Source organism: Eptesicus fuscus, chromosome 23 (genome assembly GCF_027574615.1).
Source record: "Eptesicus fuscus isolate TK198812 chromosome 23, DD_ASM_mEF_20220401, whole genome shotgun sequence".
NCBI lineage: Eukaryota > Metazoa > Chordata > Mammalia > Chiroptera > Vespertilionidae > Eptesicus > Eptesicus fuscus.
This window is the reverse complement of record NC_072495.1, coordinates 4,140,199-4,274,696: the sequence shown is the minus strand read 5'-3', so window position 1 is coordinate 4,274,696 and position 134,498 is coordinate 4,140,199. Positions and strand designations below refer to the sequence as shown.

At 49.1% G+C, this 134,498-nt stretch overlaps 2 protein-coding genes and 1 non-coding gene across 6 annotated transcripts; 2 read left to right on the top strand and 1 right to left on the bottom strand.

The window, feature by feature from the left end:
• The first annotated feature begins 28,191 nt into the window (after window positions 1–28,191).
• On the top strand, window positions 28,192–113,709 carry BICDL1 (BICD family like cargo adaptor 1). 2 transcript variants are annotated; one of them, XM_028147320.2, is made up of 10 exons: window positions 28,192–28,777; window positions 35,558–35,773; window positions 89,889–90,005; window positions 92,603–92,749; window positions 98,761–98,940; window positions 99,551–99,769; window positions 100,719–100,862; window positions 105,052–105,182; window positions 109,822–109,942; window positions 112,407–113,709. In XM_028147320.2, exons 1-10 carry the CDS (start codon window positions 28,349–28,351, stop codon window positions 112,566–112,568), a joined length of 1,866 nt encoding a protein of 621 aa, XP_028003121.2. In that variant the 5' UTR covers window positions 28,192–28,348; the 3' UTR covers window positions 112,569–113,709. The 2 variants fall into 2 exon arrangements, with proteins under 2 accessions (XP_028003121.2, XP_008140994.2); XM_008142772.3 differs by lacking the exon at window positions 100,719–100,862 and having other exon boundaries at window positions 28,195–28,777.
• LOC114231951 (U6 spliceosomal RNA) lies at window positions 73,938–74,039 on the top strand. Its single transcript, XR_003617986.2, has one exon. It is a non-coding gene; the product is annotated as a U6 spliceosomal RNA (small nuclear RNA).
• Window positions 113,710–114,326: 617 nt separating the features above from the next.
• Window positions 114,327–131,013, bottom strand: RAB35 (RAB35, member RAS oncogene family). Of its 3 annotated transcripts, XM_008142773.3 has the most exons (6): window positions 130,768–131,000; window positions 125,582–125,632; window positions 122,294–122,417; window positions 117,786–117,910; window positions 117,572–117,696; window positions 114,327–116,463 (listed from the first exon to the last, which is right to left on the bottom strand). In XM_008142773.3, exons 1-6 carry the CDS (start codon window positions 130,817–130,819, stop codon window positions 116,335–116,337), a joined length of 606 nt encoding a protein of 201 aa, XP_008140995.1. In that variant the 5' UTR covers window positions 130,820–131,000; the 3' UTR covers window positions 114,327–116,334. The 3 variants fall into 3 exon arrangements, with proteins under 3 accessions (XP_008140995.1, XP_028003125.1, XP_008140996.1); XM_028147324.2 differs by lacking the exon at window positions 125,582–125,632; XM_008142774.3 differs by lacking the exon at window positions 117,572–117,696 and having other exon boundaries at window positions 116,357–116,463; window positions 130,768–131,013.
• Window positions 131,014–134,498: the final 3,485 nt, after the last annotated feature.

Sequence of the window (134,498 nt, the reverse complement as noted above, 5' to 3'; positions counted from 1 at the left end):
TCCCTCCCCTCACTCCCCTTTACCAGATTGGAGGGAAGAGGAAATAAAATTTCCAAAGGTCAGGTTTTTTTTTCTTGGCCAGTCCAATAATGGAAATGTATTCAAATTCTTCCTTTCTGATATTAAAGTGATAACGATTACCATCAATCTATACTTCTTATTTACTCATAACAGACCTAGGGTGATATTCTTTCTTCAAAATATATTTTTATTAATTTAGAGAGGAAGGGAGAGAGAAATAGCAGCCTCAATGATGAGAGGGAACCATTTATCAGCTGCCTCCTGCACATCTCCTACTGGGGATCAAACCCGCAACCCAGGCATGTACCCTGACTGGGAAGCAAACCATGACCCCTGGTTCATAGGTCGACGCTCAACCACTGAGCAACGCTGGCCGGGCTAGGATGATTTTCTTAAAAACAAACAAACAAACAAAAAAAAACACACACAATAAAATACAAACCATGGTGGCACATTCTATCCTATTGCTGACAGAAGTGTTGGCTTTTATAGATTCCTCAGAAGAAATGGCAAATATTTCCCCAAAGAGTTGCTGTCATGGATGCCTCTTTCAAGCTTAACCCTGGATGTTGGCGATGTTTCGTTTGCAAAATTTTGACTGCAAATAAGAGAAGTGTCCTATGGCTAGCACAAACCGTGTAAGAAAAAGAGGGCGAGAGCTAACGACAGGATGCGGGAGGTGTTTTGTGGCATCAAAGGAAGAGCTGAACAGCTAACATCTAGAAAAGGAAGAAGCCAGGCTCAGTTTTGCTTATTCAGTAGCAGCTCGTGAACTTTTCCTCCACAGCCCTGCCATTAACATCACTTTCTCCAGGTGTCCTCCTTTCTACTTCCAATTTCAGATTCCACATGGATTGTGTGTGTGTTGGGGGTGCGGCTAGGTGGGGGGGGGGGGGGGGGGCGGGCACAAACATTTAGTCAACCTGGCAGAAAGCTCTTAGGACGAAATGGGCATCCCCTTATATGCCCTCATTCTTTTAGCCCTGAGGCAGGCGCCCCCGGGAAGGGTGAGGGGAGGCCAACCTGAAGGAGCTCACAGCTGGAGGCCAGCTGCTGACCACACTCTCACAGCAGAGTAACAAGTTCTTCCTTGAAGAGGGAGCTGAATGGCTCCTCTCCGTGTGTCTGCCGGAGTCCCCCTCTGCCTCTGCTTAGATTCACGTCTCCGTTTACTCTCAGGAACCGGCTCCTCCGTGGCTCCAGTGGGCCCCTCTTCCTGAGGGAGAACTTGGGCGGGGGGGAGGGGGGGGAGGCGGGGAGGAGGTGGGGAGGGAGGTTAGTGGGATGAGCTACAGCCCCTACCATTGCAGTTGGTCTCAAGGCTGCAAATAATACTCATCTTTTCCTTCGTTCGTCCTCTACTCCCATATTCTGGATTCATCTCAGCCTCGGCTACCACCTCTGCTGGCTTTGGTATCTCAGCTGATATGATTCAGACCCTCATGGCTAGAGCTGAACAGGCAGGAAGTTGATTAGGAAGAGCTCTCAGCATCAACGCGTGTGGGGGAAGTGAAGGCAGGGAGATTGGACTGAGGGAGGAGTTGTGATCAGTCACAGTGAGATTTCAGCTGACTCCAGGGGGGCTCGGAAGCTGGGCTCACCCTTCAGAGCTGTCTGACTGGGATGAGAGGACCACGCCTTTTTTGCCCCTGCACTGACATCCTATTGGATGCAGGCTGCCCTGGGGAAGTGGGTGTGATGCTGGGTGAGATGGCTTTCTACCGCAGAGAGTAATTCCCACAAAGCCCTGACAGCTGAGGGCTGGGGATTGTGGGGTTGTGGGGTGTCAGCCAGAAGTACTCCCAGAAGCTGCTGGGGCAGGTGTCCTTCAGCCCCGAAGGGGGAATGGGATGGCACCAACCACAACAACCTCATCTGTATCCAGCACCCAACACCCATCTCTCCCTGTCAGTCTCAAATTCATCACCAGACAAACCAAGATGGTGGCATAGGTAAACACCTAAACTGCTGCCTCGCACAACAATTTCAAAACTACAACTAAAAGACAAAACAGACATCATCCAGAACCACAGGAAGGCTGGCTGAGTGAAAATTCTACAACTAGAAGGAAAGAGAAAAGCACACTGAGACTCAGAGGAGCTGAAGAAGGCAGAGGTACTGAGGCGTGCGGAGAGGGCTGGCAACTGAGTACGCAGCAGGCTTTCTCAAGCGGGAGGGAGACAAAAGCTCCTGACGGCTCTGAACTCCAGTTCCTGGCGAGATTCTGGGGACCCAGACTCATTCGGGGAGAAACTGGACTATCTGGAGGTGGGCAAAACTCAAGGGCAGCTTTCTCTCAGAGGTGCTTGAAGCGATTACTGCGGGACACTGAGACACAGGGGCCTATTAAGGCAGGGCTGACAGGAAACCAATGCTGTCTGCTCCACCCTGAGACTCTCCCCATCCAAGCTGAACACAGAGGCTTTTGCAAGCCTTGTCTTATAAGGGTGTCTCCAGCACAGAAGTTCTCCCAGCGTAGACACAGCTGATCCTCACAGCCAATTGGCCTGGAGGTCAATTCCTCCCAGTGATACCAACAACAATCAAGGCTTAACTACAACAAGACTGTGCACACAGGAGGAACCAAGATGGCGGCATAGTTAAACAACTAATCTGCTGCCTCACACAACAATTTCAAAAATACAACTAAAAGACAAAAACGTCTACCACCCAGAACCACGGGAAAGCTGGCTGAGTGGAAGATTTACAACTAGGAAGAGAAAGAAGCACAATCGCTGAAAAGCTGAGGTACGGAGGCACGCGAATCGGGCCGGCGGCGGGCGGCTGGGTGCGCGGCTTTTCTTCAACCCGCAGGGAGACAAGCTCCCGATCACTCTGAAATCCAGTTTCTGGGGACACTAGGGGGACCCAGGCACCTACGGGGAGAAGCTGGACTCTCGGCCATCGGGTCGGAAAGTGAGAGTGACTTTTTTGCAGTGGTGCGCCCAGCAATCATTGTTTACTGCGCTGGAGCGCGGGGCGCAGGGACTTGGAAACGTGGAAAGGCAGAGACGGCTGACGGCAGCCATCGCCGTTGGCCACGCCCCAGCCTAGTGACGTCCTGAGACCCCACCCAGCCCAGAGGCCCCGCCCTGAGGCCCCGCCCCGCACATTCTACAAACCCGCCCCGGCTCCACACAGCGGCTTTTGCATATAAATGGCCTGTTCTGGAGCAGCTTAACCAACTGCAGCTCCAGTCAGACTGCTCCAAAACCGCCCAAGCAGAGGAGGAGAAAACTAGCCCTTGCTGTAGCTCCTGCTAGGGGACACACAGTACACAAGGGTACACCAAGAGTGTCCACCTCAAGTAACTGGGAGGCTGACCCGTTGAACCAATAGGACACCTAGTACACAAAACTACCCTACCAACTTAGGGAAGCAGAGAATATGAGAAGGCAAGGAAACAGATCACAAACCAAAGAAATGGAGGAGAACAAGCGACTGGACATAGAGTTCAAAACCACGGTTATAAGGTTTTTCAAGAATTTCATGGAAAAGGCCGATAAATTCCATGAGGACCAACTAGAAATTAAACATACACTGACTGAAATAAAAAATATTATACAGAGACCCAAAAGCAGACTAGAGGATTGCAAGAATCAACTCAAAGATTTGGAATACAAAGAGGCCAAGGACACTCCTCCAGAGAAGCATGAAGAGAAGAGAATTCAGAAAGTTGAAGATAGTGTAAGAAGCCTCTGGGACAACTTCAAGCATACCAACATCAGAATTATGGGGGTACCAGAAGAAGAGAGAGAGCAAGATGCTGAAAACCTATTTGAAGAAATAATGAACGAAAACTTCCCCCACCTGATGAAAGAAATAGACTTACAAGTCCAGGAAGCGCACAGAACCCCAAACAAAAGGAATCCAAAGAGGACCACACCAAGACACATCATAATTAAAATGCCAAGAGCAAAAGACAAAGAGAGAATCTTACAAGCAGCAAGAGAAAAACAGTTAGTTACCTACAAGGGAGCTCCCATACGATTATCAGCTAATTTCTCAACAGAAACCATGCAGGCCAGACGGGAGTGGCAAGAAATATTCAAAGTGATGAATAGCAGGAACCTACAACCAAGACTACTCTACCCAGCAAAGTTATCATTCAGAATTGAAGGGCAGATAAAGAGCTTCACAGATAAGAAAAAGCTAAAGGAGTTCATCACCACCAAACCAGCATTATATGAAATGCTGAAAGGTATTCTTTAAAAAGAGGAAAAAGAAGAAGAAAGATAAAAATTATGAACAACAAATACGTATCTATCAACAAGTGAATCTAAAAGTCAAGTGAATTAAAAATCTGAGGAACAGAATAAACTGGTGAACTTAATAGAATCAGGCATAGAATGGGAGTGGATTGATAATTCTCAGGGGGAAAGGGGTGTCTGTGTGGGGAGTATGGGAAGAGACTGGACAAAAATCATACACCTATGGATAAGGACAGCGGGGGGGGGGGGAGGTAAGGGAAGAGGGGGGGGGTAGGAACTGGGTGGTGGGGAGATATGTGGGGAAAAAGGAGAAACAATTGTAATCTGAACAATAAAGATTCATTAAAAAAAAAAAAAAAAAGACTGTGCACACAGCCTACAAAGGGGTGCACCAAGAGTGTCCACCTGAGGTAACTGGGGAGGCTGAGCCACTGGGCCCTATAGGACATCTAGCACACAAAGCCACTCTATCAACACAGGGAAGCAGCCAAAATGTGGAGACAAAGAAACAGGTCACAAATGAAAGAAATGGAGAAAAGCAAACGACTGGATATAAAGTTCAAAACCACGGTTATAAGGTTTTTCAAGAATTTTCTAGAAAAGGCCAATGAATTTAGCGAGACCCTCGAGGATATGAAAAAGGACCAACTAGAAATTAAGCATACACTGACTGAAATAAAAAATAATATACAGAGATCCAACAGTAAACTAGAGGATCGCAAGAATCAAGTCAAAGATTTGAAATACAAAGAAGTAAAAAACACCCAACCAGAAAAGAAAAAAGAATCCAAAAATATGAAGATAGTGTAAGGAGCCTCTTGGACAACTTCAAATGTACCAACATCCGAATTATGGGGGTGACAGAAGAAGAGAGAGAACAAAATACTGAAAACCTATTTGAAGAAATAATTACCGAAAACTTCCCCCACCTGGTGAAAGAAATAGACTTACAAGTCCAGGAAGCGCAGAGAACCCCAAACAAAAGGAATCCAAAGAGGACCACACCAAGACACATCATAATTAAAATGCCAAGAGCAAAAGACAAAGAGAGAATCTTAAAAGCAGCAAGAGAAAAACAGTTAGTTACCTACAAGGGAGCACCCATATTATTGTCAGCTGATTTCTCAACAGAAGCTATGCAGGCCAGACGGGAGTGGCAAGAAATATTCAAAGTGATGAATAGCAAGAACCTACAACCAATATTACTCTACCCAGCAAAACTATCATTCAGAATTGAAGGTCAGATAAAGAGCTTCACAGATAAGAAAAAGCTAAAGGAATTCATCACTGCCAAACCAGTATTATATGAAATGCTGAAAGGTATTCTTTAAGAAGAGGAAGAAGAAAAAGATAAAGATAAAAATTATGAACAACAAATACGTATCTATCAACAAGTGAACCTAAAAATCAAGTGAATAAAAAATCTGATGAACAGAATAAACTGGTGAATATAATAGAATCAGGGGCATAGAAAGGGAGTGGACTGACAATTCTCGGGGGGAAAGTGGTGTGGGGGGTGCAGAAAGAGACTGGACAAAAATCATACACCTATGGATGAGGACAGTGGTGGGGGGTGTAAGAGCAGAGGGTAGGGTGGGAGGGGGGGTGTAAGGGCAGAGGGTAGGGTGGGAACCGGGTAGAGGGGAGCTATGGGGGTGGAAAAGAGAAACAATTGTAATAATCTGAACAATAAAGATTTATCAAATTCATCACCAGAGTTGTTCTCGCTGACTCTTTAAAGGATTTCTAAAACTGCAGTAAAATACGCATACATAAAATCTACCATCTTAACCATATCTTAAACATTTTTGAGAGTACAGGTCAATCTTGTCCAGTATATCCACAGTATTGTACAACCAACCCACAGGACTTTTGCATCTACGAGACTGAAACTCTATAGCCATCCATTAAACAGCTTTTCATTCTCCCCTCTCCCCAGGCCCTGATAACCACGCTTCTACTTCCTGTCTCTAGGAATTTGCTCTAGAGACCGCATATAAGTGGAATCACACAGCAGTTGTCTTTTTGAGACTGGCTTCTCTCACTTAGCCTAAGTCCTCCAGTTTCATCCATGTTGCAGCATGTGTCAAAATGTCCTTCCTTTATAGGGCTGAGTAATAAATACTCTATTAGGTGAATAGGTCACATTTTTGTTTCTTCTTTCATCCGTCAACAGACACTTGGGTTGCTTCCACCCTTTGGCTATTGTGAATAATGCTACTATGAACATGGGTATACAAATATTTTTTCAAGACTTGCTATTTATTTATTTTTTAAAAATATATTTTTATTGATTTCAGAGAGGAAGGGAGAGGGAGCAGAGAAACATCAATGACGAGAGAGAATCATTGATCAGCTGCCTCCTGCACGCCCCACACTGGGGATGGAGCCCGGGCGTGTGCCCTGACCGGGTATTGAGCCTGTGACCTCCTGGTTCATAGGTCGACGCTCAACCACTAAGCCACGCCGGCCGGGTGTATTTGTTTTTATTTTTGATACAAGCCAGATCTAGGATGTTTTTAACCAAGTTGTTTTTCAAGATGGATTTATCTCTCATTGGTTTAATTCCTTCAAGGCCCAGACAGAGGCAAGGATACGCTACTTAGGGAGGTAAATCTTAAAAATCAGAACATTCTGGTAGGGTCAGGTTGATGGATATCAAACCTGGCTCATGATTAATTATGAGCCAATATATGCCATCCAAGAGTCTCTGTTTTTGCCACCAAAGAGAAAGAAACCATCTGTAAAGGGAATTTCCCACATGCTTCCTGAACCTCTCCACCTTTTGTTAGCCCAACTGCCAAGGTCAGTTAATCCCAAACAGGACTTTGAAAAATAGTCTCTACGATGGGGTGGGGGTGGGGGGCAGGCGGGGAGCTAGAAGGCTGGCAGGGAGCCAGCTCGTGACATCATGCTGAAGCTGATGAGGGTATCCGTGATGAGGAGAGGAAAGCGGGGGTTGACAAGGGAGTGGGAGACACTGGGAGGGGGGAGGTTGGATGGAGTCGAAGAAAATTTTGCCAAGAACCTAATAGGACATCATTTTGTTGGCCTGGCGGTAGACTTAGACTAAGCAAAACCTGAGATTTCAAGCAGCAAAAATAAAAAGTGCATTCTTGATGAATTTTTAAGAACAACCCGGGTTCTTGTCTGGGACCTATAAATTTGGACCAGCACATACACTTCAGGGTTTACGCCTTCCGTTTTTATTAAAGTTAAATCCAAGGTGCATGACTCAAACTAGAAGCTAAAAGCGGCGTCAGAGGTCTTTGGAGCTTTTCCTCCCCCCAGGTAGCCAGCTAAAATGGGAAAGTGATCAAAGGAAAACAGAAATTCTGAATTCATTTTCTTAAGGAAATTCTCAACTCTGCAACTCACCCACACAGAGCTGTGTGCAAGTGCATAATTGATACTGAATACATTAATGGCAAAACTATGCATGCTTCCTAAAATAAGCAGGACTAAAGCACCATGGTTAGAAAGGAGGCTTAAAAGATAAATAAATAACAGGAAGAGCTTCCTACCACATAAGACTCATTTTTAATCATCACTTGAAATAATACCAGATGTCGATGCTAGAGGCCCCCAAGAATCGGTGCTGAAAAGATTCATCAACTCTAAAAAATTACATCTGTTATGGCTCAGTGTTTAGTGGGCTGTTGGGCTAAAATTGGTAACTGTCTTCGGATATCCCCCGTTTTTAAAAATTTATTTATTTATTTTGTTTTCTTTTTTTTTACTTTGGGATATCCCCATTTTTTATGAGAGAAGCTTTATGTGAAATTGTACAAAGTACAGTTTTGTACAATGATCCTATATTTTTTAAACATATTTTTATTGATTTCAGAGAGGAAAGGAGAGGGAGAAAAAGATAGAAACATCAATGATGAGAGAGAATCATTGATCGGCTGCCTCCTGCACACCTTCTACCAGGGAGCCAGCCTGCAACCATGTGCCCTGACCAGGAATAGAAACGTGACCTCCTGGTTCATAGGTCGATGCTCAACCACTGAGCCACCTCAGCCGATCCTAAATTTTAAATGACTTACCTGATGTTCATTTTCAACAAGAAAAAAAAAAAAAGGCAAGAAAGAATACAAAACAAAACAAAACACCCCAGCACATTTCTGACTTTCTCAGTTCTCCATTTAAAATTGGCCAAAACATGGATAAATTTAAAATTCCCTTTCCCTATGCCCTTTAGCAAAGATGAGATCATCTATGATTTTAAAAGAGGCTTCACTAGTAAACACAGGAAGTACCAGAAGCAAAGAAAGAAAAAAGCCAAGTTGAAAACCATAGGTTTTTGAGTTTCTGATCCTATGAAAGCTGGCTAGCTTACCGAGACAGCTGGTTCTGATCTGATCAAACTATTTCCTCATTGAATTTTTCTGCTGTTTCTCCTCTGGCTCCTGTACTTGTACCGACTCAAAAGAGGGCCCCACTCACTCGGAACTTCAAGGGAAAAGTGAGAGGAAGGTAAGTGAAATTGGTGGCCAGAACCTGGGTGGACCATGAACTTTTCACTCCAGGTGGCCACAACATTGAAAGGTTTCCCTGTCCCTAGAAAGGTTCTAGGGTTCGTTCCTTAGAGTGACACTTTGTGGCCACACCAAATTTGAAATATCTACTACACAAGAATCTAAGAGCTTCCATTACCCAACTTAAATCCTGGAGACTTAATCTTAGCCTTAAAGTCAAATTTCATTGGGTGTAAAGTAATTTTTATCATAGGAGTTGCAGCTGTCTTTGAAATAAAATTGCACCTTCACTGTTCACACTCAAAACTTCCCATGGCTGAAACAAATCAATCTGATCTGTTTTTAGACATCTCAAAGAAGCCCAGTTATCACAATAATCCAAGTGTTAAATTAAGGGCAAGCACTTTCTGAGTATGTTGTTGCTACATGTTGACATAAATGGCCATTACAGTGGATGAGTTTAGTTAACACAGACTAATTTCTGTTTTAATGGTGAACTAGAGGTCCGGTGCATAAATTCGTGCACAGGTGGGGTCCAGCCTGCCCGCCCCAATTGAGCCAGGCTGGCTAGGGGGAGGGGCCGCGGGCGGTTGGCCACTGGCCCCACCCCCTGGTCAAACTCCCAGTTGAGCTCCTGGTCGAACTCCCAGTCAAGGGGACAATTTGCATATTAGTCTTTTACTAGTATTATAGAGGGTTATATAGCATGACAAAGCAGAAGAGATGAATGACAAGCTCAAGTGTGCACCATTCATTCATATTTGGATGTTCCCCATGGCCACACACAAGCCAGCCATCCTATATGTTACATCCTAGCCCACCACTTCAATTTTTATTTTTAAATACTAGAGGCCTGGTGCATGAAATTCGTGCACGGGTAGGGTCCCTAGGTCTGGCCGGCGATCAGGGCCAATCTGCAGGGTGACCGGCAGGGCGACCGGGGGACCCCTGCTGGCACCTGCCTTGGCCGAACTGGGGCCTGCAGGCTTAGGGGCAGCTCCTGCGTTGAGCGTCTGCCCCCTGGTGGTCAGTGCATGTCATAGCAACTGGTCCTTCCGAGGTTCGGTCGATTTGCATATTAGTCTTTTACTATATAGGATATTTTCAAATTGATTTTAGAGAGAGAGGGAGGGAGAAGAGAGAGAGGGAAACATTGATGTGAGAAAGAAACATCCATTGGTTGCCTCCTGCACGCCTTCTCCTGGGGATTGAGCCCACAATCTGGGCATATACCCTGGCTGGAAATGGAACTGGGACCTTCCAATACATGAAACAGCATTCAATCATCTGAGCCACACTGGCCAGGGTGACCACTTCCTTTTAATTTAATTTTTTTTATTGATTAAGGTATTACATGTGTGTCCATATCCCCCCATTGCCCTCACCCCCCAGTGTCTTGCATCCATTGGTTATGCTTATATGCATGCATACAAGTCCTTCAGTTGACCTCTTACCTCCCCCCATCTCCTGCAGCCTTCCTGCTGTAATTTGACAGTCTGTTCGATGTTTCTCTGTCTCTGTATCTATCTTTTTGTTCATCAGGTTATAATGTTCTTTATTATCCATAAATGAGTGAGATCATATGGTATTTTTCTTTCACTGACTGGCATATTTCACTTAACATAATGCTCTCCAGTTCCATCCATGCTGCTGCAAATGGTAAGAATTCCTTCTCTTTTTTTTAAATATATATATTTTATTGATTTTTTACAGAGAGGAAGGGAGAGGGATAGAGAGTTAGAAACATCGACCAGCTGCCTCCTGCACACCCCCGACTGGGGATGTGCCCGCAACCAAGGTACATGCCCTTGACCGGAATCGAACCTGGGACCCTTCAGTCCCCAGGCCGACACTCTATCCACTGAGCCAAACCGGTTAGGGGAATTCCTTCTTTTTTAAAGCAGCATAGGATTCCATTGTATAGATGTACCATAGTTTTCTAATCCACTCATCTGCTGATGGGCACTTAGGCTGTTTCCAAATCTTAGCTATTGTAAATTGTGCTGCTATGAACATAGGGGTGCATATATCCTTTCTGATTGGTGTTTCTAGTTTCTTGGGATATAGTCCTAGAAGTGGAATCACTGGGTCAAATGGGAGTTCCATTTTCAGTTTTTTGAGGAAACTCCATACTGTTCTCCACAATGGCTGCACCAGTCTGCATTCCCACCAGCAGTGTACGAGGGTTCCCTTTTCTCCGCATCCTCGCCAGCACTTGTCATTTACCACTTCCATTTTTAAAAGCAGCCCAGAGTCTGTAAATTCAGTAAATGATTTTAGGGTCAGGCAACCAGCATTTTCAGAAACTTTTGATATTTAATTAAAATCCTCAGTGTAGTTAGAGAGTAATTGATCACCACGGTGATGGTTAATTTTCTTTTTAAAATATATTTTTATTAATATCAGAAAGGAAGGGAGAGATGGAAACATCCATGATGAGAGAGAATCATTGATTTGCCTCCTGCATGCCTCCTACTGGGAATAGAGCCCGCAACCCCAGCATGTGCCCTTGACCGGAATCGAACCCCGGGACCCTTCAGTCTGCAGGCCGATGCTCTATCCACTAAGCCATACTGGCTAGGGCAAGTGATGGTTAATTTTCCATGTCTAATGACATAGAAATAAGGGGCTAAGGGAACTCCAGCTGGTAAAATAGTATTTCTGGCATACCCCAGCATCTCCCCAATTCTCGGGCCTTTGGATTTGGACTGAAGCACACCACCAGCTTTCCTGGTTTTCCAGCTTGGGGACAGCAGGTGGTGAGATTTTTCAGCCTCCATGACCATGTGAGCCCACTCCTTCAATAAATTTCTCATCTATTTATCCTATTGGTCTGTTTCTCTGGAGAACCCTGACTTATACAACCACCTTCAATAACGTAACACAGGATATGTTATTACTTATCCCAGGTTAAATAATTCTATTCACTCACCATTTCTTTGGAAGTTCTGTTTACCAATTCTTCAACTGAATTTTGTGATTTCCTAAATCATCCACTTGTTTTGGTGTCGTATATTGACTCATAGTTAGAAAGTAGCAAAGTTAATGGCAGCTAGTTCATCTCCTTGCTCCAGGTCCCCTGGACCAGCGTAGTTTGCTCCAAGAAAGAAGCAGTCAGTATCTGTCCTAGACTCTGATCAGCTCCATTTCATATTACTCTTCTGCCCTGGCCCTTATCATTACTGTTCAGCAACTCACCCACACCCGAAACCCCTAACTTAGCCCAAGAATTTCCCAGTTCTCACTCAAAATCCTGCAAATCTCATCAAACCCCTTGAGTTCACACATGTGCAAGTTTCTTTCTGTAATGGGCCCAGAATTCTTTAAAAGGACAGTAGAGAAAACAATAGACCTGAAAGAGGGCACCAAATGGGCCTCATATGACCCCAAAGTTTTCCCTTTTATTGGCCAATCGCAGCCGATTAAATTCTACCATGTGAGAGCATTCCTTTGGGTGTTGGCAATGCATTTCTGGGAAGGTTAAAATGGACGCATGTGTAATCCATAGCCGCTCTCAGTCATGACTTCATTGGCATCAATAAATTTGTTGTACCGACTACAGTAACCTTGCCAGGGACCTGCAAGCTGGGTTGTGTGAAGGCCCGAGCTTGTGGTACTCCCCGCGGGGGTGCTGGCTTTGTCTGGCCGTGGCAGAAAATCCTGAGGGTGTGCAGTGCTTGGAAAGAGAGGGAGAGGCAGCAAAAGAGGAGGCAGGAAGGCAACCAGGGATGGCTCCTTCACAACGTGGCCTGCACTTTGCCTATAAGCGGTGTGCAGCCCTAACCGGCTTGGCTCAGTGGATAGAGCATCGACCTGTGGACTGAAGGGTCCCAGGTTTGATTCTGGCATGAACCTCGTTTGCGGGCACATCCCCAGTAGGGGGTGTGCAAGAGGCAGCTGATCAATGTTTCTCTTTCATTGATGTTTCTAACTCTATCCCTCTCCCTTCCTCGCTGTAAAAAATCAATAAAATATATTATTTTTTAAAATGGCCAGAAAATATATTTTTTTAAAGAAAGAGGTGTGCAGATTCCAGCAGAAGAGAAGCATGTGGGCTCTGCAAGGTCAGACTTTGTCTACCAAGAAATCTCATAGGTGAGTTCAGTTCCCATTAGTAACAAGACTCAGCACGGCATAGTGCTTATTATGTGAGAGGCATGGAGTTTATATAATCAGTACAACAACTCTTGAGGTAGGTACTGTTTTTGGTTTCCATTTTCAGATAAGGAAACTGAGGTTCGGAGACATCTATGGCCTGGCTCTGGTCTATGGTCTAAGAGGCTCAGGAATCTGACTCGGCCAGCACATCAGTAGCAGCAAAATATTTTAGAATTGCACTGACATTCATTAGAGTTCAATAAGCCTAATGTTTAAAATCAAGATGCCAAATTATTAATTTATGATGAGAAATATTTAAGCTCTCAAAGACCAGGATGTTGAGGTTGGCATGACCAAAAACATTCTCTCTTTGTAGGCAGAGAAGCCAAATTGCAGTCAGAACACAGTTTAAGGAGCATATAATTAGAACCAAGAGAATCAGGAGAATGAGCTAAAAAAGCGTCCCTCTGCATAGTTATTTAGACACACTCTGCGCTTCTTGGGATAATCTCCTTAATGAGTCTGTAAACTAGAACTCTATTCCTGAGCCGTAATTTAATGGGACTCCTGATAGTTACCCCCTTGATTCTTTTTCTGTGCTTCCAAACAGACCAACTTCTCCTCTGATAAGCAACATTTCAAAAAATGGTGTTGAATCCCTGAATTCAAGCCTTGTTCTGGCTTGGGAGTACTACATTGTATATTTATTTTATAGATTCCTTTTATACCACCAAATTAGTCTTAATTATAAACTCCACCAAGCCTAGCATTGTCATTATATAAGGCTAATCCTCAGGAATGTTTGTTGAAAGAATGAGAGTGAAGGAATGAATGAATAAGTGCATCTCAATGTCAGATGATTTTAAAATAGTTCTCCATCACTATGGGGAACATATGGAGATTCCTTAAAACTTTAGAAATAGAATTTCCACATGATCTAACAATTCCATTTCTGGGTATATACTCAAAAGGATCGAAAGTAGGGACTTGAAGAGATATTTGTGTCCTCATGTTCATAGCAGCACTATTCACAATAGCCAAATGGTGGAAGCAACCCAAGTGTCCATTAACTGATGAAAGGATAAACAAAATGTGGCATCTAATCTAATAATAGACAAATATGCAAATTGACCGCACCTTCGCTACACCTAAGCCACGCCCACCAACCAATCAGGACAAGTATGCAAATTGCCCCAACAAAGATGGCGGCTAATTTGCATATCAAGACAGTGTCGAAAGAAGCCAAGAGCTGCAAAGGGGAGTAAAGCTTCGAAGAAGCAAGCAAGCCAGGGGGGCGGGGGGAGGAGAAGGGAGGAGTGAAGTCAGGGCCGTAGGCGAAGGGAAACGAAGGCGGGCTGGAAGAGAAGGCGGGGCCGGCGGCAAGGGCGGGCCGGAGGCGGGGCCGGGGGTGAAGGGAAACGAAGGCGGGCTGGAGGAGAAGGCAGGGCCGGTGACAAGGGCGGGGCGGAGGTGGGGCCGGGGGTGAAGGGAAACGCGGGCGGGCTGGAGGAGAAGGCAAGGCCGGCGGCAAGGGCGGGGCGGAGGCGGGGCCGGGGGCGAAGGGAAACGCGGGCGGGCTGGAGGAGAAGGCAGGGACGGTGACAAGGGCGGGGCGGAGGCGGGGCCGGGGGTGAAGGGAAACGTGGGCGGGCCGGAGGAGAAGGCGAGGCGGGCGGCAAGGGAGGAACTGAGGCGGGGTAGAGTGCAGCAGGAAATCCCATTGCAGGAATTTTCCTGCAACGGGAAAGCTAGTGTACATATAATGGAATATTAGTCTTAAAAAGGAAGGAAATTCTGATACATACTACAATGAGCCTTGAGATCATTATGCTAAGTGAAAGAATCTAGTTACAAAAGGACAAATACTGAATGATCCCATGTATGGCATATCTAGAATAGTCAAATTCATAGAGATCGAAAGTACAGCAATGGTTGCCAGGGGCTGGGAGAAGGGAGATGGGGAGTTATTGTATAACTAGGGGCCCGGTGCACGAAATTCATGCACTCGGGGAGGGGGGGTCCCCTCAGCCCAGCCTGCCCCCTCTTATATACTGGGAGCCCTCAGGGGATGTCCTACCGCAGTCTGGCCTCCCTTTGTGGGAGACGACCGGGCTGATCAGGGGAAGGCACCAGCCCCATCACCCCGCTGCTGCAGCCACTGCCAGTCACCGCAGCCACCAAGGTGTTTTCATCAACACGGACTCCGGTCCCTTCACCATGAAAAAATGACAACTTTCTTTAGGCATTTTCAAAATGTATCTTTCATAGGATATGACCTTTCTTTCTTCTTTTTTTCTTTCTTTTTCTTTCTTTCTTTCTTTCTTTCTTTCTTTCTTTCTTTCTTTCTTTCTTTTCTTTCTTTTCTTTCTTCCTCCCCCTCCCCCTCTCTTTCTTTCTTTCTTTCTTTCTTTCTTTCTTTCTTTCTTTCTTTCTTTCTCTTTCTTTCTTTTCTTTCTTTTCCCCCCCTCCCCCTCTCTTTCTTTCTTTCTTTCTTTCTTTCTTTCTTTCTTTCTTTCTTTCTTTCTTTCTTTCTTTCTTCCTCACCTGAGGATATGTTTTCATTGATTTTTAGAGAATGTGGAAGAGAAAGGGAAAGATAGAAACATCAAAGTGAGAGGAACACTTTGATTGGTTGCCTCCTGCATGAGCCCTGACCTGGGCCCCAGCCAGGGAGGAGCCTGCAACTTAGGTACATGCCCTTGATCAGAATCTAACCCGGACCCTGTGGTTGGCAAACCTAGGCATTATCCATTGAGCCAAACTGCCTAGGGCAGGTTATGACATTTCTTAGCCCTCCAGCAGCGGACCTTCGTTTTTTTCTCCAGGAGTGAGGTGGAAAAGCCCTAGATCACCTTTTTGGATGCTTATACCCAAGTTACTAAGAATATTACCAGTGGCATACAGGGAGCTTAGCAAATGAGCAGTTAGAAAAGGTGTTTCCTCTGTAGTTCACATCTATCTCCTCCGATCTCCGGCTCCACCCCTGCCAAGGCCTAAAGCTTCGGGGAGTGGGTAGGGGCCCCCCAGTTCCCTCCAATCGCTGGCTCCGCCACTGCCAAGGCCTAAAGCCTCCGGCCCTGGGCAGGGGACTCCCAGCTGGCTCCAATCGCCCGGCTCTGCCCCCAGCCAAGGCTGCAAGCCTCTGGCCGAGGCTCGGGCCCTGGGCAGGGACCCCCAGCTGGCTCCGATGGACAGACTCCCGGCCAAGGCCAGCAAGGGCAGGCGGAAAGCTTGGCTATCTCCATTGAGGGGGAAACCCAAGCCTCCCTCCTGCTCTCGGTGGCTGCAGCCATCTTGGTTGGGTTTATTTGCATATTCGCTCCTGATTGGCTGGTGGGTGTGGCTGGTGGACGTGGCTGGTGGTTGTAGCGGAGGTACGGTCAATTTGCATATTACTCTTTTATTAGATAGGATGGGTATAGATGTTCAGTTTTGCAAAACAAAGCGTTCTATGAATGCTGGTGGCAATGGTAACACAACAATGTGAATATAATCAATGCCACTGAATTGTTCACTTAAAAATGACAAAAATGTAAAGTTTATGTTATGTGTATTTTACCAAAACTGGAAAAAAAAATAGCTCTTCCATGCTAACTCATGGCTTATGTTTTTAAACCTGAGCTCTGTTTCCAGAAAACCAACATATCAGCTCCCGTATTTGTCCTTGTTTAGTACAATGGTTTGCCTGTTGAATTTCATTCTGCTTGAGACTCCCTGTGTTACAGTGTCACTGTATCAGCTATACATAGAGTTGTGCAACATAGGACACAGCATCTTATATAATAAAAGGGTAATATGCAAATTGACCCTAACAGTGTAACGGCCAGTCACTGTGACGTGCACTGACCACCAGGGGGGCAGACACTCAACGCAGGAGCTTCCCCCTGGTGGTCAGTGTGCTCCCACAGGGGGAACTCTGCTCAGCCACAAGTCGGGCTGATGGCTACGAGTGCAGTGGCGGTGGCGGGAGCCTCTCCCACCTCCTCAGCAGTGCTAGGGATGTCCAACTGCGGCTTAGGCCCACTCCCCCGGGGGCTCCGGGCTGCCAGAGGGATGTCTGACTGCCAGCTTAGGCCCGATCCCCAGGGGAGCGGGCCTAAGCCAGCAGGTGGACATCCCCTGAGGGGTCCAGGATTGCGAGAAGGTGCAGGCCAGGCTGAGGAACACCCCCCCCTCAGTGCATGAATTTTCATGCACTGGGCCTCTAGTTTCAAAATAAAGGTGCAAACATTATTGTCACTCACTACTTGCTAATTAAAAGGACAGACTTTCAATCAAGAAAATTAAGACTGGCCCTAGCTGGTTTGGCTCAGCAGATAGAGCATCAGCCTGTGGACTGAAGGGTCCCAGGTTCGATGCTGGTTAAGGGCACATGCCCGGATTTCGGGCTTGGTCCCCAGTGGGGGGCGTGCAGGAGGTAGCCAATCAATGATTCTCTCTCCTCATTAATGTTTCTCTCTCTCTCTCGCCCTTCCTCTCTGAAATCAATAAAAATGTATTTAAAAAAAGAAAAGAAAATTAAGACTGTATTCATGGTTGATAAACAAAGCAGTTTGACACTAGGTTGATATCAACTTTGACAATCTTAGCATACTTTTTTTTTTTTTTAGTTCTGCAAGAAACAAATATACCAGCTGAGTGCAGTTGAACAAAATCCTCACAGAATTAGCAGTTTTCTGACCCACTTACTAAAAAAGAGCTGAATCACATCATGGAGACCCCAGGGAAATGCAGATTTATCCCTTTGATGTATTTCTTGGTTTTTCTTCAATTAAAATAAATTCTGGGATCAGTTTCTGAGTCTTTGCCATCTTCTCTTCTTTTAATGGGTCATTTCACATGTCTTCTTGAATATAAATTCTTGACTTTTGTAAATGCAAATGTATAATAAAACCTGCACACAGCTTTCTTCTATGCAAATATTTTCTAAACCCATCAGGAGGGCCTGCTTCTCTCTCTAATCCCTTCCTCTATTAGATTGGGGCTGGGAAGGAGGGGGGGCTTTCGGGAAGAGAAGCCCAGTGTGCTTTGCTGCAGATGGGGCAGTGGTCACTCCACCTGTGGTCACACCGATAAAGGAGAGACGCTACCATTCCCATAGGCACGGAGCCATGTTTACTCTCCACTTCCCACCTCCAGGCCTTCACCAATGCTTTTCCAAACACAGAGGACCACCTTTCTCCTCCTGTCAAATATTCTAGCCCTTCTCCATCCATTCTAGTTTTCCTTCAAGAACTTTTCTTCCAGATGAGGAAACTTTCCAATTTCAAACCCATTAATACAATTCCTGACCAACATCTCATCAACAACTCACTCTTGTGATTGCTGTATTTATACTGATTACATGTGTGTCTTATTTCCCTGTAGGAGCCAGGTGTCCTCCTTGGCTGCAGCCATAGTTGCTGATTCTCTCTCTCTTCCTAGCACTATCATTCTTTGCCCAGGTTAGTAACCTCAGAGGCACATCTGCAAGTATCATAGCATATATATTTTTGCTTCCGACATAGTATCTAACACCACAGCCTCTATATAATAAATGTTCTGAGTAAATGAAGAGGTTAATACCAACCAAGTTAGTATGTAACAAATCGGCATTCTGAGATCAAGGTGTTCTTTTCCTAACATCGTATTGAGTGAGCACTGACTATGCTAGGCAATGTGCTAAGTGCTTTACATATATTATTTTTATTTTACTTTATTTGTGTTAATCCTCACCTGAGTTTTCCAATGATTTTTCAGAGAGAGTGGAGGGAGGAAGAGAGAAACATCAATGTGAGAGACACACGTTGATTGGTTGCCTCCCACACGTGCTCTGACCAGGCCAGGGATTAAACCTGCAACCAAGGTACCTGCCCTTGACTGGTAATCAATCCTGAAACCCTCGGGTATGTGGGCCAACACTGTAACCGCTGAGCGACACCGGCCAGGGCACTCTACATATATTTTATATTCATCATAAAAATATATCAAGATTCGACTATAGGCACGGTGCTATGCCTTAATAATACCTTAGTGAACAAAATCATTTACTTACACATTGCCTGGTGGTCAGAGAGGTGGTCCAAGGATCAGTTAGAAACTGGGGGAGCCTCAGTTAGGTTTTACTCTAGAAACATGTTCTTAACCACTATGTTTATTTCCTCTGGTGTAAGCTATTTACAAGCCACATGATAATAGTGACTGTCCAGTGTGACCACACTCTTACACAATCAATGATGAAATACTCCTTGAAGATAAAATTTGAAGGTCTTATATAATGTTAATTCCAAATCCATACCAACTTTTGTTGATTAATCAATAAATACCTACTGGCCAACTGCTCTGATAACTGTATTATCCATTGGCTTTCATTAGAACTTGGGAATTTTTAAAAATTAATTCACCCATAAAGATATTTCATCACCAATAAAAACTCATTTCTCCCAAGAGCCAGAGGGTAGTAATAGCAATGATACCACAAATTACGAAAAATAGATTTTTAAGGCATCCTACCTACCCACCAGCAAACATATTCAGTTGTCCTGGCAACTGGATGATATACTATTTATAAAATCAGTTTGCTTTAAAATTGACAAAGAAAACTACGTGGGGGGGGGGAGAGAAATTCACTTAAGAAACTGTTAGTATGAGCAGTATCAATAGGTATAAATATCTTGCCTGCCAACAGATTAAACCAGAATGTGATGCAAAAAGAACAAGACATAACAAATGTTTGAGAAATTCTTGAAATGAAATAAAACTAGGAAATGCCTAAAAATAGCTTCAGATAAATGATACATGTAGCAAAACACATCAGCAGTGATTTTAGGGCCAAGATCATTGAAAAGAAATAGAAAGATGTGGATACAGAGAAAATTAAATCACAAATCTTTCTAAATGTGGGCAGTGAAGAACAAAATATAGCCAACTCTTGAGCATAAAGTAGTAATTTTCTGATGAGTTTGGGCAATGGAAACAGCCAAATCATTAGAAGAGGGAGAGGGAGAGTAGGGAGCCATTTAGTCAATGTTGAGAGCAATTCAGCTCAAAACAAAAGGATTTTTTTTTTTTTGCTTGTTTGTTTGCCTAAGTGGTATGGCTCTGTTATGGGCTGGTTTCCCAATGGGAATTCCTAGAAGCAGCCAAAAGCACCCATGGGCTCACATCATAGACTCTCTTGTGGATAGCCCGTTTATTTCTTTTCGGGGAACAAATCCCATGTCAAATTGCAGAAGCCTGTCATTTTAGATCACAGTTGCTCAACCTCAGCACTGTTGACACTTGTGGACAGAAAATGCTTTTGTGGGCTGTCCTGGCCTTGCAGAATGTTGAGCAGCATCTCTGGCCTCTACCCACTAGATGCCAGTAGCAACCCTTGCTCCCCGCTGTGACAACCAAAAATGTCTCCAGATATTGCCCAATGTCCCCAGGGGGCACAAGCCCTCCCAGTTGAGAACCACTAGCTTAAAAGATGAAGGATGACCATCCAGCCCAACCTCTCACCATACGGACGAGGAAACCAAAGCCCACCACATTGAATGCCTTGCTCGAACGGACACAGATGCTTAAACGCCATATCTCACCCAGAAACGCCAGACCATCGCCCTCAATAATTCTATTCTACACCGATTTTAGTCCTATCCATATCACCATCATGATTTTGCCATACCTAATGCCAATTCTATCATTATTTATTATTGTTACCTGGGTTGACTCATTTTTTAACTTAAATTGATTTTTAAAAGGAAACAGGTAGATAAGGGAAAGACAGATGCAAAAATTAGAAAAGATTATGGTGTCAGAGGGAGAGATCTGTGCTCAGGTATTTTATCAAACACCTACATTGTGCCTACCATGTGCCATGTACCATTTATTTATTTACTTATTTATTTACCAGGGGCCCAGTGCACGAATTTGTGTACCTTGAAAGGAACAGTGGGCCGAGAGGCTGCGGTGGGCACAGGGGTGGGTCTCGGCCCATCCTTCATGCCCCGCCTGGCCCCTCCCACTGTGGCCCCTGGTCCTCTGTCTGCCAGCAGCCCCCGCTCCTGCCATCGCTGCTCCCACTCGCTGACAGTGCCGGCCCCGCTGGCACCCGCTGACGGCACGGAGCGATTGGGGCCGGTGCCAGGAGCAGGGGCGAGAGGCGGCTGCTGCCCCAATCACCCCTCAGGAGCAGGAGGAGGTGGAGAAGCCCTCAGGGCGATTGGGGCGGCAGCCACCACTCACACCTGCTGACTACGCTGAGGACCACAGTGTGTGGGAGCAAAGAATTTTCAGTAACCACCAGAGGCCCGCCCTGATGACAGTGACCGGCGCCCCGCCTTGGTTTGGCACCCCCACTCACCTGCTCCACCATCCCACCATAGCCACCACCCGCGATGTTCCCTTGGCCCCCTGGGGGTCAGCACACGTCATAGCAACCTATTGTTCAGTTGTTCGGTCTATTTGCATGTTAGCCTTTTATTATATAGGATTATTATATAGGATTCCTCACCTGAGGATATTTTTCCATTTATTTTTAGAGTGGAAGGGAGGGGGGGAGACAGAGAGAGACATCGATGTGGGAGAGACACTTTGATTGGTTGCCTCCCGTATGGACTCTTGGCCAGAATCAAACCCGGAACCTTTCAGCCCATGGGCTGATGCTCTATCCACTGAGCCAAACCGGCTAGGGCTGCACCATTTTAAGTGCTTTACATATATGAATTTTTTTTGTCTTAATAATGATCTTATTAGATAACTGTTATTATTATCCTCATTTTATAAAGGAGTATACTGAAGCATAGAGATTCAAGATCACCCAAGTTGGGGGGGTTGGGGGTTAATGGGGGGATGAGGACACATATGTAATACCTTAATCAATAAAGAAATTTTAAAAAAAAGATCACCCAAGTCATAAGTGGCAGAACTGGGATTCCAGCCCAGGAAGGCTGGCTCCAGAGTCCATGCTCTTAATCGATAAGGGGAAAGATCGAAAATGCCTGCTAAGGGAGAGATGGGTCTGGAGCTCAAAACTCATGAGCATTTTCTACGTAGTTAGAAAATAACGGGTACAGGTAAAAAGGCAGTCAGACCCGGGGTGTTAAGTAAATCCTTTTGGAAGAAGGGAACTCGCACCTGGAAGAGAAAAGTTGGACAGAAATGGTGGTGGAAAGAAAGGGACAGAAGCTGAGGGAGGGTGAATCAGGGGGGAGGGACAGGATGAGACTTGAGTAAAGTGTACCAGGCTCTGAGAGAAACAAGGAGCTGGGCAGGGTAAGGACACGGTGAGGCTGAAGGTGGAGATTCAGGCATAATGGTGATCTGGGAAAATGGAAAAGGAGTGGGGTGGGGGTTGAGGCCCAGGAGAGGGCCTTGGAAAGTTGAGGGGAAAGGTGTGAGGGGATATCAAGGTGAGAACCTAGAGATGGGGGTGGGGAGTTGCTGCAACTTTAGGTGGGACTGAGAAAGGGCCCCAGCAGGGCGAGCTGAGGCACGCTGATGGGTAGAGAGAAAGCACACTCCCATGCCAGGGAGAAGAGGGTGTCTGCTAAAGGCCAACGCTGGTGAGCACCAGCCACTGAAGTTAATGTTTTTCCCTTAAAAATCAAGTTCAGCCCTGCCAGCTCAGTAGTTGAAGGTCAACCTATGAACCAGGAGGTCACAGTCGGGTTCCGGGTTAGGGCACATGCCCGGGTTGCAGGCTTGATCCCGTGTGGAACGTGCAGCAGGCAGCCGATCAATGATTCTCTCTCATCATTGATTGTTTCTCTCTCTCTCTCCCCCCCTTCCTCTCCTAAATCAATAAAAATATTATTTAAAATCAAGTTCAGTGTACACGCCACGTTTTGCAAAATGTTGAATCAATTCATCTCCAAAATACATTAAAAAAAGCTTTTTGATTACATTTGAGAAAATTTTGAGACTTTTATGTTCCCACCACTAGCTCATAAATAAAATATACCACTTGAAAAAATGCACACACACTTGTAATCGCTGAATAAAAATATCAAGTGTAGAACTGCGTTGTCACATGTTTTGCCAGCTCCTGGTGTTTCTTCAATGCTTTACTTTTCAAATTTTCTGGAAAATGTTTTGTCTTTTACACTTTGCAGTTTTTGCAGATCAAGATGTTAATAAAACAACTTGGGGAAATTCAATGAGTGTTGCCATATTTGGAAATAGGATTTCTTAGAAGGAAAATTTCCATCCATAGTAGAAATCTATCTATAGTAGATTAAGATCAGTCATATCCAAGTTCAACCAGAATATCCAGGTACAAACAGCAAAACTAATACAAATATATTTAAAGGAATATATAAATAATAAAAATGTGAAGTGAGGTATAGTAATTAAAAGTCAGTCAGGCCCTAGCTGGTTTGGCTCAGCAGATAGAACATCAGCCTGCAGACTGAAGGGTCCTGGGTTCGATTCATGTCAAGGGCACATGCCCAGATTGTGGGCTCTATCCCCAGTAGGGGCATGCAGGAAGCAGCCGATTCATGGTACTCTCTCATTGATGTTTCAATCTCTCCTTCTCCCTTCCTCTCTGAAATCAATAAAAATATATATTAATCTATATATATAAAAAGTCAGCAACCAGAACGCCATAACGACCGGTTGCTATGACGCCCACTGCAGCCAGCAAACCTGCCCGATTAGGGGAAGGGCTGGCCAGCCAACCTCCTCCTGACAGGCCCTGCTCCCATCCCCCCTATTGGGGCCTGACCCCACCCATGCATGAATTTGTGCCCTGGGCCTCTAGTAAATAAATAAAAAGAGTCAGTCAGACCTAAAGCACTAGCATCATAGTGTCAAGTAGTACATATATTGGGATTCACATTAACATTATAGGTTATTGTGAGGATTAAATGAGATGTCATATAAAGGATATAAGGAGCCGAAACGGGTTTGGCTCAGTGGATAGAGCGTCGGCCTGCAGACTGAAGGGTCCCAGGTTCGATTCCGGTCAAGGGCACGTGCCTTGGTTGCGGGCACATCACCAGTGGGGGGTGTGCAGGAGGCAGCTGATCGATGTTTCTAACTATCCCTCTCCCTTCCTCTCTGTAAGAAATCAATAAAATATATTAAAAAAAATAATAAGGATATAAGGAATGTAAAGCTAAATATATTTTAGCTACTATTATTCTAGTATGAAGCAGAATAAACTAAACAATAAGCTTTGCTTTGATGAGTTTTAAATTCTGGCACTAATTTCCATATAGGCAGGTACTTATTTATTCTTCTTAGCTCAAGGCTGACCTAATGGTCTTAAATGGCTCTAAATCAACAGTTCTCAAACTGTGGTTTACAAACTCCCAAAAGTCCCAAAGACCCTTTCATGAGGTCTATAAAGTGAACACTATTTTCATAATCCTATCTAATAAAGAGGGAATATGCTAATGGACCATCACTTCATTACAAAGATGGCTGCACCCACAGCTGAGGCCAAGCTCCTATAAGGAGCCTTAACGAGCAATCAGCAGGGACCTGAGGCTAAGCCATCGCCCGCCACCGTGGGGCTTGACAGGGGACCTCAGGCTGTGTCCCCCACCCGGCAGGGCTTGACAGGGTACTTCAAGGTGTGCTTCCCGTCCTGGTGCTGGACGAGGGGACCTCAGTCTGCTACCCCTGCCCCAGCGCCAGGCTGGGGAACCTCAGGCTGAGCCCCCCGCCCGGTGGGGCTTGACAGGGGACCTGAGGCTGCACCCCCCATACCAGCACCAGGCCAGGGGACCTGAGGCTGTGCCCCCCTGCTGGCTGGGCTTGACAGGGGACCTCAGGCCATGGCCTCCACCCAGTGGGGCTTGATGGGGGACCTCAAGGTATACCCCCAGTGTTGGGTTGGGGGAACTCAGGCCGTGTCCCCGCCCAGCGGGGCTTGACGGGGGACCTGAGGCTGCGCCCCCCACCTGGCGGGGCTTGACGGAGGACCTCAAGGCACGCCCCCGCCCCGGTCTTGGCTGGGGGATCTCAGGCCACGTCCCCCATCCTGGCGCTGGGCCAGGGGACCTGAGGCTACACCCCCTGCCCAGCAGGGCTTGACAAGGGTGGGACTGGCCAGGTCTGAATCTAGCCCAATGGGGGAGGCCAGCCAGGTCTGGGTCTCACGCGATTTTGAGATGCATGTGGGTGGGCGGGGACTTGACTTTGGGTCCCGTGTTGAGCCCCAGACTCTGACAGGAGGAAGGTTTTCATATACATTTTACTAATTTTCTTTCATCTCTGACACTTCTATTATAGAGAAAGGGCAAACAGCAATATTAAATTATTTCCTCTATGCCGAAACCGGTTTGGCTCAGTGGATAGAGCGTCGGCCTGCGGACTGAAAGGTCCCAGGTTCGATTCCGGTCAAGGGCATGTACCTTGGTTTCGGGCACATCCCCAGTAGGGGGTGTGCAGGAGGCAGCTGATCGATGTTTCTCTCTCATCGATGCTTCTAACTCTCTATCCCTCTCTCTTCCTCTCTGTAAAAAATCAATAAAATGTATTTTTAAAAAAATTATTTCCTCTAATTAATCCCCTTTTAATGTGCATGAATTTCGTGCACCAGGTCACTAGCTTTATTAATAATAGTATAACTAATTTTAAAATAATACTAATGGTCTAATACCATTTTTATTTTTCACAGTTGACATTTGTACTGATGGTGTCAAAGCAATGGTGGGCAACACTACAGAAACCTTAGCATGAATCAAAGCAGTGGGACCAACATGTATTGGTGGGTATATTATTTTTCACTGCCATGTGCTACCAAAGGGGGGGAAATAAAGCTAGTTTCCCTTAAGAATGTGCCTGATGCTCTAGCCAGGTAGCTAAGTTGGTTGGAGCATCGTCCCCTTCCCCAAAAGGCTGCAGGTTTGATCCCCAGTTGGGATGGGTATGAGAGGCAACCGATGGATGTTTCTTCCACATATCAGTGTTTCTCTCTTTGTGTCTCTCCTCCTCCCTTCCACTCTCTCTAAAATCAATGGGAAAAATATCTTCGGGTGAGGATTAACAACAAAATAATAATAATGCCAGTCCTCTCATTCTTTTTAAATTTGGGACTACATAGTGATTTTTTTTTTTTACTAAATCACAGGATGTTAATATGTAATAGGTTTATTATAAGTATTTTAAAATGAAGTAATAAATGTTATCAGTTGATTTTTAATATGGTAAATATCAATATCTAAATCTATCCAAACTAAAAGTTTTTGGAATCTTCAATAATTTTTAAGAGTGTAAAGAGGTTCTGAGACCAAAATGTATAAGAACCACTATCCTAAATAGTTCCCCAAACTTGGGCTGGTCTCCTCTGATTACTCACAGGGAGACAGCGCTGAGGGCAAACCTGTCCTGTAGGAAATGGCCGCTTCCTGGCCAGGTCAGCAGTGGAACACGGTGAGCTAGTCAGCGCTGGGGAAAGTTCTCACAGTAACAGGTAAGTCTAATGGAGCAGGCCCACTGAATTCAAGAACGGCAGGCCAAACACCTTTTTGGAAAGATGGGCTGCACGTCTGGATCAAGGAAAAATAAACAGCCGAAACCCCTCTGGATTAGGAATTCTGTTTCTAATTAGGGAGAAACATGTCCTTTTCTGAGCAAAAAAAGACAAAGGGGAATTGCAAAACTGAGCTCTAATATTGATGTGGGACCCCTTATTGTCTCTCTCCTTTCCAGTCAACAAGTGAACAAAGCCAGCCCTAAGGCTCAAGGCCTTTCAGATTCTCACCCTCAGCCCGACGGTAGAAAGCGGTGTATAGGCCTGAATATGGCTGGGCCCTGAATTTAATAAGGAATAAAAGCCAGGAGAAACATTTGACCCATTTCGGCCTCTTGTCCTGAAATTCTCATCCCACTGCGGGGAAAGAATCAAGCCATGATCTAACTAAAAATGGGATGTTGTCCAAGAGGAAAGGGAGAGGATCGGGCCGACTCTAGCTTCAGAAAGGGCAGTTTCTGAAAATAGGAGACGCAGCATCACCCATGAGGTCAGAGCAAGGACCGACCGGCACCACCCGGTGGGCTCAGTCTTCCTCCTGATCCCTGCGGGAGGCGCTCCTCACCATCTTCCTCTGGACTTCGCTTGGGAGGAAGTAACCCTTTACCTGAACCCGGTCAGCCTGCCTGGGTCGGATCCTGTTGCAATGACCTGAGCGACGACGGGCCTCGATTTCCTCCTCCGTAAAGTGGGAAGAGTGCCCGAGCTCACTTCCTAGGGTCCTCGCGAGGATCACCTACGACAACGCGTGCACATCCCTTAGCACCAGCCTCTGCACCTACCAAGCGCCTCAGAAGCGGAAGTTATTATTAGGGGCGTTTCTTTGTTCCATATTCCCCTCAGTGAGAGGAGTTTTTCGTTGTTTCTCAATATAATTCCTTTCTTTCAGGCTGTTATTTTCGAGGTTCTGGTCCCTCACATCCCTGAGTCATCATCACCAAGATGCCGGCTTCGGAGACGGCCCCTTCTCCCGCTCTCTAGGGCTCCCTCTCCTGACGGCTTCGCCCTCGCGGGGGCGGACCTCCCCGGTGACCACGCGTCTCTGGGGCTGGGCCACCGGTCCCAGGGCATGTCTCCCGGCGCCGAGCCGGAGCCTCCCAGATGGTGGGACTCCCCAGCCCCCCGGTGGGAGCGAGGCCGGGCCGGGGCCGGGTTCCCACGGGAGACCGAGGCCACACCCCGCGCGGAGTGTGCTGGGGGCCGGGCCGCACCTTGAGGGGGCCGAGCGCCCCTGGGGGCACCCGCGGGTCCCCGGCGCGGTGGGAGCCTCAGGGAGGTGCCAGCCGCCCCGCGCGCCGCCCCGGGCGTGAGGCCGCGCAGGGGTTACGGCACCGGCGCCACCTGGCGCCGCCGAGGAGACCCAGGAGCCGGCGAATCCCGCGCGGCGCGGCGAACAGGTGCCCGCGCGCGTCAGGCGGCGGCAGGGGGCGGGGCGAGGGGCGCGGCCGGAAGCCCGGGGCGGGGTGCGGGCGGTCCGGTTGAGCGCGAGGGGCCCCGAAAGGCAGGAAGGAGCTCGCCGGGCTGCGCGGCGCGCGATGTGGAGCCGCCGCCTCGGCGCCCGCAGCAGCCGCCGCCGCCGCCGCTGCTGCCGGGGCTGCCGCCGCGCGGAGGGACATGGAGCGCGGCTGCGGAGAGTGGCCGCCGGCAGCAGCAGCAGCAGCAGCAGCGCGCGTCGAAGCGACAGCGGAGCGCAGCCGGCCCCGTGAAGCGCTGCCCGGCCGGTGGCGGCAGCGGCAGCGGCAGCGGCAGCAGCAACAGCAACAGGGCGGCTGAAAACCCGGCGGCGGCGGCGTTCCTCCCCGCGACCTCCCCTCGCGGCCCTTAGTCTCCCTTCGCTGGGCCTTCCCGGAGCCACCCCTCCTCCGCGGCGCGCGGAGCAGCTGAGCCCGGGGGCGGGCGGAGGGGCGCGTGCCGCCGGCGTGGGGGAGGGGCGGGCCGGCGCGCGCCGCGCCCAGGACTCGCGGGGCCCGGGGGGCGCGTGCCGCGGCGCGAGGCGGGCGAGGCGCGGGGCGGTGCGGCGGGGCCCCTCCCCCTGCAGCCTGGCGCGCGCCGGCCGGGCCGCACCGCTGCGGGCTCCGCGCGCGCGGGCCATGTCCGCCTTCTGCCTGGGCTTGGCCGGCCGCGCTTCAGCACCCGCAGAGCCGGACAGCGCCTGCTGCATGGAGCTGCCCACCGCGGCCACGGACACCGTCGGGAGTCCAGCCGCCGCCGCCCAGGTCTCCTTCCCCGGGGGGCCCGGGGAGCTGGAACTGGCGTTAGAGGAGGAGCTGGCGCTGCTGGCGGCCGGGGAACGGCCGTCCGACCTCGGAGAGCAGCCTCCGGCCGAGCCCGGGCCCCTGGCCGAGGAGGCCGGACTGCTGCCTCTGCCCGCCCAGGACCCCGAGCTGCTGTCGGTGATCCGGCAGAAGGAGAAGGATCTGGTGCTGGCGGCCCGGCTGGGCAAGGCGCTGCTCGAGAAGAACCAGGACATGAGCCGGCAGTACGAACAAATGCACAAGGAGCTGACAGACAAACTGGAGGTGAGTTCGTCCCCGTCCCCGTCGGGATGGGTGGGAAGCGGGGAGCCCAGGCACCCGCCAGGCCCTGGGCAGCTTCTGGAGCCACTCACCCACGGCACCCTCCCTTGCTCACCCTACCTCACAGAGAACCGCCTGGAAGCGTGGGGGTAGGATGGAGGGTTTCGGGTTATCAGACCAGGGCATCCATTGCATGCACAGACTTTGCCACCCTGTTCACAACCAATGGGTCCATGCACGCGGTGGACCAGTCATGTATGGACGGTACACAGCACCTACAATAGAGCTTCCAGTATGACTAGTTCATGCAGGCTGGGGTGGTGTGTGCACACAGAGAAGTGAGAAAGGGTAAGCATTTAAAATGTGCTTCAGGTTTTCAGAGTAGTTAATCTCTAATCAGGGTGTTAGCCTAACGCTTTCTAGTTTGGGCATTAAGGCCTCCAGATGCCCTTGTCTCAACTTCCCGGCAGCTCAGAGTTGTGGGAAACAAGTGCCCTAAAGGAGCTTTTTATAGCCTTCAAATACTCGGGGATTAGGAAACGTGGTTCCATTGCAGCCAGGCAAGCCGGGGCTCAGCATGTGACCGCTGGTGGTGGATTTAATTTGGACCTCAGTACTTATGTGTATTTAAACAGCACTTTCCTGTGTTCTGGGTCTCACACGTGCAACTGGATGGCCAAATATGAGGACCATATTGTTTCATCTGTTATACATACCCCTTAAAGGAGCTTTAAGATTTCTGCCATTACTTGCCCTTAACTAGAAAAGGGTCTTAACTAGAAAGTGGTAGGGAGCACCACCAGCATTTCTAAAAATTAGATTTAAAAAGGGGAAGCATCCGTGGCAGTGGAGACAAGCTTATCTTTTTTCGGCCTGTGCATTTACTATTGTTACCCACTTCGGTTGCAGCCAGTTTTGTTTTTTGTTTTTTATTGGTTACAGGAGAATAGTACAGTCCTGAATAAGGTCTGAAATTGACCCGAGTCTGGCTCTCTGTCACGTGCTACTGGTTGAACAGTCAGAATGTAGGCTGCAAAACTTTTCTAGAATACGGTTTAAGTGTGTCTGTACTCCAACAACATACCAGAAGTAAATCAGGGAGAGAAAAAGGAAACCAGTGAGTGCCCTGTAGTTCAGTTGGCCTGTTAACTAGGTCTGCCAGTCGATGAACTCTCCAGATACCTCTGTGAAAAGCGGTTTGTGAAACCTATAGGTAGGCTGCCAAAAAGCAGCCCAATGAATTGAATTGTTTCATTTTCACTTGAAGTGGAGGTCTACAAATAAAAGGGTGTCTTTTTTTAAAAAGAGATTTGATTACACGGCTCTCTATAGAAGTACTACTGCAGAGATTTATACTTGATTTGAAATTCCTTCAGTGAGGGAGTTGATTGAAGAGACAGCCGACTTGAAAGGACCATCGTATCAGTCAGTTTGATGAGTGGTAGATTTCAGAGTAGTCCTGAGGGTGCAGTTACACACATCCTGGGTTCCATGTGGAGCCTTTAGACATTTCTTCAACAAAGGAAAAAGATTTTCAAAATTCGGTACCCAGAAAGCTTCTGTTGTAAGTGAATAAATTACCTTTGACTATGAAATAGCTTAAAGCTCTTAAACTAGTTTTTAAAACCTTCACTCCTCTGCAGGTCAGCATTGGCAGTTGGTTGCACACCAGTGTGAATGTACTTAACACTACTGAACTGTACACTTAAAAATTAAGACGGGAAATTTTATGTTACTGTATAAAATTTATACTTATATACTGTAGTCCCCCTTATCTGAGGAGGATATGATCCAAGACCCCCAACAGATGCCGGAAACCACAGATAGTACCGAACCTCATGTGTACCATGTTTTTTCCTATACATACATACCTGTGATAAAGTTTAATTTATAAGTGAGGCACAGTAAGAGATTAACAACCAGTAATAAAACAGAACAATTAAGTCGAGAACTTTTACCTTTTCACTTACAGTAAATACTTCACAGCTTCCCTGGCGGTTCCAAATTGCCAGCATTACTACCCTTGTGTTTTGCAGCCATTATTAGGTAAAATAAGGGTTACCTGAACACAAGCACTGCAATACCAGGTTAGTTGACCTGATAACCCAGAGGGCTCTGACGTGACTAACGGGCGGGGAGTGTATACAGCTGGACAAAGGGATGATTCACTTGCCAGGCAGGACAGAGTGGGAGGGTGCGAGATTTATCACGCTTCTCAGGTGGGCGCAAAATTGAAAACTTATGAATTGTTTATTTCTGGAATTTTCCATTTAATATTTTTGGACCAAGCTTGACTGTGGGTAGTTGAAACTATGGAAAGCGAAACTACAGATAAGGGGGGAATGCTGTACTTTACCACATTTTTTAAAAGTTTGTTTTTAAAAAGGCAAATATTGAGCATTATTGAAGCTGTGTGATGAAGAGTTCAGTTATACTATTTCTTTTAGATATGTTTGAAAATAATCTTAAAAATTTTTAGTTTTGCCCTGGCCAGGGGGACATAGTTGGTTGGAGTGTTGTCCGATGCACCAAAAAGTTGTGGGTTCCATTCTGGGTCAGGGCACATACTTAGGTTGTGGGTTCGATTCCCCCATTAGAGCACATACAGGAGGCAACCGATAAATGTTTCTCTCTCTCTCCCCCTTCCTCTCTCTAAAATCAAAATTTTTGATCTACAAATTCATGATAAATAAAAGGAAACTGAGGCCCAGAGAGACTGTGGACCCCAAGAAGGCAGGCACTATATCAGTTGTTGTTTTATCCTCAGCCAGTCATTGTTAGGTTTCACTGATTTGAGAGAAAGAGAGAAACATTGATGTGGGAGAGAAACATGGATTGGTTGCCTCCCCTACAGGCCCAAACCCACAACTCAGGTATGTGCCTTGATCGGGAATCAAACCCTCAACCTTTTTGGTGTACAGGTTGACACTCCAACCAACTGAGCCACCCAGTAAGGGTTCTAGTACTGTTTTTTTAAGAGGGCAAAACAAGTAAGGTGAAAATGATTACATAATGGGACTCAGTGGTAGATTTAGGGAAGCAAACCTAGGAGTCTTTATTTGCATTCAAGTGCTAGGTCCACTTTAAAAATAATGTATTTTTGTATTTTTCAAGAATCATATCCTGGACTTAAGAGAATGGTGTTTGTTGCTTTTTCAGTTCTTTGCAGAAATCCATTTCTGTGACAACCAATTTTAGGTAGGTTAATGGTACTAGCCTTTGTTTTTTCAGAGTTTTAAATAAACTTTTTTTTTTAGAATGATTTTAGATTTTCAGAAAAATGTGGAAAGATGGTGCAGAGAGTTTCCATATGCCCTGTACCGGTTTCCTCTCTTACTAACATCTTACATTAGTATGGTACACACCATAATGAAGAAACCAATACTACCTGGTCAGTGTGGCTCAGCGGTTGAGTCTCAACCCAGGAACCAAGAGGTCTCCAGTTCGATTCCCGGTCATGGCACATGCCATGATTGCAGGCTTGATCCCCCAGTGTGGGGTATGCAGGAGGTAGCCAATCAATGATTCTCTCTCATCACTGATGTTTCTATCTCTCTCTCCCTCTCCCTTCCTCTCTGAAACCAATAAAATATATGTATATATATTTAAAAGAAACCAATACTGATATTAACTAAAGTCCTGAGTTTATTCAGATTTCCTTGCCTTTACCTAATGTATTTTTCTGTTCCAGGATTCCATTCAGGTTACCACATTATAGTTTTCATATCTTAGTCTCTTCTTTGCTGCAACAGTTTCTTAGACTTGCCTTATTGTTGTTTTTTTAATTCATCTTTATTCACTGATTTATTTTATTTATTTTTTTAGAGATAGAGGAAAGGGGGGAGGAAGGGAGAGAGAAAGAGAGGGAGAGAGAGAAACATGGATTTGTTGCTCCCCTTATTTATGCATTTATTGGTTGATTCTAGTATGTGCCCTGACTGGGCATCAAACCTGTAACTGACTGAGCTATTTGGCCAGGGTGAATTTCTTTGTTTGTGATGACCTTGACACTTTCGATGTTAACTTTTTCCTCTGTGGAGGTATAACTGACCTATAACATTATGTTAGTTTCAGGTGTAGATATTAACTTTTAAGATCCCATATAGTCCCAAGAAACAAGGAAGCATGGGCAGAGCCTCCTGACCCCCACACTTGCTGACAATTCTGCCTGGAGCAGCGGTTGCCACTGGTGGTCCGTGAGGTCCGAAAGGTTGGCGACCGCTGGCCTAGAGTTGACTGGTTAATTCAGCACTTAATTGAAATACAATTCCAGGAGAAACCTTTCTTTTTCAGAGTAGATAAAAGGCTACATTTTGTATGTTTATAAATAGGAAGGTCTTGATTTTCCTCCCCTCTCACCCCCCAAGTGTTGAGAAACCTGAATTAGGAACTTTGTCACATGTCCAAAGAAATACAAGGACAGATTGATCAGCACCACCTGTCCTCGACCCCGCCCCTCAAGTGGATTGGATTGTTTTAGTTGCTTGGTTGGGCTGTTCGCTAACAGCTGTTGGCTGAATATTTTTAAGTCTCTCTGTTCTTTTAGAACACAAGCCTAATTTATCTGGCCTCTCAGTAACACTGTGAGTACTGAGTTCTTGCTGTTGCCGTCTGCTCAATATTTTTCATTTTGGAAAAACTCAATAAAACCAAGAATTACAATTTTAAGATTGTAATTATCACTTGTTTCTGCATCTCATCTTTCTGCAGTGTCTACAGTGAGTAAAACATTCTCCTTTTGGACGTTTAGCAATAAGAGGGAAGCATCGATAGAGCATGAAATTCTCATGCTGATGAGTAGAAGTCCCTCCCTTGTCATTCCTTTTCCCACATGCTCCAAACAGAGGCTGTATAAAGTACAGCCAAAAAGTGACTTTTTCAACAAATATACTAGCATGGCTATAAACAAATGAGTTGTTCCCTTAAAGTGATCAACTTGGGAGGCTGTACATTTATTTCAATATTTATTAACAAACTGCCTTTGCTAATGTGCTCAGAAATTTAGTTTTGGATCACTGCTTTTATCTTTTGGCACATTATTTGGACTATTCTGTAATGGTAAATTTTCATCTTTTGGAGGTAAATTGGACTTTCAGAAACACACCTCACCCAGAGCAAAGTAAGGAATGAATACATGTCAGGATGAAATGACATCACCTCTCTTTTAGACACATCTCAGATGTGAAGTAATGGGACTGATTTTCTTGTGTAACTACACTCTGGCCCTTAAGGCTTCCCAAAAGAAGCATTCCAAAAAATATTTGAAAAGTGAAATCTTGGATAGATTGAGAGCCTCGCTTTCCAAGGTGAAGAGATGACTGAGTCCTCTGAAGGAGAAGATTCACATGCTCCTGTTAGCCTGTTGAAATAATTTCATGCTTGATATCAACCTTCAGTGCATCAGATCTTGGATAGATGGGTGGGTGGGTGGATTGATGGATGACTGGATGGATGAATGGATGCCTAGGCCTCATCCCATTCTTAACTAAATCACGATCTTTGAAACTGGGGTTCAGGTGGGTATATTTTGGACATTTAGATCAGAGCTTTTCTGAGAGACTGAAAGTTGAGGACCATTGCTTTAACTTATATTCATATGATTCTTTAGGTATAGACTTGGCTTTTTTTTTTGTACATACTATGCTTTCAAGTAGGAGAACATGCTTGCCTCTGAACAGAGGCAGTCGTATCCATCGCACAGAAACAAAGATGTTCTTACTTCCTTCAATCCAAAAGAGTATTTTTCTGTTAAGCTGCTACTTCCAATCGTTTATACTTTTTCCTGCATACCATTTTCACACACCACTTATTACAGGTATCTGCCCGTCCCACTGGAATAAAAACTCCATGTGTGCAAGTCCCATGTCTGTTTTGTTCATCACTGTGTCCCCAGCACAGTGGCTGGCTCCTAGTAGGCACTAAAGAATGAATGAATGGATTAGAAAAAAATGTGCAAGGCTACTAGGCCATGATTTAGAGTAGGCCTGCACCTGACCTTGCCTTAGTGATTTTGAAATACCGTGCTATATATATAGCAACAAATATTTATTGAGTGGTGATTTAGAGCACCAAACAGTCAAATGACTGGGACACAAATCCCAGCTCTGTCATTTACTAGTATTGCTCTTGAGCTCGTTACTTAACCTCTTCTGTTGCCTCATTTGTAAGAAAAGATAGTAAATCTGAAGGATCTCTGGCATTCTTTCCGTTTCTGAAAATTCTGTCTGATATTGTGCCAGGCATAAAAGATGCTTTCAACAGGAGCCTTCTTAAGTAGTCATTTTAAGTTATTTAAATGTATAGTTCAATTAATTAGATAACTTGCTAAATTTCAAGTGAATTCCTAAGTCTAGAACCCCATGCCCAAGGACAAAAATAAACATAATAACTAAGTATTTTCAATAGGAATGGCATTCTCTTTATGAAACCAACTCATTTTCTACTCTGGACGGAGGGAATATTTTCGTAGCTGTGAAATGGGCAACTTTTCCCTAGTGGTAGTGTTTTGTTGTACTAAAAAAGAAAAGTTAGGAGAGGCCCTGGCCAGGTAGCTCAAGTGGTTAGAGCATGGTCCTGAGACACCAAGGTTGTGGATTCCATCCCTAGTCAGGGCACATACAAGACTCAACCAATGAATGCATGAGTAAATGGAACAACGAGTCGATGTTTCTCTCTCTCTAACATCAATAAACAAACCAAAAAAGTTAGGAGAGTGTGCAAAGAGAAAAAAAACGAAAGGCTGTAGAATTTTTAACAGGTTTTAAATCTTCACTTTTCACCTAGCACTTAGAACAAGAGAAACACGAACTGAGAAGACGATTTGAGAACCGCGAAGGAGAGTGGGAAGGGCGCGTGTCCGAGCTGGAGAGTGATGTGAAACAGCTTCAGGATGAGTTGGAGAGGCAGCAGGTTCATCTACGGGAGGCAGATCGAGAAAAAACACGGGCTGTCCAGGAATTATCGGAACAGAACCAAAGGTTACTGGATCAGCTCAGCAGGGTGAGTCCCAAGTTAAGAATCGGTGGTGTAAAATTCTTAACTGAATTTGAAAGCTGAAATAGAGCTTCTGTATCATGTCAATCATGTATATAGTAAGAGTAATTCTCACTTCTGTTGCGTTTGGTGTTACATCAACAAGTTGCATGTTTTTCACCTCTAAGGACTTCAGCTGTGCCAAACTGGCATTGGCCAGCTATAGAGGCTTTAACAGTCACTTAACCTGGGGGTTTTCTCATTTTTAAAATGAAAGAGTTGTGTTGAATGATTTCTGACATTCCTTGTAGCTCCAAAAGTCTATGACTCCTTTACCTAGAGAAAACCTGTCACTGGTAAAATTACGTTAATGCGTTTAGTTCAAATATCAAATGCCTCTGTCTTCAAACTGAAGGGGAAATTTCTAGGGCTGATGGTTTTTATTGGTGTTGCCTTTGTGAATGTAGATTCCTTCGTATTACTTACATATGAAAGGAGGTATGTGTATCTGTATTTAAAATTTGTTCTCTTTATTTCCACACTAAGTAAAAATTCTTTAAAAAAAATACTTGTACCATTTATAGGGTGGTGTCATGAAAGTAATAATTAACTAAGGTCAAGTCTGTAAAATCATTGCAAAGAAAGGGTTTGAAGGCTGAATAGGTGGAAATCTAATTTAAATATAGAACATACCTTTTTAACAAATGCAGGAATGTTGTTAATGCCCTGGTCTCTAAATCCACCCACTTTTGAATTAAGAGCTGCATTTATTATTGTACCTAAGTCCTTCTTGTGTGTTGAAAAGAAAACTGCTAACTCTTTAGTTACCGAAAGAAAAAAAGAACTTCTTCTCTGATCTCATCCCTAAGCATTAATATTCTTTTTAAAACAATTTTTTTTATTGATTTCAGAGAGGAAGGGGCAGGGAGAGAGAGAGAGAAAACATCAGTGATGAGAGAGACTCATTGATTGGCTGCCTCCTGCACACCCCCTACTGGGGATCGAGCCTGCAACCCGGGCATGTGCCCTTGACCAGAATTGAACCAGGAAACCTTCAATACGCAGGCCAATGCTCTATCCACTGAGCCAAACTGGCTAGGGCAGCACTAATATTCTCATGAGAGCATGCCTTTGTCTGCATGGTTCGTCTTTGGTTCTTAGATCTTTGGGAAAGGCTTGGCTAGAGCAGCATACGGTAAATTCTGGTGTTTCCACTAATTCGATGCTTAACACTTGTATGAGATTATTGCACTCGTCAGTTGCTTTCAGTGGGTACTCAGAGACTAGTTAAAGCCTTCATTCCTCACAAGGAAGTGTGAAGTAAATGCTATAATAGAGAAAGGAAGAGGAAGGGGAGGTAAAGAAGGAGAGAATGGAAGGGGGGAGGGAGAGTGAGAATAGGTGAGGGAGAAGGAAGAAAGAAGGAAAGGAGAGAGAGAGAGAGAGAGAGAGAGAGAGAGAGAGAGAGAGAGAGAGAGATATCAGATTGTATCTGAAAGGTGGACCTGGCCGGGGGCTCAGTTTGTTGGAGTGTCCTCTCAGTGCACCAGGGTTGTGGGTTCCATCCCCAGTCAGGGCTTGTGTAAGAATCAACCAATGAACGCATAAATGGGTGGAGCAACAATCAATGTTTCTCTCTCTCTCTCTCTCTAAATTTTAAAAATGTAAAAAAGTAGAATGTATATGAAAGGTGAGAATTCAAGCGATAGAGCTAAAGGTCTTACCTGCAGGTTTCCTGTCTAGGGAATCCAGTCACCATTTGATGGGCTGGAAAGGAGGAGTTGGACAGTTCTTCAAGAAGTCATTTACAGGGCCAGCTCAGGAACAGCGTTTCTGACTCAGTTCTAAAACCATTTTCAGCAGCTGGGGAGGGAATCTCTAACCTTGTGAGACTATATACAGGTTTTTGAGTCTTCGTTATTCATGAAAGTTTAAACTAACCACGTAGGCCTAGCCACATTGATTTGTTTGTTCAAAAACATTTATTTCACACTGATTCTGAGCAAGTGTTTCTTGTGGAGACTTAAGAAACACAACCAGCCAGAACAGTGAAAGGGGAAATTCTTTCTTGAGGCTAAATTCACTTCTAAAAGAACTCTAAGTGGCCAAGTGGAGGAAGGGAGAGAGCAAACATTAGCATGACATAGGAAAGAGCCCAGAGCTGGGAATGTAGATGCTTCTCCTTAGCAGGCACCTTCTTTGTGCCTCACTTTCCTTGTCCTTAAAATGGGGGTAAAATTTGTGCTGGATGCAAGTACGTACGGCTGACGTGAGAATAAGAGAAAGTGTTTGTTAAGTCGGATGAGAAGGTAAGGATTTGTGTCGGTGTGGATGGTTCTTTTATTTAAGCAGTGTCTTTATAGTTGAGGTTCCTTTGCCTAATTTCTCTGTAGAAATTCCTGATAAGCAGCTCCCAAAAGATTATAGAAGGATAACATTTCCACTCGATCTAGATTCTTTGTATCCTCTCTGGCCTTGAATGTAGGCCCTTGGTGAGTTTAGTGGCCTTTTTTCCCTTTCTCTTTTTAAGCAGGACAATTCCCTGGGGTTTCTTTCCATCCGCAGCCAGTTTAGAGTGCATTACATTTTTATTTTATTAACTGGGTATTCAGGAACTTGAGGACTCGAGTGGTACTTTGAAGTGAATTAAGATTCTCCTAGGACAAGAAAACAACCGGCAGAAGTAATAGAAGGCCATACTTTTCTTGCAGTGTATAATGTGCTTTTATAAGCATGAAATGTATAATATCTACAGTGCAGTACAATATTTCTGTGGTGCTTTTGTCCAAAGTATTTTTAAATATATTTCCTTTACTGCCATGTCTTTCAAGGCATTTGTTTGTTTTTAAATATATTTTTTATTGATTTCAGAGAGTAAAGGAGAGGGAGAGAGAGATAGAAACATCAGCGATGAGAGAGAATCATTGATTGACTGCCTCCTGCACACCCCTGCATACTGGGGATCATCCCACAACCGGGCATGTGCCCTGACCAGGAGTTGAACCGTGACCTCCTGGTTCTTAGGTCGAAGCTCAACTACTCAGCCACGCCGGCTGGGCTGTTTCATTTTTTAATAATAGTTTTATTAAGATATAATTCACAGACCATAACATTTACTTTTTAAAAGTGTACAATTCAGTGGTTTTTAGTATATTTACAGAGTTGTGCTACCAGCTCCACTATCTAATTATAGGATATCTTACCTCCCCCCCCAAAAAAAAAACACACAACCCTGTACCTATTAGCAGCTACTCCCCGAGTCCTCCTAACCCGCTACCCCATGCTCTGACAACCACTAATCTCTGTCTCTCTGGATTTGCCTATTCTGCACATTTCATATGTGACCCTCTGCGACTGGCTTCTGTCCCTTAGCACAGTGGTCGGCAAACTCATTAGTCAACAGAGCAGCAAACCTCGGCTTGTGAGCCGCAGTTTGCCGACCACTGCCTTAGCACACTGTGTCCGAGGCTCATCCACATTGTAGCAGGTATTAGTGCTTTATTTTTATAGATGAAGGGTATTCCACTGCGTGGAGATAACACAGTTTGTTTATCCACTCATTATTTGATGAACATTTGGGTTGTTTCCACTTTTCGGCTACTATAAACATTCATGTACAGGTGTTTTGTGTGACTAAGGTTCTTTTCAGCTCTAAAATTGAGTGCTGTGAGCATGTGTATCCCGTGAGCTTCTGGATCCTCATTACGATGAAGAAAGGGAAGGTACCGTTCTGATTCTATAGCTGGGAAAGCTTTAGGGACAGAAAGAAAGATACGTGACTTGCTTAAGGATCTTCCTTTTGAAAACTGATTGGGCCTCAGTTTCTGATTTCTGAGGCAGCAATTAAGATCATAGGCGTTGGAGCCAGACAGCCCTGGGACCAAACACAGACTGCTCTTTACCAGCTGGGTGAACATGGAAACGTTTTTTTCACCTTAGTTTCCTCCTCCATGTAGTAGAACAATTATATTATTTCTAGTGCCTGATAGTGTTGTGAGGACTAAGTGAGAGAATGTATGTTACAGCTCTAATCACAATATCTAGCGTATCTTAAGTGCTCAGTAAGTAGGGTAGCTGTCATTGTAATCATCACGCCCTCGTCATGTCAGTGGGACTTCTGCATTTGTGAAACATGGATTCTCTCACTTGAGAGTGTCCCCAGCACATGCCAGTGTATGAAAATGTTTTGTTTAGTAGGTCAGTCCCTATGCAAAAATATTTGTGTAAAATTGATTCTCCCAGGAGTTGAGTCGGGTTTATTCTATGGCACCCCGTATTCCCTGGACGCTGCTGCATATACCCTGGGGATACTTTTATCGCCTGTTTATTTGCTTATTTGGACAAAATGCCCTCTAAGTTCTCTTCTAGCTTCTACGATCACGAGTCTTGTTTTGTGAAACTCAGGCTGATGTATTCGGAGAAAGTGTAATTCGCTTCCTAAGTTACAAAGTAATACCACGATGGCATTGACAGTGGAGTTTCATAGGACATGTTAGACATTTATCATCCTGACTGTATCACAAGTGGAAAGAATACAGTGGGCCTTGTTCTCACAAAGGGCTCCTGCTGTACTTGTTGTCTAAGGAGAGTATCCCCTTAAAAAGCTTCAGATGGAGGTTTGGTGAGAAGCCTTCTGATACATAATACAGTATTTTTCATGGGCATTACAGCAAAAACCTCCAGAGCCCCAGACGACTTTTCTCAACAGCAGCAGCAAAGATATCGGGGTTCTGATCCGTATTAAAGAGTCTTGAGGTGATGATTCACTCATTTATCCTGCTATAGCGTATAACACAGTGTAGACATCGTGGAACGTTCTTACGTTCTGTGTGGACACCAACAAGCCGAAGTGATTTGAACAAGGAGAAACAGTCTTGTTCATTATGAGGAGAATATCAGCAACCACGGGCTTCTTTCTTGGCCTTTTCAGTCTTCAGAGGCAGTTGAAATAAGATATTATTTTCAAAATGAATCTCCGTGGTGTTAGAAACACCAGTCAGAGTTAAAAGAAAGCATTTTCCTGGTACTAATAAAACCCTGCTCGCACATTCTTGCAAACACTAAGGTCAGACTTGAGCACCTGGTGACCCAAGAATGGGAAAAGCAATTGCTTTCTTCTTATAAAAAATGGGGTTTAAAATTGCTTAGGGACTTCTAAGGTTTTTCTTCCCCAAAATACATAGCTCTAGAGTTTGTAAAAACTGGCCAGAAAATGTTCTTACACTTTTCCCTGCAATTTTAGGCGTGATATGTCAGTCACACCTTTTTTCCATCTCCTTCCCTCCTCATCCTACCAACAGCATGTGTGTGGTCCTAGCCCCCTTTTCTTTACTAGGAGTTAGGGCTTCAGTCCCCTGCAGGCCTGAATGTATACAATCTTAGTGATTCTTTGATTATTATGTATTAGATTATAATTATTAGATGTAATCATTAGACTGTTGCTTTTTTCATTTTAAAAAAATTATGAGATAACTTCAAGCAGGCAGAAAACCGCAAAGAATAATATAAATCCAGCTTTGTAAAATCTAAACATTTTTCGTAGTCAGATTTCTTAAGGAGATAAGGCATTACTGATACATTTGAGGCTCTCATCTCATTTCTCTCCACTTTTCCAGACTTATAATCCTCCCTGTTCATGCTTTTATACTTATATTCCCCCCCAAATATATATGTTTGTGTGTGTGTGTGTGTATATATATATATATATATACACACATGTATGTATATATATATGTGTGTGTGTGTATGTGAACACAGATATATCGCCATTAAATATACATGTATACCCAATAACAATGTATAACAATTAAATTTTTCTATGTTTCAAACATTTAATAAATGGCAGCATCATGTATACATTTTGCAACTTGTCCTTTTGGCATGTTTTGTTTTGGGGGATTGACCCATGTCAATAAATGTAGTTCCAGTTTATTTATTTTAACTGTTTAGCATTTCACTGTGCAAATGTAGTACAATATAGTTATCCATTGTTTTGTTGAGAAACACTATGCTTTTTTTTTCTTTTTTAATTGAATTTAGTGGGATGACATTGGTTAATAAAATTACACAGGTTTCTATAATTTTCATTATTACAAACTTTTTTGTAATGATTATTCTTGTACCTCTTCTTCTGGTGCACATATAATTGATTTACTCTGGGGATAAACCTAGGAGTGGAATTGCTGGGTCCAAGAATAAACTCATGTTCAACTTCATGAGCTATTGCCATATTCTTCTCCAAAATATGGTTGTACAGATTCACATGCTTAACCAGCAGGGTGTGTGAGAGCCAGTGTGTGCTGCTTCATGTCTTCACCAATACTTGGTTATTGTCATATTTTTAAAATTTATTCAATCTCATGGATGTGAAATGGAATTTTTATTGTTTTCATTTCCATTTCATGAATCCCTAGTGAAGCTGAGCATCTTTTGTTTTTATGCTTGTTGTGAATTGCCTATTTATATCCTTCACCTGTGTTCTTATTGGCATGTAAGAATTTTTTACACATTTTTGATACTATCATATTTTTAGTTTGTTTATGGAGTCTTGTAGTAAACAGAAGTGTGTACTTTTTTAATATATATTTTTATTGATTTCAGAGAGGAAGGGAGAGGGAGAGAGAGAAAGAAACATCAATGATGAGAATCATTGATTGGCTGCCTCCTGCATGCCCCCTACTGGGAATGGAGCCTGCAACCCAGGCATGTGTCCTTGACCGGAATCGAACCTGGGACTCTTCAGTCCACAGGCTGACGTACTATCCACTGAGCCAAACCAGCTAGGGCCAGAAGTGTGTACTTTTAATGAGGGCAAATGTATTCATCATTTCCGTTATGTTTTGTTTTGTGTTTTGCTCAATCCTGTCCTCCATGTCATAAAGATATTTTCCCATATTCATTACAAAAACTTAAGACTTGTATTTTACATTTAGATCTTTAACCTACCTAGAATGTATTTTTTAGTATTGTATGACATAGGAATCCAGTTATCTTTTCTATATGAATTATTGTCTCAGCACTGTGCTGTTTATTCTCCCACGGATTTCTAACGCTGTATGGATTTCTTAATGGGGAAAAAAATCATAACATTTACTCTTGACTAAGCCAAGATAACTTAAAATGAAAACTTCAGAAGGTTATAGAAAACTGTATTAGTTTGCTAGGACCACATAACAAAGTACCACAAACTGAGTGGCTTAAACAACAGAAAGTTCTCGTCTCACAGTTCTGGAGGCTAGAGGTCCAAAATCAAAGGGCTGGTTTCTGAGGGCCATGAGGACGGATCTGTTCCAGGCCTCTCTCCTTGGCTGTCGATGTCTGTCTTCTCCCTGTGTCTCTTTCCTCTTTGTATATTTTCTGTTATCAAATTTCCTCTCCTTGTAAGAACACCAGTCATACTGCATCAGGGCCCAGCCTACTGGCCTCTTTTTAATCTGATTACCTCTGTAAAGACTCTGTATCTCCTGATAAGTCACATTCGGAGGTAGTGGGGTTTGAACGTCAACAAATGAATTTCAGCCCATAATAAGAACCATTTTTAGGTGTGTGTTTTTCAACAGGTCCAGCTCTTAGATCTTAGTAACTGCTGTCTATGAGAGGTGTTCACAGTGGGGCCACTGTCCTTGGGGGTTCCTTACACTCAATATAATATATTTACACACCAAAGACACATGTGCCTACAACCAGTTGACTGAGGGTTGCCATGACCAATGGGGAGAGGTTTATAACCCTTAATTTTATTCTTTGAAGAAGTCCTAGATCTACCTCTCTCATCACTCTCCCTTAATGACTAACTGGCATTCTGTTATTTTGAGTAAAAGAGTAAAACCTTTATTATTTTTTAGATCTTCTTTAATTGAACATTCAGCAAATATTTATTGAGCAAGGCATTGGGGATACAGTGGGTAGTGCAAGGCCTCTGTGTGAAACCAGTAGGGAGGAAGAGCTATGTAAATAACTAAACAACTAAACAAATCCACGAGAAGGGTGATGTGATGGCAAATGACCAGAGAGAAGAGAGCGACTTGAGGAAGGGGCGGTAGGGAAGCTCTGCTGAGGAAGTACATTTGAGGGGAGACCTGTGGGGTCCTAGAAAAGCGGGGAGCAGGGTCTTTGGTGGGCACTGTGAAATTGTGAACTCTGAGGACAGGGACCACGTCCAGCTTGTTCATTGTTATAAACAGGTATCTAGCAGAGTGGGCATTCAATAGACGATGGTTGGTTGGCCTGACTGGAGTGGCTCAGTTGGTTGGGCATCGTCCTGTGCACAGAAAGGTTACTGGTTCGATTCCCGGCCAAGGCACATGCTGGGGTTGCGGTTTGATCCCCAGTCAGGGAGCATACTGAAGGCAACCATCAGTTGATGTTTCCTCCCTCTCCCTCCCTCTCTCTAAGCATGTCCTCAGGTGAGGATTAAAACAAAAAAGGATCGTTGGTTGTTATTTTTGTTAAGTGACTAAGGTGCACGGCATTAAAGAATTATTTAGAATGACTCTAGCTTTCTGAAGAACACACTGACTCCTTGCCCTCTGTAGAACACTCTTCACTCTTTCCAACTCACTCGCATGCTGTATGGGTGCTGTTCGAAAACGGTGGTCGGGGGGGACTGTGGACGGCAGTGCTGTGACAGGCAAGCTGCAGGTAATGGGACCGCAGTTGCCTAGCGAGCTAATGTTGTCTTCATGGATGCTCCTGGAATGGGTCAACACCCAGTTTCCCATGAATTGAGAAGAGTGACTACAGAATGGGCAGAGCTTCTGTGTCTTGACTGCAAGTACCTGCGTTGGGCCGTATTTCTCCAGTGGCCTGTAGGTTAATCAGTTACCGAGGGTGCTGATGGAGATGGAAATGAACATTTTAGCTTCCCCCTCCCCCAGATGATCTTGCCTCATGGGAGGGTTGGCCATTATTTGGGTTTGAGTGTCATTATGGCTCCCCCCAACCCCTTACAGGGAGCATACACAAAGAAGAACTCCCTGTCTGCAACTGTCTGTCATCTTAGCTGTTCTTAGACCCCCAAACGGGCTGTAGTGTGCACATGTAGGCAGTCAGACGTTCCCCTTTGGAAAGCTCATGATGACGGCTTTTGGACAGCCTCCTTGAGGATGTGTAGTTGCTCCATCTGTAGCCCTGGATGTAAAACTCACCGTATGCATTCACCTTAAAGTCATTATTTCCCCCTATTACTTGTTTTAGTACTGAGCTATATTCTTTCAGGTTTTCCCCCCAGTGCCCTCCCTATTAGTCGATTTCCCCTTCATTGCAGCTCTACATGTGTCTCTAACCTTTCCCCGAATCCTCACATCCAGAAGTGTGGTCATGTGTCCTGTCACTATGACTTTGGATAATTATTATTTAATTATGCCAAGGAGAGAAGCTATCGTTGGGGCAATATTTTTTACAAAGGCCATTCCAAAGGCTGGGTGAACCCCCCAAAAAAGGTTATAGAATCACCGATGGAGAAGGGGATAGAAAGAGTTCAGCAGGAAGTTAGGCTTAGGTCCACGGCCAGGGGAAATCAAAGCTTGCATTTTAAACTAGAAGGACTTAAGCCAAGAGGTGCCTGGAGGACTCGTCTGAAGGTTGGTGAGGAAGAGGTTGAAATAAAGGAACAAAGATGCCCTTGTGGTTCAGGTGAAGCCTCGCAGTTCGAAGTCTGTGTCTGTGAAAGCTTGGCGCCCAGGGGTTGTTCTTTTGTGAAACTTGGTTTATCCGGCTGGGATAGGGGTGGCTTCTTACGGGAAGAAACTCTACTGAATGTCCCTTTCTACATATTCAGGAATTCTAATTTTGCCTCTGCTTTTAGGTTTCTACTCATAGATTTTTAAATTTATATATATATATATATATATATATATATATATATGTATATGTGTGTGTGTGTATATATGTGTGTGTGTATGTATATATATGTATATATATGTATATATATGTACATACATACACACACACACACACAGTACTTTTTCTGATGGCAGAACGAACTCATTTATGACCATTATAAAAGGAAATTCAGACAGTACAGAAATGTTTGATGTAAACAGGGAAAATCCCCCATGATCCTCTGTCAGAGTAAAACTAAAGATGTGCCTTAACCGGTTTGGCTCAGTGGATAGAGCGTTGGCCTGCGGACTGAAAGGTCCCAGGTTCGATTCCGGTCAAGGGCATGTACCTTGGTTGCGGGCATATCCCCAGTAGGGGGTGTGCAGAAGGCAGCTGACTGATGTTTCTCTCTCATCGATGTGTCTAGCTCTCTCTCCCTTTCCCTTCCTCTCTGTAAAAAAATCAATAAAATGTATTAAAAACAAACAAACAAAAACCTAAAGACGGTACACCAAGGTTACGGGTTCTATCCCCCGTGAGGGCACACACAAGAATCAACCAATGAATGCATAAATACGTGGAACAACAAATCTCTCTCTCCCTTCCTCTCTTTCTCTAAATCAGTTTTAAAAAATAATTCTGTTATATTGAGGTGAAGTTTTGAGTTAAATTTCCCATCCAAGCTCTCTCGGTACCTGAGGCTCTGCACTGGTACCTTCGGTTAGGTGACTGAAGCTGTATTCAGATGAGTGCCTACCCCCCTGCCCCCAGGGCTGACTGCTGCCCTCTGTGGTCCCCTTCTCCCTCTCTCCCCCACCCCCAGCTCTCAGCTCCTAGAAGAGGTGTTGTCGGCAGTGAAGTGTGTAGAAGGACGTTGATGCAAACAGGTGTTTTTGTTCCCTGCCTGTTTGGAGCTGTATTCTTGGTTTCGCCCCTAATGTCTTATCCACACACAAAGAATATAATGTGCATACTAGCTGGAGCTAATCTTCCCTGAAAAGACGAGTTTTCCTCTAAGTGTAAGCTGACTCTTGTCCTTTGAACAGCTCCTGTGGGATTAGCAGCTCTGCACCTGGTACGCTCCTTGAACCCTTTCCCCCGGGTTTCTTTCTCAGGGTGCGGGCTTTAAACCCGCGGCCGTTAGCGTCCCAGTCTCTGCCTCTGGTGGGTGGCACAGCCATTTTTGTCTCTAGGACACTTTACAGTGCACAGCCGCTGCTCATCACAAGTAGTTTTGGTTGCTGAATTGGGTTTTGGTGTTGGGTTTTTTCCTTTCAGGGTGGGCACCGTTACTTGTTTTCTTCTGAAAGTCTGCTTCATTTGCAGGCGTTGTGTTGTAGGAAAAAGACATGGCGGTTATTAGTCAGCCCATCCTTGAAAGAAGTGAGGGAAACAAGGTTATTTCCCAACCGAACAACCATAATTTAAATTTCCCAAGGATGTTCCTGTGTGAGACGACCTCTCACCTCGTTACCACTCTGTGACGCAAGTCGTGGTGATTGCTCTTTATTTGACAGAAGGAAACTGAAGGTCGGAAATTGAGGACGGTTACAGGTTAACCACCGGTTTGGAGATTGGTTTTTGTAGGTTTCCAAGGGTGGGGCGTCAGTCAGAAACAAAAACCTCCTCACGCGTATCTCCATCCATGGGCGTATTTTTTAGGTGATGGTTGGCTGGGTATTGTCTGGGGCCCCTAAACTTCGGAGTCACAGTGAATCCAGAGGTTGGGGATCCCCGTTGAGCAGTTTCCGTTTGTTGTCTCAAGGGTGTCGAGAGGGTCCCTTGAGCTGAAACAGAAGAGGGGCTTTGCCTGTGGGAGCTCACCTCTGTGAAGACAGCATGGCCAGCTTTTTCCAGATTGGTGTTATTGCTCGTTAGTAGGTTAAACACATCGGGGGGTCATTGCTTATTCTTTCCGCAGATGGGTGTTTTTATTGGTAGATTTGTGTCTTGATTATTTGAGCCTGTTCTTAACGATTTCCCCAGACAGGACCATGCCTGATTCAAGAGTCTTCAGGTTGGTTGTGTTAGTGACAACTGTACCTAGTTCTGATTAGCTTTTTCTTTTCTTTTCTTTTTTTTTGTTAATCCTCACTGGAGGATATTTTCCCACTGATGTTTAGAGAGTGTGGAAGGGAGGGGGAGAGACAGTGAGAGAGAGAAACATTGATGTGAGAGAGACATTAATTGGTTATCTTCCGCACACGCCCAAACCAGGACTGGGGAACCGAGGTATGTGCCCTTGACTGGAATCAAACTTGGATCCTTCCGTCCACCGGCCAGTGCTCTATCCACTGAGCCAAACCTGCTAGGGCCTGATTATCTGTTTCAAAAGGAGAGAGCCTAAGGCTCTAGCATATTAAATCTAAATTCAAGAGGCAACCCAAGATTCATCAAAGCCAAAGATTTGGATGAATGACTATAGAAGTAGATCTTATTAATGCTGCTAGCTTTGACTTTATATAATGGCAACCAGGTTTTTTGTTGTTGTTGTTTTTTTTTTACATCGAAATCTGGGTTCCTTCAGTCCCTGGAGACAGCTTAGTGCCTTGTATTGGAGTAGTGAAAACAGTTAAAAGAGCTGCCCCTGTCTGATGTGAGGTGCAGCCTCCAAATTTCGTACCTGCCAAATGGGTTGTGGGTGATAGAAAGGTTGGAATTTACTGGCAGGAAAAAAAAAATTGGCAGCAAGCTATGCATGTATTTGTTACCCAGGCAGGTTAAACCCATAGTTCCGGTTTCTACAGTTGTTGCCTTGGAAAAGAAAATATCTGTATTCAGTGAGTAAACATAATCAGCAGGAAAACAGGTCATGTTTTGCCTCTGAGCGCATCTTCGTTGGAGTCCAGGAAGTAGTCCATCGCTGTCGTGTAATTTTCAGGCCTGAAAAAGAATGTCTAGTCTCTTGGGAGCGGAGGTTTATAAGACGTTTGCTTTTCAGAGCTTCTTCAAATTGGATTGTGTTTTCTTGTAAATTATAACACGTTGAAGAACCATTACCAAAATAGAGAACGTGCACTCTCTTGGGAGGGACGCCACATTTCACAGCTGAAAGGCCGTTGGGGCCTCAGCATGTGCCGCCTTCTAGGGACGTGGCCTCCAGCCCCTCGCCTCCCGGTGAACCAGGGAGTATTCCGCTGTTGGAAGCTGAGTTGTGTAAAAGTTGGTGGTATTTGTAACGACGTCACTGGGTGAATACAGTTTGTTTCAGAACTTTAAAATCAGAAGTAAATCCACAAATACATCAATACTGAGTAAAGCTGCCATTGTTATCCTTATCCTCCAACTTCAGATGGTTTTGAAAAGGCCTCATTGTTCCTATTGTGTTTATAAGTTTTATACGTTTAAATTTATCTGTTTAAATTTATACATTTAAATTTACCTTTATCTGTATCTATGTATTGAAGCTCCTCATACGTAACTAGGGGTAACCTAGTTACGTATTATTACAGTATTTATTGCAACAATCCATAGTGCGGAAAACTGTTGGTTTAGATCAGTGGTTCTCGAACTACGTTCTGAGGAGCCCTAGGGCTCCCGAGGTGCCTCAGGACTGTTAGAGGGAAGAGATGAAAGGGACAGAAAGTTGGGGGAGTTTCTATCCCTTCCCCATTTCCATTTCCCCCGAGCATTCCTATGTTTTATATATTGACGTTCTGCTTAACATTTTATTCGGAAAAAATGGGTTTTCAGCTGTATATTAAAAATTATTTGCAAATCACTAATCTACACTAATAAAAGAGAAACATGCAAATTGACCATCACTTTATGACGCCCACCAGCCAATCAGGAGTGAGTATGCAAATTAACCCGACAAAGATGGTGGTGGCCCTGACCCCCAGCCGCTCCACGCCTCTGGACAACACACATGCAGGTGCAGAGCGGCTGGGCGGGGCAGGACGCCTGCTATGAGGGGGAAGGTGGGGGGCGGGGGGCGGAGGGAGTTACAGGAGCAGCGCTCTGGCCGTGAAGATGGCCTGGGTCCTGGGTGCCAGAGGAAAACCGGTGCCGGCAGCCAGAGGAAGGAAGGCCCATTCACGAATCCTCGTGCAACAGGCCTCTAGTCTATTAATAAGCAGTTAAGAAAGCGGAGACCCAGAGAAGTTAAGTGACTTGCCATGCCTGCAGTCCCAGTCCCTTGCTACATCCAGTGGGGCTCTCAGTGAGAAGCAAAGCCATCTCTTTGGGAGTAAATAATACAACACTGATTAAAGGGAAAAACAAAGGAGTAGTGTGCACTATTTGTAGAGGGGTAACCTAGTTATTATTATTACAGTATTTATTAATACTGCAGTTTCTGTAGCACTTAAATCCCCAAATCTTAGTAGCTTAACAGAGGAGTTAAAAATTGGTATTCTTGATTGGCGGGTGGCCCACAATTCAGGAAATGATTCAGTGATCCAGCCATCTCCATCTTGTGACTCTGCCACCTCCCACAGGTGGCTTCCAAGGTCACAGCAGGAAGGGAACAAGCCTGGCAGGGTTCCGTGGGTCATGCTGGAAGTGCTGCCCATAGCTTCCACTCACTCACTGCTCAGAACTTGGTTACAGGGCCTCCCTCCAATACAAGAGAGACTAGAAGCGTGGGCCAGTTCTGTGCTCAGAGAGAAGGGGGTTGGTGACACAGTGTCAAAAGAAAGAGTCCTGGACTTTCCTGGGAATTTTCCGAAGGACTTGGAGTGGCTGATTATTAACTTTCCACCAGTTCTAAGTACAATGGCAGACAGTTGTAACAGTACCACCTTTCTTTATACATACACACCATTCTGTCCCAAGTAGAGAAGCGGTTGGCTTTTTTGAACTCGGGTATACCGCTGTCAATCATAGATTTGGGTAAATTTCTCTGAAGCTGTAACTTGATCCAGAATCCCTCAAATTTTTTAAAAAGTGGATAAGTTTTTAGATTGCCTTGGGGTAAGATATATCCATTCATGGTTACATTAGGTAGGACAAAACTGTTATATCAGACTAGAGACCTGGTGCACAAAATTTGTGCACTCGGTGGGAGGGGGTCCCTCAGTTCGGCCTGTGCCCTCTCACAGTCTGGGTGTCCTCGGGGGATGTCCAACTGCCACAGAGGCGGGAAAGGCTACCACCACTGCCACTGCGCTCGCTAGCCATGAGCCCGGCTTCGGGCTGAGCGGAGCTCCCCCTGTGGGAGCACACTGACCACCAGGGGGCAGCTCCTGCATTGAGCGTCTGCCCCCCTGGTGGTCAGTGCGCATCATAGCTACCAGTCGTTCTGCTGTTCAGTTGACTTGCATATTAGCCTTTTATTATATAGGATAAACCCTAAGATCTCAATGGCTTTACATAATAGAATTTTATTTCTCATTCCCATAAAGTTATGTTTTAATGGAGAGAATTGGCCTGGGAGCACTGAAGACCTCACTGCCACCCTGTCACTCACCCATGCACTGTCACTCAACGGACCTTTAATAAATCCTCACTCTGGGTCTCAGTTTGTGTCAGTGAAACAAGGGGATTGAACCATCTAGAGTCCATGGCTCTCACTCTCTGAATGTTCACATGAGTATATGTGATGGCTGCTGAGAAGAAAATCTCATGCTGTGTGGTCCATGGTGAGCCGGGTAGCTTTGTAATGTTGCCTTCTTCATGTGCAGAACATACTCATTTGTAGCTGGGACCAGGGCGGCTTCTCCTCTCCCCAAAATCCAGTGCCTCTTATAATGAGAAATAAAGAAAGGCTGAGATGATTGGTGCTATGACATTCATTTTCCATCTCGGTGGTGACACAGAAGGGACTTTCCCTGAACCGGAGCGATGATGTGGGCAGTGAGGAGGTGTTTACCTGCTTTTCCTGTTTAAGATTATGCAGCCTAGTAAGGTTTTATGAGGCTGCCATTCCCAACTCTCCACAGATTAGTCGGCTTTTCCGCATTGCCCTAGCGTTATTCGTGCATTCAGTGCTGCATGACTGTCCTTTGCAGAACTGGAAGAATTCCCCCTACACGCACCTCTCGTCATCAGTCGCTAGGTTACAGCGTTTTACATTGTCCCAGTCTGGTGATGTTGCTATGGATACCAGTTATTCCTCCTCCTATGACACTGTTCTGGTCAGGCTCAGAGTGCAGACAAGACGTAACTGTGAGGTCAGCTGTTTAGAATGTGGCGTTCCCTCTACCGTAATGATAAAATCTAAGTAATAGCTATCAATTCCATGTTTTCTAATAAAGAAATTAAGGAAACGAGGCACCGCTGAATCCTGGACGCACCACTCCTTCACTTGGACCTGTATTCCATTATTATTCTACGGAAGTAAAACTAACAGATTTGAACTTGGAATAAGAGACGTCCAGCGCACGCTCCACACAGAACAGCATCCTGCCTCCTACAGGGAGGGCTCTCCACGGGAGATAACCATTATTTTTGACATTGCCCTCAAAGGTTAGGGAATTAAGGGATGTTCTTTGTCAAAATTTGTCAAACTCGATTGATCTCAGTGATAAAGCCTGTTGTCGAAATTTTATTGCCACTTAATATCACACGTGGTTATGTTTGTCTTCCTGAGAGGTTTTAGACAATATGAAGGCAGGGACTGTGTCTCTAACTGGTTTCCCCCCCCATCTGTGCCTAGAATAGCAACACACACACACACACACACACACACACACACACACGCCCGGCAGGGATCCAGAAAAGGTGTGTTGATTTGTTTCGGAGACTGAAACAATAGGCCATTACTAACTGGACTTTAGATTTCTAGCATGTTTTAAGATGGGCGAGAACCCCTTCATAATACAGTCATTGAAGAGTGCGCTTAACCCATGTCATTAAGCTGTTACCTCGTCTGACTCTTTGATCTCACAGTTGAAGAAACAACGGAGGCCCTGAGAGGATGTGACTCATCTACGGTCACTGAGCAAGTAAAGCTGTGGTTTCTACAAACGTGTTATAAAAAGTCTGTAAAAAAAAACAAACAAACAGTTTAAGATCTTTGCAGTAGAAATAATTCTGTGTGCTTAAACCATCGTGTTTGGTTTTATGCAGTCTGTTTACTTAGAAATGGGGCAGGCAGACATATACGATTAACTTTAATAGGCGCTCTAAGACCATACCAACTTTTATTTCCAGTCAGCTCAAAGCCTTGCAGTCCACTTAATATTTGACTTATCCCTCAAAATCCAGATTGAAATTGAACATAGCACGGGATCCAGGGCAGCCTTTCAAAATTAACATCCTGTTTAAAAATGGGCCAAATCTGGCCCTAGTTGGTTTGGCTCAGTGGATAGAGTGTCGGCCTGCGGACCAAAGGGTCCTGGGTTCGAGTCCAGTCAAGGACATGTACCTTGGTTACAGGTTCCTCCCCCGCCCGGGCCCTCGTAGGGGCTCATGCAGGAGGCAACCAACCAATGTGTTTCTCTCACGTCGATGTTTCTCTGTCTTACCCTCTCTCTCTCTCACTCTCCCTAAAAGTCAATGGAAAAATATCCTCCGATGCAGATTAACCAAAAACAAACAAAAAAAACCCAGGCTGAATTTGAATTAAAACATCATCTCTTGCATGTGATGGCACTTCCCTAAAGGGAAAGGAATTATTTACCAGATAGAATCCTTTTATTTGGGAACCACAAAACTAATGAGAATATGTCTTCTGAAACACAGACTGCCAAAGGCCAAAGGCTTCCTTTATGGACTTTGTCAGCAGGAAAGACAGACAAATCCCATGAGAGTCCGGAGAGTGATAAGGCACAAGCCTCAAAGAATGACCCGTCCTTCCAGGAGAAGCCCCCCTCCTCCGCGGACCAGAGAATCAGAGACTCTGCCGCTCCTTTCTCTTCTCACGGCCACGGCCACGGCCACCTCCAGGGCCCTGTTGAAGCTCTCTGAACTTCAGGCAGTAATTCCCCACACGTCTCTCTGCCCTTAGGCTCTGCCCCTCCGCTTTTCCCATTGTCAGATTTCCTTCCTTCATGGGAGTTCTGAACAGCTCGCTGCCTTCGGGGGGCTCCCGTTAGCCGGCCAAAGTAAGTTGAGACTCCTTGGCCCGGCATTCAAACCCAGTACCACCTGGACCCAGCACACATTCCAGCCTTGTCCCCCCTACCTTTCCATTTGTGACCTGTGCGTCAGACACGTTAGCATGTTTCCTGAGGGTGCGGTACTTTCCCAGCACACGTAGTCCCCTCCCCTTGCCACCTGCTGGAATTTTCCCCGTCCCAAGGCCAAGCTCAGTTGCCACTTCCTTTATGAGGCCTTTGCTGTTCTTTCCCTTCCATTTTTCATCTCTCCTCCTACTGACCACAAAGAGCACTTTCATACCTTTCTTTTGTCCAAAGAATAGATGCTAAGTTTTAGAACAACAATCACAAGTAAGCATTGGACTGTTTACTAAAAGGTTTGACCTTGAGAATCAATATTTTACTTCCTTCAATATACACTCCATTTTTAGGGAAGATTTATCTTTTATTAACTTTTAATATTTTTGAGATATAATGGACATATAACATCATAGAAGATTTAGGTATACAACATAATGATTCGGTATTTGTATGTATTGTGAAATGATCACCAAATGCACACTCATTTTTGCTGAATTTCTTCACCATTGCTTATATCGGTGGTTCCCAGTCTCTCAGTATGAGAACCCTCACCCTTTAAAAATGTAATCCAGTTACCTTATACAATATTTTTTTTTTTTTTAATTTTTTTTTTTTTTTAATTTTTTTTTTTTTTAATTTCTTTATTGATCAAGGTGTCACATATTTGTCCTCATCCCCCCATTCCCATCCCACCCCTCTCCCCACGCATGCCCCAATCCCCTGTTGAACTTAACCGTTGGATAGGCTTATATGCATGCATACAGGTCCTTTGGTTGAACTCTCCCTCTCCCCCCACCCTCCCCCTCCCCTCCCCTATCCTCCCTCTGAGGCCCGATCGTCCGATCGATGCCTCCTTGCTTCTGGTTCTGTTCTTGTTCCTCAGTCTATGTTGTTCATCATTTCCCCTAGATGAGCGAGATCATATGTCACTAGATATATACTAATAAGAACTGAATGTGAGACGAGCAATAATAGTTATGCTGACAGGCAATGAATCAATCTGTAGCGAGCTTCCCCCTGGACCAACAGTTCTTTTGAGACCCAATTTCAATGTCCAGTAGTTCCTTATGTGTACATGTCAGCACTGACCCCTCAGCTCTGGATGTGGACAAATGGTGGTAATGGAGGTCCGACTCCCTCTGGTTTGGTCTCGGCCGAACCCAGGGGCACGGCGTCACCCGGACTAAGGGGCACGTGGCCTCACCCATACCAAAGGGGCGCGTGGTCTCACCCGGGCCTGGGACCCAGCCTCACCCGGATGGATCCAGGGGCGCACGGCCTCACCCGGACCCAGAATCTGGCTTCACCCGTACCCAGGGACGCTTGGCCTCTCCCAGACCCAGGGGCACGTGGCCTCACCCGGGCTTAGTTGCACAAGGCCTCACCTGGATCCAGGGACACATGGTCTCTCCCGGACCCAGGGACGCTTGGCCTCTCCCAGACCCAGGGCCACTTGGGCTCACCCGGGCCTAGGTGCACAAGGCCTCATCCGGATCCAGGGACACATGGTCGCACCCGGACCCAGGGACGCTTGGCCTCTCCCAGACCCAGGGCCACTTGGGCTCACCCGGGCCTAGGTGCACGAGGCCTCACCCGGATCCAGGGACACATGGTCTCACCCGGACCCAGGGACGCTTGGCCTCTCCCAGACCCAGGGCCACTTGGGCTCACCCGGGCCTAGGTGCACGAGGCCTCACCCGGATCCAGGGACACATGGTCTCACCCGGACCCAGGGACGCTTGGCCTCTCCCAGACCCAGGGCCACTTGGGCTCACCCGGGCCTAGGTGCACGAGGCCTCACCCGGATCCAGGGACACATGGTCTCACCCGGATCCAGGGACGCTTGGCCTCTCCCAGACCCAGGGCCACTTGGGCTCACCCGGGCCTAGGTGCACGAGGCCTCACCCGGATCCAGGGACACATGGTCTCACCCGGATCCAGGGACGCTTGGCCTCTCCCAGACCCAGGGCCACTTGGGCTCACCCGGGCCTAGGTGCACGAGGCCTCACCCGGATCCAGGGACACATGGTCTCACCCGGATCCAGGGACGCTTGGCCTCTCCCAGACCCAGGGCCACTTGGGCTCACCCGGGCCTAGGTGCACGAGGCCTCACCCGGATCCAGGGACACATGGTCTCACCCGGATCCAGGGACGCTTGGCCTCTCCCAGACCCAGGGCCACTTGGGCTCACCCGGGCCTAGGTGCACGAGGCCTCACCCGGATCCAGGGACACATGGTCTCACCCGGACCCAGGGACGCTTGGCCTCTCCCAGACCCAGGGCCACTTGGGCTCACCCGGGCCTAGGTGCACGAGGCCTCACCCGGATCCAGGGACACATGGTCTCACCCGGATCCAGGGACAATTGGCCTCTCCCAGACCCAGGGCCACTTGGGCTCACCCGGGCCTAGGTGCACGAGGCCTCACCCGGATCCAGGGACACATGGTCTCACCCGGACCCAGGGACGCTTGGCCTCTCCCAGACCCAGGGCCACTTGGGCTCACCCGGGCCTAGGTGCACGAGGCCTCACCCGGATCCAGGGACACATGGTCTCACCCGGATCCAGGGACGCTTGGCCTCTCCCAGACCCAGGGCCACTTGGGCTCACCCGGGCCTAGGTGCACGAGGCCTCACCCGGATCCAGGGACACATGGTCTCACCCGGACCCAGGGACGCTTGGCCTCTCCCAGACCCAGGGCCACTTGGGCTCACCCGGGCCTAGGTGCATGAGGCCTCACCCGGATCCAGGGACACATGGTCTCACCCGGATCCAGGGACGCTTGGCCTCTCCCAGACCCAGGGCCACTTGGGCTCACCCGGGCCTAGGTGCACGAGACCTCACCTGGATCCAGGGACACATGGTCTCACCCGGATCCAGGGACGCTTGGCCTCTCCCAGACCCAGGGCCACTTGGGCTCACCCGGGCCTAGGTGCACGAGGCCTCACCCGGATCCAGGGACACATGGTCTCACCCGGATCCAGGGACGCTTGGCCTCTCCCAGACCCAGGGCCACTTGGGCTCACCCGGGCCTAGGTGCACGAGGCCTCACCCGGATCCAGGGACACATGGTCTCACCCGGATCCAGGGACGCTTGGCCTCTCCCAGACCCAGGGCCACTTGGGCTCACCCGGGCCTAGGTGCACGAGGCCTCACCCGGACCCAGGGACGCTTGGCCTCTCCCAGACCCAGGGCCACTTGGGCTCACCCGGGCCTAGGTGCACGAGGCCTCACCCGGATCTAGGGACACATGGTCTCACCCGGATCCAGGGACGCTTGGCCTCTCCCAGACCCAGGGCCACTTGGGCTCACCCGGGCCTAGGTGCACGAGGCCTCACCCGGATCCAGGGACACATGGTCTCACCCGGATCCAGGGACGCTTGGCCTCTCAGACCCCGGGGCACGTGACCTCACCCATGCCTAGGTGCACGAGGTCTCACCCGGATCCAGGGACACACGGTCTCACCCGGACCCAGGGACGCTTGGCCTCCCCCTGACCCAGGGGCACGTGGCCTCGCCCGGGCCTAGGCGCACGAGGCCTCACCCGGATCCAGGGACTCACGGTCTCACCCGGACCCAGGGACGCCTGGCCTCCCCCTGACCCAGGGGCACGCGGCCCCACCCGGGCCTAGGTGCACGAGGCCCCACCCGGATCCAGGGACACATGGTCTCGCCCGGACCTAGGGGTGCGTGGCCTCTCTCAGACCCAGGGGCACGTGGCCTCACCTGGACCTAGGTGCACGAAGCCACCCAGACCCAGGGGCGCGTTACCTCTCTCAGACCCCTGGTCGCGTGGTCTCACCCGGATCCAGGGGCTCACGGCCTCACCCGTACTCGGGACCCAGCCTTACCCGGATCCAGGGGCCCACGGCCTCACCCGGACCCAGGGTTCAGATTCGCCCGGACCCAGGGGCACATGCCCTCACCCGAACCCGGAATCCAGCTTCACCTGGACCCAGGGGCGCGTGGCCTCACCCAAACCCAGGGGCGTGAGGCCTCACCTAGACCCAGAGGCGTGTGACCACATCTGAGCCCAGAGGCTCGCAGGCTCGGCTGGACTCGGGTCTCAGCGGGATTTCGTCTTCTTGATCCCAATTCCTGTTGGTCAATTCCCTCTCAGCAATTCCTTCGGTCATTTTCTCAGAGCTCCAGGGCGGCTGCCGCAGATCTCGTTGGGCGGCGGGCTCGGCAAGGCTCTGGTGTGCCCGGTGCCCGGCGGTGGGCTGGTCCGGTGTCGCTGCGTCGGCCCTTGGGTCTGCAACGGTGGCCAGTCGCTGAGCGTGCGCACCTGGCCACTTCGGGGCATTGAGATTCTTGAAGGACTCGGAGGTCAGCAAGCACGGAGTCTCCCTCCCCATGTCTCCCAGGGGCTCTTCTGTCCGTGCTCGGCAGCGAGTGGAGCCGTCCCCTCAGCCGGAGACCGCTGGGGGAACTGCGCCGAGCACGTTCCAGGCCACCATTGTGTCGCCTGAGCCATAGTTCTTAAAGTGTGGACTTTGGGTCACCGGCATCAGCATCATCCTGCGTACCCCTCTCTTTTATTCTAGTTGTAGAGCATCTGCTCAGCCAGCCCCCCGGTCTTTCTGGCTGGTGTCTGCTCTGCTCTCCCGTCATAGCTCAATATTGTTGTGGTAGGCAACGATCAGGCTGCCGCCCTATGTCTCCATCTTGGTCCTCCTTTGTACAGTTAAGTCTTGATTGTTGTTGGTGTCACTGGGAGGAATTGTCCTCCAGGCCAATTGGCCGTGAGGACCCTCTTTGTCTATATAGGAAGAGTTGCTGTGCAGGAGACATGTTTGTGGGCCGGGTCTTGATGCAGCAATGCCTTGGCGCTCACTGAGTCTGCCTCTAGAATGCCTCCCTTATGCAAGTGATTGAAATCTGGTGTCATCTCCCACCAACCACTAGATGCCCTCGTTTCTGGGTCTCCAATGTAGTGTGGGTCAGCCACTACCTGAGGCACTCAGCAGGAAAAAGCTTCTGCTCAGCTTGGCTGGGGCGGAGCTACAGGGTGGAGCCTACAACCTTGGCTTCCTGTCAGCCCCGCCCTATGAGGCTCCTGTGTCTGTGTCCCTCTGTATTCCTTGCAAACACCTCTGAGAGAAACGCGCCCTGGAGTTTCGCCCACTGCCAAACAGTCCAGTCCCTCCCCTAATGAATCTGGACTCCCAGATTCTCGCCTGGAACTGGGTTTCAGTGTAGTTGGAACTGGGTCTCAGCGCAGTCTGGCGTCCCTGTCTCCTTCCCAGCAGGGCCACCCAGTGGCGCAGGCAAAAGTCCGTCCTCTGCGCACCTTCCAGTGCGCGCGTCTGGAGCCGCCGCTTCTCTGTGCCTCCGCCACCATAGCCCAAATTCATTCCCCCAGCGTGCGCCTGGCTTCCCAGGGTTTCGCCCGGAACTGGGGTTCAGTGCAGTCGGAACTGGGGTTCAGCACGGTCCTGAGCTTATGTCTCCTTCCCGCTAGGGCAGTTCAGTGGCGCAGGCAACAGTCCGTCCTTTGCGCCCCTTCCCGTGCGCGCCTCTGGAGCTCTGCCTTCCTCCGCTCCTCTGTGCCTGCGCCCCACAGCCCAGATTCATTCCCCCAGCCTGCGCCTGGCTTCCCAGGGTTTCGCCCGGAACTGGCGCTCAGTGCAGTTGGAGCCGGCGCTTAGCACACTCCGGAGCCTTTATCTCCTTCCTGCCAGTGAACGCCGGCCAGGCCGTCAGCCGCCCCTTCCTCTCCGGCTCCATCCTCCCCGCAGGCGCGCGTGCTCGTGTCTCCGCCAGTTTCTCCATACCTCAGGCTTTTACGGCTCCCCCGATTGTCCCCGTGGCCTTCTCCTTCCCCCCAGCTGTGGGCATTTTAGTCCGCCAGCTCTCCTGTGGTTCTGGACGATGTCCGTTCTGACCTCTAGTTGTGCCTTTGAAATTGTTGTGCCCGGCTGCAGGTTAGGTGTTTCACCTATGCCGCCATCTTGGTTTCCCTTATACAATATTTTTGAGCACCCTTATTGAGGTATAATTTCCTCTTTATAAAATGCACCCATTTTAAGTACAGTTTTAAACAAATACAGATAATTGTGCAACCATCACGGTAATCTAGTTTTAAAACATATTCATAGTGCTCCCCAGCCCCCCCCCCAAAAAAAAAGTTCCCTTTTGCACTCAGTCCTCACTCTTACCCTTCCCGCAGCCCCAGGAAAACACCAGTCCGCTTTCCCTCTGTATTGGTGGACCTTTTCTGGGTATTTCACGTGCGTAGGTGGAATCACACAGTACAGCTTTTTGTTTCTCTTTCCCTCAGCACGGTGCTTGTGAGGTTGGCTCATGCTGTAGAACATGTCAGCAGTTCCTTCTTACTGCCGAATAGTGTTTTGTTGTGTGGATACATGCATTTTATTTCTCCATTCACCCGCTAATGGACGTTTGGATTGTTTCTGGTTTTGCCTACTAGGGACAATGCTGCTGTGAACAGGAAGTTGGCTTATGTACCTTTCTTTCTGGGACGTGTGTTTCATTTGACCAGATACCTGGGAGCAGACTTGGTATTTACCTATTTCTCTGGGTCACTTTTTAAGAAACTGCCAAACTGGTTTTCAGAGAAGCTGCCACCATTTTACATTCCCACCCACCAATGTATGAGGCTCCAGTCTCTCCACAAAAGGGCCACCTGCTTGATATTAAAGAAAGGCCTGTAGATGCTCACATGGTAACAGATGTCACTTTAGTATCTGCAGATTAATAAAAAGTATACAAGTGACACATGATCAGGGGCCTGGTAATCCTTTAGAAGGGTTTCTGCAGGCACACCTTGGGTCTTGCAGGCCGGTTCCAGACCACCACAGTAAAGCGGATCCTAATCTCTTTGCTGGTGGAGGGTCTTGCCTTCAATTTATAAAAAATAAAAAAAAGAGAGATCTGTAAAGAGCAGTAAAACGAGGTATGTCTGCATTCTGTAATCACAACAGCACTTGGTGACATGTGGTCACCGCACAGGAAATGCTGTGCATGCACTCTCAAGAAATCCAGCCTCCCCAAGGGCCTGTAGTTGCGACCTGCTTGTTTAGAAATAAATGTAAGTGATCTTACGTCTTTTTTTGTGTGTCACCTGCCTACCTCATAAAGAGGTAGAGACCTACCTCATAAAGTTGTTTGAAAGACATGTCAAGCATTTGGCCCGTAGTAGGTGCTCAGTTAGTGTCAACTGCTAGTCCTAGGGACCAGGTGGCTTAATAGAAGGAGCAGAGGCTTGGAGCCCCCACTTGAGGATTCTGGCTCACCTGAGCCAGGTAAATTACTAGCAGTCTCTCCTCTACCCAAACTGCCTTGGGATGGAGACTGCGTGGATTCTTGTAAACACCTGTCTTCATACTTAATTCTTGCTAACTTCAAATTTCTGTTTGCATTACCCGTTTTCTCTAGTTTCACCTTTGGTGGATAGGAGCCTTCTTCTCCCCCTCATCTCTAGTTTATCCAAGTCACTTCAAAAATGTTCTTCCTGAGTTCTCAACAGGTAACGCATCCCTGTTGCCCATTGGGATCCACCTGTGTGGGGAGCGGCTATAGTATTTGGACAGGTTCAAGCCTCGGACTAATGAGAGGGCACAGTCCTCTCATGGCCACGTGCAAGTCCCAGCGTGGAGGGCGGGGCCCTCCCAGCACAATGACAGCCAACAGCTGGAGTTGTCAGCTTGAACCTGTGGTCCGAACATGTGGCCCCATGTGCCTGAGTGATGTGGGCTTGATAGAGTTCAGGTGCATGTAATTGAGGAGGATCGAAACCCACGAGAATGTTGTAAACACCTTGACCACGCCCTTCCTTTGCCTCGTGGCATCGGCTGTAAAATAAAGACACGGCTTGTAGTCCGTGGCGCTGTCTCTCCATCAGAGAAGCAGCGTCCCCCCGAGACCCAGCCTTCGTTCTCTTGTCTGTCTTTTCTCAGTCCTTCACCGCCCCCCCCCCCCAGGGTCACCCTTGGCCGTGCTGGCGCGCGCACACCTGGGCAGCTTTTGCGCTGAATGCAAACGCCCCCAGACATTCTGATTGAAGTGCTTTTGGGATGTGACCCGGGGGTGAGATTTTTAAAAGCAGGTGATTTCAGTGTGGGCCCAAGGATGAGCATTACTATTCCAATGGGAGCCCAGGGCTGGTGGCAGCTGCTCTCCCCCAACGTAGTAGCAGCAGCCAACGTTACAAGTACAGGCAGACCTCGTTCAGTTGCGCCTCACGGATGTTGCGTTTTTTCCCAAACGGAAGGCACAAACCGCCACCAGCAAAAAGGTTACAACTCACTTTTCGGCAGGGGTCTGAACCCGAACCCGCGGGATCCAGGCATGCCGTTCTCTTGATTCCTTTGTCAGTAAAGGGATGGAGCGAAATGGAGCCTCTGGGATACCCTGTTAGTGACACCAGGCCCCTGGGGGAGCCGCTCAGGTAAGACTTTCTTCCACCTGAGTATCCAGTCGGTGTCTGAAAAGAGAGTGTGTGGAATGGACGCCGAAACCTTGCTGGAGGCAGGGCCCGTTTCACCCCTCCTCGTTCCTCCTAGGAGGCAGTGTGCATCGGGAAATGGATTCACATTTGGGCACTGGGTGAATCCGGGTTGATTTTGGCCTTGTTGATGACTAGCTGTGTTGGTTGAGCTTCCGGGAGTTTGCAATTGCACATGGTCGCCTCATCAGGAAAGAAAATAGGGATTATTAAAAAACAAAAACAGAATCCTATGCCTTTGCAGGTTTGTTTGGATCTTAGACTATCTGTAAAGCCCTCAGCATGTGTCCTGGCTGGGCAATAGCAGCATCAGCGGTATGACTAGCTATGCTGTGTCTCACTGATTGGACGTGAACGCCAGGGACTACGAAGTCGGAGATTGAATTAGATTACTTTGTGTCTCTGGTGCCCCGTGCTCAGGCTGTGAAATTTGATGTATAGAAGATAGAAAACTTGATTTCTTCTTTAAAACATCTGACTGGTTGATCTCAGTAAATAATTAATAGAGATGTGGCACGGAAATGTTGCTACACATTTTAATGTCAGTATCCCTTCATTTTTGTTTAATGAGATTCATGGTCAAAGTCATGCAATGTCATACAACCCAGGAACAAAAATAGTAGTGCCGGTACATAGTATTCAGCAAGAAATGCTTCAGGAGTTTCAACAAGTTTGATATAAGCAAGAGAAGAGGTATGAGGGACAGCTCATACCAGGCAAGGAATGAGAGAGAGGTCAGAATGGGGTAGGATGGATACCAAATCAGAACATTGAAATTTAATTCCTTTTTTTCCCCCCAGCTCTGTCCGTAAAGGGCCAAGAAGCAATGAAATACTAGTAGTCATGAGCACCCCTAGTGCCCAGATTTTACTTTCTAAATATCGTTCCTCCTAAGAGGAACCGGGCTCCTTGGATAAGTGAATAATTCCAAGTCCAGAGTACGACACCCTCTTGTGCTACAAGCAAGAAGGCTTCCAAAAGCCCAGTGGAATGGTTGTACTTTAATGAACACGGACGAGTGGAGTTGGTCAGAAGGACACAGAAGTGAATTTGAAGGGACTCCGACTGGCTAACGTTGGGCAGTCGGAGCATTAGGGAGAATAATGGCTGCAGTTGATTTATATTCATGACCAGGTGAAGGTCCATGAGTGTGTATTGACACTCAGAAGAGAGAAAGCCGACCCCCAATTGTCAGCGTTAACAATTACTCTAATATCAACGCCTTCCTCTAAATATTGGTAAACAGAAAAATTGAGCATTTTTCCAGGAGCAACTGTGTTGTTGTTTTTTAAGGTCTAGGTCCGTGGTCGGCAAACTACGGCTCTCGAGCCACATGCGGCTCTCTGGCCCCTTGAGTGTGGATCTTCCACAAAATACCACGGCCTGGGCGGGTCTATTTTGAAGAAGCGGCGTTAGAAGAAGTTTAAGTTTAAAAAATTTGGCTCTCAGAAGAAATTTCAGTCGTTGTACTGTTGATATTTGGCTCTGTTGACTAATGAGTTTGCCGACCACTGGTCTAGGTGATAGGGAAATGCTGTTCTTTACATGGAGATAGTTTTAAGGAAAAAAGAAAAGGGGCAAAAACAGCAGAAGGTAAATGTAAAGCACCTGAACAGGGAGCTGTGCTAATAGCCGAGCCTGTGGGAGGCAGGACCGGTCCCTGCGGCCTCCCAGCACGTGTCCGAGTGGGCGCGAAGCTGCGTTGTCACGAGGCTTTAGCTGCTAGTCAGCTTTTTTTTGCTTTTTTTTTTTCTTTCTTTCTTCGCTGTCTCTGTGGGTGTGATTGCTGGTCTGAGATCTCTGTGCGATGGCTTGGCAGAGATTTGGAAGTTGTTTTCCCCACGTCGAGCTGAGTTGGAGTTGGTATTAAACTGTGGTGGAGCCCTGGCCCGTGTTGTGCTCAGTGGTTAGAGCGTCGGCCTGCGCACTGAAGAGTCTTGGGTTCGAATCCTGGTCAAGGTTACATGCCTGGGTTGTGGGTTCGATCCCCAGTAGCGGGTGTGCGGGAGGCAGCCGATCGATGTGTCTCATCCAGGTTTCTCTTTCTCTCTCCCTTCCTCTCTATCTCAAAATCAATAAAAACATACTTTTTTTTAAGTCAATGGAAAAAATATCTTCAGGTGAGGATTAACAAAAAATAAAAACTGGTGGAAATTCTGTGAGGAAACTGGGATTATATAAAGAATATGAATTACTGACTGTTTCGGTGCTTGAGATGAGAAGAGAATGAGAATGATGGCATAACCGCAAATCCCTTTGCAGTGAAGTTGGATCTCATCCTCCTCCCCTTGCGGCACCTCTTCACCTCGAAATTGCCTGGGAATAGCACTTGCGTGCTGTATAGTTTGATCTGTTGTCAGATGTTATCTAATTTGAGACTCAGCTGTATTGTTACAGATGAGGAAACAGACCCAGAGAGGCTGCGATTTGCCGTGTTGATCAGCTAGGTCCTTCACAAACGGTCCTATTGTCACTGTCTGTCTTCTATCATGGATGTTTTTCTCAGACTTCTTTCAGAGCTTAAAAAATTCCATTTGCACTTGCCAGGTATTGTTGAAAATATGGCTTTTCTTGTGGAAAAATATATGCTCCAGAATTTTCTTTTTTTTAAATCCTCACCCAGGGACCTATATATTTTTTAAATTACTTTAGAGAGCAGAGGAAGGGGTGGGGAGGGGGGAGAGAAACATTGATTGGTTGCCTCCCGTACATACCTGGACCAGAAATCAAACCCACAACCTAGGTATGTGCCCTGACCAGGAATGGAACCCAAAATCTTTTGGTGTACGGGACAACGATCCACCAACTGAACCACCCGGCCTGGGCTATATCCCAGAATTTTCTCTCATACAGAGTGGAGTAAGTGTCCAAAATAGATTTGGTCCCCATAGGACCAGTTTAGCTACTTTAATCCAAGACAGCGGCTAACATCACTCAACGCCATTATTCCTAATTAACACATCTGTTTACTCTCAACTTGCAGTTGTAGTACAAGATAAGCTAACGGCAAGAAGATTCGGAATCTGAAGCACTGAAATGTTGATTGTCATGTACCTACATGGTGTTTTAGACAGCGTTTTAATGAGGCAGTGGTGGGTATTCATCTCACTCCTCCTCACCTTACCCCTCAGCTGTCGGTGACTCGGGGTTCCTCGAGGACATTGGCTGTTTTGGAAGGCTGGCTGTGAAATGGTTTGTCTCGCTCATAACGTCTCATCCTGGGGTCATGACTGTCATGCAGTCCGGGGCCTGGAACTGGAATGTAGCTCTGTGGTTTCCTGGGGCTGCAGGCCTTATTAGGAAAGCCAGTTTGGTAGTCCCTCCAAGTCTCATTTCACTGGGGTTTTGACTAATAAGACATCTCTAGTTCTGTTTTGCTCTCTGCCTTTCAAACTTTTCTGTTTCACTGGCTTTACCAAACATTTCAAAGGCCCATTTGTCAGTCACCTATCGGAGAACCGATCCCCCCAAAAAAAGATGAGTATTGAAAATTTAAAAATGTGTTACTGCACTGGCCGGTGTGGCTCAGTTGGTTGGGCATGTCCCGTACACCGAATGGTCAGGTTGTAGGCTCAATCCCCAGTAAGGGGCATGCAGAAGGCAGCTGTTTGATGTTCCACTCTCACATCGATATTTCTCTCTTTCTCTCCCTCTCGCTTCCTATCTTTCTCTAAAAATCAATTTTTAAAAATCATAAAAAGAAAGAAAACATATTACTTTGTGAAAAAGGCAGCAATGATATAGTAGTAGCTAGAAACCTAGCTATTCAGGCAGTCTGCAGATCCCATAGTTATAGGTAATCGAGTAGTCAGGTGGGAAAGCGGCAGCTGGTTTAAGAACATAGATCTCAGAGGTGGTCGTGATCCAAGAAGCCGGTGAGGAGGCTCTAGCAGAGTGCGCTGAACACCGGAGGGCCCTGACTCGGGAGTGTGGGGCCTTAGAACCATGGCTGTCAGTGCTGTGGTCAGAGGCCCAACGTGGACCTGCTCTAAGTCATGAAGGGGTGGGCATGTTAACTAAGATCACAACAAGTGCCCAGCCAGTGTGGCTCAGTGGGTGAGCGTTGACCTATGAACCAGGAGGTCATGGTTCTATTCCCTGTCAGGGCACATGCCCAGGGTTGTGGACTTGATCCCCAATGGGGGGCATACAGGAGGCAGCCAATCAGTGATTCTCTCTCATCACTGATGTTTCTTCTCTCTCCCTTCCTCTCTGAAATCAATAAAAAGACATATATATATATAGATAGATAGATAGATAGATCACGACAGGGAGGACTGTGGAACCCCAAGGGTAGTATTCCGCCCGTGCCCTGAACTGCAGAGCTATGATTTCACCTGAAGGTTAGCACCATTTTCCCCTCAGTAGGTAGGACAGAGATCCCTCTGTCATTCTATAGAACACCGTCTCTGACATTGCCATTGCTATGACTAAGTGTTCTTTTTTACTTTTAACTTGGTTGCCATCAGTGGAACCCTGAAGTGAAATGTAGATCTATTTAGAATTTTCCGGAGTGTTGACAGTAGCTTTCCCTCAAAGCATCAATCCCAAGGATTGTATATCAGAATAAAAAAGACTCATGGTCAAGGACGTCCAGGAAACATTTAATATTATCTCTCTCTCTTGGAGAGTTGCAGTGTATATTCATATACTAAAGGTTTTTGTAAGTCTTCTAGTAAAGAAGCCTACTTGATCCAATGTTTTGCAAACTTTTTAACTCCAGAATTTTGGTTTTTGTTTCCAACACCTACTAACTTTCTTTTGAACCAATATTTATTTCTTAACTTGGGAAATGAAACATACCCTTGGAAATAATAATTATATGCCAGGTGGATTGAACTTGAAACAAGTAGAGAAGATTTAGATTATCAGTAATGTAGCCCCAGGATTTAGAGAAATTTTCAAAACCTCCTTAAGGGAATAGCTCAGGGACGAGTCATGATGAGATGGGTGTATTTTGGAAAGGGGGACAGGCTTGCATCACTTGGACCTAACAGGATGAGGAGGGTACCTCACATTCGTATTAAGCTTTCGGATTTACAAAACTGACATTTCCACAATCAGGGCCCTGTGAGGTTGAAAAGAAAAGGCAGATGCTGTCTTCATTTAACAAAAGAGAAACCGCAGATTAAATGACTTTTCCCAAAGTCACATGACCAGGCTAATTATGTAGAAAAGTGAGGCTATCTAGAACTCTGGGCTTAGTCTGCAAGTCCAGGGTTCATGCCCACAACACCGGAGTAGTTGCTCCCTTCGATGCGAATGAGTGCTTCTTTTACAGACGTGTACACTTCCTCTTACTCGCTCTCTTCCTTTCCCCGGGTAAGCTCCTCTCGTTGCATTTCTACCCCTGAATTCCTTTGAGCCTTTGCTGCTTCCCAGCACAGCAGAGTGGTGAGCAGTCTAGATGTCACAAATACCTTCTTTGTCTCGGGGCATCCCACCTCACAGAGGATCACAAACTTTAAAATTTCTCATGTAGAACGTGATTCCACGTATGAATTTAGAGCCCACTGTGTGTAGCCGTTTTTGGTTTTGTTTTCATAAATTCAGCAGACATTTACTGAGAACTGACCACCAGCTACAGGCAAGGCATCACGTTATCCTTCAGTCCATTTTATCTTCTGACGCATTTCAAAGTAAGATGGAGACATCAGTACACTTTACTCCTCAGTACTTCAGGATGTATGTCATTCAGCGGAGTTCAGCATTTGTTTACAGTTCCTTTTGTGTTCGTGGATGCCAGGCACATGATAGGTGCTTAACAAATGTCTACGGATGTGTGGAGGACTCCATCAGATCCAACCACAAGAGAAAGAAGAAGAGTTTGCGCATGCATGGAAGTAATAGAGCCCTATGTGGTCTGAAAGGGTCACGTCTGCTGCCTCGGTAATCTCAAAATAAAATTCCTTCCACATCTTCCCGTCGCCCCTTCACATGCGTCCGGGGCCCCACATGTACCTGTGTTAGAACATTCCATTCTCAGAGGCAACACATTCCATTCTCAGAAGCCAGGGAGAGGAAATCTTTTAGGAAAATGAGGCCAGAGTAGGTCAGAGCCCCTCTTCCCAGTAGTGGCTTTCGGGTCATGAGCAATGACAGGAATAAGAAGCATCTGATGAAGATTGAACGGGAGGATTGTTGGTCTGTTTAGCCTGTTTCATGGCCTAATCAAGCGATCCTTCATACAGGCCTGTCCCTTTCGGGCTGACTGATGGGCTAAAGAATCAACAGTTTCTGCTCGTCCAAATTCCACCCACTTTTCCAGGACTTGCTGGCAGTTCATCTCCTCCTAAGGCGTCCCTCACCATTCCAGCCCAGTGATTGCTTCATCTGGTTGGCATTTATTATTCACTGCCTTGGGAATTTTGTTTTGCTTGACTTATTTTTTTAACCTTTTTTTTTTTAAACCAAAATCATATCATTTGCTGCATGTACTATTTCGTAACCTGCTTTTTAAGTTAGTGATCTCCACTTTTCTACTCCAGTAATTTTTCCCTCTAAGTCCTCATTCAGATTTCCCTACTTGACTTCCAGAAATGACCTTTACTCTTGGTTTGCACATCAGAATCTAATCAAAGACCATGCCTTATTTTATTGCATTACGTCTTATCCCTTAAGTGTTATTTATTTTCGTACAGTTCCCCCTTTTGCGTTGACATGTCTTTAAAAACTGGGCCAGTGTTCTGTAGAAAGTTTCAGCCTCTGAGTTGGTCTTGGTGCTTTCTCACAGTGACATTTAGCTCATTCTTCTATTCTGTGGCATTTCCTATTAACGGGAGGTTGTAAACGCGTGGTAGACTCAAATCAAACATTCTTGGCTAGACGATATGTATTTATGATGCATAACATCAGATGGCACATGGCTGGTTGTCCCGCAGACTATGGAAGTGATGTGAGGTCCTCTATTCAGTTGTGTTTCTCCCCTTTCGACAAGAGAAGTAATCTGTGGGGTATTCAGGCATTGACTTTTGAAAGATTCTTTTTCAACACCACCCAATACTGGAACACAATTTTTCTTCCTTCGAAGTCATTGAGCATTTTGATGAAAACAGCATATCACCAACTAAACTTTCCCATGTAGATTTCCAGCATGGTTTTTTGGTCTCTATAACTTACTGCTCTGAATTCTGAAAAGTGAACCAGTTGGAAGACTAATAGAAATTACACTTTATCTCTAAGATTGAAATTCGGAAGACTTCAAATACAAGGGATGGGCTCTGCCATCTGTGAAAATGACAGAGAACTATCTTTTAATGAGTACAGGTTTGGGAACATGCTAAGTACAACCAATGTGATTCAGGAAGGCAGGACTGGACTTATTTTTCACTATAATTATAATACTGAAATTACATATCATGGAGGTTAAGAGCTGCTGTCTGGCATGGGTCTCCCTCCCTGGATTGGGGATGCGGGGCTCGAACAGGAGCATATTGGGTCCTGGGCATTTCATACCTGGATGGAGGGGGCATGACATGTGACTTCATGACCCTGTTTGGGACATACAATCATCCAAGAATCTTCCTAACTGGAATTTGGCTTCACAAGCCAATTTCTTTCAAGAGGTGCAAGGAACCCATAATCTTTATATTTATTTATCACCATTGCTGGTGGTCAGGAGTTGGGCATGAATTAACTGAGCCCTCTGCTCAGGGTCTCACAAGCCCCTCCACAGCACAACCCCCTTCTTCTCCCCAGAGGAACCACTCTTCCGACTTTTATGGTCATCAGTCCTTCCCTTTATAGTGAGTTTCACTTGCTAAGTATGTATCCATAAAGAATACCTTATTTTTCCTATTTGGGAATTTTGCATCAATAGAATCATATAGTGAGAATTATTTTGTGTCTGATTTCTTTCACTTAACAATTTGGTTTTTTTAGTTCATCCATGTTGCTACAAGTAGCTTCAGTAATTTTCATTTGCTTTGGCATATAATCCACTAGAGGCCCGGTGCATGAAATTTGTGCATGGGTAGGGTCCCTAGGCCTGGCCGGTGATCAGGGCTGATCGGGGCCTTCCTTCTGGCTGCCAGCCGGGGCCTCCCTTCATTCTGCACCGCTCCCTGGTGTTCAGCGCATGTCATAGTGAGCGATCGGTCTCCTGGTCGAACTCCCGCGGGAACAATTTGCATATTAGGCTTTTATATATAGATTATATGAATATATCATACACCTGTTTTATTGGTGATGGTTGTTTATAGGTTTTAGTAATTAACAAATAGTGCTGTTATAAATGATCTTGGATGTATATTCTGGTGAACACAGTGCACATTTCTGTAGGATATACACCTAGGAAATTGCTAGTACATAAATCTTTGACAGCTTCTTTTATTATTCCTGAAGCTGGATTCTTTGCAGTAAAATTAATGGCTCAGAAGATGTAACCATGGAAGTTGATTTCAGAACTGCTATGATTTTGCTCCATAATTGTCAGTAAGATAGCCTTCCTTCTGGTTTTATTCTTTCTGCTACGGTGCAGACCAGCCACACTTTGTTCAGTCTGTGGAAGCGAGGTATAGAATCAGTAAGCAATGTCCTTGCACCGGGAGCATCAGACTTGGTTTTCCCTCAGGTTCATCTGGGCATGTGCTCCTTTCATGCTGCCTGTAAGCCTGTTCTTGCGGGTTTACACAGCAAATATGTCTGATTGGCTGGAAAGCTTTGAACTGTTGAGGAAGGTCATTGCATAGAAATACCAATTCACCAATATCGAATGTATAAATAAATACGTCCGTGCAGTACGTTGTCTTTTAGGATTCACTTTTCCAGAACTTAACATCTGTCATTTGAATGTTTGAATGTGTGTGCTTTTGCGTTGTTGCTTTTACTTTAACAAACGCAGCCCCTGGCTTGTTCCTTTACGTGGCTCCTGTCCGTCCCTGAAGGCGGGGCTACCTCTTATTCATTGCCTAACATACTGCGGTAGATGTTCAGGAAGTTACGTTGCATGGGTCACCACGTTATTTGGAATTGCTGCCTTTGTCGTACATTCAGTCTTCCTCAGTGTTTTGGTTTACTAACGAGTGGTCATTCTGATTTATCGGAGCACCTTCTCCGCCACCTGGGAGCTCTGAGGTGACAGGTTATTTGGGTTCTCTTCGGCTTGGAATAATTATTCTGCCGTTTAATTGAGCCTGTCTGAGTGTGCTCCAAATTTTCATTTCTATCTTTTCAAGCTTCCTTGCTTCCGAAAATTTTCCGGCTTGTAAGACTGCAGTTAACTGATCATTTCCATCAAGGCATCCAGATAGGCACGGGAGTTGACTGACAGGAAGGAAGCGAGTTTAAATAGAAAGGTGCAGAGCAGTGAGGTAGTACTTCCTACCTGAAAGCCTTCACAGACATTATTCCATTTTCCAACACCTTGAAGAAGGAAATGGGTTTTTATTATGTATTTACTATCTGAGAAAGTGAGATATGCTTTTAACCTCTTTTTTTAATACATTTTTATTGCTTTCAGAGAGGAAGAGAGAGACAGAGACATCAATGATGAGAGAGAATCGATTGGCTGCCTCCTGCATGCCCCCTACTGGGGACCAAGCCCGCAACCCAGGCATGTGCCTTTGACCAGGAATCCAACCAGGACCTCCTGTTTCATGGGTTGACGCTCAACCACTGAGCCACTGAGAAATTGATGTTCACTTGGGAACAACTTACTTTTTATAGCCTGGTTTACATAATACTTTTTTTTTTTATCAGACTCATCCTTTGACCTCTCATTTTTCTCAGGAGAAAACTGAGTCAACTTCAAAACTTACTGGTTTCATGTACACACAGCCAATCCACTAGGCAGTTTCTGGAAGTAGTAAGCTACTCTTGCTCCCTTACCATCCTCAGAGAAATAAGAAAATAGAACAGATACCAACTCACAACACTGATAAAGTCTAAGTGCCCCCGAGGATGGTCTAGCAGTGGGTAGAGTTAATTTGTCCCATATTTTTTATTTTTTTATTTTTATTTATTGATTTTAGAGGTGGGGGAGAGAATGAGAGAGAGAGAGAGAGAGAGAGAGAGAGAGAGAGAGAGAGGTTGATTTGTTGTTCCATTTGCTAGTATTCGTGCATTCATTGGTTGGGTCCTTCCTGTATGTGCCCTGACCGGGGATGGAACCCACAGCCTTGGTGTATTGGGACAAAGCTCCAACCAGCCGAGCTCCCTGGCTCCGGCTGCCCCATGTTTTTAAGGCCTGGGGAAACGGGCCGGACTGCTCACGTGAATTGCTTATGTTCACCCAGTGAACCAGGAAGGTAGAACAGGTGATCTATGTCCCAATACTTTTTCCTTACACCAGTTTTAAGCCATTTTTTCCTATCAAGACACATGCTCAGAATGCTGCTGTGATGTTCATTTTGCAGAGGGGACTAGCCATAACTGCACCTTCTGTCTCCCACTCAAGAAAACATAATGAGTGAACTTTTTCAATTTGCTGCTATTTATATTTTTTAACGAAAGTATTTACTACATCCCTCTGTTAGTAATAAATTACTTGCAGCACATATCACAACTGATCATGACAAACACCCGTATGTTCATAGTTACAGCTTTAGATAAGAGTTCTAATTATTTTTTCAAAATAGTACATGACATTGTTAGATGTCTTTCAGGACTTTTGATTTCTTAAAAATAAAAATCACACATATGTAACACCTTAATCAATAAAGAAATTTAAAAAAAATAAAAATCAGCAGTCTCTGCCTTCTCACCCACTCACATCCTCTGTCGTTCTTATTTTTTTCATCGTTGATTTTCTTTAAGTCATTTTTTTGTCAACTCACTGCCTGTTATGAGCCCAACGCTTTCTGGGTCCTGGAGAAGTTGCAGGAGAATTTGGGCCACCCTTCCCTTTAAAGAACCTACAGGTTAGCACCAGTGATAAGGCTTGTTTTGGGGGAAATAAATTGTCCTCCTGGAGAAGTCAACCTCTCCAAAGTTCAGTTTCCCCACTTAAGTAGTGGGTTATAGTATCTACCCGGTAGGTATTATTATGAAGACGCGGTGAAGTGATCAGTGTGACAGCACTTAGCGCTGTGCCTGGTGGAGGGAGGCACTCAGAACTGTCCACTCAGTTTGCATTTAGGGAGCCATGCAAGACACTAACCGGAAGAGACATAAATTATGATACGAAGGCCATTTTTAAAAAGGTGAATTGAGAGACAGACACAAGAACTGAGAGCTAGAGTTGATTAGGAAAGGCTTCATGCAGAAGGGAGGGTTCAGAGAGGCTCAGAACTTGATGATGGAGCTGTAGGTGTAGGGATAAGGAATGGGTAGACTCTGCTTCGGAGGAAGAATTTGGTCTCCCCTACCCTCCTCCACTTACAGAGAGTCTCACCAGCTTTTTATCCCCATATGACATCTGTGTGGCTTCCCCAGGGACTCCACAGAAAATAATTCTGCACCCCGTGGTAAAGCCCTCTGGGGTAATGGTGGTCAGCATTACTACTATTTGCAAGGTGAGGCAAGATCCAGAACTATTTTCATCAACAAGTCCCCAAATTTGCTGGTACACTGGCCCACAGGGAGATGACCAGACTACTTCAGCTCTGCTTTTCCATGTTTCTGTGTGTAAACATGTAAATAGATGATTTTAAGAAAAAAGTTTTACCATGGATTTTTTTTTTCTATAAGGAAATAGCATCATGCTTGAATTCTCTTTGAATCGTTTTTGCAAAGTGGACATAACAGATAAGGTAAATCTGAAGGGGGGGCATTTAAATCTAATTTATGTAGAGTTTTGTGATTCCTGGTTAGTAATTAGGGGGCAGTGGTAATAATTGGCATGACTCATCTTCTGTCAGTTTTGTTCAAATGCAAGGAAAGATTTAAAAATAAAATTCTTGTGCTCGCTTCCACATACACTAAAATTGGAACGATATAGAGAAGATTAGCATGGCCCCTGCGCAAGGATGACACACAAATTTGTGAAGCGTCCCATATGTTGAAAGAATGAATTAATAATAATAATAATAATAATAAAAGTCTTAATATTAAAAAATAAAAATCCCAGGTAAAAAGTGAACTCATTCTGGCCCTGGCCAGTGTGGCTCAGTTGGTTGGGCATCATCCCAAGCACCAAAAGGTTGCCGGTTTGATTCCTAGTCCGGGCACATACCCAAGTTGCAGGCTTGATCCAGGAACGTTCAGGAGGCAGCCAATCAGCATTTCCCTCTCACATCAATGTTTTTCTCTCTGAAAAATCAATGAAGTTTAAAAAGTGAACTCATTCTGTAATATGGGAATTTTATAGAATTTGTGTAGTTCCCTGTGACATTTAGAAGTATGTTAAAAACAACTGTAAGTGAAAAATAAGTGAATTGATGTTTTTCCTTGGATTCAACAAATTTGTCTGCAGTGTGCCTGGCACATTTCTGAGTTCTGGGATGATGGCGGCAAAGGCAGCAAAGGCCCTGCCCTATTGGAACCGACATCAAGGGCCGAGAGGCAGCAGTTCGGTTAACAAAGACGTATATAGCAGGTGTGATAAGTGCTATAGAGAAACGCGAAGCGGAGGAAGGGAATGGAGATTGCCATGTGAGGGTAGGTGAACGCAGGAGGCCTCTCCGATGAGATGCCGTTTGAGCAGAGGCCTGAGTGAGGGAGGAACAGACCTGGTGAATGTCCCCGGGAAGAGATGCAGGCAGAGGGGGAGCGGAGTGAGGTCGTGGTGTAAGAACATGCTCCGCAGTCAGCAAGGAGGCCCGCAGAGTGGAACAGAGGATGCAGTGGATTAAAGAGGAGGTAGTGCCTGGCCTGGCCGTGGGGCTCAGTGGTTGAGTGTCGACCTATGAACCAAGAGGTCAGGGTTCGATTTCCAGTCAGGACACATGCCGGAGTTGCAGGCTCAATCCTCAATGGGAGGCATGCAGGAGGCAGCTGATCAATGATTCTCTCTCATCATTGATGTTTCTATCCCTCACTCTTCCTCTCTCTAAAATCAATAAAAACGTATTATTTTTAAAAAGGAGATAGAGAGGTGGTTGGGGCAGGAGAAGGAATCTTGTACAGTCTTTTAAGGCATAATAATGACATTGTTATTATGTGTTTTATTCTGAATAATACATAAAGTTTCTAGAGGATTTTGAGTAGTGACATGCTGTGACTTTTTATTTTTTAAATATATTTTTATTGACTTCAGAGAGGAAGTGACTCCCGGTTCATAGGTTGACGCTCAACCACTGAGCTACGTCCACCGGGCGTGACAGAGGTGTTTAGGTTTGCTCTGCACCATGGAGAGTAGGCTGCAGGACACGGCTGGGAGCAGGGAGACCAGCTAGGCCCGTGGTCGGCAAACTGCGGCTCGCGAGCCACATGCGGCTCTTTGGCCCCTTGAGTGTGGCTCTTCCACAAAATACCACGGCCTGGGCGAGTCTATTTTGAAGAAGTGGCGTTAGAAGAAGTTTAAGTTTAAAAAATTTGGCTCTCAAAAGAAATTTCAATCGTTGTACTGTTGATATTTGGCTCTGTTGACTAATGAGTTTGCCGACCACTGAGCTAGGCGATCCTGCAGTCCGTAGTCTGAGTGGGAGAGTGGAGGCAGGGAGAAGTGGTAGGATGCTGGATGTTTATTTTACTCAGTAAATACTCATATACCAGGTGTACCAGTTAATAATGCGGACTTTTTTCAATAGATGGAGTTACACATACGTTGAGATATATGCGATTTGATATGTATGCTATTTTGTTGTATTGACAGCAAGCTTCAAAACTGCATATGTCAAATTTTCTGAAGGTGTTAACATCATAGATATTTTTACACTTAAAAATGTCAAATTTCGTGCCCCCAAAAAAGAGCATTTGCAGGAAGTTTTAATTATTTTGAAAAAAGCACACTGCTGAAAGTTATCGTATACTTCATGAAGCTTATGGTGAACATGTTCCATCTCAAGATTCTTGTGAACACTGGTTAAAACGCTTTAAAAGTGATGATTTCGATGTGAAAGACAAAGAATGTCCAGGTCAACCGAAAAAGTTTGAAGACCAAAAATTACAAGCATTGGATGAAGATGCTTGTCAGACTCAAAAACAACTTGCAAAAAGATGAAATGTTGCTCAGCAAACAATTTCCGATCGTTTAAAAGCAATGGGAAAGACTTTAAAGGAAGGAAAATGGGGGCCATATCAACTGAATGAAAGACAAATGGAAAACCGAAAAGTCATCAGTAAAATGTTGTTTCAACAGCACAAAAGAAAGTCTTTTTTGCATCAAATTGTGACTGGCGATGAAAAGTGGATTTATTTTGAGAATCCCAAATGCACAAAATCATGGGTTGATCCAGGTCAACCATCAACATCGACTGCAAGGCCAAATTGCTTCGGAAAGAAGACAATGCTCTGCGTTTGGTGGGATCGGGAAGGTGTGGTGTATTATGAGCTTCTAAAACCAGGTGAAACCATTAATACTGATCGCTACCGACAACAAATAATCAATTTGAACCACACTTTGATCGTAAAACAACCAGAATAGGCCAGAAAACAAGGCAAAGTAATTTTGCTTCATGATGACGCACCATCACACACTTCACAACCAGTTAAAGACACGTTAAAAGGTCTTGCCTGGGAAGTATTAACCCACCCGCCGTATTCACCAGACCTTGCTCCTTCAGATTACCACTTGTTCCGATCGATGGCACACGCACTTTCTGAGCAGCACTTCAAAATGTACAAAGAAGTGGAAAATTGGGTCTCTGAATGGTTTGCCTCAGAACAAGAAAAGTTCTATTGGGACGGTACCCACAAATTACCTGAAAGATGGGGGAAATGTGTAGCTAAGGATGGACATTACTTAGAATGTTTCTCTTGAAATGATCGTGTTTTCTTTGATTACAAAATCCGCATTATTAACCGGTACACCCGGTGGTGCTCATTATATGCCAGACACTGTTTAAACTGCTTTAAAATATCAACTCCTTCATGCTCAGATCAGGCCTCTGAGGTCAGTTTCAAAGGACAGCCCCGGATTTGTAGGTGGATCGGATGTGGGTGTAAAGGGAAGAAAGGAGTCCAGGGTGATTCCCGTGTTGGGGCCTGAACTGTCTTGGGATGGAGTTGCCGTCCCTGAGAAAGGGAAGACTCGGCACGCTGGCTGGAGCCTTTCGGTCAGGAGTTGGGTCTCTGCACGTTGAGGTGGACGGAATGTTAGCTGGCCAAGTGGACTGGTGAGTAGGCAGGTGGAGGGAGTCGGAGAGGAGGTCAGGGCCGGAGATAAATGACAGAAGAGGTCTCAGAGCATTCCGGAAGAAGTGCCGACTGGAGGTCTGGGTTTTGCTGCGAAACCCAAGCAGCTGTGGTGACAGCCTTTTTCTCGGGCATGGCCGTGTGTGCTGGCCTTTTCATGGGCTTTGGGATCAGACGTGCATTGTGAATACAAGCACCATCGTTTGATAATCTGAGTGGCCTCAACTGTGCAACTTAATCTTCTGGCTTCTGCTTCTTCACCTATGGAGTCGGTCCAGGACATGCCCCATGCATAGCATTACGATAAAGTGAAGTAGGGTACGTTACCTGGAGCAGCGCGTAGACACAGCATTCATCATCTTCCTTTTCTTCAGGTTCAGTCTGTTGCATTCAACCCTAAGAGAACACGAGAAATCTAAATTTGAAGCTTACTCCCACACACACTGTATTGAGAGAGTGCCTGTTTAGTAACAAGCTCCAAAAAAGGCTTTCAGATCTATCAACTTATCAAAAACTAACCTTTTCAAAGGCAGGAGTTTAGTGAGCTTTACAGAAGGCTCAGGGAAGAAACGGGTGGGTTTCTAAGTAGTAAAGTTTCCACCTGAGAAGCAGAGTGAAGGTGCAGGTAAAAGCAGCAAGCGGCAAGGCAAATCTGTGGACCCGTCACGGGTACTTCACACCAAAGCCTGAGCCCTGGTGACCTCGCAGAGGGAAGGTGCCTCTCCTGGGGACGGGCTGTGGACATCAGAGGGAATTATCTCAGTAATTCTCCGATGATCCTGCTGGTACTTTCCCCAAAGGGACATCTCGGGGTTTAGCTTAATCCCACTTCTATTTTCTACAGTCATAGCTCGACTATCAAAAAGTACTCATAGAAGGTTTTCAGCTGAAACCGGTTTGGCTCGGTGGATGGAGCGTTGGTCTGCGGACTGAAAGGTCCCAGGTTCGATTCCGGTCAAGGGCATGTGCATTGGTTGCGGGCACATCCCCTAGTGGGGAGTGTGCAGGAGGCAGCTGGTCGATGTTTCTCTCTCATCGATGTTTCTAGCTCTCTATCCCTCTCCCTTCCTCTCTGTGAAAAATCAATAAAATATATTTTTAAAAAAAAAAAGGTTTTCAGATTTTACCTCGTACAGTAAACATTTGAGCACCTACTGTGTGCCATGTACTTTTTTAGGGAAACAGATAAATAGGAGGTGCAATTCCTGTTGTTAAGTCCTTCACCGTGTAAGAGAGAGGACATGCAAATAAATAAACAAAACAGTGGGTGGTAAACAAACAAAATAGAGTGTGTAATACTCAAGAGCATAACAGGACTGCAAATAATGTTGTAATTTTATCCTGGCGGATTATAAAAGCAATATAGTGGTCACCCATGGAAAAACTGGGCTGTTAAGGTTAAGAATTTATCAGGTGAGAATTTTCAGGGGGAGACATTCCAATGAGCAGAATCCTGGAGACGGGTTCAGGGGAAAAGAAAAAGGCATAATTGGATTAGTCGTTTGTTTTTACAGTGGTGGGAAGAGAGTGACCACCGCTTTGGAAGCAGTTTTCCCCTAATCCCTCCAAACAAGAACTTTTGAACTTCTTAACCTTTCTTTCGAGGTCTAGACGAGTGCCCTGGTGAGCCATATGACCAAAACAAACCAAAAGAAAGTACTGGGATTTTCTTCCTTAATGGGGATTAGAGATGGCAGTTCTTTTTCGAGGGACTCCATTTGTCTCCCAGGGAAGAATTCCCAAGTGTTTGCCCCAGCCCGTTCCCATCACTGCCCCAAATTAAAACGGACCAAGTAGAAGGTCGTCGGATCTCTGCCTTCCCCTCGCCCTTCCTGTTGATGATGGAACGGTTATCCGTTGCTTTTCCAAGTACCTTCCCGTCACCTCCCTTAGAAAGCATAAACATTTCGAGTTTGGGAGTCCTGCCCCACGCAGTGTTTTCAACCCCGAGCGAGAGGGAGGCGCTTCCAAGAGAGACATGTTCTTGGGACAGCGCAGGCCGGGGTAACTGGACAGGAATTCTTTCTCTCGCCTGCATCTGCAGGTCCACTTCCTCTTTGCCCCCGAGACCTTTCAGGGCTTCTCTGTTCTTACCTGGGTGCAGGCGCTGCCTACATTCCCTGCAGCTCTGCCTCAGGGCTGGCATTTTGCAGCCTCCATCAGTCCCTCTGCCAGACTTCCTTAGACTCTTCAAGATCCGCCCTCGTTTATATTTAATCTTTTAGACCGTTCTGTGCCGGTGACTTGAACGTCGGGTTTTTTGTTTTTAATTGATTGGTTGCTCCTTGTTTCTTGCTCTGACCCGGGAATCCAACCCAGAATCTTGGCATATTGGGACGACACTCTAAAGCAGGGGTCCTCAGACTTTTTAAACGGGGGGCCAGTTCACGGTCCCTCAGACCGTTGGAGGGCCGGACTATAGTTTTAAAAAAACTATGAACAAATTCCTGTGTACACTGCACATATATTATTTTGAAGTGAAAAAACAAAACGGCAAAAACACCTGCATGTGGCCCTCGGGCTGTAGTTTGAGGACGCCTGCTCTAAAGTTTAGAGTCTAAACTTAAATCACGTAATAGTGCTGAAAATTACAAAAATAGCAACAGCTAGCTCGTCTAGTACTTAGTGGGACCAGCCATTGTTCGAAGCTCTTTGCACGTATTGATTTACTTCATCCTCACCTCGACCTTTTGAGGTAGCGACCGCTTCCTCCTCATTTTACAGGTGAGGAAACCTTCCGCCTGAGGCCACACAGGGAAGTAAAGACTATGTTTTTTTCTGAGCTTGAGTTTAGAACAGTTTCCGCACAGGAGCTGAGTCTTACGTACTAGTATTTGTCTCTGTCCTTAGTTTCAAGCAGAGAGAGCAAGTGTTCCGTCCACGTTGAAATCAGTGCACAGGGCCAGGCCATCAAGTTAACACAGAGGATTGTGTGTCATTTTGGTTAAAAAAAAAAAAAAAAGCTTCGTGAATCAAAAGCTCTGGTTGTGAAGACAGTGTATTGGGAACATCTGGGGCCTGTCTTATTGTAGGAGCCCTCGTAGAACATTTAAAAATAAAAATTTAAAAATATATTCTCTCCGAATTCTTCTGAAGTTTTTATTTTTATTAAGTAGCAACAGGCCCTGGACATTGAATAAAGGCCCTATTTTAGAAACAAAAGCAGATTAACAATTAACATCTGTCCTTTTATCCTTTTTCAATTAAGGCCTTTGGTGCCCAAGTTGCTGGTCTTTGACGCTGAGGGGTTACATTGGTGACAGTGACTGAAAGGAAGATAATGGAACTATTGTTGTGCTCTCACGTTAAAGTTAGTCCCAGTAAAACAGCATGAGCCATGGCCCCCGTCTAGTGGGTGTACGTTTTCTAAGTGTCAGAGAGCAGCTTTTACAAACACCCGGCGTGACCAGGGCCACCAGGAATGGACTGCTTTTATCAGGCAGCCCTCACCTGAGGAATAAGCACTGTTAGTGGCATCGGACTTTCCTTGTCCAGGGGTGAGTTTTTGGCATCCCTGAAAGTTGTTCAGTGTGTGACTATCTGTTTTTGTCCTTGTTGTTAAATGGTAATGAGCCCTGGCTGGTGTGCCCAGTGGTTAGAGCGTCGGCCTGAGCACCAAAAGGTTGCCGGTTTGATTCCCAGTCAAGGGCACATACCTGGGTGGCAGGTTCGATCCCCAGCCCCAGTTGGGGCACATACAGGAGACAACCAATCAATGTGTCTCTCTCACATTGATGTTTCTCCCCTCTCTCTCTCTCTCTCTCTTTTCTCTCTCTCTCTTTCTCTCTCCTCTCCCTCTCTCCCTCCCCCCTCCCTCCATCCTTCCCCCTCTCTCCCTTTTCTCTCCCCTCCCTCCCACTCTCTCTAAAAATCAATGAAAAAAGTATCCTCAGGTGAGGATTAACAACAACAGCAAAAAAAAAATGGTAATGAGCCCTGGCCAGGTAGCTAGCTCAGTTGGTTAGAGAGCTGCCCCGATTCACAAAGGTTGCAGGTTAAATTCCCAGTCAGGGCACATACAAGAATCAACCACTGAATGCCTAAAGAAGTGGAACAACAAACGGATGTTTCTCTCTCTCTCAAAAAGTCATTATCATTGTAGACTCGTGAATATTTATCTTCTGTGCACTGTAACCTAGGACTATTATTGTTTGTTTCATTGATCGAATGGTCCCAGTCTTCAGCGTTGGGAGCTCAGGGTGACTCCTGTGGGGACCATCGTTTCTGGAGCACCGCCTTTCTGGCATGACAAGATGTTCCTGCTCATTTTGTATTTTTCTTGCTTCATGAAGCTCTGGCACCAGCCATTTCTCCAAGGAGCCGTCTGTGGCTCGTTTATTAGAGATTGGTCCATAGCAGTGGTCGGCAAACTGCGGCTCAAGAGCCACATGCAGCTCGCGAGCCGTGGTTTGCCGCTCTGTTGACTAATGAGTTTGCCGACCACTGGTCTATAGAAACCAAGATCTGAGCACCAGGTGTGCTTACTGCTGCTAGGGGTCATTACTGTAATTATGTCTCATTCTATCCATTTGTCTATATACAGGGCAGGGCAAAAGTAGGTCGGCAGTTGTTTGTATGGAAAAAATGCAATAATTAATAAATAATAATACAAGAATAAATTGTGTTTCACACACAACTATAAACCTACTTTTGCCCACCCCTGTATAGGAACAGTATGATCATAACTAATTGTACACACACGTAGAAAGACGGGTGGGGGATCAACAAAAGGCTAACAATATTTTAAAAGCATTCTGCAATGGGCTTCTGTTTACATTTAAATTGAAAAATAGATTTCATTATTTTGAAAATAGTGTTCTAAATTAGCAAAGTTTTCAACTTCAGTACATTACACATGATTTTAAATAGTCCCCCCTCCGTCTGAAATGAGAATAAATTGAAGGCAGTGGCTCTAAAGTCACTTTCATTTTAATTGTCATCTTTGAGAGGGAGCAAAGGGGGGCTGGGAAAGGGGTGCTGTGCTCTGTGTGGAGGCTGAAAGTGCGAGTGTAGAAACTAAAGGTCTGGGTGGGAACCCAGCTCAGCACTTACAGCACAAGTACGACCTTGGGAAAATGACTCGCCCTTGACGTCCTCATCTACAGATAGAAAAAGTCAGACCACCTCCTTCTTCCCGTCATTGTGAAGATTAAATGAATTAATAAGTGTGAAATGCTCACACCAGGAGAGAGCACGTAATAGATGCTTGGTATCTGAAGCGTTGCTATGGTGTTGTCTCGTCCTGATTGGCACTCTGACTGCCATGCCTGAGGTAGTTCAGGCAGACGCCCATTATTCATCATGCCCTGGCAAAAAAGAAAAGAAAAAAAGGTTGATAATTTTTTTCTTTCCTTTTTTTTTTTCAAATACAAGAAAAAGTTTATTTAGAAAGTCCCAGAGGTAGAAGTAAGTCAGCTGGGCTGCATGGGCTCAGGAAACAAGTTACTGCGGCAAAAGAAGGGCCCTTGGAGCTTGGGAGAAAGACGGGCAAAGAAAACATATCTGGGGAAGGAGGTGGGGAATGGCAGGCTCGAAAGCATGTCAAACTTGAGGTCCACCGACCTCGAGTTTGACATGCTTGCTCTAAAGAGGGTGCTGGGGAAAGATGGGGGTGGGGAAAGGCGCAGGTGTGGTCTAGAGAGAGAGCACTGATAGTTTTTCTTTTTATAAATATGTTTTTGTTGATTTCAGATAGAGGGAGAGGGAGAGAGAAACATCAATGATGAGAGAGAATCATCGATTGGCTGCCTGCTGCACAGCCCCTACTGGGGATCTAGCTCCCAACCCACGCATGTGCCCTGACTGGGAATCGAACGTTGACCTGGTTCATAGGTTGATGCTCAACCACTGAGCCACACCAGCCTGGCTGAGAGTTTTTTCTTAAAGCTCAGTAAATCAGGCAAAGTATAAAAATAGTGTGTCCTTCCTACTATGATTTCTAAGTTAATTGGTTCATTTTTTCCCTTTTTGACAAGCAAGTTAAATAGATGCTCACGTGTAACTAATGCAATTTCCTTTCCTCCTTTTAACAAGAAAGTGTATAGTTAACAGTTCTGCTTTGGCCAGTTTAAACAAATTTAATCTAAATGTTCCATTTGGAGGAAATGTCCGTATGTTACTAACCACCTCACGAGGAGAGTAATCATGGAACAGCTGGCTCAGTGGGGAGAGTGTAACCTGTCCAAGATGGTCCACTGACCACATTGAGCATTTGGGGAAAAGGAACACAACGTCCGTGGGGTTTTTTTTTAATTGTTTAAAGTATTACATGTCCCCCTTTTTCCCCAATTAACCCCGCCCCCACCACTCCTACCCCTGAGGGCAAGCCCCCAGCGCCCCAGTGTCTGTGTCCATTGGTCCTGCTAATATGCATGCATACAAGTCCTTTGGTTGGTCTCTAACCCCCCCTCCCCTGCCTTCTCCCCGAGGTTGGACCATCTGCTCAGTGCCACCTTGTCTCTAGATCCATTTTTGTCCATCAGTTTATGTTGATCATTATATCCCACATATGAGTGAGATCATTATATCCCACATATGAGTGAGATCATTATATCCCACATATGAGTGATATTTATCTTTCTCCGACTGGCTTATTGCGCTTAGCATAATGTTCTCCAGTTCCATCCATGCTGTTGCAAATGGTAAAAGTTCCTTCTTTTTTATAGCAGCGTAGTATTCCATTGTGTACATGTACCAGTTTTTTAATCCACTCATCTGCTGATGGGCACTTAGGCTGTTTCCAAATCTTAGCTATTGTAAATTGTGCTGCTATGAACATAGGGGTGCATTATCCTTTCTGATGGATGTTTCTGGTTTCTTGGGAAATAGTCCTAGAAGTGGGATTACTGGGTTAAATGGGAGTTCCATTTTTAACTTTTTGAGGAAACTCCATACTGTTCTCCACAGTGGCTGCACCAGCCTGCATTCCCACCAGCAGTGCACGAGGGTTCCTTTTTCTCCACATCCTCGCCAGCACTTGTCGTTTGTTGATTTGTTGATGATAGCCATTCTAACAGGTGTGAGATGATACCTCATTGTTGTTTTGATTTGCATCTCTCGGATGATTAGTGACTTGGAGCATGTTTTAATATGTCTCTCGGCCTTCTGTACGTCCTCTTTCGAAAAGTGTCTACTGAGGTCGTTTGCCCAGTTTTTGATTGGATTGTTTATCTTCCTTTTGTTAAGTTGTACGAGTTCCCTGTAAATTTTGAAAAGTAAACCCTTATCTGAAATAGCATTGGCAAATATGTTCTCCCAGGCAGTGGGCTTTCTTGTTGTTTTGTTGATGGTTTCTTTTGTTGTGCAGAAGCTTTTTATTTTGATGTGGTCCCATTTGTTTATTTTCTCCTTAGTTTCCATTGCCCTAGGAGCGGTATCGGTTAAGATCCTGCTATAACTTACATCTGATATTTTGCTGCCTACACAACGTCCGTTTTGTTTTATCATTTTGAAAATTAATTAATGATAACAACCCAAGCACTCGAATTATAAAAGGAGTTCGCTTCAGATAGCACAAGGACTATTTAAGTGTTAAACTCTTCAGCATTCTTTAACAGAATTAGAGTTATTTCTCAGATGTCTTGTTTTTATAATCATCCAAGCTGTATGCAATGAAAGTAAAAGAAAATTTGAGAATATTAGAAATCAATATCTAAAGACTAATGAGTTTCATAATACCCACTGGTGGCAAGGTATTGAGAAGCAGGCATATTTGTACTCTATTGGTAGGGATATAAATTAAGGCAACCATTTTGGGGGGACAGTTTGGCAATACCTATCAAAATGAATATGCGTATCCTTTCACCTAGTGATTCCACTCACAGGAACGTATTCATTTTTAGGACAAAGATAGGTAAGCAAGGATTTTTATTTTTATTTATTTATTTTTTTTTTGCAGCGAAGAATTGGAACACTCTAAATGCTCACAGGTAGGGACTAGTTAAATAAATTATGGTATATTTGTATAACTAAATATCAGACAATTGTTAAAAAGAAGGTAGGTCTACATAATGACATAGAAAGATGTTAAAATATGTATTTTTAAAGGTAAATTTTTTGGTAATGTTTTCGATAGATATGAATAGAAACTTTAGAGAAGGAATCACAAGAAACAACTCCAGCCCAAACCGGTTTGGCTCAGTGGGTAGAGCGTTGGCCTGTGGACTGAAAGGTCCCGGGTTCAGTTCCGGTCAAGGGCATGTACCTTGGTTGCGGGCACATCCCCAGTGAGGGGGTGTGCAGGAGGCAGCTGATCGATGTTTCTCTCTCATCGATGTTTCTAGCTCTCTATCCCTCTCCCTTCCTCTCTGTAAAAAAAATCAATAAAATATATTTTAAAAAAGAAAGAAAGAAAGAAACAACTCCAGTGTGGATGATATCAGAGCTATCACTGGAGAACGGGGACTTGAACTTCCATTTCCATCCTTTAGTTCCCTCCACCCCCGCTTTTTTAAATTCTGAACATTTGTTACTCTCATAGAAAAAATTTTTGAGTTGAAGAACAAGAAAAACCAGAGCTAAAATCATGCCATCTTTTTTGTATTATTGATTACAGATGGCATTCTTTGCCACAATTCTGCCATAGCTGTTCCTGGCTACTTAATCAGACATGGTAGCCCAAACTCATCATGTTCAGAAGTAAAGCATGAGTTCCGTTCCTGCCATGTTCCATTATCAGAAAGACTTGTTCTAAGATCGTGCCGCCGCAGCCTCCACGCCCAAAACCTGGAAGTAGGGAAATTCTTACTTCCAAGGGCCATGACTGCTGCCCTAAACCTAGGTAGGAAAATTTGCATCTCCAATTCACATGACTGGCTGGCTATTGAATAGCTTTGAAAGGTCACCAGGAGACAGAACCGAAAGGTATGGCTGCTAAATATTGCTGTATTTCCCCGTTTTCTAGCTTGACCCACACCTTCGTGCTGCTGGCTGAGTCACTTAACAGGCTGTTTGCACTGCCGACCCCGAAGTGGACTGTGGATATGACAGCACCTGTGACATGCCCATGGTGTTCTCAGTACCTGTTTTTTTTTGTGTGTGTGTATTTTTAAAACATTTTTATTGATTTTTAGGGAGAGGAAGGTGGGGGGAGAGAGAAGCACCCACGTGAGAGCGAAACATCTATCGGCTGTCTTCCCTACCAGGGATCGAGCCCACAACCTGGGCACGTACACTGACTGGGAATCGAACTGGCAACCTTTTGGTGCACAGAACAATGCCTAACCAACTGAGCCACGCCGGTCAGGGCTCAGTACTTGGTTTTTAAGAGAAACAGCTGATCCTTGGAAAGTTTAATATTTCACACAGTTGCCCTAAATTTGTAGCAATGCAATATTTCTTTCTTTATTTCCCTAAACTTCAGTGATTTGACTCAATCCACAAAGTCCTGAGTAAGAAATAGGGAGATGGGTGGGTGTTCCTTTAGACCCACCCTTTTTGTGTTACTGTGTAAAGGAGAAACATGTCTGTAATTTGGGAAAGAGGTTAAATTACATACGATGTCCACATACGGTGGAACAGGAACTGTAACCCTGACCACCTGACTCTCTTCCCATCAGGCCATCTCCTCTCAGTGGAGTGGGTCCCTTTAGTTGCCCTGGCTAACCGGCTCTCCAACTTGAACTTCAAAGAAACTGTGAAATTGATTGTGGAGCCAAAAGAGCTTTGTAGGTTTCCTGATACTTTGATCAGAAAGCATTTAGAACATTCAAGTTGTGTTGTTTAATTTATGTGCAGAAATAGATAATACTCATTCTGATGGGTCCAAAGATCTGAGCCAGATTCCATCTCTAAAAAAAGAAGAAAATAATTTTTTTTTGAAAGGGGCATTAGTTCCCTGCAAATGGTAGCTTTATCCGTCTGTCTGGTTGATCCATCCCCTCCATCATCACCACAGGCATATGACTGGCCACCTGGTTGGAGGTGGGAGGTGGGAGCACAGAACCTGTCGGCCATGGACCGGGCAGTGCCGCTCCCTGTCAGCCTCCACCTCCCTGTCTGCAAAATGAGGCCAGTGATGCCTGGGTTCCTGCTTCGTGGGGCTGTTGGACATTCGGATGAGAGGTGTAGATTAAAGGCCTTTCTGAACACCGTGTCCTTGGCACACCTGAGGAGTCAGACATTAAAGGAGACGTTATGCTTGGTGGTTAGGCACCCAGATGCTGGAGTCGGGCTTCCTGGTGGGAAGCGATGCATTTCATTTCTAGGGGGAGCGTGTTGAGAGGAGACGCGTCTGCGGGAGCACCTCTGAGGCCGCCTGGGCTAGGTCGGTAGCCGTCAGCGCGTCTCCGCGGCGTGGTTGTCTCATGATTCATGTCAAGGTGGTGATGCTCAGAAGAAGGTCAGCTGCCTGCATTGCCCAGCACTTAGCCAATCTACACATACCTGAACCCCCGGGAGCAACTGAATTCAGTGCAGGCAGTCACCCTGCAGCACTTCCGGGATTTTCCTCATGGGCCCTAAATTCTGTTAGAAGAGATTTTAAGAGTCTTAAATAAAACTGCTTATTGCAAAAAAAATAAAAAAGAAGAAGAAGCCTTGCTAAATTGGACTCATAAAGTTTGGTTTTGATAGTGAGCCATAGAAATGGGAAAAAGATAAAAGAAGGCAGCATTGCAGTCCTACTTCGGGAGTAAGATGACCCAAAGTTTGCCGTTCTGATGTCATCACTTACTGAGATGTTGGGCAGGTTTCCTCACTTCCTGTTCCCTCGGGAGTAAATTGAGGGCGCGAGGCCTTCCTTTGGTTTTGACAGTTGAGATGATGCATCTAAAGCATTTAGCGTGGTTCTTGGCACGTGGATCAGTAAATATTGACGTCGTTTTGGGGCAGGGGTGACTGGCATATTTCTAAGTGATTACGAAGTCTGAAACAAGCTGGCAGTGTCTGAAATTAAATTCAGAATATGAAGGGGAAATGGTGGTTTCATTTTATTCTGTTGTGTTTTATAATTTTTTTATTTTAGAGAGAGAAACATCGATGTGTTGTTCTATTTATTCATGCATTCATTGGTTGAGTCTTGTATGTGCCCTGACCAGGGATTGAACCCACAACGTTGGTATATCGGGACGATGCTCCAACCCACTGAGCTACCTGGGCAGGGCGATAATTATTGTTTTAAAGTTAGAACTATAGGTTAAGAGTCTTCTTATGTGTCTCTCTAGTTGGGAATGGGGGAGGGGCAACATTTGTTGAATCCATGGGACCCAAAAAAAGATGGACAGTTGATTACATAGCACTTGAAGATAGATAGAACTATGGAACATGTAACCATTGCCGCGAAAGCCTCATTGCACAGCTAGCCTGCCGTTTCAGCGTCACGGAGTCCCACCTTCTCCAGATAGCCTCTCCGGAGCATGCGGCACACGGTGATCCGGCCGGGAGCCCATAAAGCTCACTGACCCCGTTTGGCCTCAGGAAAGCACGGAGGCCGTTGCTTGCCGGTCCGGTGGCTCTCCTCTGACCGGGCAGTGCTCGGGGAGCACCTTCGTGGGGCTGGGGCCTCCGGAGGAGGACGCGAGTCGTCTCTTATCCAGGGAGCGTTCTTTCCGAATACTCGCCTGCACATTCGAGAAGCTGCTGATCCACCATGATACCGGGTGTTGCTGCTTTAGCATTAGAGAATAAGTGGGCTAGGGTGGGAAATGAGCACCTCAGCCAGCACTCCCCAGAGAATTAAAAGTTGCAAAATAGCCCTGGCCGGTGTGCTCGATGGTTAGAGCACCGGCCTGCGCACCAGAGGGTCTCGGGTTCGATTCCTGGTCAAGGGCATGTACCTAGGTTGCAGGTTTGATCCCTGGCCCCAGTTGGGTGTGTGTGGGAGGCAACCAATCGATGTTTCTCTCTCTCTCCCTCCTCCCTTCTACCCTCCCTAAAAATCAGTGGGAAAAATATCCTCTGGTGAGGATTAACAACAAAAAAGATGTTGCGCCCTAACCGGATGGCTCAGTGGACAAAGCGTCGGCCTGCGGACTGAAGGGTCCCAGGTTCGATTCAGGGCATGTACCTTGGTTGCGGGCACATCCCAGTAGAAGGTGTGCAGGAGGCAGCTGATCGATGTTTCTAACTCTCTATCCCTCTCCCTTCCTCCCTGTAAAAAATCAATAAAATAAAAGATGTTGTAAAATAATGTCCTTGAGGAGTGAAAGGCATGGCGGAGTTTTAAATGGTGCCCGTGTAGAGTGGACGTGAGAGATGCAGACTGCGCTGGCCCCCGGGGCCCCGCTGAGGAAGTGGTGGGAGAATACCGGGACTTCTCCGGTGGTAGGTCTGTCTGTCTGTCTGTCTGATGCTTTGGTGTGGCACACGGAGGCTTTGCTGAGCTGCTGCCGTTGCCGGGTAACGATGATGATGGTCACCTTCCCAAGCCGACTCGTTTCTAGACTTTTTGCCTCTGACCAGCAGCGTGGGCTTGGACCCCGCCAGAGCCAGTGATGGTGGCGGCCGGGGCAGGGGCTTGTCTCGTGTGGGCGCTGGAGGGCCGTCGGACCCGGGGAGGAAACCAGCGTCTCCTCTGCTGCTCACAGAGGAGAGGTGCCGAGAAACGCCTGAGAAAGGAAAGGCCCACAGGTGGAACGGGCGCCTTGGCACAACCCCTGAAGGTCTCCTCTGCTTGCAGGCATCGGAGGTCGAGAGACGGCTCTCCCTGCAAGTCCACGCCCTCAGAGAAGACTTCCGGGAGAAGAACTCCTCCACCAACCAGCACATCCTCCGCCTGGAGAGCCTGCAGGCCGAGGTGAGCCTGGGGGCCACGCTGCTGGGGCTGCGAGGGCTCCTATTTGCGTCGGGGCTTTCCGGTAAGGAGCCCGCTGCCCCGGGAAACAAAGCCTGCTCTCTAAGATCCCTAGAGACGGAGCTGCGAGAGGCTAGCGGGCGCCTGTGGTCTGTAAAGAAGGCTGCTCAGAGTTACTGCTCAGTGTTGGGGAAATGGCCTGCTTTGTTCTGAATATGCTGATTCCTCCAAAAGCACCGGGCCCCTCCTCAGTAGAAGATGGGAAAGGGAGTCTTCCTCTCTCCGCTCCATCTGGGTCCAGTTTACTCACCTGAACGGGGCCTGTTCTCACCTCTAAAGTGAGCGGAAGTAGAGTAGCTACTTCCGAGGGTGGTGGTGAGGACTTGGTAAGTTTACACATGGGAAGCGCTGGGTGTGGTGGTGGTAATGTCATTGAAAGTGTACGAGAGGCCGTCGGGGTCTGTGCCCTGAGTGGGCGGGAGGGTGGAGCCGCGGAGCACGGAGGAGACCATCCTGTGAGAACGCAGGTGTGGGCGGGGAGGAGAAGGGGGGTCATACCCGCAGCCCAAACGGGCTTTTTCCTGGGAGGCTGCTCCCTGATCTGCTCCAAGGGCCCCTCTTGGCTGAGTCACCCTTTGGAGGACAGACCGGGGCCAGACACACGTGCACCCCACTGTGGTTAAGGAACCCGCCAACCTGGTCAGGCCCAGAGAAGCAGGCTGCTCCCTGCTTCATAAAGGACCCAAAGGTGTTTTCCTAAAGTCTGTCCACGTCTTCTCTCTCCTCCTGCCTCTCCTTCCCGTGCTCCCTCCCTCCCCTGGGATGGAGCAGCAGGTCCTTGAAGTAAGTAGCCTTCTCCGTGGGCTTGGCATGCCTGTCTGTCCGTCTGTCCGTCTGTGTGCATGATGCCGCTCACCTGCCGCCACCAAGATCTGACTCCTCGAGTTGCCTGTCCTCTCTCTCGTGCACCCCCGCCCCCCCACATCCACTATTCCCAGACCCTCGCAGCACGGGCTCATTCCCAGGCATGTGCATTGGCAGATTTGGTCACAAGTTCCCGGGGGATGGGGGGGTGAGGGAGTTGGCCGCCTCCTGCCGATTCCTTGCTTCCAGCAGCACTCTCACTGTTAAAACCCAGGCTGTGAAGTTACTCATTTCAAACAAGTGACTTCATGGAGCCGGGCTGTCTCTCAGAACTTACCTCATGGCTTCACGGGGTGAACTTGGGAAGCAAGGATGATGCAGGGGACGGAAATGGGAAGGTCAGAGGGGGTTTATATGAAAATCAACTGGAGTAAGAATTCCCTTCGCGGCTTACGTGGCTTCCGGGTAGGGAAGAGTGGGCCCATTCACAAAAGGGGCTGCTCCCTCCGTCCCTCCCGGGGGCATGCTGGACAGACAGTGCTGCTTTGTGCGGCCAGACACCTGATCTCTGGACAGAGGCCACATACTTGGTTTCCCGGGACGGCCTCCTGTCTGATAGGTTGGTGGCCATGGAGATCTGTGCCCCAGGAACAGAACTTAGTGCAGAGAGTGAGGACAGCGGGCAGCAGGGGAGGGGTGGGAAGGTCCAGGCGGGTCCCCCTCAGTGAATTGTTACCCACACGACGAGAGAGCCGGAAAACCTCGCAGCCACGTCAGGAGACTCTTGACAAGCGAGACACTGGTTGAGAAATCAGTCCAGCAGGGAACTGATAAGGAGGAGGAGCCAGGGTACCTGCAGGGGCTCCAGACACCCCCCCAAGGCCACTGGCATTTGGGGGGACTTGGGAAAGCTTCCCGTAGCCCTGAGCGGGGCGGTGAAGCATCGCTGGCCCGGCTTCCACCTGCAGACCTGAGGCCAGAGAAAACTTGGCATCCCTTTCCTCTGTTTTCCTGAAACTGAAGCAACCAGACAGACCTTCCTGAAAGATTAATGTCTCCCTGGAGACTGGCTAGATGGACTGTGTACCAGCACACCAGCCTGTCTCGGGAAGGGAGAGAAAGGACTCCTGTTCACCAATTACTCGCTCAGGCAAAACAGATACCTGAGTCAGTCCGTCACCCCTGTGTCCCTGCTGCGCCTCCCAGGCCACAGGCTGATGCAGGCACTGCTCGTGTCTGTACCTGCCAGCTCCCCACTGACTCGGGGCTGAGCTGGGACCCCCAGAGCCAGACCTGCCAGAGTGGGGAAAGACAGAGCCTCGGACAGGGAGACACAGCGGCTCCAGGGCGAGCGCGGGCGTCTGCTTGTGCGCGTGACGTGGGAGGAAGAGGGGCGCAGAGGGTTAGGTTTCACTCCCGAGTCAACTGGGGGATTGGAGTCAAGTTGTGGGCCGGCAGGGTGGGGCTCTCCTGTCTTATCTGTGGAAATTCCAGGCACTGCCCGTCCCTTTCCCTGCCTGGCACCCCACATTCCAGCCTTCCCAAAACTCCACTCCCACCCCTCCCCAGGTTTCTCGACGGGAGGGGTGTTCTCTGTAGCTGAGGGGTTCACAGCTGCCATCTCAGAGATGGGGGCCCGGCCCCCGGGCAGAAGGCGTGCGTGCCTGGAGGCTGGTCCCTCCCCTCTCCCGACGATTCAGCCCAGGTGTAACTCCCCACCCCCACCCCACCCCCAGATCAAGATGCTGTCGGATCGGAAGCGGGAGCTGGAGCATCGTCTCAGCGCCACCTTACAGGAGAACGACGCGCTGCAGGGCACCGTGGAGGAGCTGCAGGACCGGGTGCTGATCCTGGAGAGGCAGGGCCATGACAAAGACCTGCAGGTACTGAGGGGCCACACGGAAGCAGCGCTTAGCTGCCCGGCTGGGAGGAGAGGCCGGGAGGCCAGCCCTGGGTGCAGTCTCCCCGCGGGCCTGGTTGGGCTCTGGCGCTCACTGGGTTGGCTGGGCTGGCTCTGCTCAGAAGAAATGCATCGCCACCCACGGGTCATGCTTCCATTTTGTGCTGAGCCGCTAGCCCCAGAGCAGTTTCCCGGAGTTCTCTCTGGTCCGTGCACACGGCTGGGACCGAGCGAGTGGGGAGTGTCCTTCTGCCTCGGGGCTGGAGGCCTGGGCTTCCAGAGGGAGCCTGTGAGGTGCTGGCTCACGCTCTCTGGGCTGCTCCCGGGGCCGGTGGGTGTCATTGGCAGGAACCGAGGAGCTGCCCGCCGAACCCGGCAGGACCTGCAGCCCGCTCCTGCCAGTTGCTGGGAAAGGCCCCGGCTGACCCTTGGTGAGCCTGGTTAGCCTTTCTCTTTCTCACGGAAGGAAATTGCTTCATGGCCATATTTGTCCTTTTTTGGGAACTGCCAACCGGCCTCAGCTGAATCCCCAAGCTCACACTTAGCAAGAAACAACCCCCTGAACGAGATCATGGCTCCCAGCCTCCCCAGAAACTGGGTGTAGCATCTGCTACCAAGAAGGCCTTGCTGAGCAGGCCTGGGGCGCCGGGGCCAGGGGCTGAGTGCGTGGCTTCCCTCGGGCACGCCCGGGTGGGGGTGGGGTGGTCAGCCAGGTTTGCGAGAGCTCCAGGCGGTCCCCGCCCCACGGCCAGGCCACGAAGGTCCCTGGGCTCGGCGGTCAGCTGTGGCGGGAAGCCTTGGGGTGTGGGATGAGGATGCATTTTAGGCGAAGCTCACTTGTCACTGACACCATCGGCTGGCTGAGCTACCCTCTGAGGGATGAACCTCTTTAGGGCAAATTAGCCATTTTCCTCCCTCCGTGTTTTTTGCACATTCATTCAGCTTGGAACTTGGCCCGTAGCGGGGCCTCGGTTAACGTTGAATAGAAAACGGTGCTGGAAGGAGTTTGCTCATATTTTAAGGTTGATGGTGTTAATAGCAGTGAATGTCGTGTGCTTCTTTACAAGGAACAAAGGACCTCTGCACACGTTCTAAAGCTGAGGGCTAGAAAAAATGAAATATTTATCCGCAGCAGCGTAGTCAGTCTTGGTGGAACCCTCGCCGCCTGCATTACCCGGTGCTCGGTGCTAACTTCCAGCCTGGCCCTGGCCCTGCAGGTCGGTGTGGCACCAGCCTCTGTTACCCATCATGCACTCTGCTGAGGGCTGCGAGGTAGAGCGTGGAGAGGAGAAGGAAAAGAAGTGCAGGAGAATGGAAAAGCTGCCCTGCCTGAAAGAAACTTTCTGTCTGCCATGAATTCACAAGTGAAATGTCCTCATTTCCCATCAAGAATTGGGGCTGTAGCCCCGGCCGGTTTGGCTCAGTGGATAGAGTGTTGGCCCACAGACTAAAGGGTCCCAGATTCCGTTCCAGCAAAGGCATGTACTACAGTTGCAGGTTCGATCCCAGCCTGGTCAGGGCGCGTGCGGGAGGCCACCAGTTGATTTTCTCTCTCTGTGTCTCTCCACCTCCTTTTCATTCTCTCTAAAAATCAATGGGAAAATATCCTCGGGTGAGGATTAACAGCAACAACAAAAAAGAATTGGGGACCTAGGGCCGTGGTCGACAAACTGCAGCTCACGAGCCGCATGCGGCTCTTTGGCCCCTGGAGTGTGGCTCTTCCACAAAACACCACGGCCTGAGCGAGTCTATGTTGAAGAAGTGGCGTTAGAAGAAGTTCAAGTTTAAAAAATTTGGCTCTCAAAAGAAATTTCAATCATTGTACTGTTGGTATTTGGCTCTGTTGACTAGTGAGTTTGCCGACCACGGACCTAGGGCATGCCCGGGAGCCAGCGTGCCTGGCGGTGGGGAACAGCCAGGACTAGTGTGGACCATCCCGTACCTGCCCAGCACGGTGGACTGTATATTCTCTTGAGTCCCACGTCACCCCACATTCACGCCCTCACCACGGGTACGTCATGTCATCTGATCAGGCTTCCTAAGAACGAGAGGGTCATTCGCCCAGGGCCTACAGCCAGTCGGGCGCTTCCCACTCTGATTTGGAAAGTCTGTGTTTATGGGATGAATCTCATTTTCCCCAGCTGTTTGTAATCCCTGTTCTTTGGTTCACATGAAACTCCTTCCGCTGCTGCCAATGACCAGTGTCCTCCAGAAAACCCTTGCTGTTGCCGCAATGGCCCATATGATAAATAAAAACTCCAGCTCGCTCTGATGGTAGTTGAATGCTCTAAAATCGGGTTTGTGAAATGTAGAGCTAGTGGCCTTGGGATGTGTATCATCCATGGTTTTAATCCCTTTACTCAGGGTACGAGAGGGAGGGCCAGCAGGCTGGGTGACGGGCCTGTCACAGCCGGACTCGGCCTCCCCCCGCCTCTGATCTGGCTCACTGTGTCATGGGCGTTCTACTGCCAAACCACCGATCAAATCCAACTCCCCCTTTCTTTTTCCAGGCTAGAATAGGGGTAAAAATTATTACTTACTGAGGGTCCAATAATTTTTTTAAATGAAGCTAAACTCTTGATGTCCAGTAAAGGCTGTTGTCCCTTTAAGGGCCCTGTAACTGTCCTAGCTCACACCCAGCTGGGCGTCGTACAGATGTGGGCAGTGGGCGGGCTTCACCCGCAGAGAGCACAGCGACCCAGAAAGGCGATTTGGCAAAGCATTCACACACACCCTCTCCGTTCCTCGGTGTGAGATGAGGAGAGGACCCCACTTCTGCCGGCGTTCGGGGCATGACTATCGAGAGCTTGAACTTGTTATACTGTATGAACACAGGCATTTCGTGTCTTCCTTGTTCATACATATACATACATTTAGCGTCATCTTTGTTGTATAAAGGATGATAGTTCTCATTTTAGAGGGTGCTCATATGTAATAGACTCGTCCCTGGATTGGTTCGTGTGTTTTCTGTCTGCATAAGCCTGTGGATCGGTTACCGGCCAGAGCCGGCAGCCCCGCCCTGGTGTTTTGCGCCGAGCTGTTCTAATTAATTAAGCACCTCTGCGTGTGCATGAGTAATTGAACTAATTCCGTCCCGTGCAGAAGCACTTGTCCTTGTCTGTGCTGCACGCCTCCTGCTGAGGTCTGTGTGGAGTTGTCTGGAAAATAATTGTGAAGCTCTCTGCCAATTTAGGATGCCGTTTGCAATCGTGCCAACTGCTTCCTCGGAATGTCTTTTTTACTTTATGTTTTTTAACCCTCGTTTCTTTTCTCTGAGTTTCCTCAAAACTGGGGCTGGAGGAATGCCCACTGGACCAGCGGGTATTGCTGATCCACGGGAGCCGTGCAGAGCAAGCTTGCCAATTCCTGTCTCATGCTCTGCGCGCCCAGGTTCCGAACATCCTAGTCAAGGCACATCCAGACCCCGGTGCCAGGCCGGTAGAGGGGGGCCGTCGGGGCACCTGAAGGGCTGGCTGCAGGCTCCGCGGGGCAGCGTGCTCCGTCTGTGCAGAGTTCTGAGCTGCTGCCGGCACCCTCCGCCTCTGCGTCTCTGTTGGAGCCACAGGCCCACCTGGGAAAAAACAGTGGTGTCTGCTCTCTTTTCTTAATCCTCCCCTGAAGACACGGTCATTGAGTTTTAGCGGGGGAGGGAGGAGAGAGAAACATCCATCGGTTGCCTCCCATATGCGCCCCAACCAGGGATTAAACCTGCAACCTAGGTATGTGTCCTGACCAGGAATCGGACCCACAACCTTTTGGTGCATGGGAGGGTGTGCGACCAACTGAGCCACCCAGCCGGGAGCCAACGTGCTGTTGTATAAGAGGATGCGTTAGTTACATTTAAATCCCAGGAAGTTCTTCTCACACCGATATATTGGGGGGTGGGGGGGGCGAGCAGACTCCAAGTTCAAGAGCAGGGGAGGAAGAAGAGCGGGAGACATTGTTCCTGTGCAAGTGTAATGTGTGCACATGTGCACAGCGGTTAGCAGATGGATGCGATGCTGCAATTAAGGTCTTCCGCTAGAAGCACGTGTAGTGACGGGTGCGCTGGTACGAGTATGGCGTGCACCAGTCACGTGGAGTCGACCCTTACGTTCGGCAGCAGTAACGGCACCAGGGAGCAGTGGCCCGTTTGGATCCTCAGGGAAGGGGCCACAGAGGAACGGGTGATGTCGTAGCAACAGCAAGAGAGGGGGACGGAGCCCTGGTCCCTAAGCCGTGGCCCCGACATTGCTGTCCCCTCTCTACCCCATCACTCGCCTGCTCTGAGCCCCGGTGCGGGACGGACGGACACACACACACACACACACACACACACACACATACACACACAACACCAGGGCTGTGTCCGTAAACCCGAGGTCTGGCACACAAGGCAGACGCTGCTTTCCCATGGGTTTGGGAACTCTTGGTGTTACTACCCAGGTGTTACTCCACGTCCCACCCCTAGGTCCTTTGCAGACAACCTTAACTTTTTCACTAAAATACTACGTACGTGTAGTAAAGAGCACAGCTCTTAAGCAGACAGCCCAGTCAATGTGGACAAGTGTGGGCACCTGAGTAACCACCACCCAGCTCTCCACAGTCTCTGATCAGTCCCCACACGCCTCCCTCCCAGGCAATAAGTTCTCTGCCACTTCCTCAAAAATAACCCTCTGCTCCGGCTTCCTTACACCTCAGTGAAGTGTGGGCACTTCCTGTAAGTGGAATCATCGTTGTGAATTGTTTTATGCCTGGCTTTTGCCCAGCATCATGTCTGCGAACTCATCCGTGTTGTGGCATGTAGTGGTGGTGTATGCTTCGTTTGCTGCAGGATAGCGTTGCAGCACGTGACTATAGCCATTCTGTTTTTCCTCGCATTTGGATGGTTTCCCATTTGTGGCTCTCAGGAGTAATGCTGCTGTGAACATCTTGTTTGTAAGAGTAGAACTGCTGCCCTGGCCGGTGGTGCTCAGTGGTTAGAGCCTCGGCCCACACACCAAAGGGTCATGGGTTCGATTCCTGTCAAGGGCATGTACCTGGGTTGCAGGTGCAGGAGGCAGCCAATGGATGTGTCTCTCTCACATTGACGTTTCTCACCCCCCCCCTCCTTTCGCTCCTACTCTCTCTAAAAAAAATCGCTGGGAAAAAATATCCTCAGGTGAGGATTCATAAAAAAGAGTGGAACTGCTGGTCATAGGACAGGTGTGCATTTCACTCATTAGAAACAGCCCAACGGGGTTCCGAAGTACATCTTCCACCCCACCAGCTGCGAGTCCCAGCTGCTCCACGACTTCAACGCGTGATACTATTTTCCTGTTGTTTATTTGTCTTATTTTACCTTTATGTTTGTGTATGTGTTTCATTTTTCGTTGTGGAGCATTTCAGGTGCACTCAGAAACAGGACAGTGTCACGATGCCCCATGTCCTACAAACCACCGACCCCTAGCCAGTCCTCCGTACACCCACTTGCTCCTCTCCTGTGTTGTTTTAAAGGAAATCCCAGAATTTTTATGATTTCATCTGTAAATAACAAATACCTCTACATGATAAGAAGTTGGAAAATATAACCACAGGACTATTGTACCTAAAAAAAAAAAAGGCAATATTTTCTTAATATCAAATATCCAGTCAGGGTTCAAATTTTCAATTGTCTCACAAAATCATAATTGCTTTTTACGTTTTTCGTTTGAATCGAGGTACGAGTTAAAGTAGGCCGACCCAGGGCAGCCGGTTGGTGTCTCTTAAATCTCTTTAATCTACAGGTTCCCCCTTTATCTTTTTTTTTCCTTTCCTTTTTTCTTGAAATTTATCTGTGGAAGAAACTGCGCTGCTTGTCCTGTGGGATCCCCCACATCTGAATGTCGCTGGCTGTCCCCCTGGGGTAGCCCAGCGTGCTTCTCCTCCGTCTGCATTTGTCTGTAAATTGGGGGTTGGAGGTAGAAGCTCGGTCCGGTTCCGGCCGGGCTCCCGCGGCCCGGGCCTGACCAGCCTCGCCTTGCTGTCCCCCGGAAGCTGCACCAGAGCCAGCTGGAGCTGCAGGAGGTGCGGCTCTCCTGCCGGCAGCTGCAGGGGAAGGTGGAGGAGCTCACCGAGGAGAGGAGCCTGCAGAGCTCGGCCGCCACCAGCACGTCCCTCCTGTCCGAGATCGAGCAGAGCATGGAGGCCGAGGAGCTGGAGCAGGAGCGAGAGCAGGTGCTGCTCCCCCACCCCCGCCACTCCGGCACGTGGGGTTCCCGGGGGACCCTGGGCGGGCCCTGACTTTGGGAGCCCCGCCGTCCCCCTGCTGCCCGGTGCCGGCTGCCTCAGCGGGAGCCTGTGCGGGTCGCCAGAGCCTCGTAGAAATGCTTGTTCACTAGTCGTTACTGACAGGGTCCTGGTCCTTCGTGATCGCCCACCTGGCTGCTTCTCATAACCACCCCCCCTCCCCCCCCCCAGCAGCCGCCTGAAGAAAGAAGTGCTTTATTTGGCAAATGGGAGGGGCTAGAGGGCAGGGAACATAAGAATTGGGATTCTGTATAGATGTCCTGGGCCATATAACTGTCCATACTTCTGGAACAGGTGATTTAAAACATGTTCTGCTAGAACAGGATCTTAGACACTTGGGTTCATGTACTAGGAAAAGAGGGGCGGGGCCAGAACCCTCCCGAGCCCGTAACCAAGGGTAATTCTCCCGGGGGGCCCGTAACCAAGGGTAATTCTCTTGGGGGGCCCGTAACCAAGGGTGATTCTCCCGGGGGGCCCGTAACCAAGGGTAATTCTCCCGGGGGGCCCGTAACCAAGGGTGATTCTCCCGGGGGGGCAGCTGAGGCTGCAGCTCTGGGAGGCCTACTGCCAGGTCCGCTACCTCTGCTCACACCTGCGAGGCAACGACAGTGCCGACTCGGCCGTCTCCACGGACTCCTCGATGGACGAGTCTTCGGAAACCTCGTCTGCCAAGGACGTGCCAGCCGGCAGCTTGCGCACGGCCCTCAGCGAGCTCAAGAGGCTGATTCAGAGCATCGTGGATGGCGTGGAGCCCACGGTAAGAGGCCGGGCTGAGCAGGGGGGTGCCCCGTCCCCTGCAGGACCTGGCTGCTGGGAGCTTGACACCAAGTCCCGAGAGGCTCGCCCTGGAGCCGGAGCCTTCGAAACCCCGACCTCTGAGAGCGCCGAGTGCCAGGCGGGCGGGCGGGCGGGCGAGTAGGGGCTGAGAGCCAGGGCGCCGGAGGCTCCGGGACCCTCTCCGTGTCGTGGGCGCAGGCCATGGGCTCGGGTGCAGGGCTTTCCTTGGAAGCTTTGAGGTCAGGACTTTGGCTCCAGGCAGGCACTGCAGGTCACTTCTCTGCAGCCCATCGGTCCTCGGGCTGGGCCCGCGCTGCACAGGCACGGGAAAGGCCCGGAACTTCTGCGGGGCGTGTCTGAGTGAGAGGGCTGAGAGGATCGACAGCAGGGCCTTCTAGAATTCCAGATGCGCTCCTCTGTGGAGGAGGGGCAGTCCCAGGCTCCGGACCGCCTGCTGCCAGCCTCCCTCCACGCGCGCTCCCGGGCGGCGGTTTCTGCCGAAGGAAGACGGCAGGCTGGCCACCCTGAGCCACACGAGCCGTGTGGACGAGCCGTGTGGACCTGTAGGTCGGGTTGCAATACGGAGACTGGGTCGTGGTTGGAGGGACGTGGGCTGTTTACGCCACACAACCTTCCCTGGAGCCTGAAACAAAAAAAGTGTGTGTCTTGCTGCTGCTTGCTGACTGAAATTGAGCAAGAGAGTCTCTCCTCTAATCTTCCTTCCTTCCTTTGTCTCTCTTCTCTCTCCTTCCTGCTCCCCGTCCCACCTCCTGCTGTCTGTCTCTCCCCGAACGGCACCATCTTTCCGCTGGCCTCCTCGTCACCCCCTCCACCCTCACCGACGCTCCCTCTCTCCTCTCCGTCTCCACTGACCACCTCTCCCCCTCGCCATCTCCCTGGTTGGCTGGCTCGCTCTGTCTTGCCGTCAGAGCTCCCGGAGAATTGAGGATGACTCCTTAGAAGAACAGATAAGGCAGACCAGTGAGGATTCGAGAGCCCTGAGGGAGCTCATGGAGGGAGAGAGGGGTAAACTGAGGCAGAGCCTAGAAGAGCTGCAGCGACTCCACAGTCAGGTGAGCACCCCGGACTCGGGACCCGGTGAGCTGCCTCCCGTGTCCCATGGAGCAGTGCTTTCCTCCGCCGGCTCCGCAGAGGACGGTGCCCTGAGGTTGAGCGAGGTGGGCACCTTCCGGAGAAGAAGCCCGTCCCCGGGTTCAGCCCACAGTCAGTCGGGGATGAGAACCGCTGGCCCTGCAGAGCCGCGGAACGTGGTTCTCCTGTCTTCAGGGCCGGCCACGCTCCGGCACCGGGGTTTCCAGTAGCTTCTGAGCAGGGAAGTCTGAGAACAAGGATTGGTCTTCACGGGCCTCCTCGGTGAGTGCGTCCGCGGCCGGCCCGTTGCCCGGCTTCAGAAGGGACACCTGTGTTCTCACCCGGAGAGGTTTAACGGCCTCCGGAGCCAGCCCCCCCGGAAAGGCGCCTCTGCAATGTGTCCTAGGCGGTAAACAGACTTCCTTGTGACCGGGGCCAGGTGTCGAGGTTCTGCCCCACGTGTGGGGGACACCCAGCAGGCGGCCTGTGAACCCCGCCCCCACCCGCCTGCCCCAGCTTTCCTTGTCCAAAGCCAGCCACCCCTCCCCGCCCGCCCCACGGGCTGACGAGCGGGAATTGCAGCCTGGCTTTCGCTTCAGTCAGTCTTTCTACCTTTGAAAGACCGACTGGAAATAAACTCTCACCTTTTTGTGGGCCGTGCCCCTTAGACTTCCTAGTGTTCTCTTGGGAGAAATGGGGAGTCCCACCCACAGCCATTCATCACTGCACTCCCTGGGGGGGCGCCACAGGGCAGGACAGAGGCTATTGAAAGCCGAAGCTTGTTCCAGGCCACGCGGGAGTGGGTCTGGGCGGCCCACCACTCTCAGTGCTGGGGGCCGGGAAGGGGTTCAGGCGTGGGGACAGGCCTTTGAAACCGGAAGAGCAGGAGAATGCGGATCCGAAAGTTCTGCGGACAAATACAGGCCGGGTTTACTTCAAAGCCCATGTACGTTTCTGCCTGGTGCTTATCCGGCTTTGATCTTGGCTGTCTTTTGTTTTGTTTTGTTGCTTCTCAGAATTATAAAACTGGAAACCCCAGAGGGCGTTATCTCATTCAGAAGCATAAGCCAGGTGTAGGTTGCTGAGAGTCTGATGTGGAACTCTTTTCTCTTTAACGTATTGGTTTGAGACAGAGAGAGAAACATCAGTTAGTTGGCCTCCCATGTATGCGTTCATTGGTTGATTCCGCTCTGTGCCCTGGCTGGCGATCCACCGCACAACCTCCAGCCAGCTGCGCTCCCGGCCGGGCCTGATGCGGGCCCTGACGGGGCCCAGTCCCCGCGCTTTCCCACATCCGGGCCTTTTCTCTGACTTCTCCGCCCGGAGGACTCTCCCTGGCACCTGCCCAGTCTCCACCTTCCTCAGCCTCCAGGTCCTGGGCAGGTTTCACGTCCACGGAGCCGCCCCGGCCCGGCTGTGTCACGCTTGCCCTCGGTCACCTCTCATCTCCCCAGTCCCTAGGCCCCACGCAGACCAGCTCGAGGTCTGACGTACCTTTTCTCTTCGCCTAAAGCACGCAGCACGGTGCCTGGTCACACACAGAATTGTCCAATGAAAGGGCAAACGGAGCCCTGGATCTATAACTTCCGGCTGTTTTCTTGGATGCTATTGAGTCACGAGGACGGCCACCTTATTTGGGAAAGGTGGGCTTAGGGGTGCTGTCCCCTGTCGTTGGGTAAAAAGCCAGACCAGTCCTCAGGACCACCATCAGCAAGTCGCCCGTGGGGGGGGGGGGGGGAGGGGGGGAGAAGGGCACAGAGCTTACAGCCAGGCGTCCGGCACCGGGCGGGGTGCCGATGTTACTCACCCATTTGATCCTCACAACCTGATGGTGGGAAATACTTGTATTCTTGCTTTTTATGGAAAGTAGGTGTAGCTGAGGGAGGGTGAGTCCCTGTCACTTCTGAGGCAGAGAGCTGGTGGTCTGTCTCGACCAGGTTTTCCAGGCCGAAGCAAAAAGTCCTTGTTGAGCTCGGCCAGCACGGCCCAAGGGTTGAGCATTGACCTGTGAACCAGGAGGTCATAGTTCGATTCCCAGTCAGGGCACATGCCCGGGTTGCGGGCTCAGTCCCAGTAGGGGCCGCACAGGAGGTAGCCGATCAGTGATTCTCATCATTGATGTTTCTTCCTTCTCCCTCTTCCTTCTCTGAAATGAGTAAAGTTCTTGTGGGGTTTTATCTGGAGCCCATTAAATGCTGGCGCCGCCTGCCCAGCACATGCTTCCGTCTGTTGCTCACTCAGCGTGGAGCACCTGGCTGGCCCCGCTGGGCCGAGGTCACGCGGGCTCACGGTCCCCGGGTGCCTGGCTGTCTCTGCCGGGTGCTTTCTGGGTCCTGGGTCCTGGTTGCCAAGCTGCAGGACCGGCTACCAAATAGGGCGAGGCCGGGCTTTGCACCCGCCGCCTTGTCTGCCTCGGGGTGAGCCGCACATGCGTGTGCTGCCTCTGCGGGGTGAGCCGCACATGCGTGTCCTGCCTCTGCGGGGTGAGCCGCACATGCGTGTGCTGCCTCTGCGGGGTGAGCCGCACATGCGTGTCCTGCCTCTGCGGGGTGAGCCGCACATGCGTGTGCTGCCTCTGCGGGGTGAGCCGCACATGCGTGTCCTGCCTCTGCGGGGTGAGCCGCACATGCGTGTGCTGCCTCTGCGGGGTGAGCCGCACATGCGTGTCCTGCCTCTGCGGGGTGAGCCGCACATGCGTGTCCTGCCTCTGCGGTGCCCCAGCCTGTTCTTCCCTAAGGCTGCTCCCCCTGCTCATCAGAGCTGCCCCCACCTCAGAAGCACCAGGGCCTGATGTTCCTCACAGGCACCCAGAGAAGGAGACCCGTTGCCTAGTGACAGCAAGGGGTCCTGTGTCCCTCTTCCTGGTGGGCGTCCTGGGCCCTCCCCGCGGCTGCCTGCCCGGCTGTCAGCTGGCGAGGGCGGAGGGTCTGCAGGGAAAGTCGATCTTGAGCCTCAGTCCGGGGCCTTGGCTCGGCCTCGTTCTGTGGGGAGGGCTGGGCCCCGGGCCGTGAAGAGCCGAGGAGTAAACCGAAGGGGACGTCTCCCCTAGAGGGCGGGACAGACTGTGTGGACGGAGCCTCCCTTGGAAAGACGTCCCAAGTACGCGTGATACTTAACCAGCGGGAGGAGGCGTCCGCAGCCGGGTCCTGTCACCTGTGAGAAGGGCCCACCCTTCCCGCCATTCAACAGAGACGCCTTAGCGCTCCGCCCGGCAGGGTTTCTGGTGGCAAACGCTTCACGGAAGCAGGAAGAGAAGGCATGGGCGTGACACCTGACCTCTTGCAGAACCCACAGGAAGGCTGGAGAACTGGGCTCCAGAACAGGAAGGAGCCGTGGGAATGGCAGCAACTACTGTCCACGTAACACTTCCCAGTGGCCTGAGGCAGTGGGGGGGGCGGGGTAGGGGGGTGTGACCGGCAAGGCTGGGATTCACGCCCAGGTGCCTCGGAAAAGATACGTCTCTCCCCTTGGGACTCCCCAGTGCGGGAGGACATGCCCTGTCTCCCCAGAATAGGGAGGGAGAGGGGATGGTGGCTAGCCAGAAAAGTCACAACTGCACAGCATTGGGGGTTAAGCATCAGAGTCCGGCTCCGAGGTGCACAGATAGCTGGGACGTGCTTCCTGCCATCACAGAGCTCGGTGTGCCGGGGTCACCGTGGGGGCTCGCCAGCGGAGGACGGGCTGTGGTGTCCTCTGAGGCCCGGGCACGGGAAGGGAAAGGCGGTAACACCCTTAGGTGTTGGAGTTGCATGTGCTGTGACCGGGGCAGCGTGAAGGTGGAGGCGCCAGGCCGTGCAGGGTGCTGTCGCAGGGTGGGGCCGGGTCCCAGGCTCTCACCAGCCAGGTCCTGGGCTGACAGTGCTCCTTGTTGAGTTTCTACCAAAAACCGTGTGTTTCAGAGCCTGGTGCGTGTGTAGCTTCCTCCGTTAGTTCCCTGGGATCGCCCTGGAATAAAGGAGGTGGTGCGGTGGGCCCCACGGCTGCAGTCCAGGGCCCCGGACCCCTGCCTAGGATGTGGCATCCTTTCTCCAAGAGACGGGCCTCCCTCGGGGCAGCGGGCAGCGAGGCCCCGCACCTGCCCGGAGGTTCTCGCTTCTCTCTCCTCTTGGAGGGAGACCCCCAGCCAGCAGCGGCGGCATCGCCACGCTCACCCCGTTGGCTTCCCTGTAGGTGACTCTGCTGAGTGTGGAGATGACTGCGCTCAAGGAGGAGAGAGACCGACTCAGGGTGACGTCTGAGGACAAGGAGCCGAAGGAGCAGCTTCAGAAGGCCGTCCGCGACCGGGACGAGGCCATTGCCAAGTGAGTGAGCACGGCTCCGTCCCCTCCACGTCCTCACAGGGAGCGTGCCTGTGTGCCCCGTGTGTAAAGTTACATCCTGCAGAGGGATAGGAAAGTGAGAGGGAGTTTCCCTGCTCCCACCCTCACCCCAAGCCCATTCCTCTCTCCAGGCAGACCCTGCCGCTGACAGCGGGTGGGCACTGTCAGCAGGCCTCTCTCCTGTTCGGGGGCAGTGTAGTTGCCGTGGACTTTTTTTTTTTTTTTTAATATATTTAATTGATTTTAGAGAGGAAGGGAGAGGGAAAGAGTGATAGAAACATCAATGATGAGAGAATCATTGACTGGCTGCCTCCCGCACGCCCCCTACTGGGGGATCAAGCCCGCAACCCAGGCATGTGTCCTTGGCCGGAATTGAACCTGGGACCCTTCAGTCCGCAGGCCAAAGCTCTATCCACTGAGCCAAACCAGCTAGGGCGCCGTGGACTTTTAAAAAGCATCTACATGTGTTGTTTTTCCCCCGACTTACACCTGAGAGAGCCTTCCAATTTCATTACAAATGTACTAGAGGCCCGGTGCACACCGGTGGGGTCCCTCGGCCTGGCCTGTGCCCTCTCACAATCCGGGACCCCTCGGGGAATGTTGGAGGCCCGGTGCACAGATTCGGCCCGATCCCCGCAGGCCAAGAGATCCCACCAGTGCATGAATCCATGCACCAGGCTGGTTTTGGCCCGATCCCCGCAGGCCAGGCCGAGGGACCCCACGTGCACTGGGCCTCTGGTATGCATGTAAGATCTTTGGTTAATCTCTTCCTGCCCTTCCTCCTCCCCCTTCCCTCTGAGATTCATCAGTCTGTTCCATGTTTCCGTGCTGCACGTTGAATGTCTGCCCCCTGGTGGTCAGTGTACATCATAGCTACCGGTCGAGCAGTTGGACGGTCGCTTGGGCTTTTATACATATGGATATCTACCTGGACATGTTTATTTTGGGGTGTTTTTTTTTAACTTTTATTATGAACATTTTCAAGCATACACAGAAGTGGAAAACAAGCTGGATCCCTTCTTACCCTCCCTCAGCTTCAACACTGATCAGCATGTGGCTCGTGTCTGACATCCCCATCCTCACCCACTGCCCCACTGGAGGGTGTCGAAAAAAATCACAGCACATCCTGTCCGCTCACCTATAAACACTGCAGTGTGGATCTCTACCAGGAAAAGGCCCTTTCTGTAAAGCACACCCCACAGTACAGTTATTACACTTGAAGAAACTTATAGTAATTTCTTATGTCATCTAGTATCCAGGGTTCAGATTTTCCCAGCTGTCCCATAAATCTTTTTGTAATTGATGAGACTCAAACTCCAAAGACTCCATTTACTTGATATGTCCCCAAAGTTCCCTCCATATTTTAAATATTGCACTTATTCATTGAAGAAACTGGGTTGTTTCGGAGTTTACATTCTGAGTGTGATTGCATCCCCAGAGTGTCATTTAACATTTTTGTCTGCTGTATTTCCAGGAAACTGTAACTTTTTTTTTTCTTTATTGATTAAGGTGTCACATATTGGAAACTGTAACTTTTTAATGTGGGTTTTCTTGAGCTGAGAAGAAAAGTATAAATGCATTCTCTTACATTCAAAAAATTTGAAAGTACATAAGCAAAACACATATTTACCTATTCCCCATCTCGTGTTAAATTTTGTTGTTAATCCTCACCCGAGGATATTTTTCCATTGATTTTTTTTTTTTTTAAAGAGAGAGTGGAAGGGAGGGGGAGAGAAGAAGCATCGATGTGAGAGAAACATATCAATTGGTTGCCTCCTGCACACGCCCCACCCAGGGCCAGGGATGGAGCTTGCAACCGAGGTACATGCCTTTGACCTGAATAGCAGCATCTGGGACCCTTCAATTGAGGACCAACGCTCTATCCACTGAGCCAAATTAGCTAGGGCTGAATTATTTTTCTTTTCTTTAATATATTTTTATTGGTTTCAGAGAGGAAGGGAGAGGGAGAGAGAAGCATCAATGATGAGAATCATGATCAGCTGCCTCTTGCACGCCTCCCACTAGGGATGGAGCCCGCAACCCAGGCATGTGCCCTTGACTGGAATTGAACCCATGACCCTTCAGTCTGCAGGATGACGCTCTATCCACTGAGCCATACCAGCTAGAGCCTAAATTATTTCTTTATCATGCACTCAGTCTAAACCCTATTCACTGAGTGGAAGGAGATACAAAGTACTAAGATTTTATCTGCTTTTAGAGTGCTTTGCAACACATTAATAACAACATTTGTGCTTCACTTTACTGTTTACAAAACACTTTTATCCTTTAATGCTCCCAGCCACAGCAAGAGGTAAAAAATTTTAATCCCAGTTTTACAGATGAGAACACAGATTCTTTCCCGGGATCACAGCCCCGTGGTGAACTGGCCTCCACCTCAGGTCTCTGACTCTTGTCCCCACATCCTTTCCCCTTACCATGTGGCTGTTTGTCAGGAAGCTAAGGAGCTCATTTGAAACAGAGGCCTTTTAAAAAATAATAGGATACATTTTAATTTCTGACTTTAAAATTCCCCACACCTTTCCCCTTTCACCCACTCCTCCCCACCTTCCTGTTGTCTTCATTCATTTCCATCATCTCCATTTCTTAGTTAAAACTTTGAGTCTCTTTTTTCTATCTGGTCAGTTCATTTAGGAATTTTACTCTCAGTGAGGCCCACAACCTATATGTTGTCCAATGAACTCAAAGGGAGTCTGGAGATTTTGGCTAAAAATACATGATATTTATTCAAGGGTGTTAGTTCCAGTTTGTAGGCTGGGAACCCAGCTAGGCAGAACCACAAAGTGTTCCGAAGGAGGAGGAGCGTGAAGGGGTCTTCAAGTCCCGCGTTCTCAGCCCTAGGATTGGTCCAGGGGTTACCAGGCCGAGGTCAGGTTGTCTGGAGGCATCCCTCTCCTGGGCTGCCAGAATCCTATGGCATTCCCTGATTTTATCTCCTCGCAGGTGAAGGGCCCTCACTCACAACAAGCAAAGCTCTAGGGCTAGCAATCTAGCTTACAAAAACAAGAAGGAGTCCGTTACTGGTGTTTTCATTTAAATGAGGAATTCTAGCCCCTTGAAATACTCCTTTTAAAATCTCTAGTTGGCATGTGGGTTAGTGGTTTCTGCAGTTTTGCTTTCTGGTTTGGAGCCTCTCACGAAGGACAAGCACCAAGATGCTAGTGTGCAAGCAGAGGCCGGGTCGGAGGTGGGCAAGGCAGGCCCTGCTGCGGGCGCTTTCCGGGAGACCCTCCGAGCTCGGCCTTCGCCCCTCCGCCGCAGCGTTAGTCAGCACATTCCGGGTCTCCAGGTTGCTCGTGGCGCCACCTGCCGGGGACGCCCGGGAACTCAGGAGGCGGCAGCGGGGTGGGGCGCTGGGGAGCCGCTCTGACAGGCTGGGCGTCCCTGGCAACCGGCTCCACGGAGGAGTTCCGCGTTTGCCACTGGCCAATAGCAGCGGGCGTGACGCGCAGCTGCGGTGTCTGAGACGCCGGCGCTCATTGGACAGGCTCGGCTCGTCCCTGCAGCCGCATTGCGGGCGGCAACCCCTGGCCGGTGGTCCTGCGCGACTTCTCCTGGAAGGGCGGGCGGGGCGCCTGTCTGGAGCGGTGGGGTGTCAGGGGAGGTGACTGACTGCTCGGTGGCCTGGAGGCTAGTGAGGAAGTGGCGGTCATGGTGGTGGCCTGAGTGCTTTACCCCAACTGCCCCGCCTTCCAGCCATGCTTGGTGCGTTCCTAGGCCGGAGCTGGGCGGCCTCTGCAGGCGGGTCCTCGGCTGTCGTCCTTGGGTCGCAGGCCCTGTACGAGGAGGACACTTGCTACTCTTCGTAGTGCCGAATGCAAAAGGGATGAAGACAAGGACTAAGTAATGCAGAGGCGGCCCCTTCAGTCTCCTGCATTTTTATTCCCAATCCCCCTCCCGCTCCCCATTAATACTATTTTGCATTGAGCTGGAATTAGCAGTGTTGGGCAGGGTTTACGAAGTAATGTGTGTAAGCATTTCAGAATGTGAAAGTGTGTGTGAGCCTTTACCCATCAATGATCATCATCCAGAGATAACTAAGTAGACATTTTTGCCTGTGACCTTGTATACACACAGGCACTTTTTCTTTCCCGAAGCAAGTATATCCAACCTTGTTTTCAGGTGCTTTCCGTCCCCAGGTCCAAATACATGGTAACTTAGCACCAGGCCCCTCGTTGTTGGCTTCTATGGTTAGCTGAGCTGTGATCATCACCACTTTGTGGCTACCTTTGCACATGTATCTTTTAGATCCCTTAAGGGGGGTGTTGCTAGTGAAAAGGGGGGGACCAGGAGGACAAAGGTCCCCACCTCTCACAGAGACTGGCCTTTTGGGAGAAGGATTAGCAGCTCTAGTGCTGTGTGAGGCCTTTGCTTCTTGTCTGTGAGATGGGGTGACAGATAATCCCTCCCCTACAGGTTGGTTAGGAAAATTGAGAACTGTCTGTGAAAGCATGCTGCGAACTGCCCAGCCATCCAAAGTCACATCATAGTTCCTGTTACTGTTCGTTACAAGTTTAGGGTCAGAGCCCGTTGCCTCATCGGGTGGTAAAGAACCAGCCGCTCCGGCACCAGGTGTCCATGCTCACGGCTTGTCTGTTTCCAGGAAGAACGCTGTGGAGCTGGAACTCGCCAAGTGCAAGATGGACATGATGTCTCTGAACAGCCAGCTGCTGGATGCCATTCAGCAGAAACTAAACCTCTCCCAGCAGCTTGAGGCTTGGCAGGTAAGGGCGGGGAAGACGGGGCTCCGGGAAGTCTGAATGCAGGCAGCGTGTAAGGAGAGTTTGGTACTGGAGGGTCCGATGTACATGGGTGAGCAGCCACCCTGTCCACCTGTGAAGTTCAGAGTCCTGCCCGCCCCCCTGGAAGGACGCCTGAGGATGCTCTCAGGAGCAGCGGGCCCAGGCTGTGCTGCGTGGGTGGGGCTGCGGGACCTCCAGGCTCGGCACAGGGCCTCCTCCGCAGCTTCGTTTCAATTGGCTGGGAAACAGCTGTGAAGGTGGGGGGCCCAGGAAGCCCTGTGTGACCGTGCAGAGTCCGGTGTAGCTCAGCAGCCCTGAGGCCGCTGCAGCTGCTGCCCTTCCCCTTCTCCAAGGCCAGCTTCCTTTGGCGGAAGAGCCCTGTCCTGGTGCGAGCCCGGCGTGTCCCTCTGGGGCCGCAGCTTTCAGAGCCAGCAGCCCCCCCTCAGCCCGCCGGCTCTCCTCTGGGCCAGCGCAGTACAATTCAGGACGTGGGTGTGACCATTGGTTAGACCCCTGTGGCCTTACCAGGGGAGCCCCGAACCCCGAGCCCCGCGGTGGAGGGCCCTAAGCTTTGACCCGCCCTCCACGCCGAGCTGGTCCCTGGCTTACGTCCTGTTCTGTTCTCTTCTCTCCTGGCTCCAGTTCGCTTCCTCAGGGCTTTTTACTATCTGGCTCCTTTGGTTTCTGATCTAGTGGCCTTTCTCAGTTCCCGTATCAACAGCTTTAGTTGTACACCCCTCCTGCCTTTGAGGTGAGATTGCGCTCTCATCCCACCCACCCTCCCCCTCTGCCATGAAAGTCCGTCCCTGTCGCACCTCGTGGCCCACCGCGTCTGTGTGCTGGAGTCCGGCATCGTCTCTGTGCTGTGCGTCACGCCACCGAGCCCCGGCCTCTGTCATCATCACGTCCGTGAAATGGGCAGCATGTGGCCCGGTCCTGACAGGCTGGCCCTGGTTTCTTGGTAGCACCTCCTCATGAATGGGTTGCTTTGCTCAGAGAAATAACGGCAGGTGTGGGATTGTGAGCAGCTTATTTAGGCGTGTGTGTCCGTGCGCGCGTGTGCGTGTGCGCACGCGATGTTCTAAAGTGATATAAGCATAAAAATGCGGTGTGCAATGTGCCAGCATAAACACTGGCAGCTTTGAAAGGGCTCCTTCCGCAGGACGCTCTGCCGTTCCTGATGCTGCATTTAACCAGTCGGTTCTATCGAGCACGGCCTAAGTGCAGGGCCCCGTGCTGTGGATTAGACACGGGGACGGGGCTGCAAGTAGGGAGCATGTCTCCCGTTTCTGAGAGGAGGAGGGTGCGGGGAGGACGAGTATGACGCAAGTCGGGATGGAAGGACAGAGAACAGGATGTGGCCAGAGGGAATAAGCGCTCCTCACCAGCGGGGCGGCCGTGGTGACGGCTAAGAAGTCTTTGCTTCACACTCACACCTGCAGACATTGGCGGGACTCCACTGGGAGAGCCGGGGGGGGGGGGGGGGGGGGGTAGGAGGTGATGGACTAGCTGCTCAGGGAGGGGCCGGCAGCCCCCCTTCTGCGCTCAAGTGAGTGGTTGCCCTGACCTTGGGGAGCAGGGGATCACTCCAGGGGGGAGCCCAAGGCTCAGGCTTTTCCCAGGGCCCGCAGGGTTCAAGATGCTGGTTAGGTTTCCTGCTGCCGTGACCTAGACAGGGCTGCCTGGATTTCTAAACCAACAGTGTTCGTGCTGTGTTGGCGGCAGAATGCCTTGTCAGAAGGAGTCTTGCACAGAATCGGAGTTTGGCAGCTAGAATAGAGTGGAGCGGCCCAGAGGCTCCTCTGAGGTCAAAGCTGCTGCTCTGTGAGGTGGAGGCGGGTGAGGGGCATTTTCTAGGCAACTGGACCCAATTGGAAGGGGGAAGGTGCTCCCCGGTGAGGAGGCTAAGGACATGGGCCTGCTGAGCAAGACGAGCCCCGAAGCGGTGACGGGGGCCTCGCACGGAGGGGCTGTGCGTGTGGTTGTTGGCAGGCAGGGGAGGCACCCAGGGCGTCTGTGTCCCTGTCACGTGCAGTTGCCGGTGTAGCTCAGGCCGGTAATTAGAGGGAAAAGGGGCAGAAGCCAGCACTGGCTGGAGAGCTGGCAGGCTGAGGTTGTCAGCAGGGGCAGGCACCCACCCAGCCCCAGAGGTCATAGGAGGCAGGGCAGAGGGCGGACAACGTGGAGACAGACAGGAAGGTACCCGCTGCAGGCCCTCTGGGCCGTCCGTGGGGTCAGCCGAGGGGTAGCACTGTGGAGGCGGCGTCTGGCTCGTGTGTCCTGGCATCTACACTTGCTTTCTTGGTTGGGGCAGCCTCTCCCTCATCTCCCTCATCCTCATCTCACCTCATCTCCTGTCCTTCGGTCCTTCAGACGTGTCACCTCCCTGCCCACCCCCAGCGTCGGGACCCTGCCCTGCTCAGCCCCTCCGCTCTGCTCTCTGCAGGATGACATGCACAGGGTCATTGACCGGCAGCTGATGGACACGCACCTGAAGGAACGGAGCCGGCCTGCTGTTGCCCTCTCCCGGGCCCGTGGCCCAGGGCGTGGGGTCGAGCCCAGCACCGCTGAAGGCAAACGGCTATTCTCCTTCTTCAGGAAAATTTAAGTTGGGAGGAGTCAGGCCAGTGAGGACGGGTGGACTGGAGGCGATGAACGGGTGCGGGTGAGGCCCAGTGCACTGCCTGCCCGCACCGGGGCCACGTCCTCCAGGAGGGCCTGCCTGGCCTCTGAAGGCCGCCCTTGGGCTTCCCTAGGATCCGCTGCTGTTGAGCAGGGCTCAGGCTGCCCCGAGCGGCCCGCCCCTCAGTGGCTCCCACGCCCAACCCCAGGCTGCTGTCCTCCCTGTGGGATGGGGAACAGGAGAAACAGGCCCTCTGCATCCTCAGGAGGCTGCCACTGCCCGCCTGCCCGTGGGGGCCGAGCCTGCAGGGCACCACGCCCAGGCCTGAGCCTCCTTCCTCCCACGCCCTGGCCCAGGGAGTAAGGGGAGGTGGCCCCTCACCCATGTGCATGCACCTCGCCGGGAGCACCTCGCAGGAGACCCAGCTATGGGGCCTGATGGCTGTTCTTGTGCTCGGCCGCAGTGGGCTCTGCAGAGGCTTGGCCGAGGCCACCCCGAGCCCAGAGGAAGAAGGGCCTGCCCCCTGGCGCCACTGCTCTCCCTGCCCGGCCTGCGCCAGTGCAGGCCTTCCCCCTCAGCCAGTCTTCTCACAGGTCCGCTGCAGGCTCTAGCCATCCAGCCCTTTCCCCTTCATGGGCCAGGGCTGGGAGGGGTCCCCACCTCCCAGCCTCCCACTCCCCTCACCTATACAAGTTCTTGGTTCAGCCAAGCAAGTCCAGGACACAGAATGGCCCCAGAGGCTCTGCAGCCACCTCCACCTCAAGGGCAGCACTGTCACCACGGGTGACGCCTGCAGATACCGCCCCCCAGGCCTGCGGAAGGATGAGCCCGCACTTGCTACTCCCTCAGCAGCCACGCACCTTCTCTGCGGAGGCCCTCACTCGGAGGCACCCGGCTGAGCCCGCCGCGAGCTGCCTCACCTGGGAGCAGCCCAGCAGGGATGAGCGGAAGGAATGTATCTATAGATATGTACATACCACAGTGCTGTACTTTTGTATGTAGCAATCATGTAAATACATGTATGGATTTTATAATATACATATTATATATAAATCTATAAAGGCATATTTTTAGAAAAACAGCACACCACTGCTTCTTTTGAAAATAGTCTAAGAATAAATTGAATTTCTACAGAGCTTCCTGCCTCGTCATTGGTGCCCGGAGAGGGTGTTAGAACACAACTTACCTTTCAGGACCGCCGCTGGCTGGCGTGAAGAGGCAGAAATGGTGAGCCCCCGGCGCCTGGGAGATCACCTCATGCACAGGGACCCAACCAGCGCATCAGCCAGAAGGGGCACCTCCCGGGAGGGTGGAGGCACCCTGTCGGTGATGGCTGTTTTGGGAGCAGTGGCCGAAGGCGCTGCCTCCACACCCACCCCGGCTGGGCACCCTGCCAGTGAAGTCTGCCATTGCCCAGCCACGGGCAGGCCCTCCAGCTTGGCACAAACTTCAAGCCCGAGTGAAGTCACGCAGGCGAAGCTTCCACTGCATCCTTCCGGACGTGAGGAAGTAAACAGGCGCTTCCCCTGGCATCTCACCACTGTGCTCGGCCAGCGCATCGACCCAGGGCCTCAGCGTGGACCAGGCCTCCGTGGAGAAAGGGGACTTGGCTTCTCCGTGTCCCTGGGCCTCAAGAGGCCCCTGTTCAGGACTCAGACAAGAACCCACCAGAGCGGACACATGGTGGGAGAAGCCAGGCCACCCAGAGCACAGCCAGAGGAGAGGAAACAGCCCCGAAGAAAATTTGGCAGCTTGAACCTTTATTTTTAGTACTTTTTTAAAAAAGCATAATTAGAAACTTTCAATACAGAAATAATCCTAGCAAACCATTTAAAAGTTTTGTTGTTCGACAGGATTTCGCATCAGGTCCACCAGGACGTCGGCCCAGCCCTGTGAGCACCCCACCCCCACCCCCCATTCATGCGAACAACACTCAGCGGGACAGGCACAGTTGTCACCAAAATCACCCCGCCACCTGGGCCTGGACGTCCAGCTGCCAGAGCCGTGAGTGTTTCTAGCCGGGGCTGGGAACTTCCAGGACCCCCTCCTCTTATTGCTTGAGTTTGCAAGCACCGCCACATGGCACCGCCTTCACGCTCAGAGTGGAGTGTGCTGCCCACCCAGGACCCATGATCGGCCACCCTCCGCAGCACCGCCTCCCAGGCCCAAAGCACTCCCCCAACTCATCCTGCGGCTCCGGAGTGAAGACCTGTCACATGGAGCCACAGTGTTTTGGCAGTTTGGGGAAGTGGGGAGGCAGGTCAAAGGACACCCCACGTTTTGATTAAAAACCCCTCAACAGTGTTAACGAGGAAAATCTGCAGTGTGATCTGTGATGTGATTGTCCAGTCAGGGCTTCACCTGGAAATCGCCAGGAAAGGTAATCTAGTAGAACACCCCACGGTGTTGAAATAAATTATTCCCAGGTTACGTGATCCTTTTAGGGGAAAGGTGAGTGAAGTGTCCCAAGGAGGAGGAAAGGGGACAGTAATCAAGTGTAGATAACCCTGGTTTTTCCTCCGAGGGACCAGGGTCGTCAAAGCTGGCTGGCTCCCAGCCGCAGCTGCCATTCCTTCCCACCTGCTACGGAATCCTCGTGCTACCTTTGCTCCAAGACAGCGGTCAGTGACCCGAGGCTGCCTGCCACCCAGCTCAGAGGCAAGAGGCGGCATCCCCAGTCCAGCAGCACCCACGGCCCACATCGAAGACCCAGGAACTCAGTGGGAGGCCGTGGACCCACACAGACGAGGGTGAGAGGCCCCTTCTCCTTTCCCACCAAGAAACATCCAGGAATGCTCTGCCAAGAGCCCGGCCCCACAGACAGGAAGCCATTCGCTTCTCTACCAACACTGGACCAAAGGGCAGGCCACAACTCGCTGCTGTGCCAGCCAAACCTCAGGAAGAGGAAAGAGTGTGAGGGGCTTCATTTTCTCAGCTGTTAAAATAATGCTCCTAAGCCCCGTTCCTGCGTGAACACACCCTGTCTTTCTGCTGGAACTGAAACATGTTGGTATAAATAGAAGCACAGCTCCCCTGGGTTTGTAGCTTAGAGGCGTCTAGAAGACAGGACAAGAAATCTGTTGGCCAAAGGGCAGGAGTGACTCCTGTGGAACCCACGGGCTGGGTCAGCTGAGGGCAGGGCCTCTAATGGGAACCCTACGCCTACATCAAGGCCAGGCCCCCCAACTACCAGATAGTTAGGGGTAGGGGATGGGGCGGGCAGGGAGCTGGGCGAGGCCCTACCTGCCAGGTACAGAAGTCAACGATGGCCTGCAGGGGAGAATGGGGAACGTGGAGCCCACTCCACCAGCCCAGGTTGGCAAAAGACATGGCTAGAACTCGATCCCATCTCCTCAGGAAGCTGCTGGCGGTAAGATGGGGTGGGGAGGGAGGGTCTGTTGCAGCAGGCTGGCATTAGGGAGGCGAAGTCAGAGCAGGACGAGGGTGAGACGGCCGGCTAAAGCAATCTACATTATGTACAAATCGGTAATCAGTCCGCTCGCTGGCAGCGTCCTCGCTGGCCCCGGCGCCTTGGCCAGGGGGCAGGGGCACCAGAAGGGAAGGGCAGGTTGTCCAACACCTTCTTGGTACTCGAGGGGGAGGGGAGGAAGTGCCGATGGCGCCTCCAGATACAAAAACGTGGAGAGAATTCTTAAATAACGGCACGAAACTGAGACTGTCCCCCGAGGATCCCGGCGGGCCTCGGGCCAGGGAGTGGCCGCAGTGCAGTCTCTGCAGGGGCTGCGAGGCATTAGCAGCAGCGTTTCTTTCGTTTACTGTTCCTCGTGAGCTTCACCACGTCGTTCTGTTGCTGCTGCTGCTGTTTCGCTAAGTTGTCTTTCTTGGCTCGGAGGACCAGCTCTGTGATGCAGTTGAACATCTGTGAGGAGGAAGGAGGCAGGGCGAGCCTCAGACCTCGTGTGGAGGCCCGTCTCGGCTGCGCTGCCGCTGCTGGCCAGCAAGGCCACCTCCCCATCTCCCAGGGCCCAGCTTTCTATTTCTACTCGTGAATTTTTTGGTCTGTGTGTCTTCGCACCCTTTCAGAAGGAGGTGGTGACGTGCAGAGGTCAAAGAGAAACATCAAAGCCCACTGAGCTGTGTCCTGGAGAAGTCACTCCCAGGATTTTCCAGTCTTTCTTTTAAAGAGAGAAAGAACCCCTTTCCTTCAGCTGGACTCTCTGGACAAGACAGATAAAGGTGCCCCTACTAGTGACTGGTTAGAGGGCCCCACAGCCTGCCCACTCCATGCCACCTCCCAGCACATCCAGCCTAGAACCTTCCTCAGACCCCAAGGCATCCTTGCGCTGCCAGGATCCACCTACCAGCCCTCAGTCCTGTCCTCCACTCCACCAGGAACGGTATCATCAAACACTTGACAATTTGCTTCACTTTTCCTCACAACCCAAGGGACTCGCCCCCAGATCTAGAGGAACACGTGGAGCCTAGAGCCCGTAAGCTCCGCCCAAGGTCACACGGGCCCCACGCCACAGGCTCCAAGTGGGAAGGCCCGGCTTTCTCCCAGACTCCCGCTGCTTTCCAGCAGGCCCCACAGAAGTGACGGGAGGCTGCTGGGGGGGAGGCTCTGGGAGGGATGTGTCCACAGCAGGTGCCACGGGAGCTCTGGAGGCCAAGGCTGCAGAAAAGCCCGAAAGCAGGAAGAGGGACAGCTGTGGGCCGGGGCAGGGCAGTGAGGCAGAGGACTGAGTGGACACATGGCTGTGGTGCGGACCAGTCTAAGCTTGACTTAGCCTCTAACGAGCTGGGCACTCTTCCTTAAGTTGGAACCTCCGTTTCCCATTTGAAACGGAACAGTTTACCTGAGAGGACTGTTCAGACATGAGCTCAGACTTTAAAGGCCTGGCAGCCACTATGACACGTTCTGTCAGCCACCTGGTGCCCGCAGCAGGCTAGCGGGAGGAGCAGGGCTGTGGTGGTGGAGCAGAGCTGGGCCCACTCCCTCCCTGCCCCTGCTCCGGCCCAGGTCTCACCTCCTCCACGTTGACATTCTCCTTGGCACTGGTCTCAAACAACTGGATCCCCATCTGCCCGGCGAATTTGTAGGCATCTTCTGTTTCCACCACCTTCCGCTCAGGGTCATCATTCTTATTCCCCACTTGAAGGCAAAGCAAAGTCAGCTGCTCCTGCAGGAGCACCCCGGCACCCTCCACCCCACTGTCCCCACCCCAGTGAGCCCCATCTCACCTAATATTCGGCACACATCATCACAGTTCTGGTTAATTTCATGAAGCCACCGTTTGACGTTGACGAAGGACTCGGCACTGGTGACGTCATAAACCACGATGACCCCGTGGGTCCCCCGATAATACCTGTAGGGCCAGGGTCTGTGTCAAAGCTTCAGCCCACACAAGACCTGCCTGCCCACTTCCAGATTGGCCGGGACCTGGGAGGAGGCAAACCCTTTCCAGCAAAACACCCAGAGGCCCCTCTCTGCCTGGCCCTGCTGGCCCAGCTCACACTGCTCAGCCAGCAGCACTGAATCTCACGCTGTCCCCAAGGCGGCCAACCAGGTTGCTTGGCGTTGGCCACTAGCTTGAAACGTCTTTGAGGTTCTCGTTTTTAAAATTCAGGCAAATTGTGCATTTGACATCATATTATCACTATCCTTGGTGTTTTTTTGGTTAATCCTTACCTGAGGGTATTTTTCCCATTGATTTTTAAAGAGAGTGGAAGGGAGAGGGGGAGAGAGACACATCGATTGGTTGCCTCCCACACACACCCTGACCTGGGCCAGGAGATCAAACCTGCAACCCAGATATATGCCCTTGCCTGGGCATCGATGCCACAGCCCTTTGGTGTGCAGGCCAATGCTCTATCCACCAGCCAGGGCCACTACCCTTGTTTTAACATTCAAAAGTTTTCTCTCTCCTCAAATTTTAGTAAAATGCCATTCCAAGATGTGCCATTTGTGAAGTCTGCCAAGGTCTGCACTCCCCAGGAGACTGGGGGCACCTCGCATCCTGCCCCTCATCCACGCCGGGGCAGGGTGAGCACAGAACACATATGGCACGCAGGTAGTGTTGGGAAGAGGGTTTCCCACATATGCCACCACCAAACGTACAGACCCCGCAGCCTGAGGTCAGCTAGAACAGCTGTCGCCAACTGGTGGTCCGTGAGGTCCAAAAGGTTGGCGACCTGCTGAGCTAGAAGGTCTGGATGGCAGGAGGGTATAAGCATTCGCCTCCAGACACCATGTCTCCATTCATTCCCGTGGTTCAGTAGGCCAGATGGAGGACATCAACCTGGGAGGAAGAGGAGGACAAGGCCTCACACATCCACTTCCCTGGAGAGCCTTCCCCGACCCGACAGCCGGGGACTCCCCCGCCCGATGCTGTGTAACCACTCAGAGCGGCAGAGACTCACTAACCAGGGGCTTCTGAGAACGAGGTAAGAACCAGTGCCCACAGCTCTGCCAACCACTGCCTTGGGGAGCCCCAACAATCGAGCCATTTAGGTACTGTGCCCTCAGAACCAGCCCTGTCCTCTACCCACAGCAGTTGCTGCTGAGAGTGCCAGGTTGTTACCAATTCGGCTCCGTGGACACCCCTCTGAGCAGCTACAAGTGCAGGAAGAGAACACTGTCCCCGGCCAGCGAAGTGTGCGGAGTGGAATGTATCTCCAAACTCTCCTTTGCTAAGACTATTGAAGGTGCCAAGTAGCCACGGCCCCAGCCCAGTCCCACCACAAAGCCCCTGCTGCTCCCTGGGAGACTCCGCCCCCTGTGAGGTCCAGGTGAGGCCCTTTATCAGAAACAGACTCAGAGCTCTGGCCAGGAGGGTGCCCATGCCTTGGGTACCTGTTACCACCGCCATCAGTAATCACTTCACTCACCACAATTTAGCTCTGTGCCAGGTCCACCGCCCAGCGCTTTATATCCACTACCTAATTAATCTTTGCAACAACCTGTATGGACAGGGCGGTTGCTGTTTTACCAGTGAGGACATGAGGCGAGTGACCTGCCTGAAGTCACACCGCCAAAGTCAGGGCACCAGGATCTACCTCCAGGGCCGTCACCTCCCTCTCCCTCTCCCTCATCTCATACCCCACACCTCACTACTCCTCCCCAAACCCACACCCCACAGCCACACCTCTTGGTCAGCAAAACCCAGCTACCAAGAGACAAACTGTGAGAGGGTGACAATAGGACTCTTTCTTGGTAGGCTAACAGGATGCGATTTTAGTTTCTCTTTTAATGCCCTGAATCAGAAAAGGCCCCACTACTGTACCCTGACCTGATCCCCGAGAAGAGAACAAACTCCCAACCTCTCCCAAGTATCCTTCCTTCTTCAGCAGCTGCCATCACAACGTGGCCCCTCGGCATGGCCTGCAGAGCCTCCTGCCTCATGAGAGGCAGAGTCGGGGACCCCAAGATGGAGCTACCTTCAGCCTCCCCAGGCAAACAGGACGGCCAGCAGGGGCCAGGCTGGTGTCACAGTACCAGGGTGCAGTGCTGCCCCTTCTCGAGCACCCTGAAACACATTGCCCTCAGGCAGCTGAGGAACTCCAGGCTCCCCAACAGAATGAGGAGCTGTGCACCCCCCCACCTGCCCTGAGAGAATCTGGTAGTCAGGGGAGGGGAGTGGCTCCTCTGCTAAAAGAGCCCGGGCACCCCAGGGCCCACTGCCCTGCCCGAAGCATTTCTCATGGCCACAGGCCCAATAACCTCGGCTGCCCCGAATTCCCTCACTGGCTTTAACCCACAGGAAGCACTAGAGCATCTGCCACGTCCCAGTCCCTTGGGGGTGAGGGGTCAGCAGAGAGCAGGACGATGGGCTGGTTAAAGGCAAGAGCTTTGGTATCAGACCTCAATTCAACTCTTGACTAACCAACCAAGCTGGGCCTCACTTTTTTGTTGATAAAATGGAGGTAATCACAGGACTCTTTTTAAGTGAAAGGAAGTAGGTAAAGCCCTTTGTGACAGTCCCAGCCCCAGGTCAGGACTGATGGGGTCAGTGCCTTGGTCTGACCATGAGGTCTTGGTCTTGTTTGAGCCTGGACACACCGGCCACCTGAAGGCACCCATCCTCCCTCCCCAAGGAGCCTCTGACCCCAGTGCCCTCCTGAGGGCCTCACAAATCGGCACTGAGACACCAGAGGCTCAGGTAACTCATCAGCAAGTAGCAAGAAAGTGGCACTGGGCAGACCCCAGGCCAGGACCCCTGGGGCTGGGGGCTTCTCGGACCACAGTACACAAGTGCTCTCTACAGAGCTAGCCCAGCGACAGAAACCCCCCACACTGCTCAGGATCCAATCCCTTGACCAGGCTACCCAGCCGGCCTCCTTTGCTCCCAGCCACCACTGTAGAGGCTCTTTACCCCTTACACTTCCCACCCTCAGAAGATCCTGCAGCCAGTCTGGGGTCCACCCCATTTGTATGCTGAAGGGAGGAAAAACATCTCTGGCCGGAGAACTTCCTCACCCACCTTCCCAAAAGCCTCCACTCACAGGGATCACTGGGGGGAGGCAAAGGAGAGGCCTACCAAAGAGCAACTACTACGGGCCAGACCCCGGCTCCTACTCTGGCACGTACACCACCGTGTGCAGCCCGGGCTCTGCCACCACGGGAACAGGACCCCTCTCGGAAGTTCCCGCGTCTGTCCAATGGGGATAACAACAGCACGGCCTGCAGAAGGCTCAATGACATGCTCATGAAGCCCAAGCACAGACTACCTGGCACACAGGACTCAGCATCAAAGCAAAGCCTAAAGATAAATAAACCCTGTGAGAAACCGAAGCACAGAACATTCAGGCAGCTTGCCCAGGGTCACACTGAACAAAAAGTAAATTCTGAACCACTGCCCAGCTGGTTTGGCTCAGTGGGTAGAGCGTCGGCCTGGGGACTGAAGGGTCCCAGGTTCGATTCCGAGCACATGCGCAGGTTGTGGGCTCGATCCCCAGTAGGGGGCATGCAGGAGACAGCCAAACAATGAGTTCCTCTCATCACTGATGTTTTTCTCTCTTTCCCTCTCCCTTTCTCTCTGAAATAAATAAAAATATTAAAACAAACTTGGTTCATAATTTTTTTTTAATATCATCTGCCTTCAAAGCCCTGCTCCTTCCTGGAACCTGTTCCATTAACAGCCTAGGAACCAAGAGCCCCTCCACAGGCTTCCACTGTCGCGCTCCAGCTGGGTTCTCCTCCCATTTGCAGCTAAGAGTCACAAAGGTGCTGCGGCAGCCCACTGGGTGAGCCGGGTTCCCAGTAGCCAGCTTTGGGGAGGCCAAGTAATGGCCTCTCAACAGCCTCCTATGCACCAGCGCCCCTTCCAACCCTCCCAACAGAGAAGCCAGCTCCCAGAGGCAGGTGTGTGGTGGGAAGCTGCACAGCTGACAACCCAACAAGAGAAGTGTCTGACCACCAGGTGAAGCCAGCAGTCGTCATCCCACTTTACAGACAAAGGGACCAAAGGCCAGAGGTATGCTGACTGACATGTACTGTCCTGCCAACCCCAGAGCCAGGTACTCAGCCACTGCCCACCCACAGCAGCAGCCATATCTCATCCCCTCCTCCTCTCACATCCTTAGGAAGAGGAGGGCTCAGCTTAACACCACTGACTGTGGCCAGCAAGGAGCTTACCTCCTGACAGTCCGGGACCCACCCGTGACATTTCCACCATGACCTGGGCTAGTTACTCAACTGTGTCCACTGTCGGTGGCGAGGGGTCAGAATGGGGGCAAGTGCCCTGACTCACGTGGAGGTGATGGTGCGGAAGCGCTCCTGCCCAGCTGTGTCCCAGATCTGCAGCTTCACTTTCTCCCCATTGATCTCCACGGTCCGAATCTTGAAATCCACTCCGATCGTGGTGATGTAGCTGCCTGCAAGCACACACATTAGCAAGGTCCACAGGTGCCCCAGTCAGACTACAGTGCACTCGCTCTGGGCCCAGCACGATCGAGGTCCCAGGGACATAGTTCTGAATAAGAAAAGACAAGGTCCCTGGCGTGATGGAGCTCCATGGAACCCATAGTCAAGGTGAGGGCAACAGACATGATACAATGAAACAAAGATAAAAAAGACAATTTCAAAGTGATGAGTGCCACAAAGGAATAAAACCAAAGATGTGACTGGGGAGGGTCAGGCTCCTTTAATTAGAGTGGCTGGACTGTTAGCTATGGCCTGAGAATAGTGGGAGGCCTATCATGCACTTTTTTTTTCTATTCTATTCCAAACGTTTTTAAAGACCCACAAATTAACTTCCTAACACACAAGTCATGACCTGCAATTTGAAAAACAATGTTTGAGGCAGAGGAGACAATAGCAAAAATAGCAGTGGAGGGAGGGGGGTCAAAATAAGTCAAGCACAGAGTCGGAGTCAGGTAGGGAGGGGGTGCCAAGGCCTGATCTCGGGGCATTTGCACCATTAGGAGAGCTTGGGCTTTCTGTTGTGTGTGACGGGAAGGCACTGAAGGTTTTAATCAGAGTATGAGCTGCATTACAAACAGCTCTCCGGTGGCATCTGTGTGAGAGATGGAGTGGAAGAGAATTTCTGGCCAGTGTACCAGCTCTGTCCAGGCTTACAAAGGCCCGAATGCTAAGACATGCTTTCACTCCAATTGGAGCTTACAGTATAACACAGTGCTGCAGATAGGACACACACACAACTGACTCTATAAAGTATCAAAACTCTAGAGGAAAGGTCAAAGTTCAAGGTGGGGTGGAGATCAAGGAAGGCTTTGGGGAAGAAGTCACATTCGAGCCTAGCTTGAAAGAATAGGTAAAATGTCAAAGGTTGAGATTAGGTGGGGGGAAGACATCCCACCCAGAGGCAAAACACAGAGAAAACATTCAGAAACAAACCATTCTGGGCACTGGGCACTCTGCGGGCTCTGGATGAGCCAAGGAGTGTGACCCAGCACCTACTGCTGCAGGCACTCAACCAGCAGCTGGCGGCTGAATGAATGAGTAAGCGAGGGAGCTTGGGAAACAGCAAAAGAATGAACAAACAGTAGGAGCCAGAAAGCTGGGAAGGTGAGCTGAAACAGAGTATGAAGACCGGCGGTTTTCAGCAGGGAGGACTGTGTCTCCGCAGAGGACACTGAGCAATGTCTGGAGCCAGTTCTGGTTGTCACAAATGGGGGAGAGGGACCAATACTACTGGTGAGTGGAGCCCAGGGCTTCGGCTCCATATCCTTGACAGAACAGCCCCCACAACACAGAATCACAGGCCCAGAGTGTGAACAGTTCTGAGGTGGAGAAGCCTTGCCATAAACTCTACCATTTAAGAGGGCCGCTGAGGTTTGAAGCAGAGGCAAGCCCCTGGCAGAGCCATGTACTAGCTAGATAACGTCAGCAGTTTGACAGGGGACGGGAAGGAGCTGCTGAAATGCTGCAAGCTAGAACCAACTAAGATACTGGTAGTAGAAATGGGAAGAGGAGTGAGAGAGCAAAAGAGAGCCCTCCAGGAGTGGAAGCCATGAGGATGGGGAGTCAGAAGGTCAAGGTCATGAGGAAAATGAGTCTTTTTAGCCTAATGATAAGCTGCTCCTTAAGTGACCATTTTTGAACAGGAGCAATAACAAACCACTGGAAGGTACTGAAAGATTCCCGAGTCCCAGGCACTATGACCTGCAATGTCACAGGTGACCCTCACAATAACCCTCTGTGGGAAGGACAATGATCAGTCCCACTTGACGATGAGCTGAGACTTAGTCAGGCTCATGGTCACACAGACAACTCTTTCCACATCACACCACAGTGGTGCTGCAGGACGGCTGCTGGGAGAAACCCACTTCTCCACCAAGGAGGCGGTAGCCATGTAATCACTTCCTAGTTTTAGCTCATCCCTTAACCACATCATAGGGAATTCCCTACATTCAGTCACACTTCATCCTTGATCAGAGAGCCCAAGCTCGCCCGAAGTCTCTGCAATGAACCTGATGTATTCAACAAACACATCCACTTCACCAATATCTGGGAAATACAAACTTAAACGAGATAGCACTTTTTGCTGATTGGTTTAGCAAAAATGAAGACTATCCAAGACCTAGCATTGATGGGCCCTTTATACCCCTTCATGCCCAACTGGTGCAGCTCAGTGGTTGAGTGTTGACCTATGAACCAGAAGATCATAGTTCGATTCCCAGTCAGGGCACATGCCCAGGTTGCGGCTCGATCCCCAGTGTGGGGCATGCAGGAGGCAGCCAATCCATGATTCTCAGTCATCACTGATGTTTCTATCTATCCCTCTCCCTTCCTCTCTGAAATCAATAAATATATATTTTTTAAGTAAAATAAATAAAATAAACCCTGCAGTGGTAGTGTCAGTTCACTTAGTACAGCTTTGAAAGCTGTTCAGAGCACTGTGAAAAGTTAAATGCACATACCCCGACCTCATGACTCCTCCTCTATGCAAGAAGAAACATAAAGTGTAGCCCAAGAAATGCAGATCACTGAAACTAGAAGCTACCAGAAAGCACGCACATATCAAGAGCACTGTTAGTGAACCATGTGCATCCATCCACAGCCAGGGGAACTTCAGAGCCGTTCCTAAGAACCAGAGGTCTCATGTGCCGTGAAGAGTGATCCTTGACACACGAGGGGAAGGCGAGTCGCTGACCACCGCATGTGGAGTAGAGAAGAAAAGTCGGAAAGACAGACAATGCTGAACAGAGGCTCCCAGGGCACCAGAGGGGTAGGTAAAGGGACAGCTTTCATTTTCCACCAGTGAGTCTTCCTGTTGGAAATTTTACACAGGCATGTACTAACCTGCAATATTTTTTTAACTTTTTTCTCTTTTTAAATATTGGGACACAAATAGACCCAGGCCAAAGTATGGGCCAGTAAAGGATTTTTTTTTTGAACCAGACAAATGAAGACTGACGCAGAGGCTTCTAACCTGTGCCTCCCCCTGCTTCTCCGTCCCTCAGCCTGCAATCGCACTGACAAGGTTTGCGACATGAGGCAGAGGCAGGTGTTCTGGCGCCAGGCAAAGGGATTTCAAAACTGAAACACCTCAGCAGCACCTCAGGGGCACACTCACCTGAGAAAGTGTTGTCGGCAAAACGTAAGAGTAAACTGCTCTTTCCCACACCTGCAAGAGAGAGAGCAGGAGATGAGAGGCAGCATGGGTCCCTCCCCTCAGCCAGTCCTTCCTGCTGCAGGGAGATGACACCCAGGTCCTAAGTTTTAAACTCAGTGGGACTGAGCTCCCTCCTCAATACTGCTTTTGATCTGAAGCAGCCACACACCACGAGCATCTCCCCCACTCAATTTCTAATCTTTTCCTCGGTCCTAGTGTAAGACAAGCTGCCCCCCAAAGCCCAGGGGAGAAATGAGAAAGGGACTCGTGCCCAGGTCCTGTGCTGAGGGCTAGCCCCAGCAACTCAGAGGAAGGTACCAGATGACAGAAATAAAGCAGGGGAGTCACCAAGTGAAACTGGCCCCAAAGTGCGTCTGAAATGTGGTCCCTAGAAAACGGCACATCATGTGTGGAGCTTCCGTTTGTGTGCAGTGAGACGAGGACCTGCAGAGCTGCAAGGAACCCTTGAGATCACTGGGGCTATTCTGCAGGTGAGGAAACTGAGGCGCAGACAACTCTAACCAGCTGTCAGCCATCTTACCCAGGTATGTCAGTCAGCTGGACCCACAAGGAGGGGTGTCTGCCATACACCTATCAGCCCAACAGCTCCCATGTGCACAAAGCATTTCACTTGCCGCAGCATCTGCTGGCACACTTGTTCCCAGAACAGGTGGAACCCTCGTAAGCTTGGCTTCCCTTTACTTCAGCACACAGCAGCTTTAGCCTTCCAGGTACAACCTGTCCTGTGTCCCTCCCCTACCCCTGCCACCCCCTAAGGCCAGCTGGGTCAACTGACCACAGAAGGAAAGAATTAGCATAGCTGTGTGTGGTGGGCACTTTGATGCTCCTATAACTCCAGCTGCATCTATTAAGATCAGGATGTGGCAACTGAGGCTCCAACAAGCTAAGCAGCTGGCCTAGGGCCTCAGCAGGAAGTGTGAGCTGAGATCTGAATCCAGAGCTGTCTACTCGGGAGCTCTAAAGCTCTTTCCAATACATTCTGCTTGGGGAGTCTTTCTGCATCTGTTTCAGGAAGTTCAAAACAAAGACCCCAAAGAGGCTCCTGCATCTCACTTCTGGTTGACTTTTAGCAGCAGTGCTATCAAAACTAGATCGGAAGAGAACGTAGCCCAGGGTCTCAGAGACCCCCACAACTAAGTGCAAATTTTGAGTATATGTGCATATTTGGAGGGAGGAGTCCATAGCATTCATCAGCTCCTCAGCCACCTCCGCCCCCAGCCCCAGCTGTGCCTAACACTAACCAACCCAGAAATCCTCTTGGAGCAGTCCTCTTGGATGACATGTCTGGAGGCTTCTCCAGGTGAGTACACTGTCCAGGGAGGCCCAGGAGAACGTTTCATGGTAAACCTGGGTCTGACCTTCCCAAAGGCAGGCTGGGGGTGCTGTGCCCCATGGCACCTGCTGCTCAGCCCATGCCTGCAGCACTCTTGCTCAGAGCCACTTCCTCATTGCTGCCTCTACGAGGCTTCCTGCTGAGCCAAGGAGAGCCCAAGTCCTGGGCTGGGTCCCTCCCAGCGCTCTGTCCAATGCCAACACCCCATCAGTCCCGCCTGCTCCTCTGCTTCCTCCTGGAGACTTCTGGGTCCACTTACTCAGCTAAAAGCTGTGTCTGGGCAACTAGGCTGTGAGTTCCTCCAGGAAGGCAATCTCGCCTCACCTACCCTGGACATTTAATGTGCTGGAAGCCAGGCCCAGCACTTAGTAGGTGCCAACAAAACACTGTGTAATGAATTATGACTAAATGGATGCCAATCACACTGACAGCTATGCTATCTAATGCTGACTGCAGCATTAACAGGAGCCAAGGCAGTGCTTTGCAAACTTTGAGGGGTGGCAGAATCCTTAGATCTGAAACAGATAAGGGGAGGTGCTCTCTGCATGAAGCGCGAAGCAGCAGCGCTCCCTCCAGCATGGCCTCTCTGGGTCCCCTTCACTCCCCAGCTCCTCTGCAGCTTCTGAAAGCCACCAGTCTGCACAAAGACCGCTACAGTCACCACACCAACAGCTCCTCCGAGCCTCAAGGTTGGGCCTGACACCGACCTCCAGCATTGCTCTTCCCTTCGAATGGAACAGACACCCACCCGCAGAAATGCCACCTCCCAAATATCCCGGAAGAGGCTTCTTTGGGAAAACACGCTGCTACCATTCATCCCAGAGCACTGGCCTGTGGGAGGAAGTGACAAGTCCCAATCCACCTTCACCACAGCTGAAGTCAACAGCTTCCCAGGGCCGTATCCAGTATGAAACCCCACAGTCCAGCCCCATCATCCTTTACCCAGCAAGCAGCAGCGGCGGCACGCGACGCCTCTTGGTAGCCAGGAGGCATAGAGTTATTCTGCAAAAACTTCACACACCACTCTGTCCTCACCGTGCTCCCGGCATCACACCCCCTCTCCCTTGCTTTCTGCCTTCTGGGCTACACAGATGCTCCGACCCTCAAAAAGCCTCCACAGAAGTCCCCACCCTCAGCCCTGCTCCTCCCTTGGGCGATGGTTCCCTCGCTCCTCCTGGCTTCGGTTCTAGACTGTTGAAGACCTTTAGACCTTCAAGTAAAGTGTTCTCAATTTCAAACCCGGCTCAGTAACTAATTCACTGGATAACCTCCGACAAGTCACTTCCCCTCTTCAAGCCTCAGCTCACACGTGTGTAAAGTGAAAGGCTTTAACTAGCTCTCTGACGACCGCCCCAGCCTCCAGCTGGTCTCATGAATCAGATGAAATGCTTACACATTAGAGCCAATGTTGGAACATAAGAGAGAGGAAGAACCTTAGGCATAAAGAAGAGCTGCAGAAGCTGACGGAATGAGTTCTAGAAGCATGTACAATCTGGCAGAGTGGGAAGAACTCTAGATTTATAAAGAAAGAAACTAACATTCACTGAGGGCCTACTGTTTGCCAGGCCTGGGACCAGCTGCTCACGCGTGAATCCATGTGTGTTAACTCCCGGCTTTGCCTCTGATGAGCTGTGTGGCTCTGGGCAAGTCAGTCAACTCCTCTGAGCCACAGTTTGCTTTTCCGACAAACTACACAGGCACAGGGGAGAAGCCGATGGCACGTGTCTGTGAAGTCATTCGGTAAGCCTTAAGGAAGCACCCACACAAGGAGCCCAGGTCAGGCGAGCACATGATGCTCGTCTCCTTGCTCAGCTGCCAAAGATTCGTTTGAACTTCCATGGCGACCATCTCCCAGTCTCCTAAGCGTTTGGCTTTGAGTATCAGCTCACTGTCCGGAGAAATTAAGCTGCAAATCATCTGTCTTCTCTACACAACACAGTCCTCTACCTACTGAACTAGGAGCCAGTGAGTCTTCTCCAACACCTGACTTCTGAGTGAAAAACCAATACACCATGCAAATGTACTGTGAAAAGGGGGCCAAAACCATCCCCTGGGTTTGACAAAGAAGAAAAGTCAACAAGCCACATCTTCTTGCTGAGCTTATGCTTTTCGTTTTCGGGTATCAACACAGGCTCTAGATGTCTTGTAGCGGGAGAAGGACCCCTGACCAAGGTGAGCTGACTTTAACTCCAAAAGAGAGAACTCACGCTGGGGCCAGCCCCTCCGAACCACGACCAGGGCTGAAATGAAATCCTGTACCAGCATAAACCTCCGGACCCAGAGGGGTGCCGGCGGCCATCTCCAAAAGCAAGTCTACACAGCTTGTCTGGTTTTCTTTTATTCAAACCACAACCTCCTCCTTTCTAACTCCTTCCCCAACCACAGCTACTCTTCATCTCTGTAGTTAACCCCTAATTTTTCCTCTTACCTCTCCCTTCCACCAGTAACCACGGAAACCTCAGCCATCTTTCACCTGATCCAAACCACCAACCACATCCCAATCCAGCTCCACAGGAGACCAAAACCCACCCACTTCCCTGGCCCAGCTATGACCCAACACTCCTACATCAGGTCTTCCATCCCTCTGATTTGGTCCCCTCTTTCCTTAACAACCCATGGGCTCCACCACCTCTAGTCACATGACCCCCTTGCCCACATTCAACTCAGGTCTGGTCTGGTCTATAAAATCGGGTGCTCCCCAGTCTCCTTCCCCATCATATAATCCCAGCACCTCAGTTATACTCCTATAAACCTCCTGAGGCCTGCCTCCCTGACCTCTTGGTCACCCCATAAACCTGCGTACCTGCCACACTCCAAACACCACCTCTAAACCCTCCACCCTTTCCCAGAAACCAGCCTAATGCTTATCAGGAGCCTGAATATTCATTCAACAACTATGCGTTAGGCACCTACTGGGTGCCAGGCACGCTCTGGGCACGGAGAGGCTGCAGTGCGCTGAGCTAGATCTCTGTAATACTGGCTGCACCTCCAGTGCCCGTCCATATACATACAGCACAGAAAAGCAAACAAATATTGAACACTCACCTGGCGCGTTACCTCACCGAACACTCAACAGCCCAGTGACACCCACCCTATTATTCCATTTTACAGATGAGGAACCGGAACCATAGGGAGAGCGAGCAACAGCGACTCGGCAGGAATGGGCCAGGCCCTGTGCGAAGTGCTTCGCCTGCCTTACCTTTTAAACCTCGCAGGAGCCCCAAGAGGCAGGAGCCCCAGGAGGCAGGAGCTGGGAACATGCCCACTTTGCAGAGGAAGAAACTGACAATCAAATCCATAGAAAACATCTGCGCCAGGTCGGGACTAAGCACTTTTCCAGCTTTATCTCATCGCATGCTCACACCACCCAGCGAGGCAAGTCCCCACTTCTCAGATGAGGACACTGAGGCTCAGAAACGCGAAACAACTTGCCCAAGGTCACAGACTGAGGAAGCTGGTAGTCCCAGCACTCGAACCCAGGTCTCTCCAACTCCAGGGATCGCGCGACTTGACCAAGGTCACACGTGAGGCAGCGGCAGGCGCGGTGAGTGGACCGGGCGCCCCAGCCCCGACCCCTGCTCGCCCGGCTCCTCGGCTCCGCAGCCTGGCGCCCCAACCGCTCCTTGGCGCGGCCCCGAGCCCCTCGGCGCACCCCTGGGGCCGGCGACTGCCGGGCAGCCCCGCCCGCCCGCCCCGCGCGGCCCGGCAGCTCTCCGCCCGTCCGCCCGCCCCGAGGCCCCCGCGGGCCGCGCCCGGCAGGGCCCACGCCGCCTCCGGCCGCCTCGGCCCTCACCGCTGTCGCCGATGATGAGCAGCTTGAAGAGGTGGTCGTAGTCCCGGGCCATGGCGGGCGGGGGAGGCGCGGGCAGGCAGGCGGGGTCGGTGCTGGCCTCGCGAACCGCAGCTCCCTCCGGGCTGCTCCGGCAGCGGCGGATCCACTTCCCGAACAAACAGCCGGAACTGACAGAAACACCTCCCTCCGCTCCCCCTCCTCCTCCTCTTCAGCAGCCGCCGCCGCCGCTGCCGCCGCCTCTCTCCTTCCCGCCCCACCCCGCCACTGCGCAGGCGCAGCGTCCGGCGCCGCCTGTGCGCAGCCGCAGCGTCGGCCAGCCGCGCCCTCGCCGCGCTCGCGCACCGCGCATGCGCTCTGGCAGTCCCGCCGGCGCGGGCCTGCGTGCCCACTTCTTGGGGAGCATTGCTGTGGCGGCTCGCGGCCCTTAGGGCTCGGAAAGATGAGCTGCTGTCGAGCCCAAACGGAAAGAAGCCGAGAATGCCGGAGAAGCCCGGCCGTGGCCCGGGACGGACCGGCTCCTTCAACTCCCAGCCCTGCAATCTGCGGAGAGGAAAAGACGGGCACGCAGCGACTCGGACACTCCGCCCCCTTTCTGCAGGGACGCCGCCCCGGGTGCTGGCTCCGGCCACCGAGTCCCGAGCCTGTGGAAGGGACGCCGAAGCGGTTGGCGGCTGCCGAGTTTGACAGGAGAGGAGTCACCTGCCGGAGCTGAGCGGGTTAGGAGGGTGGCCTTTTAGGTCAGCTCTGGGTCGAAATCACATCCTAGCCCCTAATACACTCCGGGAGCTTGAGTTGCCTTCTTGGTTAAATGGGGAGAATAGTTGGATTCGGAGTCCCGTCCTACGTGACGCTGAGCCCGATAGATTAATGACCCAGTGTGTTTTCTGAGAGGAGAGAGAAAAGGGCTGAGGATGGGGAGGAGCTTTGCTTTACGTTTCATTTATTCCTGTGCTGCTTAAATTTACAGTGGGTACTTCCCATAAAAGAAGCAATAAAAATCCAAAATAAAGTAACTAAAATCACCATCTATGCCAATATGGAAAGAATGTAAATATTCAAAGAATATAAACAAAATATTAGGTAGGATTACAAAAGACAAACATATCCTTAAACCAAAAGGTAAGATAAAACAAAAAATCTTGACTATAAAAAGTAATGCTTATGGATGGGTGGAGCAACAAATTGATGTTTTTCTCTCTCAAATCAATTTTTAAAAATTTTAAAGTAATGCTCATAGTTGTTTTTTTTTAAATGTACATTTTACCAAAAAGTACAAGTTGCTACTTTTCCTTCAGACCCACTCCTCATAGGTAATCTCTTAATGATGTTTCTTGGATACCTTGAAATGCTTAATAAATATATATTGAATGAATGAATAAATCTCCTTCAGTGAGTATTCTGTGCCTGTGCAAACACATACATGTAAGTGCGCTGCCTTTTGCTGCATTATGGTACTCCACATGGTTGAACTATAATTTAACCACTGTGCTGTTGATAGGCATTTATGTTGGTTACAATTTTTTTGTTACACAATGTTGCAGGGAAGATCCTTGAACAGCACATGGAGTGTCTGAATAAAGCTTTGAGCTTTTCCAGGAGCTGAGAATCAGTGTGGTGATGTCAAAAGAACCTGGGCTTGCAATCTGAAGGTACGGAGACAAGAGCTGCTCATATGACCTTTGAGAAATGGCCCTTCTTGGTCCGGGAAAGGTTAATGGGGTCCCCTTCGATCCAGCCATTTTAGTTAGGAAATACCAGGGAAGAAGGAAACATCCGTGTAAGCCTCCAGGCAAGCACACTCACCCCTGACCAACCATTGAGGCTAGCACTCCGGCTCTCTGCTCAACCTGCTCTGGAGGTGAGGAGACTGTTGGAAGGCCAGCTCTGAAGTCCTGGCTCCGTCCCTGAACAGCTTTGAGCTTTTGGATCAGTCACATCCCAGTGTCTCAGAACCCCCGGTTCCACACAGGGTAGCTGTGAGGATTAGAGCTGTGTTTGTAAATCACCGGCACACATAGGCATACTTCGTTTTACTGTGCTTCGCACGTTCTTGTTTTTTACAAAAAAGGCAAGATCCTCCACCAGCACAAAGATTACAACTCATGAAGGCTCAGATAGCATTTTTTAGTAATAATGTATTCCATTTTCTAGACATAATGCTATTATACTCTTAAACTACAGTAAGAGTGCAAACGTGACTTTTATGTGAAACTGACAAACCAAAAAATTTGTGCAACTGGCTTTATTGCGGTATTCGCTTTAGTGCAGTGGTCTGGGACTGAGCCCGCATGCCACCAGGGTTAGGGTTAGGGTTAGGGTTAGAGTTAGGTTAGGGTTAGGGTTAGGGTTAGGGTTAGGGTTAGAGTTAGGTTAGGGTTGGGTTAGGGTTAGGGTTAGGGTGCACATGATAACAGTTAGCCAAGGCCCTTGTACACGGGCCCGTCACACTGTTAGCCATCTCTCAGTGTAGACTCTAGCACCATGTCCAAGGCAGGAGACCTGTGAGTAGAGCAGAACTGGCCGTTGTGAAGAACAGGTGCCGGGCTTGCCTGTCTATGACATTAATTCATTTATTTAGTAACTGATTGTTTAATGAGTGCTATTTGTTTATTATGTTCCACGGATAGAATAGAGCCTTTCCCTCTAGGAGCTTACAGGTTCATCAGAATAAGATATACTCATGAGGAATTAAAAATACAAGACGATACAAGAGAGAAAATAGCTGTCAAATGAGCAGTCTAGACTTCAGAGGATGAATGCTATCACTTCCAGCTAGAATGCGGGGAAAGAGATTTCATCATAAAAGATTTCCTGATGGAACTGGAATTGAAAGAGCTTTGAATGACGGGTGTATTTAAACAGCCACTGTCACAGTCTGTGAGAAGCATCAATCTTGTCTTTGAGGGGGAATTCCCTGTAGGTCAGGAGATGTGCCTGACGTCTCAAAAATGAAGCTCTGAGTACATTTCCTGTAGAAATACTATTTTACACTTATTTAAACTATAATGATTGGAGCTATGTTTTGGTAGGTAGGTAGCTGTAGATAGAGACTTTATATGTGGGTACAGATACAAACTTCCCTGACCTGGGGTAAGATTCGGTGTGTAGCACTGACCGTAAACTGTTCGCTGCTCTGCACAGACAGCTTACAGCTGAGCGTTTGCAGCACCACCTGTTTGCACATTAGAAACTGCGCTGGGGAGGCAGTGAAAGTTTGAGCAGAGGAGCAACAGCAAAATGCTATTTTAGGAAAGTAATCTGCTGCAGCATACAACAGGGATTTCAACGGCAGCACTTTAAAGGAGGTTATTGCCGAAGCCCAAGTGTGGGGTAACAGCAGGAAGGGACAGATGCAGAAGGCAATATAAAAACATCAACCAAAGCAACATTTTTTTAAAAATCGCGTATCTGGCAATTCATTCACTAAGTCAGCAAATACTGTGCCTACTAGGAGCCAGGCACTGTGCTGGGCACTGAGGATAGAACATGGGCAAAACCAAACCCCATCCTCAGGGAGCTTACCGTGCCTTCCACAAGCATCTGAGGGCTCACTGTGTGCCAGGCTCTGAGCGGGAGATTCAGCATAAACAAAACTAGAACCCACCCCGGCTTTCGTGAGCGTACGTTCTGGTAGAGAATGCAAATAATATGTGTCTCAAGAGGCAAATAAGGGGAACAGGAGCTTGCAGAGGTTAAAGGGACAGTGACACTATGGCGGTGTAAGTATGTAC

Bases quoted from the DNA above. Each gene is read 5' to 3' on its own strand.
- RAB35 (XM_008142773.3), bottom strand. From the start codon at position 130,819: ATGGCCCGGGACTACGACCACCTCTTCAAGCTGCTCATCATCGGCGAC. The intron at 117,911-122,293 runs GTGAGTCAGGGC...CTGGCCCTACAG, and splicing joins TTCCGCACCATCACCTCCAC to GTATTATCGGGGGACCCACG. The intron at 116,464-117,571 runs GTGAGACCTGGG...TCCTCCTCACAG, and splicing joins AGAATGTCAACGTGGAGGAG to ATGTTCAACTGCATCACAGA.
- BICDL1 (XM_028147320.2), top strand. From the start codon at position 28,349: ATGTCCGCCTTCTGCCTGGGCTTGGCCGGCCGCGCTTCAGCACCCGCA. The intron at 98,941-99,550 runs GTGCTGCTCCCC...CCGGGGGGGCAG, and splicing joins TGGAGCAGGAGCGAGAGCAG to CTGAGGCTGCAGCTCTGGGA. The intron at 99,770-100,718 runs GTAAGAGGCCGG...TCTTGCCGTCAG, and splicing joins TGGATGGCGTGGAGCCCACG to AGCTCCCGGAGAATTGAGGA.